Genomic DNA, 144,179 nt, shown 5'->3' with positions numbered 1-144,179 from the left:
GTGGTAAATACAACAATAACAAAAAGTTTAGATGCCACAATTTCCTATAACCTGGGGATAATTCTAATGCACACAATCAAGAAAAGAGGGGGCAGTCAGGTGCACAACATATTAAGTTTATGGGTCAAATGAATATAACACAAAATATATCATGGTAAGAACAGACAGCGACACCTCAAATATCAACACAATAACCACAGAGGCTTTCAATTTCAACACTGAGTAACAGATCAAGTGCTATATGTTGAAAAATATATAAAACGCAACATGCAAAGTGTTAGTCCCATGTTTCATGAGCTGAAATAAAAGATCCCAGAAATGTTCCATAGGCACAAAAAGCTTATTTCTCTCATTTTGTGCACACATTTGCTCACAAACAGTTGTGTGAACATTTCTCCTTTACCAAGATAATCCATCCACCTGGCAGGTGTGGCATATCAAGAAGTTGATTAAACAGCATGATCATTACACAGGTGCACCTTGTGCTGGAGACAATAAAAGGCCTCTAAAATGAGCAGTTGCATCACAACACAATGCCACAGATGTATCAAGTTTTGAAGGAGCGTGGAATTGGCATGCTGATTATTTAATGTTAATTTCTCTACCATAAGCCACCTCCAACGTTGTTTTAGAGAATTCGGCAGCACGTCCAACCGGTCTCACAACTGCAGACCACGAGTATGGCGTTGTGTGGACGAGCGGTTTGCTGATGTCAACATTGTGAACAGAGTGCCCCATGGTGGCGGTGGGGTTATGGTATGGGCCGACAGGCATAAGCTATGGACAATGAACGCATTTTATGAATGCAATTTGAATGCACAGAGATACTATGACGAAATCCTGAGGCCCATTGTCGTGCCATTCAGATCAGCCCTGTGGTTCCGGAGGAGATGTAATTTAGTTGATCTTGTGAATTAATTACGCTTCACCATCTGGCAGTCCGTCGGACAAATCTGGTTTTGGGAAAGCCAGGAGAACGCTACCTGCCTCAATGAATAGTGCCAACTCTAAAGTTTGGTGGTTTGAATAATGGTCTGGGGCTGTTTTTCATGGTTCGGGCTAGGTCCCTTAGTTCCAGTGAAGGGAAATCTTAAAGCTACAGCATAATGACATTCTAGACGATTCTGTGCTTCCAACTTTGTGGAAACTGTTTGGGGAAGGCCCCTTCTTGGTTCAGCATGACAATGCCCCTGTGTACAAAGTGAGGTCCATGCAGGAATCGTTTGTTGAGATCGGTGTGGAAGAACTTGACTGGCCTGCACAGAGCCATGACATCAACCCCATCAAACACTTTTGGGATGAATTGGAACGCCGACCGCGAGCTAGGCCTAATCGCCCAACATCAGAGTCCGACCTCACTAATGCTTGTGACTGAATGGAAGCAAGTCCCCACAGCAATATTCCAACATCTAGTGGAAAGCCATCCCAGAAGACTGGGGGCTGTTATAGCAGCAAAGGGGGGACCCAACTCCATATTAATGCCCATGGTTTTGGAATGAGATGCTCGACGATCAGGTGTCCACATATCTTTGGTAGTGTAATTACTATTTACAGAACCAGTCAAAAGTTTGGACATACCTACTCATTCAAAGGTTTTACTTTATTTTTACCTTGTAGAATAATCGTGAAGACATCAAAACTATGAAATAACATATGGAATCATGTAGTAACCAAAAAAAAGTGTTAATACAGAAGCCCTATTTGGTAAAAAATATTATGGCAAGAACAGCTCAAATAAGCAGAGAAACGACAGTCCATCATTACTTTAACATATGAAACTCAGTCAATCAGGAAAATTTCAAGAACTTTTAAAGTTTCTTCAAGTGCAGTCGCAAAAACTATCAGCTTCAGAAATTGCAGCCCAAATAAATGCTTCACAGAGTTCAAATAACAGACATCTCAACATCAAATGTTCAGAGGAGACTGTGTGATTCAGGCCTTCATGGTCGAATTGCTGAAAAATAACCACTGCTAAAGGACACCAATAATAAGAAGAGACTTTCTTAGGCCAAGAAACACGAGCAATGGACATTATACCGGTGGAAATCTGTCCTTTGGTCTAATGAGTCCAAATTATAGATGTTTGGTTCTAACCACTGTGTCTTTGTGAGTAGGTGAACGGATGATCTCTGCATGTGTGGTTCCCACCATGAAGCATGGAGGAGGTATGTTGGTGCTTTGCTGGTGACACTGTCAGTGATTTATTTAGAATTCAAGGCACAATTAAACTGCATGGCTACCACAGAAATCTGCAGAGATAAGCCATCCCATCTGGTTCGCCGTATGGGACTAGCATTTGTTTTTCAACAGGACAATGACCCAAAACACACCTCCAGGATGTTTAAGGGCTATTTGACAAAGGAGAGTGATGGAGTGCTGCATCAGATGACCTTGCCTCCACAATCACCCAACCTCAACCCAATTGAGATGGTTTGGGATGAGTTGGACCGCAGAGTGTAGGAAAAGCATCTAAATTTATTGTTGCGAGTTAAAATAGTAGAATACACAAGACGCAATTTTGAAATTTGGCTGTGCATCAGAAGTTTTTTCTTGTTATGTTAGCCACTGATAGTTAGTCCCATGTCAGCTAACATTTTTTAGATTGCTAAGTTAGTTTAGCGGCTAGCTATCTAAACTTGTTATCATAGGTGAATTACCGGTCGGGAGGCACCCTTTGACTTTGTTACTCAGTGTCACTCAAATATCATAAAAAAATTGTAAACATTTCTCTCCACCCTATGGCAAAATGTGTAGAACTGCAGGAAGTTAGCTGTAAAACAGCAAATGTTCCTCGCCGCCCCATGGCAAAATGAGTAGAACTGCAGGAAGTTAGCTGTAAAACAGCAAATGTTCCTCGCCGCCCCATGGCAAAATGAGTAGAACTGCAGGAAGTTAGCTGTAAAACAGCAAATGTTCCTCGCCGCCCCATGGCAAAATGAGTAGAACTGCAGGAAGTTAGCTGTAAAACAGCAAATGTTCCTCGCCGCCCCATGGCAAAATGAGTAGAACTGCAGGAAGTTAGCTGTAAAACAGCAAATGTTCCTCGCCGCCCCATGGCAAAATGAGTAGAACTGCAGGAAGTTAGCTGTAAAACAGCAAATGTTCCTCGCCGCCCCATGGCAAAATGAGTAGAACTGCAGGAAGTTAGCTGTAAAACAGCAAATGTTCCTCGCCGCCCCATGGCAAAATGAGTAGAACTGCAGGAAGTTAGCTGTAAAACAGCAAATGTTCCTCGCCGCCCCATGGCAAAATGAGTAGAACTGCAGGAAGTTAGCTGTAAAACAGCAAATGTTCCTCGCCGCCCCATGGCAAAATGAGTAGAACTGCAGGAAGTTAGCTGTAAAACAGCAAATGTTCCTCGCCGCCCCAAGGCAAAATGAGTAGAACTGCAGGAAGTTAGCTGTAAAACAGCAAATGTTCCTCGCCGCCCCATGGCAAAATGAGTAGAACTGCAGGAAGTTAGCTGTAAAACAGCAAATGTTCCTTGCCGCCCCATGGCAAAATGAGTAGAACTGCATGAAATGAACTGTAAAACGTACCATTTTATCCACTATCAAGAGAGGACCACTAAAATGTTTTGCTTGCTATGTGGGTGTGGGTATGGATGTGTGTATGCAGACCTGCGAGCAACTGTGGACCCTCATGATGAGTTCAGATTTCTTTTGACCCCCAACCCCATCAAAGTTGCCCATCCCTGCTCTAGGTCTCTGCGTGACCTTTCAAAGTTTGCCATTTCAAATCGCCTATTATTAGTGCCACCTTGTGGCCAATTGGCAAAGCATTGCATGAGAGGGTGTCAACTACTGGCGGCCTTACCATCTCACAGGAATTTGTCTGTTAATTTTGCTCGTAAGAAGAACCAGTATTTTAATAATGAACCAGAAGAAATACAATAGGGTTTCACCAGCTTTGTTGCTTGAAGCCATAATGAATGCCAACAAATACAATAGGAAATACAATAGGAAATACAATAGGGTTTCACCAGCTTCGCTGTTGAACCCCTAATTATATTGGATAACAATTCAATTTAAATTTACAAGTAAATATGCATCAAAAACCTACCTAAAATGACGACCTCAGCACCATGCTTTTCAGGGCTGGCTTGCCTGTCCACTGTTTCACACATACGTTACTGGATGTGAACAGTCTGAGTATTTGGCGCATGGTGGAGACAGTCTGTCAGAGAGGCTGAGGGTTGAGAAACAGAGTCTGCTGGCAGGGAGACAAACAAGAAGGCTGGCAGGGAGACAAACAAGAGCATCATGTCAAAGGAGCTTTAGCAGACTGTTGATATTTGGTTACTAACATAATTAATCCTGCAATAAATTATTTTGATTGAATCCCATTCTGCCCCCCTTGACAGTGACTTTGCTAATAGCTACACTACACAACAAGAAGTAAGTGGACAACTGCAAGTAAACATCTCATTCAAAAATCATTGGCATTAATAGGGAGTTGGTCCCCACCTTTGCTGCTATAACAGCCGCCACTCTTCTGGAAAGACTTTCCACGAGATGTCAGAACCTTGCTGTGGGGACTTGCTTCCATTCAGCCATGACAGCATTAGTGAGGTCAGGCACTGATGTTGGCCAATTAGGCCTAGCTCGCAGTCAGCATTCCAATTCATTCCAAAGATGTTCGATGGGGTTGAAGTCAGGTCTCCATTTTTGCATGGACCTCGCTTTGTGCATGGGGGCATTGTCATGCTGAAACAGGAAAGGGCCTTCCCCAAACTGTTGCCACAGAGTTCGAAGCACAGAATCGTCTAGAATGTCATTGTATGCTGTAGATTTAAGATACCCCTTTAATGGAACTAAGGGGCCTAGCCCAACCCATGGAAAACAGATCCAGACCATTATTCCTCCTCCACCAAAATGTACAGTTGGCACTATTAATTGGGGCAGGTAGCGTTCATGAAGCTCCCGACAAACAGTTATTATGCTGACGTTGCTTCCAAAGGCAGTTTGGAGCTCGGTAGTGAGGACAGATGATTTCTATGCACTTCAGCCGTCCCGTTCTGTGAGCTTGTGTGGCCCATGGTTAACAACTCCTCGATTAATACCCATTGTAGGTTAGTCGAACAAGAATCCATGTCAGTATATATGAGACAAACAAACCATATTCAGAAGAATCTCACTAGAACAGAAGAACAGGCACTTAAGGAGTTAATGAAAGATTCATCTTTGGTTATTAAACCTGCAGACAAAGGGGGTGCAGAGGTTGTTTAGACTATGAAAAATGTAAAGAAATTCAGAGACAACTCAGTAATGAACGTTTCTATAGAAAACGGAGTGTTGATCCCACACAGGTGTTCCAAAGGGATATTTGCTCTAATATGAAGCAAGCCCTATTAAACAATCTGATCTCAAAACCTGAATATCTTTGCTGCAAATGTGCCATACGTTCATGCCTGTACATTTTACCAAAATTACACAAACCTAAAAAACAACAAGGCAATTATCCAGGCAGACCAGTGGTTGCAGGAATAGGCTCAGTGCTAGAGCCATTGTCAAACTTTGTACTCTTTTATTAAAACTCATGTGTAAGCATTGCCATCATATGTAAAAGACTCTATAGACTTCATAAACAAGATCTCACCAATAGCGGGTTTAAAAGAAGACTATTTTGGTCACATTAGATGTCGAGAGTCTACGTATATACCAGCATTCCCCATGTGGGGTGGCTGGCAGCACTAGCACACTATTTGGGAGACAGAGATACCAATGAATATCCACCAATAAACTTCATTCTAGAACTGGCCGAATATGTTTTAACGTATAACTATTTTAGGTTTGATGATGAATACTACCTCCAAATGAATGGAACATCGATGGGTTCCACATTCGCTCCGAGTTATGCTAACTTTTATGCAGGTCTTTGTGAAGAACGTTTTGTTAATAAAGAAAACGAAAATCCATTTTTGAATAAAGTCCTGAAGCTGTATCGATATATTGACATCATTTTTTGCATATGGGAAGGAACTGAAAAAGAGCTGTCAGATTTTATGGCACTACTCAATGACATTGACCCCAATCTCAAATTCACTATTGAATGTGACACTCAACGTGTTCATTACCTAGATATGTGGATTGAGAAAGCAAATGGAACCCCGTTTACAACTCTGTATAGAAAAGAAACGGACAGAAATACTCTATTACAGGGGGACAGCTTCCATCTTGAGCCATTAAAAAGAGGACTTCCAAGAAGCCCGTTTTTTCAGACTGCGCCGTATATGCCACTCCACAGAGGATTATCTAGAAAAAGCAGCGGAGATGAGCATTATGTTTCTAAGAAGAGGCTACTCGTCACAATGTGTGGATGAAGCTCTTAATTTGGCATTAGGGAAAACACGAGATGAACTGTTCCAAAAAAGACCCGCTAACGAACAATCCATAATGTTCACAACCACATATACTTTGAACTCGCGAAAAGTGGGAGGTGTGGTCAAGAAACACTGGCATATTTTATCATCCGACCCAACTTTGCCGGCTGAATTTAAAAATCCACCACTTATTGTTTATAGGAGAGGTCGCAATTTACGAGATAAATTGGTTCATGCCAACTGCCAGCCACAAAAGAAAATCAGCCAGGCTCTTTTACACCCTCTACCAAATGATAGCTACAGTGGGGCAAAACAGTATTTAGTCAGCCACCAATTGTGCAAGTTCTCCCACTTAAAAAGATGAGAGAGGCCTGTAATTTTCATCATAGGTACACTTCAACTATGACAGACAAAATGAGAAAAAAAATCCAGAAAATCACATTGTAGGATTTTTAATGAATTTATTAGCAAATTATGGTGGAAAATAAGTATTTGGTCAATAACAAAAGTTTATCTCAATACTTTGTTATATACCCTTTGTTGGCAATGACAGAGGTCAAACGTTTTCTGTCTTCACAAGGTTTTCACACACTGTTGCTGGTATTTTGGCCCATTCCTCCATGCAGATCTCCTCTAGAGCAGTGATATTATGGGGCTGTTGCTGGGCAATACGGACTTTCAACTCCCTCCAAAGATTTTCTATGGGTTTGAGATCTGGAGACTGGCTAGGCCACTCCAGGACCTTGAAATGCTTCTTACGAGGCCACTCCTTCGTTGCCCGGGCGGTGTGTTTGGGATCATTGTCATGCTGAAAGACCCAGCCACGTTTCATCTTCAATGCCCTTGCTGATGGTAGGCTTTGTTACTTTGGTCCCAGCTCTCTGCAGGTCATTCACTAGGTCCCCTCGTGTGGCTCTGGGATTTTTGCTCACCATTCTTGTGATCATTTTGACCCCACGGTGTGAGATCTTGCATGGAGCCCCAAATCGAGGGAGATTATCAGTGGTCTTGTATGTCTTCCATTTCCTAATATTTGCTCCCACAGTTGATTTCTTCAAACCAAGCTGCTTACCTATTGCAGATTCAGTCTTCCCAGCCTGGTGCAGGTCTACAATTTTGTTTCTGGTGTCCTTTGACAGCTCTTTGGTCTTGGCCATAGTGGAGTTTGGACCTATAGAATAAATGTACTTTTAATCTGTCTGTCTGCCTGTCTGCATCTTTCAAGACATGGCATATGAGGGTGCAGTGAGATACCCGATGGGCTGGACGATACTCTTCTCATCAATCAGCAGAAAAAAACATACTTAAAAACTGGAAATCAACCAATCCTCCATCCTCCACAATGGAAAGGTCAAATGCTTTATTATCTAAATGTTGAAAGTGCATGGGCGATGGAGAGAAATAAAATGGTGCAGTTTGAGGCCATGTGGCGGAGAGTGATGGGTGCTGGAGATGGGAGATGTGAGCAGGTGGGTCTGGGCAAGGGGAATGTTGTGGATGTTGGTGAGTGTTTGTTTGTGCATGTTTTGTACTGTTGAAAAAAAAAGAATAAAAGTAAAAAGTAAAAAAAACACGAGGTTAAAATGGGATTACTTTTGATTTCACATAGGAAAAGAAGCAGTCCAATTCTGATAGAGTTGATACAAAATCCTAGGGTTTAATATGATTACTTTTGATTCCCAATAGGAAAAAACACACTCCAGTAGAATTCCAATAGGATTCTGATACAGGTGACACAAATCCTATAGGATTGTGAGAATTATATAGGATCCTATTGAAAAACAATTACTTGTCCTATAAATCACTAGTCCTATAGGATGTTTTTACTAGGGTAGTGTAGTTTTGTTTCTTCCCTCTTATTCTCTATACAGTATAGTTTTCACCAAGCGTTCCTATTTCTACTGACTGTTACTGGGATAGAAGACTGGTTTATACTTGGTAGATCATTGTCGTTTCCGGAAAAACTGTATGGGAGAGATGGAATGTGAGAAGAGAACAGTGAAAAGGAGGGTGGAGAAAGTAGAGAGAGGGAGAGGGGGAAGGGTGCTGAGGCGGGGTGTCAGTATCAGGCCAATCTAGCAAATGGCCAATGGCATAACTCCATTGGTGAGCCCCCAGATAGCTCAGTCAATCAGCACTCTCCCTCTACTTCAACGGGAAATTCCCTTTCCTAGGATGCCACAACAGAGAGGCAGACACAGACACATTGAGCTTTGTGTTTGCCACCACTGAGGCATGGTATGGGCTCAATCCTTTTTTTTTAATAGAAACTGAGTTTGAGCACCGTGTGTATGTGTGTGTGTGTGTGTGCGTGTGACTAAGGGTCTCCAATCAGCTGGAGTTCCATCATGTGATCTCTACCTCAAAATCAAGAGAGAGGGAAAGGAGAACATACAAATAGAGAAAGTAAAAAGGGTCTAACAGACCCTCAACTTCAGTTCTTTATACAAACTAGAATTATTTCTGACTGTTCTTTGACACGGGGGAGGAGTTACGGAGGGAGAAAGTGAGAGGTGGAGAGATGGAGGAAGAGGGAGAGAGGGAGGGAGTATGAGGGTAGAGAGGGAAGAAGAAAAGAGGGAGAGGTACAGAGATGGAGGAGCAGAATAGGGGGAGACTGAGGGAGGAAAATTGCCAAACCTGGCGAAAAGGGTGGAAAATGCCAGTGCGCCAGTTTTTACTTGATAAAATAGCAAACTAAAGTGCGTTTGACACGTGCACCTCAGCGGCAGCCGAAAATAAAGCCCTTGGTCTTTCCATATCCATGTGTCATATAAGTAACTGCAATTTATTTGTGCAGGTTGTTAACCTTATGTTTTTATTAATCCTAGGACATTTCTCTTCCCACACACATACAGTATATTCACTTCAATATACCAATACACAATACCATGAATACTTGCACTTCAGTTTTCAGCATCCTGTTTTTTTGTTCTGCTATTTCAACTCTCTTCACCCTTCCGTTTGCAAACTAAGAACAGTAAGCACTGAAAATCTCTCTGTCACACATACAAATGAGAACATAGGCTACATTACAATGGTTACAATGTAAGTTTCTTTATTAGATGAATTCCTCACATAGCTAGAAATCAACCCAGACATGAATTCACACCAACGTTTACAGTATTAGTAATTTGTTAGAGATTAGTAAAAATGTGCATTAATAACTAGAGTATACAGAAATAAAGTTTAAAATCACAATTAAAATCATCTTTAAAAATATATATATGTTAAATGCTTTGTCTAGACTACAATATTAAATTCAATTTCAGGTATCTACATGAGGTACTCTAAACAACACTCCCCTTCTAAAAGAACCATCTACCTCACAGATGTCATTGATAAGAGCCGATAGCTATAGCCTAGCAGTTATACTGTATACTACATGCACAGAGTGGTTCACTGCTTTGGCAATGCTTCAACGCTAACTGTCAGCCAAAAATCACATGTTGCTAGCCCCGCACCAAGCTATGATTATATGTTTAATGTTTTGGATCTCAGTGTGTTGCAGTAAGAGTGTATATATGTGTGTGTATGTATGTGTTCGTACGTGTGTGTATGGATGTGCTTCACCATCATCTTTGACAATCTACAGTGGAATGTAATAGTCACCATCCCATTCATATTTAATAGACCTGAGTTTTCTTTGCAGGTCAGTATTTACCAACTGTTCCACCTGCCTTCGCACCTTGTGATCTACTACTCTACTAGCATCAAATCCCTCTCCATCGAACAGTTTGCTCAAGCTCTCTGCCTCGGCGCAGTTCCCGTAGGGCCACATCTGCGTTTCTTTTGTCTCAAGGCCAAACAGATTATGACATGATTTGCAAGGATCCATATCGTCCCCAGTCTTCACATTGAAAGCCTGGCACCTGAAATTCTTTGGTAGATTGAAGGTGTGGTCGAAGTTCACTCTCTTCGTCTTGGTGATTGGGTCGTATGTCATCACGGCATTGGATACACTGCAATGCCAGGTACTCAGACAGGACACAGCAACCATGATCTGTCCTTCTAACTTCCCATTGCAGGACATGGACACTCCATAGTAACTTCTTTCAACATCATTCCTTCGAGAGACACAGATGGTTGAGGAGGTAAACTGGTATTTACTCTTGGATTCTGACATGACATTGGCGATTTCCTTCAGTCTCTCCAGTATATTGATCTCTCTGTCTGGTCCAAGCAAGGAGACCACCTGGGAGTAGATGACAGCAGACGTCAAAAGACAGGTCAGGTAAAATCCCAAAAAAGAAAAAAATGGTGGCCTGTATAATGCAGAGAAACGTTATTGAACTATTCACAGCATGATTTACACAAATATATACAGATAGGAGCAGATCAATATATTATGTTAGAGCAGGTCACACACATGTTTTTGTGAATACTTTACAAAAGTTTCTCCGCAATATACTGTCCACCTTTTTTCTACAAACGGTAGACATCGTAGGATAGGAATGCCCCTTGTGGGCTGTGACGTGTATTCATGGATACCAAAGGAAGCCAGACTTCTCTCTGTGTTTCAGAATTTTCCGTCAATTTGCAAGACGCTGAATGTACAGTATCGCACAGGAGAAAGCATCCAAGCGAGTAAAACAGCACCCCTCTGTCTCTCTACTGGTTTGCCATCTATCTGATGCTGTCTGGTCCAAACGAGTATGACAGCACCCCTCTGTCTCTCTACTGGTTTGCCATCTATCTGATGCTGTCTGGTCCAAACGAGTATGACAGCACCCCTCTGTCTCTCTACTGGTATGCCATCTATCTGATGCTGTCTGGTCCAAACGAGTATGACAGCACCCCTCTGTCTCTCTACTGGTATGCCATCTATCTGATGCTGTCTGGTCCAAACGAGTATGACATTGTTGCTGCATGTAGCATTGAAGTCATTGAAGGTTTGTCCCTTCTCAGTTGAATTAATACGGTATAATAATAAAAAGCATTCATCAACACAACACTTACCATATCCAGCACAGAGGAGAACGGAGTCCGTTTTGGCAGTTTACTTGTGTAATTCACAAATGGTCCCGGGAAAATCTCCTGCACTTTAGGCCTAAGTTCACCAAGGATATCGTTGGGGGTGCATTGTTGGGGTCTATGAATGAAACCTAAGAAGAAGATGCTGTGGAGAATCTTAGAGACAAACACAGGTTTGCTATGAGATGTACAAATTAAATGATTGTCTCTTTGGATGCATAACCCTAATTTCTGGATGACTCTATCCATCCATCCATCCATTCATTCATATTTTTTTAGGTTGTTTTATGCAGGAAAAGAAGATAAACTATCTAATGACACCTTCAAATGCATACATACCTCATCCACATGCACCTTACAGCCAGGGTTCTCTACGCATAGTTCAATCATTATATTGATGATTCTGAAGGCATTTGTCCTAAAACTTTCTTCAGCCAATAGAAGTTCTTCTGCCCTAAAATATATATATTTTTGTCAGTTATGACAGAACAAGATTTTTATTAAATAAATAAGTGTGCAATTATTTAATATATTGAAATATCAAAAGAAGAGTTCATGTTAATGGTGAATATGTTAAGGCTTACTTCTTCTGCTGTTTGGCGTCCTGTCATGAGAAAGATGACGTCATAACCATTAAATAGATCACTTGGCCTATACAATAAACTGATACTGCTGATATGAAAACTCATTAGAAGGTTCATATTAATTTCAAATTAGCCAAATTATTTACTGAAATAGCTACGTTTTTAAGAGGACTGAGCAAATATAGTAGACTACACCTAATATTTGCATAGACGTGTCTGCGCACGGGGAGAGGCTATTAGGACACTTCTGACCTGCAAAACGACTTAACAAAACATAATACTGACCCTTACCTTATCTAAACCCTGATCCTAACATCATTTGAACCAATTCTGAAATGAAATATGGTTTTGCAGGTCATCCTTATAGCCTTTTACGTGCGCGCGTTCCTGCGCGTCAAAACTCTTGAATGAATTTCGAGGTGTTTTGGCAAAATCGATAGATGTATACAAGATAGTGTGTTCAATTGTTCATTTTTGCCGTGTAGGCCTATTTTAATTTCTTCTCAACAGACGGTGCAAAAAAAGCTACTCACCATTTTTGAGGAAGTTGCAAATATGAAAATGAAAGTCAACAGCCAAACAGTCGTTTGGTCACCATCACGTGATTTACAGTAAGAATTCAAGGATTAGATGTGTGCCGACTATAAATTCCAATTTTTCATTTTTGATTGATGGTTACTCCTTTCGTCCTATAGCCTAATCTAGAATTGATTGTTCAGTTCTTACAACAAATTCTTATAAGTAAGTTAATGTTGTTTGAGATACAGCTTTATTGAATAATTACACTGAGTGTACAAAAAATTAAGGACACCTTAATTAACCATGAGTCAAATTGTCTGGATCTCATTTGGGTGGTGCACCGTTCTTGAGACACAAGATACATTTTGAGCATAAAAAAAAACAGCAGTGTTATAGTTCTTGACACAAACTGGTGCACCTGGCACCTACTAAAAAACGCCGTTCAACAGCATTGAAACATTATATCTCGCCCATTCACACTCTGAATGGCACACATACACAATCCTCTCAAGGCTTGAAAATAATTGTTTCATTTGTCTCCTCTCCTTCATCTACACTGATTGAAGTGGATTTAACAAGTGACATCATTTAAGGGATCATAGCTTTCACCTGGACTACAGGAAAAGGAGGACCGAGCATGCGCCCATTCTCATCGACGGGGCTGTAGTGGAGCAGGTTGAGAGCTTCAAGTTCCTTGGTATCCACATCACCAACAAACTAACATGGTCCAAGCACACCAAGACAGTCGTGAAGAGGGCACGACAAAACCTATTCCCCCTTAGGAGACTGAAAAGATTTGGCATGGGTCCTCAGATCCTCAAAAGGTTCTTCATCTGCACCATCGAGAGCATGACTGGTTGCATCACTGCCTGGTATGGCAACTGCTCGGCCTCCGACCGCAAGGCACTACAGAGGGTAGTGCGTACGGCCCAGTACATCACTGGGGCCAAGCTTCCTGCCATCCAGGACCTCTGCACCAGGCGGTGTCAGAAGAAGACCCTAAAAATGGTCAAAGACTCCAGCCACCCTAGTCATAGACTGTTCTCTCTGCTACCGCACGGCAAGCGGTACCGGAGCACCAAGTCTAGGTCCAAGCTTCTAAACAGCTTCTACCCCTAAGCCATAAGACTACTGAACATCTAATCAAATGGCTACCCAGACCTTTCACTGTAAGGTCTACACCTGGTGTATTTGGCGCATGTGACAAATGCAATTTGATTTGATTTGATTAATCTGGTCAGTCTATGTCATGGAAAGAGCAGGTGTACATTATGTTTTGTACACTCAGTGTCTATGTTAACATATTTTCTGCTGTCTGCTCCCCATAGGCAGGGTCTAAAATAGACTCTCCCTGCTTATGTACAGGTAATAAAGTAGCTAAATACATGAATTAATAAATATATACAGTTGTGTGAAATGCAGCGGATGATTTTAATGCAACAGTGAAGACTTCAAACAGGAGAACAACAATTAATTATTCTAGTTAATTCAGGCTGATTCTCACAGAGCTGCTAGGGTGCACCTCAATAGTCTACAGTAGCTTCATGCTTTCTCTCCTCATCACCTTTCCCAGCTTTGCTGTTGAACCCCTAACTATATTGGATAACATTTTAGTTTAAATCTACTTGTAAATATGCATTAAAAAAACAACAACCCAAAATGACCTCTCAGCACCAATCTTTTCTGTGCTTGCTTGCCATTGGTGCCTGTCCCCTGTTGTGTAACATACGTTTCTGGCTGTGAACAGTCTGAGTAATTGGCACATGCTGGTGGAAGGTGGAGACAGAACGTCAGAGAGGCTGAGAGGGGGGAAACAGAGTCTGATGGTAGGGAGACAAACAAGAAGACGTATTGTAGAGCATCATGTCAAAGGAGCTTTATCAGACTGTTGATATTTGGTTACTAACATAATTATGTTAGTCCTACTATAAATTATTTTGATGGAATCACATTCTGACATGCATTTGATAATGCAAAACATGTACTTGTGTCAATTCTTTAAAATGTGTTATCAATACAATGAGAAAGGGAATAAACCATGTGTGGGTTTTTCTTTTTGCATATAATGTATTTTTATTCTCTTTTTTGTTATTTAATGGATTCAAGTGTGCAATTAAAATACTCTAAAATAAATAGACTCCCAACGTGTCAGATTTCAGTAGTTGTGTGTGTGAGTTAGCAAGGAAAGCTACTTTCACTTCACAACCATGTCTTTGTCCTGCCTAGTTTTTAGTGATGTGATGAACTGTAGCAAATTTTCATTGGCTCAAAATCCTGCTTTGCATAGTAATTTCTTCATGCTTTGCGGACTGTTTCATACTTTCAGTATCTAGGTTTTCATCCAATTGATGACAGATTGTCATGCAAATATTCTGAAATCTGCATAAAAACAATATGCACATTTTCCCACCAGAGTTGTTTCAGACTGATTAAAGGAAAAAGCTTCTTCCAGTCCGTGGTGAGTAATCCCAGTTCTGATGTCCATAAATGATTTTCGGTCATAAGAGACGGACGCAGCAACATTATGTACAAAATAAGTTACAAAATAAGTTACAAAAACAACGCAAAAAATGAACAAAAAAGTACAATTGATTATAGGCATGTAAAACGTCAGCCATCCTCTTCGGCACCATTTTCGGGATAAGCTTTTTACATGCACCTTTGATATACCGCTCACGAGTATCCCTGTATACATGAATGAACTAAATATTCCTCATTTAAATTCATACGGGTTAAATGGAATAGTAACTGAAATATGGACACGAATGTAGGCCTATAACCTCTCACATGAAGCTTAATATAATAATAACCAGTGGTGGGAAAAGTACCCAATTATCATACTTGAGTAAAAATTAAAGATACCTTAATAGAACATGACTCAAGTAAAAATGAAAGTCACCCAGTGAAATACTTGAGTAAAAGTCTAAAACGATTGGGTTTTACATATACTTAAGTATCATGAGTCAATTGAATTGCTAAAATATACTTTTTATTTGTATTAATTTTACCTTTATTTAACCAGGTAGGCCAGTTGAGAACAAGTTCTCATTTACAATTGCGACCTGGCCAAGATAAAGCAAAGCTGTGCGACAATAAACAACACAGAGTTACACATGGGATAAACAAAAGTACAGTCAATAACACAATCGACAAATCTATATACAATATGTGTAAATGGAATAAGGAGGTAAGGCAATACATAGGCCATAGTAGCAAAATAATTACAATTTAGCAAATGAACACTGGAGTGATAGATGTGCAGATGATGATGTGCAAGTAGAAATACTGGTGTGCAAAAGAGCAACAAAAAAAACAAAAAAAAACAATATGGGGATGAGGTAGGTAGATGGATGGGCTACAGTGCCTTGCGAAAGTATTCGGCCCCCTTGAACTTTGCGACCTTTTGCCACATTTCAGGCTTCAAGCATAAAGATATAAAACAACAAGTGGGACACAATCATGAAGTGGAACGACATTTATTGGATATTTCAAACTTTTTTAACAAATCAAAAACTGAAAAATTGGGCGTGCAAAATTATTCAGCCCCTTTACTTTCAGTGCAGCAAACTCTCTCCAGAAGTTCAGTGAGGATCTCTGAATGATCCAATGCTGACCTAAATGACTAATGATGATAAATACAATCCACCTGTGTGTAATCAAGTCTCCGTATAAATGCACCTGCACTGTGATAGTCTCAGAGGTCCGTTAAAAGCGCAGAGAGCATCATGAAGAACAAGGAACACACCAGGCAGGTCCGAGATACTGTTGTGAAGAAGTTTAAAGCCGGATTTGGATACAAAAAGATTTCCCAAGCTTTAAACATCCCAAGGAGCACTGTGCAAGCGATAATATTGAAATGGAAGGAGTATCAGACCACTGCAAATCTACCAAGACCTGGCCGTCCCTCTAAACTTTCAGCTCATACAAGGAGAAGACTGATCAGAGATGCAGCCAAGATCACTCTGGATGAACTGCAGAGATCTACAGCTGAGGTGGGAGACTCTGTCCATAGGACAACAATCAGTCGTATATTGCACAAATCTGGCCTTTATGGAAGAGTGGCAAGAAGAAAGACATTTCTTAAAGATATCCATAAAAAGTGTCGTTTAAAGTTTGCCACAAGCCACCTGGGAGACACACCAAACATGTGGAAGAAGGTGCTCTGGTCAGATGAAACCAAAATTGAACTTTTTGGCAACAATGCAAAACGTTATGTTTAGCGTAAAAGCAACACAGCTCATCACCCTGAACACACCAAACCCACTGTCAAACATGGTGGTGGCAGCATCATGGTTTGGGCCTGCTTTTCTTCAGCAGGGACAGGGAAGATGGTTAAAATTGATGAGAAGATGGATGGAGCCAAATACAGGACCATTCTGGAAGAAAACCTGATGGAGTCTGCAAAAGACCTGAGACTGGGATGGAGATTTGTCTTCCAACAAAACAATGATCCAAAACAGAAAGCAAAATCTACAATGGAATGGTACAAAAATAAACATATCCAGGTGTTAGAATGGCCAAGTCAAAGTCCAGACCTGAATCCAATCGAGAATCTGTGGAAAGAACTGAAAACTGCTGTTCACAAATGCTCTCCATCCAACCTCACTGAGCTCGAGCTGTTTTGCAAGGAGGAATGGGAAAAAATTTCAGTCTCTCGATGTGCAAAACTGATAGAGACATACCCCAAGCGACTTACAGCTGTAATCGCAGCAAAAGGTGGCGCTACAAAGTATTAACTGGGGGGCTGAATAATTTTGCACGCCCAATTTTTCAGTTTAAAAAAAAAAAAAGTTTGAAATATCAAATAAATGTCGTTCCACTTCATGATTGTGTCCCACTTGTTGTTGATTCTTCACAAAAAAATACAGTTTTATATCTTTATGTTTGAACCCTGAAATGTGGCAAAAGGTCGCAAAGTTCAAGGGGCCGAATACTTTCGCAAGGCACTGTATTTACAGATGGGCTGTGTACAGCTGCAGCAATCGGTAAACTGCGCAGATAGCTGATGCTTAAAGTTAGTGAGGGAGATATCAGTCTCGAACTTCAGCGATTTTTGCAATTCGTTCCAGTCATTGGCAGCAGAGAACTGGAAGGAATGGCGGCCAAAGGAGGTGTTGGCGTTGGGGATGACCAGTGAGATATACCTTGTGGAGCGCGTGCTATGGGTGGGTGTTGTTATGGTGACCAGTGAGCTGAGATAAGGTGGAGCTCTACCTAGAAAATACTTTTTGATAACCTGGAGTCATTGGGTCTGGAGATGAATATGTAGCGAGGGCCAGCTGACGAGAGCATACAGGTCACAGTGGTGGGTGGTATATGGGGCTTTGGTGACAAAACGGATGGCACTGTGATAGACTACATCCAATTTGCTGAGTAGAGTGTTGGAGGCTATTTTGTAAATGACATCGCCGAAGTCGAGGATCGGTAGGCTAGTCAGTTTTACGAGGGTATGTTTGGCGGCGTGAGTGAAGGAGGCTTTGTTGCGAAATAGGAAGCTGATTCTAGATTTCATTTTGGATTGGAAATGTTTAATATGAGTCTGGAAGGAGAGTTTACAGTCTAGCCAGACACCTAGGTATTTGTAGTTGTCCACATATTCTAAGTCAGAACCATCTAGAGTAGTGATGCTAGTCGGGCGGGCGGGTACGGGCAGCAATTGGTTGAAGAGCATGCATTTAGTTTTACTAACGTTTAAGAGCAGTTGGAGGCCACGGAAGGAGAGTTGTATGGCATTGAAGCTCGTCTGGAGGTTTGTTGACACAGTGTCCAAAGAAGGGCCAGATGTATACAGAATGGTGTCATCTGCGTAGAGGTGGATCAAGGAATCACCAGCAGCAAGAACAACATCATTGATATATAGAGAGAAAAGAGCCAGCCCGAGAATTTAACCCTGTGGTACCCCCATAGAGACTGCCAGAAGTCTGAACAACAGGCCCTCCAATTTGACTGACACTAAACTCTGTCTGAGAAGTAGTTGGTGAACCAGACAAGTCAGTCATTTGAGAAACCAAGGCTGTTGAGTCTGCCGATAAGAATACGGTGATGGACAGAGTCGAAAGCCTTGGCCAGGTCAATGAAGACGGCTGCACAGTACTGTATTTTATCGATGGGGGTTATGATATTGTTTAGTACCTTAAGCGTGGCTGACGTGCACCCGTGACCAGCTCGAAAACCGGATTGCATAGTGTAGAAGGTACGGTGGGATCTGAAATGGTCAGTGATCTGTTTATTAACTTGGCTTTCGAAGACTTTAGAAAGACAGGGCAGGATGGATATAGGTCTATAACAGTTTGGGTCTAGAGTGTCACCCCCTTTGAAGAGTGAGATGACTGCGTCAGCTTTCCAATCTTTAGAAATCTCGGACAATATGAAAGAGGTTGAACAGACTAGTAATAGGGGTTGCAACAATGGCGGCGGATAATTTTAGAAAGAGAGGGTCCAGATTGTCTAGCCCAGCTGATTTGTACGGGTCCAGGTTTTGTAGCTCTTTCAGAACATCTGCTATCTGGATTTGGGTAAAGGAAAAGCTGGGAGGCTTGGGCAAGTAGCTGTGGGGGGGTGCGGAGCTGTTGGCCAGGGTTGAGGTATCCAGGAGGAAAGCATGGCCAGCCATAGAGAAATGCTTATTGAAATACTTGATTATCGTGGATTTATTGGTGGTGACAGTGTTTCCCAGCCTCAGTGCAGTAGGCAGCTAAAAAGAGGTGCTCTTATTCTCCATGGACTTTACAGTGTCCCAAAACTTTTTGGAGTTAAAGCTACAGAATGCAAATTTCTGTTTGAAAAAGCTAGCCTTTGATTTCCTAACTGACTGTGTGTATTGGTTCCTGACTTCCCTGAAAAGTTGCACATCGCAGGGACTATTCGATGCTAGCGCAGTACGCCACAGGATGTTTTTGTGCTGATCGAGGGCAATGAGGTCTGGAGTGAACCAAGGGTTATATCTGTTCTTAGTTCTACATTTTTTGAAAGGGGCATGCTTATTTAAGATGAGGAAATTACTTTTAAAGAACAACCAGGCATCCTCTACTGAAGGGATGAGGTCAATATCCTTCCAGAATACCCGGGCCAGGTTGATTAGAAAGGCCTGCTCGCAGAAGTGTTTTAGGGAGCGTTTGACAGTGATGAGGGCTGGTCGTTTGACCGCAGACCCATAACAGATGCAGGCAATGAGGCAGTGATCGCTGAGATCCTGATTGAAAAGAGCAGAGGTGTATTTGGAGGGCAAATTGGTCAGGATAATATCTTTAAGGTTGTACCTGGTAGGTTCCTTGATAATTTGTGTGAGATTGAGGGAACCTATCTTAGATTGTAGGACGGCCAGGGTGTGAAGCATATCCCAGTTTAGGTCACCTAACAGAACGAACTCTGAAGATAGATGGGGGGGGGGGGGGGGGGGGCAGCGGCGATCAATTCACATATGGTGTCCAGGGCACAGCTGGGTGCTGAGGGGGGCCTATAACATGCGGCAGCAGTGAGAGACTTATTTCTGAAAAGATTCATTTTAAAAATTTGAAGCTCGAACTGTTTGGGCATTGACCTGGATAGTATGACAAAACTCTGCAGGCTAACTCCTCCCCTTTCGGCAGTTCTATCTTGATGGAAAATGTTGTAGTTGGGGATGGAAATCTCCAAATTTTTGGTGGCCTTCCTAAGCCAGAATTCAGACACAGCAAGGACATCAGGGTTGGCGGAGTGTGCTAAAGCAGTGAGTAAAACAAACTTAGGGAGGAGGCTTCTGATGTTAACATGCATGAAACCAAGGCTTTTACGGTTACAGAAGTCAACAAATGAGAGCGCCTGGGGACACACAGGGCCTGGGTTAGCCTCAACATCACCCAAGCCACAGAGGAGTAGGATGAGGGTACGGTTAAATGCTATCAGAACTGGTCGTCTAGTGCGTATGGGACAGAGAATAAAAGGAGCAGATTTCTGGGCGTGGTAGGATAGATTCTAGGCATAATGTACAGACAGGGGTATGGTAGTGTGCGGGTACAGTGGAGGTAAACCAAGGCATTGAGTGGACATATAAGAGGTTGCGTCTATGGAGGCACTAGTTATGCTAGGTGCGGTCACCGCATGTGTAAGAGGTGGGATAAAATAGGTATCTGAGGCAATTTGAGTGGGACTATGGGCTCCGCAGTAAAATAAAACAATGCTAACTACCCTAAACAACAGTATACTAGGCATATTGACATTAGAGAGAGACATAAAGCGAGGCATAAGGCAATCACAGGTGTTGATTGGGAGAGCTAGCTAAGACAAGAACGAGTAAGACAACAACAGCTAATCAGCTAAGACAACAACAACAGGTAAAATGGCGATGAATGGGCATAGAGGGTCAGTTAACTACACACAGGGCCTGAGTTCGAGGCTGGGGCCGACAGAAACAAAATAAACAAAATGGAGTAACGTGATTAATGAACAGTTAAACATCAAAAGTAAAAGTACAAATAATTCAAATTCCCTATATTAAGCATCATAAGTAAAAGTACAAACAATTTCAAATTCCTTATATTAAGCAGACAGCAGCATTTTCTTGTTTTTAAAATGTACGGATAGCCAGGGGCACACTCACTAAAGCATTTGTGTTTAGTGAGTCTGCTAGATCATAAGCAGCAGGGATGACCAGGGATGTTCTCCCTGATCAAGTGTGTGAATTGGACCCTTGTGCTGTCCGGCTAAGCATTCAAAACTTCTACAGGCTAGGGTCTATTTTTCTCAATTTCCGCCTGACTGACGTGCCCAAAGTAAACTAAACTTAACTAAATCCAGATATGCATATAATTGGTACCATTGGAAAGAAAACTCTGAAGTTTGTAGAAATGTTAAAATAATGTAAGAGACTATAACACAATAGATATGGTAGGAGAAAATTCAAAGAAAAACCAAACCGGACATATTTTTTGTTTTGAGAGCCCATGTTCCTCCATTAGAACGTATAGGGAAAAAATTAAATCCAGCTCCCAGTATGCAATTCCTATGGCTTCCACTGGATGTCAGTAGGCCTTGTTCAAGGTTTCAGGCTTGTTTCTTCCCAAACGAGGAAGAATTGTGAGTTTTAGTACTGGGATACAGACTTAGAAATCAGTCTATGCGCGCACAATGAAGAGGACGCACACCTGCTAATATAATTTTCCTATTGAACATACTTCTTTCTGTATGAAATATTATAGTTTATTTACAATTTAGGGTACCTGAGGATTAAATAGAAACGTATTTTGACTTGTTTTAACAAAGTTTAGCGGTAGCTTTTGGATTCCTTTCTCTGCATGTTGATTGAGTGGATTACTCAAATCGATGGAACCAACTAAACAGACTTTTTGGGATATAAAGAAGGATTTTATCTAACAAAACAACACTACATGTTGTAGCTGGGACCCTTTGGATGACAAATCAGAGGAAGATTTTCAAAAAGTAAGTGAATATTTAATCGCTATTTGTGAATTTATGAAACCTGTGCTGGTGGAACAATATTTTGATGTGGAGCATCGTCCTCAAATAATCGCATGGCATGCTTTCACTGTAAAGCCTATTGTAAATCAGACAGTGCAGTTAGATTAATAAGAATTTAAGTTTTTAACCGATATAAGACACTTGTATGTTCCTAAATGTTTAATATCCATAATTTCTATGATTATTTATTTGAATTGCGCGCCCTCCAGTTTCACTGGAAGTTGTCCCGCTACTTTTGAGTGTCACAGAAAACGTAAAAAGTACATTATTTTCTGTAGGAATGTAGAAGTAAAACAAAAAGTAGTCAAAAATGTAAATAGTAAAGTAAAGTACAGACAACAGAGAAACACTGAACTTCTCTAGGATAGGGGGCAGCATTCGGAATTTTGGATGAAAAGCGTGCCCAAATTAAACTGCCTGCTACTCATGCCCAGATGCTAAGATATGCATATTATTAGTAGATTTGGATAGAAAACACTCCGAAGTATCTAGAACTGTTTGAATCATGTCTGTGACAATAACATAACTTATTTGGCAGGCGAAACCCCGAGGACAAACCATTCAGTTTTTTTTTTTTTTAGGTCACTCTTTTCAATTGGTTTTCATTGGGAATCCAGATTTCTAAGGGACCTTCTTGCAGTTCCTATTTTTTCCACTGTATGTCAACAGTCTTTAGAAATTGGTTGAGGATTTTCCTTTGAGAAACTAAGAAGTAACACTGTCCAGAATGAGGCTGGAGGGAAGTGTACTCTTTGTTAGAGGCGCGTTACACAGAGACTAGCTAGACTTTGTTTTCCTCCTGTATTGAACACAGATCATCCCGTCTTCAATTTTATCAATTATTTACATTAAAAAATACCTAAAGTTGTAATACAAAAGTACTTTGAAATGTTTGAACAAAGCTTACAGATAACTTTTGAGATATTTTTTAGTCACTTTGCGCAGTGTTTTTCTGGATCAAACGCGCCAAATAAATGGACATTTTGGATATATATCGACGGAATTAATAGAACAAAAGGATAATTTGTGATGTTTATGGGACATATTGGAGTGCCAACAGAAGAAACTCGTCAAAGGTAAGGCATGAATTATATCTTTATTTCTGCGTTTTGTGTCGCGCCTGGAGGGTTGAAATATGATGGTCTGGGTTTGTTTGCTTGGGTGCTATCCTCAGATAATAGCATCGTTTGCTTTCGCCGTAAAGCATTTTTGAAATCTGACACGTTGGCTGGATTCACAACAAGTGTAGCTTTAATTTGGTATATTGAATGTGTGATTTCATGAAAGTTAAATTTTTATAGGAATTTATTTGAATTTGGCGCGCTGCATTTTCACTGGATGTTGGCCAGTTGGGATGCTAGAGTCCCATATATCCCAGAGAGGTTTTTAAAGTATTTTAAATTCATTTTTACACCACTTTTATTAACTCATGCAAAATGACGCATTCTTGCAGTAAAACTATACAACAAATGTTAATTTTGTCTGGGAACAGGAATAGAAAAATGTTTTATTTCTTTCAGCATATGTTGAGAATTTTAATGCCTGTGTAACTTGTTATCTTATCAGGAACGTGTTTCATCATTTTCTCAGCTTTTCATTTACTTATAAACCTGTCCATCTGATGACATTTTGACATTCTGCACAGGACCAATCTTACCACAAGTTATTGCGTTTTCTCCTTGGTCCCTAAACCAAAAAGACAACTTTGGCAATCAACAGACAACTTTACCGGTCGTTGTACTATTGCATCATTTCTTTTTACTATGTCTTTGTTGATGAATGCACAAACTGTCAGATAAAGTAAAAGTTATGTTTGTGAGCAATACAAGCTGATACATTCACTTTGTAAACATAGGAGCTTTACCCTGCCTAGTTTTTCTGTGTTGTGGCCGATTGTAACAAATTTTAAATTGGCTCAAATTCCTGCTTCGCAACATAATTTTCATGCATGGCCAGTCCGACCCTGTCACGTCCTGACCTTAGTTCCTTTTTTATGTCTCTATTTTGGTTTGGTCTTGGCGTGAGTTGGGGTGGGCATTCTATGTTGTTCATTTTATGTTTTGTTCTGTGTGGTGTATTTCTATGTGTTTGGCCGGGTATGGTTCCCAATCAGAGGCAGCTGTCAATCGTTGTCTCTGATTGAGAACCATACTTAGGTAGCCTTTTCCCACCTGTGTTTGTGGGTAGTTGTTTTCTGTTTTGTGTGTCTGCACCTTACAGAACTGTTTCGTTCCCGCGCTCTCTTTGTTGTTTTTTGGTTATTGCAGTGTTCAGTTTATTTATTAAAATGAACATGGACACTTACCACGCTGCGTTTTGGTCTGATCCTTCCCATTCCTCATCCGAGGAGGACGACGATCGTTACAGACCCTTAATACTTTAATTTACTCCGCTTAGATGGAGTCTGTTTTTGATCCATAGATATGTGAGCGAGCATCTATAATTGATGGGAATGTTCTTTCAAAGTGTTTTAACAACCGAACCAACCAAGTTAGTGTCTTATTACTTTGCTCCTCTGCGTTCACGCTGCATCAGCAAATAATAACAAATAATGGCGTTTTTTTATCTGTTCGTTTGTCAACTTTGCCCTGCCTCACTCTTATCAAATCAAATCAAATGTATTTGTCACATACACATGGTTAGCAGATGTTAATGCGAGTGTAGCGAAATGCTTGTGCTTCTAGTTCCGACAATGCAGTAATAACAAGCGAGTAATCTAACCTAACAATTCCAAAACTACTACCTTATACACACAAGTGTAGAGGGATAAAGAATATGTACATAAAGATATATGAATGAGTGATGGTACAGAACGGCATAGGCAAGATGCAGTAGATGGTATCGAGTACAGTATATACATATGAGATGTATATACATATGAGATGAATAATGTAGGGTATGTAAACATATTAAGTGGCATTGTTTAAAGTGGCTAGTGATATATTTTACATACATTTCCATCAATGCCCATTATTAAAGTGGCTGGAGTTGAGTCAGTGTGTTGGCAGCAGCCACTCAATGTTAGTGGTGGCTGTTTAACAGTCTGATGGCCTTGAGATAGAAGCTGTTTTTCAGTCTCTCGGTCCCAGCTTTGATGCACCTGTACTGACCTCGCCTTCTGGATGATAGCGGGGTGAACAGGCAGTGGCTCGGGTGGTTGTTGTCCTTGATGATCTTTATGGCCTTCCTGTGACATCGGGTGGTGTAGGTGTCCTGGAGGGCAGGTAGTTTGCCCCCGGTGATGCGTTGTGCAGACCTCACTACCCTCTGGAGAGCCTTACGGTTGTGGGCGGAGCAGTTGCCGTACCAGGCGGTATAATGCCATCATTGTAAAATGTCTATTCTCTTCTGTACATAAATCATTGATAGGCACTGACACATGTACAGGCACCAGCATTCGAAAGCCTGTATCAAACTACTCAGAGTCAGAGTGCTGATTAAGGATCAGCTTGGCCTTTTAGATCATAATGAATCGACATCGACATAGGGGACCTGATCCTAGATCAGCACTGATGCGTAGAGGCCCAGGGCTGTCTACCCCTGGCTTATGCCGCATTCAAAGCAACTAGGAACTCAGAACTGGGAACCTGGAAATCTCCAACATTCGACTTCAGTGCATTCAAAACACCTGGGAACTCCGTGGAAAAGAACGAGCACAGACTGGGATTTAAAAAAAAAAATCTCATCCAAATCGGGAATTCCCGCTCGGGAGCCTTTTATTTGATTTCACCTTTATTTAACTAGTCAGTTAAGAACAAATTCTTATTTGCAATGACGGCCTACCAAAAGGCAAAAGGCCCCCTGCGGGGACAGGGGCTTGGATTAAAAAAATAAAAGATAGGACAAAAATGCACACCACATAGAGAGAGACCTAAGACACCAACACAGCATGTTAGCAACACATGACATGGCAGCAGCACAACATGGTCACTGCTTTCTAGAGCTCTGACTTTCCCACCAGAAGATTACTGACTTCATGATTTGACCTCATATTTTTGAGTTCCCAGTTGTTTTGAATGTGGCATTCCTCAGGCCTTTTGTTGGATTGGTAAAAATGACTATTTTTCATTATTTCTTGACAAGTTTACTGACCGGGACATAGTAAAACATAAAATCATACAGTAAAAAAATAACAACATGCTGAAGTTAATGTGTGTGCTGCCAGGAGCCAATTGTGAACTACTTTAATGGGGAATTTATTAATATTCCACTTTACTAGAATTTCAAAGTTGGTTTTCAGAAATAGTGCACATTATCCCCATCTCATCATTCAGAGAATAACATTCAAAAGTACGCTCAGTGAGTGGCCAGTTTATTAGGTACACCACCAATTATTCATGTGGCCATGGCTTGTTATATAATGCAGGCACACAGGCATTGGGTTAGTGTTCAGTTGAATGTTAAAATGGGCAAAATGTGTGACCTAAGCGACTTTGAGAGTGATGTGATCGTCAGTGCCAGGTGCGCCGGTTCCAGAATTTTAGAAACGGTCGGCCTCCTGGACTTTTCACGCAAGACTGTGTCTAGGGTTGAGAAGGAATGCCTCCAGAGAAGGGTGTGACAAAAAAAAACATCCAGTCAGAGGCAGTCCTGTGGGCAAAAACGGCCTACCAAAAGGACGGTGAGAAGTCGAAGGTGAATGGCAAGAATCATGCAAGATAACAGACGGCCCCGAACAGGCAAATAAAAGTACAGTACAACAGTTGTTCGCAGAATGGCATCTCGTAACACACATCTCGTCGGTCCGTGTCACGGATGGACTTTGCAGCAGACGGCCCCACCGGGTTTCACGCCTATCAGCAAAAAACAAGAAGAAGTGGCTCTCAGTGTCAACGGAACAGGCTGGTGGTGGTGGTGGTATAATGGTGTGGGTAATGTTTTCCTTGCACACATTAGGTCCCATGATACCAATTGAGTAACTTTTCTATGCTCCAAAGAATTCAGGCCCTTCTGGAGGAAAAAGGGTGTCCAATACGGTACTAAATGGGTGTACCTAAAAAGCTGTTTAACTGAACAGCCACACCATCTCCCAATAGGTACTAACCTACAGTATCTGTCAGTATGTCTATCTTCTGTGTCATTTATTACATACTATTGTTGAGTTAGTACATAGAGTTACTGTATATGTGGTAATTGTAGAATATTTCTACTTTCCAGCTGTGCATTCCCTGCGGTTTGTTAGTACTCTGGGACATCAGGAATACCAGACTTGCCAGAGTTCGTGACTATGGTGCTGGTGAATGGAAATCCCTTCTCCTACTATGACAGTAACATCAGCAGAATGACTCATAAACAGGAGTGGATAGCCAAGTCAGAGGGGCCTGACTACTGGGAGAGAAACATTCAGCTGTACATTGGTAATGATCTGCTCACCAAAACCAACCTGGTTGTTTCCCAGCAGCTCTTCAATCAGACTGCAGGTGAGTGATGATAAACCACCCTTATTAACATCGGTATTAAATATCAACTTAACTAAGCATGTGTGTGTGTATTACCCTCCTCTGTAACCAACAGCAGAGCCTCCTCCCTGTGTGAGTCTCTGATAAGAGAGAAAGCAACGAACAGAGAAAGCAGTGCACTGTGATGATATCTCGACAACTCTGAACCTCACTCGGTCTCTCTCGTTGCCTCTCTCTCTCTCTGGTGTGCACATATACCAGGTAATGTATGGTTGTGAGTGGGATGAAGAGACTGGTATCACTGATGTGTTGTTCCAGTATGGTCATGATAGAGAGGATTTCATCTCATTTGACCTAAAGACAATGACATGGGTCACTCCAAAGCCACAGGCTGTCATCACCAAACACAAGTATGACAGTAACATAGCTGTCAATGAGGGGTATAAGCATTACCTCACCCAGAGGTGTATAACATGTCTCAAGAAGTATCTGCAGAATGGGAAGAGTACTCTGCAGAGGATAGGTACAGAAACACTGGGACAATTTCTTCTACATACACAATTCTTATTTAATTCTGTTGAGTTTTTAAATGTGTGCATTGAATTGTACATAAGTCACAATACTGTTAACACTGTGCATTGTTAATAGCAACTTCCTTATTCTGCTCTACATCTTTTCCCTGTCATTCTTTCTCTCCCATCTCTGTCTCTTTACCCCACCCTTCTCTCTCTTCCATCCTTTCTTTCCACACCCATTTCTCTCCCCCAGTGTCTATCCTCCAGAAGACCCCCTCCTCTCCAGTTGTGACATGTCATGCTACAGGTTTCTACCCCAGAGGAGTGATGGTGATGCGGATGAGAGGAGAAAAGGATATCCATGAGGATGTGAAGTATGGAGAGACCCTCCCCAACCACGACGGGATCTTCCAGATGAGGTCTCGTATGACGGTGGACCCTAAGGAGTGGGACAACAACAACACCTAAAGCTGTGTGATCCAACAAGAACCCTGTATTACACCCTGATCTGTTCCACCAGTCTTTGTGCTCATCTCCACCCCAATCCAGGTGTTGCCCATCTTCCCCATTACCCCCAGTGTATTTATACTTGTGTTCTCTGTTTATCTGTTGCCAATTCGTCTCGTCAAGCTTACCAGCGTATTTTCTGAGTTCCTGTTTTCTACTAGACTCTGATTTGACCTCTTGCCTGCCCTGACACTGAGCCCGCCTGCCTGACCATTCAGCCTGCCCTGACCTCGAGCCTGCCTGCTGCCCTGTACCGTTTGGACTCTGACCTGGTTTATGAACTTTTGCCTGTCCTCGACTTGCCTCTAGCCTGCCCCTTGGTTGTTCAATAAATATCAGAGATTCGAACCATCTGCCTCCTATGTCTGCATCTGGGTCTTGCCCTGTGTCATTATACCCTGAGGATGAAGTCACCATCTGGGTCTTGCCCTGTGTCGTTATACCCTGAGGATGAAGTCACCATCTGGGTCTTGCCCTGAGTCGTTATACCCTGAGGATGAAGTCACCATCTGGGTCTTGCCCTGTGTCGTTATACCCTGAGGATGAAGTCACCATCTGGGTCTTGCCATGTGTCGTTATACCCTGAGGATGAAGTCACCATCTGGGTCTTGCCCTGAGTCGTTATACCCTGAGGATGAAGTCACCATCTGGGTCTTGCCCTGAGTCGTTATACCCTGAGGATGAAGTCACCATCTGGGTCCTGCCCTGTGTCGTTATACCCTGAGGATGAAGTCACCATCTGGGTCTTGCCCTGTGTCGTTATACCCTGAGGATGAAGTCACCACCTGGGTCTTGCCCTGTGTTGTTATACCCTGAGGATGAAGTCACCATCAGACTGGAACACTCAGGTGGTCAAGACCAACTGGAGTTAGCAATTATGATCATACAGAGAAATTGTGAATGTTACGGCATACTTGTAGAGAGGCTACAGTCTACAAAAAGGACCTCTGTCATGTTAATTGATCCTTTTTTCCTTTGAATATTGGTAAAACATTTAACTCTATGCATATAGTCATAGGCTATTAATTTATTTTTACCTCATAAACCACAAATTCCCAAACTTAGCATACCAAACGTTCAAAATAAAAACAAATTACCTCAATGATAAAGCATTTACTGTGTGGAAAGGTGTCCTCTTTCCTGGCCAATGAAGTCCAATTTTGGGGACCATTTTTTACTCATCAACGGCACAGTTGAGTTTTAATCCAAAACTAGTTGGAATACCACAGATCATAATTACATCACTTGCAATTAATGTCTGCACGGTTGACTTCAAATTGCATAGCCAATTACCATTTTCTCATGGACATTTACAATAAGAACTGTAATATGATCTTTGTAAGCACTGAGAAGCTGTGGAGGAGTGTCCCTAACTTATGTCATGTCATACTAAGACCAACGCCTAAACAAGTACCCATAATTCATTAACATATTTTTTTCATTCCAGAGGATGACAATGCAGGTTTCATCATTGGGAGTGTGGAAGCTGCTGCTACTTTTGGGTCCTCCTGGCAGCTGTCTGGTTAAACAGGAGGAGGACCAGGGAGTCATGCAACAACTACCAGGAACACAGAGACTAGTGGGGACCAGAAACATAGGGTAGATTCATTACATTCAGGGATGTCATTCCAACTAGTGTTCTCCCCTATCATTTGTATTTTCCTACATGGATTTCTTTAGGTATTATACAGTATATTCCTCCACCAGTTTCCCACATTATGAAGAACTTCTCATTCTAGATAACTATCAAGTTAAGTGGGTGGGTCATTTATTACAATATTATGGTTGTTCTAGTCTAGGTAAACATCCAAGTAATGTACATAATGTTAATATGGAATATGTGCAAAATGTAAATATAGAATATAAGTAATATACAAAATGAGGACATGAATGTGTAAACAGATGTAAATATGTGCATCAGAAGTCAATCCAAAAGGTAACATTTTTCACATTATATGTTTATACTGAAAGTTGCTGTATTTTTCTAGCCTTTTTTATACTCAAAGCAAACTTCATTGTGAAGTTCGTTGATCATAAAAACCTGACCTCGCCTACAGGTGCATCAAAGCAGGGACCGAGAGACTGAAAAACAGCTTCTATCTCAAGGCCATCAAACTGTTAAACAGCCACCACTAACATTGAGTGGCTGCTGCCAACATACTGACTCAACTCCAGCCACTTTAATAATGGAAATGGATAGAAATTGATGTAAAATTTTTTATCACTTGCCACTTTAAACAATGGCACTTAAGATAATGTTTACATACCCTACATTACTCATCTCATATGTATATACTGTACTCTATATCATCTACTGCATCTTGCCATCTTTACGTAATACATGTATCACTAGCCACTTTAAACTATGCCACTTTTATGTTTACATGCCCTACATTACTCATCTCATATGTATATACTGTACTCGATACCATCTACTGCATCTTGCCTATGCCGTTCTGTACCATCACTCATTCATATATCTTTATGTACATATTCTTTATCCCTTTACACTTGTGTGTATAAGGTAGTAGTTGTGGAATTGTTAGGTTAGATTACTCGCTGGTTATTACTGCATTGTCGGAACTAGAAGCACAAGCATTTCACTACACTCGCATTAACATCTGCTAACCTTGTGTATGTGACAAATAAAATTTGAATGGATTTGATTTGTAGTTGTAGCCTATTAAAGAGAAACCAGCTATAATCAGCAAGTCAATTTAAACTAAATAGAGACCACATTTGTATTAATGTTTGTATCTTTGTTATGAAAAGACAAAATGTCTGCTGTGTTTTCCTGACACGCTGATTTTGAAAGGCCCACAGTAAGTTCAGCTGTTCTGACTGCTCTGTTCCAGTCATATGGGCTCAAATGTCAGCCTATTCCCTATATGGTGCTCTACCAGGCCCCATAGTAGTTATGGGTCTATGGGCTCTGATCAAAAGTAGTGCACTAAATAGGAAATATGGTGCCATTTGGGACACAACCATGGTGTCGGTGTAACAGAGACACTGACTCAGCAGGAATTGACATAAGCTTTTTTAGCCACTAGTTCTTCGGACAAGTTGGACAGATTGTTTTACATGTCCGAAAGCTCAAGGACCAGTGGAAGCAAAATTTCCCAATAACCTCAAAGATCCACCACCATATTTTACAGTGGGTATGGGGTTATTCCCTGCATGGGGCAGCAGGTAGCCTAGTGGTTAGATTGTTGGACTAGTAACCGAAAGGTTGCAAGATTCAATCCCTGAGCTGACAAGGTAAAAAACTGTCATTCTGCCCCTGAACAAGGCAGTTAACCTGCTGTTCCTAGGCCGTCATTGACAATAAGAATTTGTTCTTAACTGACTTAAATAAAAGGTCAAATAAAATAAAAATAATAAAATGTTTCACTTGACGCAAAACCCACCACTGGTGTGCGTGGCCAAATAGCTTTTTCTAACAAATTTAAACACCTAGAGTTTGATAAATGGCATTGGAACTGGTGCTATGGTCAGATGACATGAAAATAGAGCTCTTTGGCCACACACACCAGTGGTGGTTTTTGCGTGAAAAATGTGCACATGCAGAAAAGTACCTCATACCTACTGTAAAATATGGTGGATCTTTGATGAATGCACTACTGTAATTCGCTCTGGATAAGAGCGTCTGCTGAATGACTAAAATGTCATGTAAAATTTAAGGGGCTATTTTGCTCCTTCTAAAGCTGTTCTCCAATCTAATAAAACATTTTAGAAAAAGGCTCAGTGCCATTTTCCTGACAAGGGGAGGTATAGTATTGAAAACGGGGATGCCAATCATTTTTACCCCTATCTTTAAGATAAAAAATATTACTTGTTAAACAGAATTTCTCTTAGCAATTGTGTTAGTATAAAATAATATACAGTTGAAATTCGGAAGTTCACATGCACTTAGGTTGGAGTTAGTAAAACTTGTTTTTCAACCACTCCACAAATTTCTTGTTAACAAAATATAGTTTTGGCAAGTCGGTTATGACATCTGCTTTGTGGATGACACAAATAATTTTCCCAACAATTGTTTACAGACAGATTATTTCACTGTATCACAATTCCAGTGGGTCAGAAGTTTACATACACTAAGTTGACTGTGCCTATAAGCAGCTTGAAAAATTCCAGAAAATTATGTAATGGCTTTAGAAGCTTCTGATAGGCTAATTGACATCATTTCAGTCAATTGGAGGTGTACCTGTGGATGTATTTCAAGGCCTACCTCCAAACCCAGTGCCTCTTTGCTTGACATCATGGGAAAATCAAAAGAAATCGTAGACCTCCACAAGTCTGGTTCATCCTTGAGAGCAATTTCTAAACGCCTGAAGGTACCACTTTCATCTGTACAAACAATAGTACACAAGTATAAACACCATGGGACCACGCAGCCGTCATACCGCTCAGGAAGGAGACGCGTTCTGTCTCCTAGAGATTAATGTAATTTGTTGTGAAAAGTGCAAGTCAATCCCAGAACAACAGCAAAGGACCCTGTGAAGATGCTGGAGGAAACAGGAACAAAAGTATCTACAGTATATCACAAAAGTGAGTACACCCCTCACATTTTTTTTATATTTGAGTAAATCTTTTCATGTGACAACAGTGAATAAATGACACTTTGCTACAATGTAAAGTAGTGAGTGTACAGCTTGTATAATAGTGTAAATTTGCTGTCCCCTCAAAATAACTCAACACACAGCCATTAATGTCTAAACCGCTGGCAACAAAAGTGAGTACACCCCTAGGTGAAAATGTCCAAATTGGGCCCAATTAGCCATTTTCCCTCCCCGGTGTCATGTGACTCGTTAGTGTTACAAGGTCTCAGGTGTGAATGGGGAGCAGTTGTGTTTAATTTGGTGTCATCGCTCTCACACTCCCTCATACTGACTGGTCACTGGAAGTTCAACATGGCACCTCATGGCAAAGAACTCTCTGAGGATCTGAAAAAAAGAATTGTTGCTCTACATAAAGATGGCCTGGGCTATAAGAAGATTGCCAAGACCCTAAAACTGAGCTGCAGCACGGTGGCCAAGACCATACAGTGGTTTAACTGGACAGGTTCCACTCAGAACAGGCCTCGCCATGGTCGACCAAAGAAGTTGAGTGCACGTGCTCAGCGTCATATCCAGAGGTTGTCTTTGGGAAATAAATGTATGAGTGCTGCCAGCATTGCTGCAGAGGTTGAAGGGGTGGGGGGTCAGCCTGTCAGTGCTAAGACCATACGCCGTACACTGCATCAAATTGGTCTGCATGGCTGTCGTCCCAGAAAGAAGCCTCTTCTAAAGATGATGCACAAGAAAGCCCGCAAACAGTTTGCTGAAGACAAGCAGACTAAGGACATGGATTACTGGAACCACGTCCTGTGGTCTGATGAGACCAAGATAAACTTATTTGGTTCAGATGGTGTCAAGCGTGTGTGGCGGCAACCAGGTGAGGAGTACAAAGACAACTGTGTCTTGCCTACAGTCCAGCATGGGGGTGGGAGTGTCATGGTCTGGTCCTGCATGAGTGCTGCCGGCACTGGGGAGCTACAGTTCATTGAGGGAACCATGAATGCCAACATGTACTGTGACATACTGAAGCAGAGCATAATCCCCTCCCTTCAGAGACTGGGCCGCAGGGCAGTATTCCAACATGATAATGACCCCAAACACACCTCCAAGACGACCACTGCCTTGCTAAAGAAGCTGAGGGTAAAGGTGATGGACTGGCCAAGCATGTCTCCAGACCTAAACCCTATTGAGCATCTGTGGGGCATCCTCAAATGGAAGGTGGAGGAGTGCAAGGTCTCTAACATCCACCAGCTCCGTGATGTCGTCATGGAGGGGTGGAAGAGGACTCCAGTGGCAACCTGTGAAGCTCTGGTGAACTCCATGCCCAAGAGGGTTAAGGCAGTGCTGGAAAATGATGGTGGCCACACAAAATATTTACGCTTTGGGCCCAAATTGGACATTTTCACTTGGGGTGTACTCACTTTTGTTGCCAGAGGTTTAGACATTAATGGCTGTGTGTTGAGTTATTTTGAGGGGACAGCAAATTTACACTATAATACAAGCATAATACAAAGTGTAATTTCTTCAGTGTTGTCACATGAAAAGATATACTCAAATATTTACAAAAATGTGAGGGGTGTACTCACTTTTGTGATATACTGTATATCCACAGTAAAACAAGTCCTAACCTGAAAGGCCGCTCAGCAAGGACATCACAGGGAAGGAAAATGATATGGATATATTGAAGTAACATCTAAATACATCAGTCAGGAAGTTGAAGCTTGGTCGCAAATTTGTCTTCCAAATGGGGGGGTTCTGTTTTTTGTGTTGGTTTTTTTTTCACAAAAAATATATTTTGTATCTTCGAAGTGGTAGAAATGTTGTGTAAATCAAGTGATACAAACCCCCCTAAAATCAATTTAAATTCCAGGTTGTAAGGCAACAAAATAGGAAAAATGCCAAGGGGGTGAATACTTTTACAAACCACTGTATGAACTGTTTATAGTGACCACGGTCCATTCTTTAATTTATCAAATCTATCCTAGCCAGAGATGTAAAGTTAGAGCCTATGCATAATGCTGTGTGTAGCCTATAGTGTAAATAACATGTACTAAAATACCTACTAAATTATGAAGGTATAGCTAATCAAAGAGTACTCTATAAACGAGGAATGCATTTACTCAAATCGACTAATAAGATGTATTAGTCATGAAAGAATAAACACTCATACAATAACAGTGTACCTGGAATACATGACATGCAAAATACAACAGATGACTATCAACTAAATAAGACTCCTGTGTTTACTTACAGGTGTGTCTTCAAAATAATATCTAGAGAGAAAGTCTGTGTGTCTGGTACAGTGAATTCACTGCCCATTTAACCATATTGAAAATGGGAAACTCACCCACAACTTTATGATATACATTTTGTGTCAATTTTTTTAAGGACACAGCTCAAATATTGCCACCACCTCAGCACAAGCAAGCTGATGTTAGATGGGTAAATTGCTGAACCTGGCATTGGGGCCCATTATACTATAATCTCATATCATGTGGCAACCTGGTCTCAGAGCATTTTGTATTCTTCTGTATGAACTGTATATCTGAAACACTCCATTCAGTAAAATGTTACATTTTGCCTATTTTTATGTAACCATACCAAATATATATATATATATCATACTATTTTGAGTGTCTTAGTAAACTAAATGTTACACCTAGTCTATGATACCAGGCTGTGTGTGGGCATATGAGTAATGCTCACACGCCTCGGTCTTCAAACATGTACATTGAAGTGCAGTAGCAAGTTTGGAACTGTTGTACTTTAACTGTATGTTACATGAGGATCCATAGGGACTTCAGTAACTTTGTTCATTTGCTTGTCTTTTATCATCTGCTCAGGTTGTGTACAACTTACCTCTCTGTTGTATGGCAATGTGCTTTACATATTTCTCTTCTCCTTCTACAAAACATGTTGGAGGCGTGGAGATTTGTTTGGAAGTGTGTGTACTTAAACTGTCTGGACTTTGCTGTTTGCATACCTTCAGTTTCCCAGTCGATGGGTCACTCAGTGAGCAGGAGTCACAAGTAGCGGCTGTGTTTTTCTTTTTCTTTTCTTTTCCATTTGAGGGTGAAATGCTAGAGCAACCGCAAACGTGTGGAATTGAGGTTTACTCAGTCATCATGGAGGAGGACGGGGGAAGCCCTCTCTTCAAGTACCCAGTATCTGACTTCCTGTTGACAGTCGGTGGTCTGGTGTTCTTTCTCCTGGACGTGGGACTGGACGCGTGGGCGGTGGTGTCTTTTTATCAGGAAGAGGACTATGTGTTCATGGGACTGCTGGTGTTCCTACTCCTAGGTTCCTCAGCCCTGGTCCAGGCTTTCAGCTGGCTGTGGTACCACTATGACAAGGACGGGACTGAGACCAGGACTGAGAGCCTTGTGAAGAACCTCTGCTCTCTCAAGATCCTACATCTTTTCCAGATGGGAGTCTACCTCAGGTGGAGTTCAACTGTGTTTACTTGGTGTTGAACTGGAAACAGTACAGGCTGTGTTTATAATCTAAAAAGGTTGTTTTCAGAGTCCTTGTGAGTCTGGCAAGCAAGGCTCCTTTAAGAATTCTCCTTCTCTGTTTCCCTTTCTGCTCCACTGATTGTGTTGCAGTTGAAAGGAATAGTCCCGGCTGACAGGAAAAATACAGCAAATACAATTGCCTAATACCATGTTTTAAATGATACATAAACATTCCAGAGTACATTGTCAGAGTTGTACATTCATGAAGTAGTACATCATTGAAGTAAATGAGTAGCAGTTCTCTGAAAGAGTTTCCCACTCATCTCAAGACAGAAACACCTTTGTAACCACACTTCTTTGTATTATAGAATTAAGATGGTGAATATAGTTTCAAATTACACATACTGCTTGGCTGTCATTCTAGATATGCTGGTGTGGTGAGGATCTCGATATGTGGCTTCTGCTGTGGAAAGCGTTACATGGACGGCGATGCTGTGTATCTGACCCATGACCTAAGCCTGCTGCGCCTCATCGAGGCTTTCTCTGAGAGCACCCCACAGCTTGTCCTCATGATCACTATCATTGTCCAGAGGGGAGAGGTTGAGCCCATCACAAGTACATACATGTATAGACAGAGACTGCGTCCCAAATGACACCCTATTCCCTATATCATACACAACGTTGACCAGAGTCCTATGTGCCCTCGTCAAAAGTAGTGCAAAAAATAGGGAGCCAAATGTGACAGTCCTAGAGGTATGGCACATTGTGGCTGGTATTGCCCTGTAACTAGGCTTCAGAGTTTTCTCCTGACCCTACATAATCTAAGAGTACAGACTCCAAACATTATGATACATTTTTATAATTTCATCCATTGTCAGTTAGTTGATCAGTCTGTTATTTAACATCCTGTGTTGATGTTCTCTCTCCCTCAGTCTTGAAGGCACTTGGTTCAGCATCTGTCATCACCGTCAGTGTGACCATGTACCACCGTTCCCTGCGCTCCTTCCTCCCTGACAAGGCCAAGCAGGGCTGGTTCTCCTCCGTGGTCTACTTCCTGTGGAACCTGCTCCTTATTGGTCCGCGTGTGGCAGCAGTCGCCCTCTTTGCCTCAGCCTTCCCCTGCTTTATCACTGCCCACTTCCTGTCTTCCTGGATGGTTCTCTTTTTCTTCGCCTGGCGACTCAAGACAGACTTCATGGACAGTGCCGGTGGAGAATGGCTCTACAGGGCCACCATAGGACTCATCTGGTATTTCAGCTGGTTCAATGTGATAAAGGGGGACACCAGGTGCCAGAGCACCCTCTACCACACCTGGATAGGAGTGGATATTGGTATGCTTTGTGGTCTTTGGGTGTGGCAGATGAAGAAGAACCCTCCATATTTTGAACTGCCACTAGATCCCTATGTCATCCTTGGCATTATGATCTCATTCTACATTGTTGGGCTCGGTCTTAAGGTGATATACTACAAGTACAGTCACCCAAAGATCACACAGCTGAGAGAAGAAGAGCGTTGCCTCGAGCCGGAGCCAAGGTCTGAGCCAGAGGATCTCACCTCAGATTGCCATGACGAAGTGGACTCTAGGCTTATGAGCCATAGAATGGGTCCTACAGAACCGGTCATCAGAGTCAATAAGAGGATGAGGAACTTAGCTGATAACTTCTACTCCTGAATGGATCATCAGAGACCTCCTGAACATGGAGAAGGTTGTATGGGCTTGTTTGACATTGCAGCCGACATTGCAGTCAGTCTCAATTAGTCATTCAGTCACAATTTACCCACAGTGACTAAATGGTCTGTCACATGTGGAGATGGAATCCACATGACAGATGGCTGTGTGAGCCCTTCCCACACTGGTGAAAATACCAAGGTCCTTTAAAAAAATATATATTTAAACTTTATTTTGACAGGGAGTCATGCTGAGACCAAGGTCTCTTTTACAGATGAATCTGGAGGCGAAAGAAACGCACACCTGTTCAGGCGAGGTGCTGGCTAGCAGTGTTTTTGTTGTTGTTGGAACATCCCTTTAATGGAAAACTTCAGCTCCCCTAATCGTGATATTTCAACTGAACATGTAGTTTGCTCACCTGCACATACTCCAACTTCTTTTAGAAGTAAGAGTTATTTTATACCTCCAGCCAATCGCAATCACTCTATTGAGACGTATTGCAGACTCGTTGAAAAATATGTTGGTAATCTCCTTAAGAACAAAACAGGAGTACATATCCTTCCATAATTTAACAGAGAATGAAACACAAGCTTTGCTTGATTTACAATCCGATACGTCAGTCCTTACCCGCCCTGCTGATAAGGGCGGGTCGGTTGTACTCATGGATAGTACAGTTTATGTAAAGGAGTGTCATTAGACAACTGCTTGACAACACCTCTTACAAGAAACTCAGAAGTGACCCCACTTCCTATTTTCAGAACACTATCTTTACTGTCCTAGATAAGGTTTTAAGTTCTGGTCAGATCACCAAAAAAAAAACACAACTTTTTGGTTAATCAACACCCTAAAAGTGTAACTTTCTATACTTTGCCGAAATTACACAAGAATGTTACAAAACCTGCAGGGCGCCCCACTGTAGCGGGCATTGACACAGTAACGGCCCCTTTATCGACTTTTGTTGACTTTTTATTAGAGCACTCGCAGAACAGCTTCCCTCCTTTGTAAAGGACACCAGCAGTATGATCTCTATTAGTGAATCTCTTGATCCTCTCCCTGATTGTACTTTGTTAGTTACTTTTGATGTTGAGTCGTTATACAGAATATTCCACACGAGGGCGGTATTGAAGCCATGGAACATTGTCTTCTGCAACGTGACCCTAATGAATTACCTTCCAGTGCATGCATTATGACATTGTCTGAAATAGTACTTGCACACAACTACTTCATATTTCTAAATGATTTCTTAATTCAGATGAAGGGTACTGCTATGGGTTTACTAATGCTTCTAACTATGCTAATTTGGGTTACATGGAGAAACAGTCCATTTTCAATCCTCTCAACAACAAAACATCTTGTCTAACATTATTATTTGGAAACGGTACATTGATGTTTTTGTTCTATTGAGGGGTGAAGAGAAACAGCTCCAGGCACCTGAGATTTACTACGCAATCTGACACACGTCAAATTAGTTTGCTTGATCTTCTGATTTTGTTTGAGGATAATGTTCTATACACTGATCTTTACAGGAAACCTACTGATCGTAACAGTTTCTTGAAAAACAGTTTGCCCACGGGTATGACAAAACATGTATTTGTACTGCTCTAATTGTGTTGGTAACCAGTTTATAATAGCAATAAGGCACCTTATTGGGTTTGTGATATATGGCCAATGCACCACGGCTAAGGGCTGTGTCCTGGCACTCCGTGTTGCGTCGTGCAGAAGAACAGCCCTTAGCCGTGGTATCTTGGCTATATACCGCACCTCCTCGGGGTCAAATCATGATGTCAGTGATCTTCAGGTCGGAAAGTTGGAGCTCTAGAAAGAGGCCCGAGTTGGATGACCGTTCAAAAAGTTCAAAGTTGTCTTTCTGAGTTCCCAGTTGTTTGAACGTGGCATCAGATTGTAACTATGGTACCTCAGGGTTGCCAGCACATACCCCACACCCCCTTCCAGGGGTTTTATTTTTTATTTAACTTATAAACTTCTCCTGTGTTTGCCCCTGATAAATCCCCCATCATAGTGGTTTCATCCAAACTTGACAACCCTGATAAACTTTCGCGTATGGTTAGGCTGGGCAGTCGGCTTCTATTTGAAGTGATGATCTGTGAGGTGATAACATTTATTTGCTTTGTGATTTGTCAAAAACTGTAAACGACTTGTCAAGTCATGTGCTCCAGTTTTTGTATACACTATAACAAGTACATTGAAGTTTGGCCACTTTTCAGCATATTACAAATCTAAATTCATATTTTTCAGACAAAGGGCGCAGCCATCTTTGAATTTGTTTATTTGCGTTTTATAGTGAATGGCATTCTGGGATTAGGGAGTATTTACTTGTCAAACAAACATGGCTGCCATCATAAATCATTTAACTGCTGTTAATTTAGCTGACACGCATCGCTTTTCTAAACAATATTGCATTTCTCCCTTGTACTCACCAGAGATGTGGCACATTGTAAATAAGTCTAACTGTTAGGTTACTAACGTATGTTTTGGTCAGCGTAACCTGTTATTTAGACTGGTTTATGGAATGAGTTTGGCTGTGTTCGGATGACGTTCGCGTTTATCTTCTACAATAACAGATGAAATTGAGGAATAAAGTTGTGAAGACTTATTTCCAATTAGTACAAAAGATTATTTGGATGCTTTTCAGACAATGATAGTTTAGACGCGTTTGTTGCATCATACGTTCTGTTGCTACTGTTCCAATCATATTAGTGATGGCTCGCTGCAGGGACCGTGCACTCAACAATGATCACAAATATGTGATTGTATGCATCACAGGGTTTAAATACATGAAATAGGACAGTGATCACATTTGTGATCACAGATTTACCGCCGTCTTGAATCTTTCAAAGTTATCAGCTCTTTAAAATCCTGCTTTAGCAGCTCCGAATTAGGCAGTTTGAAGTTGTTAGACCCAGGCCTCTGGCATAGCATGGAAGAAAGCCACTGAGTAATAGCCTCGAAACATTTCTGATCTCTTGAGCTGCGGACGATTTGAACCGAGCCGGTGGTACATTCCAGAGGAAGGGGACAGAGCCTCTGAAGTCACCGGGGCATACTATTAGACGAATTGAGCTTCCCATAGCACAGTAAACATTCCAGAAATGTGTATTATTGTCATGAAGTTCTTACTACTGCAGTCTCGTGACCACAGCGGATCAGGGTTACATACTGAAACGTTAGCAGGGCCTCCAGCGTGGACATTTTTAGGATTCGATGGTAATAACCTCAGAGGATTTAATAAGTGTCATCTCTCACACAATCATTTTCATACAGCTGCTAGCGAGAGGTTCTGAAGCACTTAATGGTGTACATTTGCATTTTTTTGTTCTTTGTATGCAAACATGACTATAAAATGTGCAAAGACAATGAAAACCAGGCACTTTCAAAGTCATTTTATTTGTATTTACAATTGCCTTGAGTGTTATTATACACAGGACAACCTTATTGGGCCTTCAACAGTGTTCTGGTCCCAGACAAAAAAAAGTGGGGTGGGAAAACACGTCCCTTACATGTTTTATCGTCAAGGCTTTTTTTCTACAGAAGATAGTCACACTAGCTGAGTATTCAAGAAATAACATGATCAAGTTGAGCCAGATATGTCCCTACAAAGCTGTGCCTTCATAGCTCCTTGCATTTGAAATGTAAATCACTACATGACAGCCAACCGAGACTTGTCAAAATGCACTTATAAAATTGTACATAGTTCTTAGTCTTCAACACAAATCCAAGGGAAATGTAAAAAGCAGACAGCTTTTTTTTTAAACAATCAACTTTTTTTAGCAACAGAGTACTTTAAATCAGAAACCATCACTGATAGAAATACATGCACCTAAGATAAAACAAACTAAATCATACCAATCAAAGGGGTGAAAGGCAAACAAAACTAAAGATGATCTAATGAACAGTTCAACAATAAAAAACAATACATGGGATTTTGGTTTGGGTATGCTGACTTCCAAATGTGTGTCAACTTCACAAAATGCCATGTCCATGACACCCTTCCATTCTAAAGGATCTAATTCATCATTTTACAATGCATCCATTTCCTCTCAACTCCATTAGGTAGTAACATGTACTGTTTTAGGAGAACATACACCAAACATACTGCAAGTCTATATACATGCTTCACCGCAGGCGGTGGATCTGGGCACCATTCAAAAGTACCACGTGATACAGATTTGATTGTCTAAGCGGTAAAAGCCAGTCACAGCGACTCAGAAAATGCTACATGACAGCATTGGGATTCAGTTTTCAACAAAGGGAAGGATGCGATGACTTAGTGAACAAAGCTGCGAATCGTCTTTAAAAGGAGAGAATTTCCACTGTAACATGTCATCGGCAGGACAATCAAAACAAGAAAAAACGTATTCAAAAGGAAAAAAAGACATTATTCACATACAGTAAGCTTTTCAGTGCTACTGATAGTTACAAATAAAAGATTTCAGCACCGATTAATGACGGTAAAAACAAAAGATGAGTAGTAAAATAACACTTAAACTAACGTGTAACAACAACCATGTTTGATAAATGCATTTAACACAACTTAAGTATTTCCCTTAGAGATGATATATTCATATACAATATAGATGGCTAAAAAGGCACAATACAAATATGTACAAGACACTCTAGAAAGATGCAAACAAATACACAAAGAACACATTCTTAACGGTCAAGCTGCAGGGGTGTGTAAAATGGCCAAATCTTCTTCAGGCTCAGTATTGTTTAGTCATAATCTCACACAGACCAGGGTTTAATAATATCAACCCTCTAACCACCTCTCTTGACCAGCTAGCTACATGCGGCAACAAAATGTCCCTTGAAATATAGACCAGTTAATAACAGGCATACCATTACCACTGACCAGAAATGTATTGCACGGTCATCCCCCCCCCCCACAATATGTATAATGATGAGGGTAGAGCGACTGACTATACTGCAAACAGACAGCGGCTGTATATTTTTTGGGCACCCCAGCTAGTACACAGATGAATTACCAATTTGGGGACATATCTTTGTATGCTGCCGTTTCTCTATTCAAAATGTGACTATAGGAACATCTGTGGTATTTGGAAACTGTGGGAAACACTTGGGAAATAATTCAACACATAATTTTGGTAAGTTACCCACCACATTGAAATAATGGTATCTGGGGTTGCACCATGCAAATCAGCTAAAGATTGATTTTACAATTGCGACCTACACACATTTCCATTTATCAATGACTCAAGCAGTTGATCTTTGTGATGGAAAATATCTGCCATGTGAGGTAATCAGGACCAAATTGACCAGACAAACCTGTGACTTGGTCTAACATAATTTCCAGTATTGAACAATAACAACAATTGCACTGTATCTTAAACAACATGTGATTGGATTGTGCCATTTGCCATTCCTTTCAGCAAACTGCTTTTAAATGCTATTTGTCAAGTTTAAGTCCCTCTGCAGGAATTCAAGGACACTTAGGGCTGTGCTCTGAGGAACAGTTAGCCCAATGGGGACAGCCTCTAAAAGGTTATGTATACATGTACACACATTGAACTTCAGCACAATGCTGAAGAAATTACACATTGTTTTGAAGGCCCATCCTCAGTCTTTTAAAGTTCATTTACAGAAAGGCCTGGTTTGGCTTATCTTAGGTAATAATATACAGCAACCTGGGGTCCGTAGATATCATGCAGTGAAATACAGGCTAGGTTCTTCATTGAGTCATTGTCTTTGCCACACATCAGTTTATGTAAAAAGACCACAGAAGACTGTTAGGCTGTTGAAGTCTGACACAGTGGAGAGGTCGGGACAGCTGAGAGAAGGGTGGTTTTATAATGAGCACAACATTCTATCTCCATGGAGGACATTGTCAGTACTAGAGTATAACTAGTAGAAAGGTTACATCCAGAAGGCAATTGAAGGTCATTCCTAAGTAGCCATCTCATCATATGCTTAGAAAAACTAAAACAATTCCCAACCCCAATCAATGCTGCCTCAGTAACATTGAATCCTGTTTTCAAGCTTTGGAATGAGTGCAAAATAACCCCAAAATTAGAAAAATAATTCATTTTGTGACATTATCCTTTCATGTATAGCTACCGAGGGCTCTAAAACAATCCAAAGCGTTCGTCCGTGATGCCCGACAGTGCTGCAGACCTTTGCTTTGGTCAATCCACGAATGAGAGACAGTGTGCATCCCAAATGGCACCCTTTTCCATATATAGTCACTACTTAGTCAAAAGTAGTGCACTGCATAGGGAATAGGCTGTCATTTGGGATGAACCCAGAGGAACAACAGCCTGTGGGTTGTGGAGCCAGAGGTTTGTCTTCTTCCCTTTAGTTGTGTCCTCTCTGACTGCTGTGCCCCAGTGCCAGGATAGCTGCCATAGGGAGAGTGCTGCTGGGCAGGAGCCCTGCATCAGAGAGTATATCTGTCCAGTCTGCTTCCCAACCACTGCCATCCCCAAGTCCATCTCAGTTCAGTCCATGGCCATCACATGGGGCAAGAGTAACTCACTAGGGCCAGCAGGTGTGTGTGTGTGTGTATTTCAGAGGGCTGGGGTGGAGCCAAGTACCTAATAATAAGAAAGAAAATAAGTCACTCCACAAGCGAACAGTGGTGTGACTGACTGTTTCCTCTGTGTCAGACCTCTATCCCTTCCACTCTACAAGAAGTCTAGCTCCAGAGCTTGGTGCAGGGATACTAGGTCCCCGTGGGTGGAGATACGCCAGAAAGGCATGTTGTGCTGCAAAAACAGAGCAGAGATACCAACAGTCAAATCAATACAACAAGACTAATTTACTGCAGTGTTGAGTGTAAATGGGGAATACCAGAAGTACTTGACATACTGTATGCAACACAGAATAATTATTGCCGGCTGTTTGTTCAGTCTTAATACCTTGTAATATGCAGCCGATACCCAAATGCACATAGGCCTACCTGTTTTGCTGCAAATTCCTCATCACGGCCATCTCCTACCACCACATAGGTCACCTTCTTCCCAAAGCGAGAGACGATGCGCTCAAAGCAGCTCTCTTTCCCTACAGAAAAGAAAGACCACAGCAAAATCATAAGTAAATAGTCACAAGGACACACACTAGTAGATTGACTTTCAGCTGAGATACTCAAATGCTGGATTTAATCCATTTCATCCACCTTGGATCAAATACAAATCCTTTAAACCCCACGGCTATGGAGAATATGGGTTAAGGTCTGTGTGTTAGTGGTTTAGTTTACCTATCTTGGTGGCACTGTAGATGTTCTCTATGGGGAAGACGTCCCCCAGGCCGTAGAGCAGCACCTTGGCCAGAGCAGGCACCAGCTGGGTGGTCGTCACCAGGACATTCATACACTTACCTCTGTGGACACGGATGCACATACAGTGAGTAAGGCCACAATAAACTCCACTACAACCCCCCCCGCATCAAATTACACTGTAAAATAAGAACAAAGATTGTCTAAAATGTCAAACTCACTGTGCTGACCTGGACTGGATGAGCAGCAAGGATTTGAGTGCCGTACTGAGCCAGGCGTCCGTCACATTTTCCATCTCAGACTGCAGTCGAAGGAGCAGCTCCCTCTTCATGGGACTCAGCAGGCCTGGAGGAGAGCAGAGGCGTTAGATGTGTTATTACCAGGAAAAGCCCAAGAAAACAAATATAGCATCACTAATTTCTTGCATTGATGCCGTATATAAAAACAATGCCATCAGAGCAGGGCATTTAGAGGTTATTACCACAGCAACCAGGAGATGGCGCAGGAACACATTTACAATCTCCCATCGTCAACCCTATTCTTTTTCCATCTATTGGCATCTGGCTTTAGATCTGGCTGTTCTATCAATGTCTGGTTAGATTCTACATTCTAGGATGCTGCACACAAAAAAATGGCTGTGCACAAACAGGAATATTCCTCCCAGGCGAAACTATGACACGGCAAGAGTACACAAAAGCATACCGTTTTTATTTGAACAATGCATCAACTTTAACGTCTCAAAGTAATATTGCGGATATTAATATTCAGATGTCATCAGTGTTTGGACACCGTGCCCTAAGGGTTTCCCAGTAAGTCACAGTCTGGTGATTAGTCCAAATTTGACACAGTTGTCACACATCTCACCTCCCACATTGCATTTGTATCCGTTGTAGAGGTCCTTTAGACGGCGGTAGCGGAAGGCCAGTTTCCTCATCCACTCCACTCCACCCTGGACTCCAGTAGTGGCCCCTGGGGCCCCTCCACCACTGGGGCCGTTGAAGCCGTCCGCCAGGAAGTTATAGGTGCTGAGAGGAGGATGAGAGGATTGTATGTGGCGAGCGAGGAAATTAGGGTCACTGAGTCTCTACCGTTTTCTGATATGAGCATCACAAATCATCACTATTTAGCTAAATAGTATGGCCTTTTGCATTTACTGGTTGTTTCCAGCAGCATCATAACTGAAGATATGTCCATACCTCAGATCCTGTCCATTGTCATCAGAAGCCATGTCTTCAACATGGACCTGGTCACATTCCTCCAGGTCATTGAAAAACAGGTGTGTGTCTGCCAGCTCAAAGATCAGCTCCTCCATCTGAAGACCCAGGTTCAGTACTGTGGCAGGGTCCTACACAACCCCAACAGGACAGAGGTTATATTCATATCAATAGAAATCTTACCACATCAGAGAAATTCATTGTATTATACAGACGTGTAAAATAATAGATTACAGCGCAAAACATGATAGTTGCGATTTCCCCAATGTTTCTTCATTCCCAAAGACACACCTTGCCAAACTTCTGAGCGAAGGAGCCGGTGAGCAGAGAGTGGAAAATGATGATCGTCTCATCCAGATCCCAGAGAAAGATTCTCTGAAAGAGACGGGAGAGGAATGAGTCAGTAACTAAAGAGTGGGATTAATCAGAAATTATTCCATTTATAAAATTACATGAACATGTAAAAACGAAATAACATGTTGTAGAGCAGATACATAAATAAAGACAATTAAATAACCAGTCATCTGAGTAGCTGGTTAATTTGTAAGTCTGTATATGAATGACTGCATTTTTAAACAGTCTGAGTGGTGGGGGTTTTGAAGTTTTTTTTTATTTTTTTAAATGTATGCTTTGGCCACATACAAAGACAGGATGAGTCAACAACATTATTTGGGTACGAGTTAGACAACTTTTAAAAAGAGAGATTTTCACTGGAAAGTTACTTTAAAAATAACCTCATCTGAGTAGCTGGTAAATTTGTATGTGAATGAGTGAGTAAGTGGTTGTGCATCTCTGTTCATGTGGGTCCTATAGTTACCTCAAGGTCGTTGTCAGTGGGCTGGTTGCTGTCTGATTTCTTGGCCTTCCCCTTGGCCTTGCCAGCAGGGTTCCTCCTCCCTGCCTCATCCTGGTCCCGGGCCCCCGTGGGGAGAGCCACGCCTGCCGGGAGGGCCACTCCGGTCGGGAGGTTCTCACGTGGAGATGCATCTGAGGGAGAGGGCAGACAGGTTGTGGATTGATAGCTGACAATTCAGTTGAGCACTGACACAATCTCCCATGTTGAATGTTGAACACCTCAGCCTAAATGGCCTAACAAGCCTGTAATCAAAGCAATGTTGATAACACATTAACTACTGGATCCCAGTGTTATCCATCCAGCTATATTCTAAACATGGAACTGACATTCATCCGGTAAGGCATTGTGACACCGATAATGGGAGTTATCAGAAGTACCTATAGATACCTGCATGGTCATACAGTAGGACTAGGGTTGCAAAGGGAGGGTATATTACTGGAAACTTTCAAGGTTTATCAGTAAACTACCAGAATGTTGGCCTCTTTCAAGGATTTTATGTAATCTATCACAATAAATCTAATGGCCCTTTTGGGTACTTCAGGTTTTTACAGTTGTCTAATGATCTCTGGCCCTCTATGTGGCCTCATCACATGTAAACTATTTTAATTAAACAAGATGATTTTAACAAAATATAATGACAAAGCTGTAAAACATTATCCTAAATATAAACCATTGGTGTTTAATATCCTTTATATTTTTCCCCACCCATTTATTTTAATATGTATTAGTCGTCAATGTTTTGGTGTCAAACTGGTGGCAGTTGTGAAAAACGTCAATCAATGGAAGAGTTGCAGAGTTAGTTGAAAATAATGAAATTGTTGATTAGATGTTTTTTTTTCTTCATTAATTAGGATATTTTCTCTAGATTCATATTGGCCTATCTACTAGAAAAACTAATGGACACTGATAAACAATGAATACTATATAAGAATACATTTGTTAAGTTATTCAAGTATAAATTACCAAAGTTACCATAGATAGCTATTGATTCTGTTAATTGCCAAAATAACGTTAACTTTTGTAAACTACCGGTAGCTTTGTAACCCTAGGTAAGACGGTACTAGCTATTGTTATGAGTTAAGGCTGAAGTACCTGTAGTGCTGGGCAGTCCAGCGGAAGCACTGCCCTCCGTCTTGATGGCTGGATAGCCAGCCACACCCACACTGGATCCATTCCCTTCGCTATTGGGCTGGCCGGCGAGCAAGTAGCTAGGAGGCGGGGCGTAGTACTGAGGGAACTGGGCCTGGCCCAGAGAGTTATAGCTGCTAAACTCCTGCAGCATGAGAGACACATACAGAGAATGGACATGAAACAATCAAGGATGGATTTACAGGCTGTGTCCCACAGGGCTCTGGTCAAAAGTATGGCAGTTGTGAGGCAGCCATACTCCATTAGACATACTCCGTTAATGCATTGTGCCTTGACCCTGCACCGCACTGAAGTCTCTGTGTAGAGATTTTGGTCTTGCCGTAGGTTGTAACTTTACATATGCTCCAGTGACGTTTTGCTACAGAGACTAGGGCAGTTGCAGTGACCATATTAGCGCCACACCGGCAGTCATGACCGCAGTAAAATTCTACATGAAAGTTGAGTCCCGGTTATCTCCTCTTATGCACTCTGGACATGCCTTAGCAGTAGCCTATCCAACTGGCTAACGATCTTCAGGTCCTAATGGCCTGCTACTCAGGGCTCTATTGTCCCTCTAACCACTGACAATGCAAATGCAAATAATAAAATCCCATCAAAAACGCACCTCATTGTGATTGATAAATTCGAAGAAAGAAGTTCAACAATAGGTTGAAACGAAGTAGAACATGGCCATTCTGGATGTTGTTTCAAGGCCTAACTACTAAAAAAAAAATTAAAAAAAATGGGACAGCGCTTTCTAAGGAGACGGTTCATTCAAAAATACCCATACGCATATTACAGCTTACTAATAAGCATAGGCCTATATAAGCCCAAGCACCCCCCACCAAACACGATTGGGCCGTCGTTATACAATACATAACCAATGAATAATACACATGGCAGAAAAACATTTATTTATTTATTTTAAATACTGACATCTTTGGTACATGGTCTAGCCTACATTAAACAAATTCTGATTTAGCCTACACTTACAGTGAATTTGTTTAAGATTTTGAATAGCTTAGTAATAGGGATTTTTAGAGAATATCTCACCACTCTTGAGTTTCCATCTACTTCATTCCTATCTCCAGCGCACAGAGAGGGGCTGTCAACAGTTTAATGAAAAATGTTTTGTGAAAACATGTTACTATCGATGTCCCCGAACAGATTTCACTTGGTTTCTCAAATTAAGCACTGGGTAGCTGCTGGAACAGGGTTGGAGAGCCCATGGCAGAGAGTTTGGGCGGAATGAATATCACCTGTGGTGCAGCGAAATTACCGGAGTAGCCTACCTAACATGAGTGAACAAAACATACCTTCGGGGAAAGTGGCCTCCATTCTCTATTCCAGTGCATACGGATGACATGTCTTTTTTGTCTTGACCCTGTTCCTGCCCATTTGATAAATGGGCCATTCTAAATCTAAATCTATTTTACATATTGGTAAAGACAAGATTAAATTGAGAATAGTCTGATGGGTGAAAATATGATCATTTGATGAGAGAACAGTACGTGCAACCTGAGGCAAGGAACTGAGGCAAACTTTATTTCATGCAGCTCAAATATCTTTGGATTTCTACGGCCTTCTAATGTTTGTTTCATTTATGACTAAAGTTGCCCCCAAAAATGAATACAAATAAACTCTACATCTAGCATATAGGAACGGTTTCAAATTCTCACTTTTACGCTCAGCACTTTTACGCTCTCGCTCCAGAAAAATATCCGTTCTATTTTATTTAGCTAAGTTCAATTATATGATTCATACTATAAAAGGTAGCCTAGTGGTTAGAGCGTTGGACTAGTAACCGAAAGGTTGCTAGATCGAATCCCCGAGCCGACAAGGTAAAAATCTGTCGTTCTGCCCCCTGAACAAGGCAGTTAACCCACTGTTCCTAGGCCATCATTGTAAATAAGAATTTGTTCTCAACTGACTTGCCTAGTTAAATAAAGGCGAAATAAAAAAATTATAATATATAATAGTGGCACTGGACTTATAAGCATATCTGGTCAGCTAACGTAACAAGCCTACAGCCTATGGCACAGTGTATAGTCAGATAACATACAATAAGGCCAACTCATTCTGTTCTTTAGACCACCTAAAATAAATAATGAATGTATTGTGATGGTGTATATTATATGTATTTATTAGACTTTAAATGTAGATGTTCCAAAAAGGCACATATTAGTGGCTTGTATGCTGCTTCTATGAGTGGAGCCTTGAGATGCTAAACATGTTTATGTTAATTAATGGTAAATTACTGTGAGACCAGCAGACTTTTGCATGACAATAACCAGCTGCCAAAATTTCATGACCCCGACAGCCCTAACAGAGACCTTTCAGATTAATCTTTGTTGCTTTTTGAGGCCCTAATTTCCCTGGTCAAAGCTAGCCAGTCCTTACCTGGTGAGTCACTGTAGGTGTAGCCGTGGTAGCTGAGGGGATGTTAGTGTACACACTGGATGTAGTGAAACTGGAGCCTGGCAGAGAAAACAGACACCTCAAAACATTGGAAAAACACAGACAATCCATTTCAATGAATAGATCATTCATGCCAGTGAGCGCAGTAACCGTAGTAGTGAAAAGTGCAAAAACACATCTGCATAAATCATAGCACAGATTTCCTTGTCCAGTAAGCTTGTGCCTGACTTGCACTATGGGACTGTTCAGAACCGTAATGTGCTGGGTTGGATATTTTTCTTCCACATTGCCTTTTCCAGAACAGTTAGAACAACTATTGTGGGTGCGTAACCAGGCCAGGCCAGCCCAGCACAGCTTGGCTCAGTTTGGTCCTGTAGTGTGAATCAAGCATATTATTATGAGGTGCACCCTTATTAGCGTTGACAGAAAGCGGACGTTTCCGGTTTTCAGGAACACAGTATTTTCAACCTAACTTCCATTTGCGCTGAATAACAGAAGTAGGGAATCGTCTCAGGCGTCTGTCTACATCTGCTACGTTAGGTTAGATGATGTGAGTCAGGGTGGTGAGATTGATAGATGGCGATGGCTTGCCTTGGCTGGGGTATGAATAGTGCACCTGGCCTGGCTGGGTTGAGGTATATGCAGAGCTGAAGCTGAGAAACCCAGGCTGGCCAACAGAAGGCACTGCATCAGGCAGCCCTGTCTCTGTCTTAACGCCTGGCCACATAGCACCTGAGGGAGGGATGGACAGAGAGAGAGAGAGAGAGAGCGAGAGAGAGAGGGGGAGAGAGAGGGAGCAAAAGGTAGGAGAGGGAGTTGTAAAAGGAAATTTAAAAAAGATGTAGAGAAGGAAAAGAGTTAAAGAAAGACCTTTCAGTCAAAGGAGTGAAAATTATTGGAAATTTTAGGGCATTTGAATCAGTGCAAAAGCTTGACGTAGCGTAACAAGCGTAATAATGAACGAACAGAAGCGTAGTGTTGGGTTATTGTGCAGGTGATGTTAAGAGAAGACCAGGGAGGTGAATAGTGTTTGTGTGTGAGAGAGCGAGAAAGATCAAGGACTGACCGAATGGTGGGAGGCCATAGGTCTGTCCTGCCTGGGGGAAGGCGGTGTACACAGTGGACTGGGTCAGAGGAGGGAAGGCCACCTGGCTGCTGTACGATGTGACGGCTGGGCTGTGGGACAGACGGGGACTGTGAGAACTACCGGAGGAAAACTCTCTTCCCAATAGCATGCAGTGGAGAGCTGAGCCCGCATTGATCAATTGTCTCAGCGTAGAAGTGCTGATCTAGGATCAGGTCCGCCCTGTCCATGTAATCTGATGCATGATGATTTAAAAAGCCAAACTGTTCCTAGAGCAGAATTCATACCCTGAGACGCATTGAGAATATGGTCCTGGGCCCCCATTTATCAAGTGTCTCAGATACAGTGCCTTGCGAAAGTATTCGGCCCCCTTGAACTTTGCAACCTTTTGCCACATTTCAGGCTTCAAACATAAAGATATAAAACTGTATTTTTTTTGTGAAGAATCAACAAGAAGTGGGACACAATCATGAAGTGGAACGACATTTATTGGATATTTAAAACTTTTTTAACAAATCAAAAACTGAAAAATTGGGCGTGCAAAATTATTCAGCCCCCTTAAGTTAATACTTTGTAGCGCCACCTTTTGCTGCGATTACAGCTGTAAGTCGCTTGGGGTATGTCTCTATCAGTTTTGCACATCGAGAGACTGACATTTTTTCCCATTCCTCCTTGCAAAACAGCTCGAGCTCAGTGAGGTTAGATGGAGAGCATTTGTGAACAGCAGTTTTCAGTTCTTTCCACAGATTCTCGATTGGATTCAGGTCTGGACTTTGACTTGGCCATTCTAACACCTGGATATGTTTATTTTTGAACCATTCCATTGTAGATTTTGCTTTATGTTTTGGATCATTGTCTTGTTGGAAGACAAATCTCCGTCCCAGTCTCAGGTCTTTTGCAGACTCCATCAGGTTTTCTTCCAGAATGGTCCTGTATTTGGCTCCATCCATCTTCCCATCAATTTTAACCATCTTCCCTGTCCCTGCTGAAGAAAAGCAGGCCCAAACCATGATGCTGCCACCACCATGTTTGACAGTGGGGATGGTGTGTTCAGGGTGATGAGCTGTGTTGCTTTTACGCCAAACATAACGTTTTGCATTGTTGCCAAAAAGTTCAATTTTGGTTTCATCTGACCAGAGCACCTTCTTCCACATGTTTGGTGTGTCTCCCAGGTGGCTTGTGGCAAACTTTAAACGACACTTTTTATGGATATCTTTAAGAAATGGCTTTCTTCTTGCCACTCTTCCATAAAGGCCAGATTTGTGCAATATACGACTGATTGTTGTCCTATGGACTGAGTCTCCCACCTCAGCTGTAGATCTCTGCAGTTCATCCAGAGTGATCATGGGCCTCTTGGCTGCATCTCTGATCAGTCTTCTCCTTGTATGAGCTGAAAGTTTAGAGGGACGGCCAGGTCTTGGTAGATTTGCAGTGGTCTGATACTCCTTTCATTTCAATATTATCGCTTGCACAGTGCTCCTTGGGATGTTTAAAGCTTGGGAAATCTTTTTGTATCCAAATCCGGCTTTAAACCTCTTCACAACAGTATCTCGGACCTGCCTGGTGTGTTCCTTGTTCTTCATGATGCTCTCTGCGCTTTTAACGGACCTCTGAGACTATCACAGTGCAGGTGCATTTATACGGAGACTTGATTACACACAGGTGGATTGTATTTATCATCATTAGTCATTTAGGTCAACATTGGATCATTCAGAGATCCTCACTGAACTTCTGGAGAGAGTTTGCTGCACTGAAAGTAAAGGGGCTGAATAATTTTGCACGCCCAATTTTTCAGTTTTTGATTTGTTAAAAAAGTTTGAAATATCCAATAAATGTCGTTCCACTTCATGATTGTGTCCCACTTGTTGTTGATTCTTCACAAAAAAATACAGTTTTATATCTTTATGTTTGAAGCCTGAAATGTGGCAAAAGGTCGCAAAGTTCAAGGGGGCCGAATACTTTCGCAAGGCACTGTAAATAGTGCTGGGATCAGTTTGACATTTTAGATCATAATAGTTCAGATTATTATGGACAGGGTGGACCAGATCCTAGATCAGCACTTCTACTTTGAGACACTTGATAAATATGGGTCCTGACCAGAACTTTTTAATGTCTAGAGTTTCCACAGACAGATTCTTACATTAACATTTATACAGTAGAACTAGAAGTCATCACACACTGATTACTTCTGGCTGCACAAAGCATTTCCCTGCAGGAACAATAAAGTTTGAATTGAACTGTCATGCAAGTCCCAATATACAAGTAACCCAGTGTTTCCCAATCCTGGTCCTGGGAACCCAAAGATGTACACATTTTTGTCCTATCCCTAACACACTTGACTTAACAAATCAACTCCTCATCAAGCCTTAGATTTGTTTTTTTTGAATCCGGTGTGTTAGTGCGAGGAATAAAAAAATAAAATAATGCACCCCTTTGGGTCTCCAGGACCAGAAAACACTGAATAACCTATGACAGCAGACATTACTCACCTGCTTCCATGGTAGATGTGGGAGTTATATTCAGAGGCTGTTGTCATGGTGAGCTCTTTGCAGGTCACCGCTGGAAAAACATGAACAATGGTAGGCAAGTCTCAGCTTAAACACGTTTTACAAAACATGGTCTCACTATGACAAATTAAAAGCTTGTGTAGACCCAAGGATTGTTGTGCTCGAACCGGCGTGTGCAGGGCAGCGGTTTCCACCTTTTGGGTTTTGCCCTAGCACTACACAGCTGATTCAAATAATCAAAGCTTGAGGATTTGAAATCAGCTGTGTAGTGTTAGGGCAAAACCCAAAAGGTGCACCCCTTGGGGTCCCCAGGACAGAGTTTGGGAAACCCTGTGTAGGATGTTGTGCTCATACCAGTGTGTGTGTAGGGGTTCATGGACTCGTCACAAGCCTGAGGCCCTGCTCCTCCTCTGTCTGAACCAGACTGGTCCCTGTTCCCTGAAATCAAAAAGACAACAGTCAACCATCTACACCAATGAGTGAACTACCACTTATGTTCACTAACGCCATCTACAAGTTCCATATATTCCTTATATGCCCACACACATGCCAGCAGCATACCACCCTGCATATCACTGCTGGCTAGCAGGGTTGGTCCTGGGCAGTCCCAGGATGGGAGACCAGATGCTGCTGGAAGTGGTGTTGGAGGGCCAGTAGGAGGCACTCTTTCCTCTGGTCTAAAAAAATATCCCAATGCCCCAGGGCAGTGATTGGGGACACTGCCCTGCGTAGGGTGCCATCTTTCGGATGGGACGTTAAATGGGTGTCCTGACTCTCTGGGGTCATTAAAGATCCCATGGCACTCATCGTAAGAGTAGGGGTGTTAAACACGGTGTCCTGGCTAAATTCCCAATCTGGCCCTCAAACCATCACGGTCACCTAATAATCCCCAGTTTACAATTGGCTCATTCATCATTGGCTCATTCATCATTGCTGCAAATGAGAATGTGTTCTCAGTCAACTTACCTGGTAAAATAACAGATAAATAAACACAATAGATCAGGGCATAAAATGAACACCTACCAAATGTGGGTAGATTTAGGTATTTGCGGGTAAGAATGTCTATTTCACCAGCTACTTTCGCGGGTGGTCAATTTGCAGGGCTCTACAGTGAGTGCAGTGCATTCGCAAATGTGAAAATATTCAAAAGTCAAGTATGAGCACTAGAGGTTGACTGATTAATTAGGGCCGATTTCAAGTTCATAACAAAATCGGTAATCAGCCTTTTTGGACGCCGATTATGGCCGATTACATTGCAATCTACGAGGAGACTGCGTGGCAGGCTGACCACCTGTTAAGCGTGTGCAGCAAGGACCTTGTGGCTGCAAGAAGCCAAGGTAAGTTGCTAGCTAGCATTAAAAATCAATCAATCAATCTTCACAATCACTAGTTAACTACACATGGTTGATGATATTACTAGGTTAACTAGCTTGTTCTGCGTTGCATATAATCAATGCGGTGCCTGTTAATTTATCATCGAAGCACAGCCTATTTCAACTTCGCCCAACGGGTGATGATTTAACAAAAGCGGATTCGCAAAAAAAGCAGTCTGACTGAGCGGTGGTAGGCAGCAGCAGGCTCGTAAGCATGCATTGAAACAGCACTTTAATGCGTTTGCCAGCAGCTCTTAGAAATGATTGAGGCACAGGGCCGTTTATGACTTCAAGCCTATCACCTTCCGAGATTTGGCTGGCAATAGTCAAGTACCTATAAGAACATCCAATAGTCAAAGGTATATGAAATACAAATGGTATAGAGAGAAATAGTCCTATAATAACTACAACCTAAAACTTCTTAACTGTGAATATTGAAGACTCATGTTAAAAGGAACCACCAGCTTTCATAAGTTCTCATGTTTAAGTTTCTTGCTCAGAACTTTAGCTTTTTTACATGGAACATATTGCACTTTTACTTTCTTTTCCAACACTGTTTCTGCATTATTTAAACCAAATTGAACACATTTCATTATTTATTTGAGACTAAATTGATATTCTTTATGTATTATATTAAGTTCAAATAAAAGTGTTCATTGTTCATTTAGTATTGTTGTAATTGTCATTGTTACAAATATATATAGAAAAATTGGCATCAGCTTTTTTATTTGGTCCGGCAATAAAATTGGTATCGGCGTTAAAAAATCATAAGCGGTCGACCTCTAATGAGCACGTGTGAGTTAGAAAAATTGGGCAGTAGCTATTTTCAATGTATGTCTGCTGTTTTGTTTCATAGCTAATCGCACAAAGAAATAGGAATCCTATATCCCACCTCATGCAGCAACACCACTGCCTGCCAGTGAAGTGCAGTGCTGATAGATTCATTTTGAGGCACTGTGCACAGCAATAAAAGTTGGTCTAATTTACTCTAAAGTCCACAAATTGAGACTTTGTCCTCGTGTTTCTTGGCTATTTACACTTTTTCACAAGGTCGGTTGTTTTTCAACGTTAGTTTGAGTCTGCTGCTTCAACCAATAACGAAGAGTCACTCGCACTCAGGACTCTTATAGGGGCAGCTGAACATTTTGTCTCTGATATTTTGGTTAAAAGACTCAGGTCACCAAAAATTAAATTAAATTTAGCAAATCACAGTCATCCATTTTGTGAGTTGCTGGTAGACTTCGTAATCTACCTGCCACAGGGGCTGGTGGATAAAAAAAAAGTACATTTTAGGCCCTGCAATAGATGAGCATTTTTTTTTAGAGCCATTTCTTTCTCAGGCTTTCATTTATTCAACTCACCTCCATCAAGCTGGGCATTAGACAAGGAGAAGGATTCGTCCTGATCTCCTGAGCCCAAGAGAGTAGGGGGGCTCTGGTCATCACCACCCAATCCCCTAAAAAAACAACATCCATTTACCAAATATCACAAGCCTATTTACTACCCACCGACAGCACTACCTGTGCTAATGAGAGAAAAGTCAAACTGAACCATCAAACCATTCAGTAATAGATTTATCAGTCTAGCCACCATATAGAATCTTTGAAAGGCCATTAATAAGAACAAACACCACTGTACAACCCACAACAGGAAACAATCACAAAATGATCTTCTAGTATATGTGAGAATGCTGAAAAAGCTGACAGACCCTCTCAAATGTCTGCTCTTTCAGTCCCCTATTATCAGAACATAGATCTCATTCATCCGAAGTGGCTTTCTAGAGACAAAATGGGCCATGTTAAAAAGCATGTTAGAAATAAACAAACTGACCGTGGCTCTTTATCCAGTCCAACGTTGAGCTCATGCCTTGCCTTCTTGATCTGTGAAAGTAAAACACACATGAATGACATGTTAACCACTTAGAAAGTTGTGAAGTGATGTCAAAGGAAAATCTACTCAAAAACCCAACATTGCCACCAATTCTGTCAACAAGAAGTATATTACAAATCTTTTTCGAGATGTGAGATAATTAACTTGCTATCTGTAGTATTGTATAGATTTGGAATCGTGACATTACGTACTTTCAAGGAAAATAGGCACGTTTCGACATATTCCTTCAATCATTGGATTCCTATCTCCTTTCTATAATATCTCTGGCAACAGCACCATGCAATGCACACTGGACTAAAGAGGCAGACTAATTGGAAAAATGTGCTAGACCCTGTTAAATTACACCTTTCTTGAGGTAGGAATGTAGTAAAAATATGATCAATGGCTCATTCGAGGAGATATCCTCCCGAGTTATGACATTGGCCTGTATTGAAATCTGACATGTATGATAGATGTTTTTTTTGATCCAAAAGTAATATTCCTATTATCTTTCAGTGTAGTGAGACTTTATCACGGTGCTACATCATACCGGCTGGATTTCTGCCTGCTTGAACGCCAATAACTCAGATACCCATGAAAAAACATGAAATGACCCAGGGAATCAATAAAAAAATCCTGCAGAGATGCAAACTAAACAAATGTAACATTCAAAAATCGGTGAGCCATTCCTTTAAGATGAATGTCTTGAGTCTCAACTCACCGGCAGTTCAGGCAGATCCTGCAAGTCATCCATGTCTGCTGAGCCACGTCCTCCTGACATATCTTCACTCTCTTCGTCTGGGGAGGCTGTCCGGACCCTGCTTCACACAAACACGGTATGCCCAGGGTGAGTGGACAGGACCACTGGTTTAAGTAGCCAGCTATGATCCCCTCCCCCCTGACGCATCTCCGGGTGCCCCCCACCCACCCTACTATCGTAGGAGTTGATCAACAGTGAGGCGTGATGTTGCCTACTGGGGAAGAAGTGATGCACGGTCGGCCTAATCTACCGCAGGGGAGCGGCAGGTGAGGCACGTGCACCGTGGCCCCACCACTCCGGTGTTTACAGTTGGATTAAGGGGAGCGTGCCTCCTTACATGACCTAGCCTACATTTGAGGAAATGTATTCTCTGCGGATTATATGAGCGGCATTAGGTGTTCAGGTGCAAGCTGTCGTATCAATAGGTGGTCCACTGGATAAGATCTAACCTCATTTTCAGCCACCGGCCGCCCCCTTTAGCCTCCTCTCGGTGTGCCCTGGCCATAGAGCCCTGATCTAACTGGCATTTGCGGGAAGAGAAGGGAGAAAATAGTATTTTAGAATTTCCCACCTGACCTAATTTATCAGACACTTGTTAAAGAAAACCGTGCACATGAACAGGATGCCAGCCACCTGAATTATATACATAAATCGAGGCACGTGTCCCAAAAACATTTACACAACTCTTCCTAGTAAAACGGACCACTAAATATTTTTTAGGAACCATTTTTGTACACCATGCAGCTTACGTCTGATCATCTTGCAACTTTCTCTGTAAAGCTAACTTTTGTCAAGTTCATATATTCTACAATTGGTTTCTCTTTTCATTGTCAGTAGGCCCATCCATTTTCAGCATTGATATCCATAACATCTAAGTGTTGATATTGATGGCTCATAGCTTCAGAAGCTTCTGCATTCACCACATTGTGTGCGCTTGTTCTGAGATGTATTTTTCAGACTTTTACTGAAGCAATTGTTGACATTGAAAATGTATTTTAGCTAAGATACGCTTAGAAAATTCACACTAGAATATATTTATCATATGTAGCAGTACTGTTCTTTATTTCAGATAAACACTTATCTTTCTATCAACGATCTTTTAAAATAGTCCTGGGAGTGTATTTTTCTAATTAAAGTGACCCAAAACATACAGACTTCATCCAGAGTCCTGAAAAGTGGATTAGTACATGTATCATTTGCTATACGCAAACAGTATCAGAAAAATTATAATACAAAAAAATTGAAATATTTGTGTTAGATTATAAATCAGTTTTATAGCATTCTTAGTATGAATAATTGTCTTTATATATCCTTAGAGATTAATTTCAATTATTGTATATATTCTTAGAGATCAATTTCAATTATAAATTCAAGCTCTTTGTGTATGAGAAGTAATTATTTAGTGGCCTGCAGTAATGTGTACTCCCTATAACTCAAGGCCTCTCCTGACTGATAAGAAGTTATGTGATATGCAGAGAAATCCTGGGTGATGGAAGAGTACTGAAGTGCATATTTGTGGAAAGGAAGGGGCAAGAGCTAAGGGTGTAAGTGGAAACTGCACTGCACGTATGTTTTCACAGTCTTATGTCCAACAATTAAATGGATTTACTTAAAAAAAATTGCTCCGAAAATTTTGGGTTCGAAATAAAACCCTAACCAAATTCAGCCCGCAAGTTGGGGAACCCTGGTGTTTACCTTCAATTGGTTAAGGTTAATTTGGATATCAAAACGAGAAGAAAAACCCTATTTAGGTTGTGGTGCCTTGCATCAGGGATGCAAACTGGTAAGGGCCCAAAAAGGTGACACTTTCCCTCCCCCCACTGAAACATACAAAAAAAATCCCTGCTTTGGAGGAAATGCAGGTTAACTAATTAAAACAAAGAAAATGATCTACATGATCAGCTTGGGGGTAAAAGAGTGGTTGACGTGAACCTAACTCACAGCTAAAAAATGTAAAGAAAGCAATCCAATGTTATTTGTTGCCTCGTCTTTACTGCAAATGACACTGACGTCTTGAGAAGAAAAAAAAACAATACACTAATATTGCAGTTAGCCATGACAGCCTTTATAATAGAATGCTTGTGACCACACACACAAATATTGCACTTGGGGAAAAGGACATCTTAAGTAGAAATAGAATGAAACAGGCATTCTATTTTTGCTCTATTACAGTGGCCACTATATACATCGATTAAGTGCACAAGACTACATGTGTGCAAAAATAAACATTCACTGAGTAAAAAAATAAATAAACAAAAAGATAATCCCCCCTCTCACTCACACGTGTTACTGTCAAGTTCAACAAAAGCAATATCTTTGGGCTACACTGCACATTATTACAATGTACACTTTCTGGCTTTGGACATCTGTTCTACAATGTGCTAGCAAAAGTGAGAAAGGGGGAAAGTGTGTGGTGTTCCTTTCACCTCTAGTGGCATCCAGGTTAAACCAGGCCCAGCTCCAGCTACACTTGATCCCTGAATCCACAAGCAATGCCTCATTTTCAACTAATTCTCTCATTCTGAAAATTAACCACATACTGTAGAGGGAAAACATTAGTGAACATATAGTGGTTAGTTTGATACCTAGTTAACATTTCACACAGATTGACAGGGTCCAGTAAGCAACCAACGCATTACAACTTTGAGGAACGGTGTTTTGCTGAAAATCTCCAAACACACATCACTCGTTCGCTTACAGCCAGTAGTCATCCAAAGCCCCCCCCCACCCCCAAACTTCTCATCGGATCTACACGAATCACGTAGGTCAACTATTTTGGATTCAAAACAGCGAAAGAAGGAAAACCATCTCTGTAGCACTCCACCAATCAGGCCTTTATGGTAGAGTGGCCAGACAGAAGCCACATGACACCACACTTGGTGTGTGCCAAAAGGCACCCAAAGACTCCCAGACCATGAGAAACAAGATTCTCTGGTCTGATGAAACCAAGACTGAACTCTTTGACCTGAATTCCAAGCTTCACGTCTGGAGGAAACCTGGCACCATCCCTACGCTCAAGACCTCAGACTGGGGCGAAGGTTCACCTTCCAACAGGACAACAACCCTTGGCACACAGCCAAGACAGCGCAGGAGTGGCTTCGGGACAAGTGTCAGTGTCCTTGAGTGGCCCAGCCAGAGCCCGGACTTGAACATCTTTGGAGAGACCTGAAAATAGTTGTGTAGCGAAGTCCCCCATCCAACCTGACAGAGTTTGACATAATCTGCAGAGAAGAATGGGGAAAACTCCAAATACAGATGTGCCAAGCTGCAGCATCATACCCAAGAATAATCAAGGCTGTAATCACTGCCAAAGGTAAAGTTCTGAATACTTATGTAAATGTGACATTTCCGTTATATATATATATATATATATATATACACACACACACACACACGCAAACATTTTCCTCCCGAGTGGCGCAGTGATCTAAGTTGTGATATTGCAGTGACGCCTCTATTGCATGCTCTAGCATCACTACAGGCGTCACTACAGACCCGGGTTCAATCCCAGGCTGTATCACAACCGGCCGTGATTGGAAGTCCCATAGGGCGGCTCACAATTGGCCCAAGTGTCGTCCAGGTTAGGGGAAGGTTTGGCCGGGGGGACTTTACTTGGCTCATCGCTCTCTAGCAACACCTTGTGGCGGGCCGGGCGCACCTCAGTCATCAGTTGAACTGTTTGCTCCGACACATTGGTGCGGCTAGCTTCCGGGTTAAGCAGGCAGGTGTTAAGAAGATCGGTTTGGCAGGTCAAGTTTCGGAGGACGCATGACTCGACATTTGCCTCCTGAGCCCGTTCGGGAGTTGCAGCGATGAGAAGATCGAAATTGGGGAGAAGAATGGGGGTAAAAAAATGCAACAAGTGGAAACATTTCTAAAAACTTGCTTTTGCTTTGTCCTTATGGGGTAGTGTGTGTAAATTGAGGGGGGAGGGGCAATTTAATAAGGCTAGGATTGCCCATTTTTGGGAATATTCAGAGGTGGAAACTTTCCGTGGGAATATATGCAAATTAATATTAACACCATTTAAATGTAAATGCTTTAAAAAAATATTTACCATTTCATATGGAGACAGAAACATAAACCTAAGTAGACAATTGCAAATGATTAAATCCTGCAAATGATGAAATCCTTCCAAAAAAATCTATTTAGTTACAAATTGAACCTTTAAATGAGTTGACTCTTCACATGGGATGATTTCACTGAACAACAAAAGGGAATATTGAACAATCCCCAATGATTCATCGCATCTCCCAAAACCGTTTTCAACATACATCTAACTAATAGTCTAGAAACTAAAGCTTGTTGTCTTCCTCTCAGGCGTCCATGTCTTCTCCTTAGACCTCTTCAATGTCAAACTCTTGAACATCAGACTGAGGCCTCATCTTCACTATGACTTTCCAACCTTGTTGAGGATGGCTTGTTGTCAGGCTCAAAAAGCCTCAAATTTCCCAGGATGGCCACCAATTTTTCAACCCTTGTATTGGTCAGCCTGTTGTGTGCTCTGGTGTGTGTGTTCCCAAACAAGGACTAGTTGCGCTTTGAGGCGGCTGATATCGGTGGGATTTGGAGGATGATGGAGGCAACAGGCGAAAGAGTCTCTGATCCACAAAGTCCCTTCCATCAGGTGGCATATTGCATCTCCATCCCAAAGCCCTTGCTTAGAAGTGTACCTCGTAAGACTGCCGAGAACCTTGCCCTCATCCAGGCCAAGGTGGCGAGACACGATAGTGATGACACCATAGGCCTTGATCTCTGAACCAGACTGGATGCACTTGCCAGCATACTTGGGGTTCAACATGTACGCTGCAGCGTGTATGGGCTTCAGGCAGAAGCCTTCATGCTTTTTGATGCATTTCAGAACTGCAGTTTCCTCTGCTTGGAGCAACAGTGAAGTGGACAGGGCAGTACGGATTTCTTTTTTACATCTGCAAGCAGAGTTTGAACATCAGACAGGATGGCATTGTCTCCCTCAATCCGTGCAATGGCTACTGCTATAGGTTTCAGGCTGCTTACCACTCTCCCCCAAAATACATCATCCTGGAGGATCCTCTTGATGGGGCTGTCCATATCAGCAGACTGTGATATGGCCATTTCTTGCAGACTCCTTCCCCTCCAGGAGACTGTCAAACATGATGACAACACCAACCCAACAGGTTTTGCTGGGCAAGTCCAATGTGATACTCTTATTCTTCTCACTAAGCTTGGCGAGGTAGATTGCTGCTATAACTTGATGACCCTTCACATACCTAACCATTTCCTTGTCTCTCTTGTAGTGTTTCTATTATTTTCAGTGCCATGATGTCCTTGAGGAGCAGATTCAATGCATGAGCAGCACAGCCAATGGGTGTGACATGAGGGTAGGTCTCCTCCACTTCAGACCAAGCAGCCTTCATGTTAGCAGCATTGTCTGTCACCAGTGCAAATACCTTCTATGGTCCAAGGTCATTGATGACTGCCTTCAGCTCATCTGCAATGTAGAGACCGGTGTGTCTGTGCCCTTGTAGAATACTGGTTGAGGGGTGGATATGTAGTTAATTGTTCCTTGCCCACGAACATTCGACCACCCATCAGAGATGATTGCAATAAAGTCTGCTTTCTCTATGATTTGCTTGACCTTCACTTGAACATCCAGCAAATTAGTAGATAAAGCATGTCTGGTTGGAGGGTGCATGCTGGTTGAAGAACATTCAGAATTCTCTTCCAATACACATTGCCTGTGAGCATCAGAGGTGAACCAGTTGTATATACAACTTGAGCAAGACATTCATATCAGCATTTCTCTGACTACGTTCCTCCATTGAATAAAAAAACTCCTGATTCCAGGAGGACCATGAGCTGTTGCTATCGATAAGGTGTCTGAATCATTATTTTCACCTCGAATAGAGGTAGAGGGACTTTTGTCAGAGGTTGCTTGTTGTGAGCGGTGAGGGAACTTTATGCACTTGGCCAGATGATTCTGCACTTTTGTTGCATTCTTCACATAGGATTTGGCAAAGTATTTGCACATTTATACAGCTATTCCTTCTACATTAGCTGCAGTGAAATGTCTCCATACATCAGATAGTGCCCGTGGCATTTCCTTGTAAAGATTAGAAAAAGAGAAAAAAAAAGTTACAATTCCATGTAAAGATAAATAGATTAAACAGCTTTTGTAAGATACATGTTTTAAAATGAAACATGGAAACAGGTGACTTAACACTCAGTGAGCAGGCTCAAGCAAGCTAAAACCCACATGGTAGCAAAAACTAACTAGAAGAAATTGTAAACAAGTTAGAAATGATTTAAAACACACTTTGCTGTAGGCTACTATTTCCTAGTTAACAAAAAAAAGAAATGTACGTCATACAAAATATATTCACCCCACCCAGTATTGTAATCAAAACTTACCAGAAAGCATGTAGTCCTTGGCTCAGACAGTGTAGTAGTGTGGGCTCAATAGTATCTCATTACTGTGAAAAATCTTGAGCATCAGCTGTACACGTGATGGAAGAATGCACTGTGCATGCATAGGGTTGCAATTCCATTGAATTGGGGATAGTTTAACCAAAATATGCCACAAGACCTAGAATTGCCTTGTGCATCCCACAAAAAAATTCACTGTTATAAGCTAACTTTTTTGATGAATTCAAGCAAAATTCCCAGGCTTAACTTCCCATGGAGAAATTCTGGAAATTTACCGTAAAGTTTCAGACACTTTGCAACCCAAAAATAAGGCTGTAACATAACAAAATGTAGAAAAAGTCAAGGGGTCTGAATACTTTCTGAATGCACTGTACACTCCCCCCAAGGGGTACTATAGACACACATTAAAAGTTACATTTTATATTTTGTGCATTCTGAGACAGTAAAGTTGTGATATTGCATGCAAATGTAACATCCATAATGCTAGAACTGCTCAGTAGTACTAAGACCAAAAGGCAAAGCTGAAGAATTCAAATGAGGGCACCTTTGACTAAATAAAAAGTCAAAAATATCCCTGTCATTCGCAGTGCAGTGTAAACTTCTAAAATTTTAAATACGAATTTAATCTGATGGTTTAAAAAGATTTGCAAACAGCCCTGGCATTTTCTATTGAATATAGGCATATTATGAATCTGGCCTTTATAATCTAATACAGTGTTAAGATCTGGCTTGTGAGACTATTGTGAACCCAATGCAATCTCTGTTGTCCTGACAACCATACAAAAGCTCGAGCTACTCACGGCACCTGCTGTCGACATAGGTAACCTGCTGTACTGTACACAGTGATCAGCTGATGTTACCCTATGGTGTTTCCAGTTCTCAGAACCGTCACTAAACTTCTAGCCAGTTGAATCACAACACACACAGGCACTATAGTATGCTTTATGCAAAACAATGAAGCAAGCCTACCAGCTCCACAGACACTGAGGTATGAATCTTTATTTATTATTATTTTTAAATAGGCTATACTGTAGTCTACTTCAGTGATCATTAACTAGATTCAGCTGTGGGTGGATTTCTTTGTCGAGCGGATAGTCACGGGGCAAGAACATAATTACAAATACAAATGTTGGGCTAAAAGAAAATAATTTCAAGCTTTGCTTACATTTGTATACGATACTTGGGCTCAGATTTCTCAAGTTAAAATAAAAAATGTTCCTGGTGTTTTTAGTCTTATGTCCAACAATGAAAATGTAACTTTATTAAAATTGGGATGTCTCTGTGCTGCCTATGAGTGTTGTCTTGATAAGCAAACATTGTGTGTATGATGATCTTACTGTTATTATTGCCTCCTCTAAGACATTGTAACATTTACAGGAGCACTGTGCTGATTTTACTTAATCTTTGTCCAGGAAAACCGGCCCTACAGTGCTTTCAGAAAGTATTCACACCCCTTGACGTTTTCCACGTTTTGTCACACTGGCCTACACACAATAAACCATAATGTCAAAGTGGAATTATGATTAGGAATTTTTACAAATTAATTAGAAATAAAAAGCTGAAATGTCTATAAGTATTTTCTCCCTTTGTTATGGCAACCATAAATAAGTTCACTATCACTGTGTGTAATAGTGTTTAACTCATCTCTGTATGGTCCCTCAGTGGAGCTGTGAATTGCAAACTGATGCAACCACAAAGACCAGGGAGTTGAACATTGAATAACCCTTTGAGCATGGTGAAGTTAATAATTACACGTTGAATGGTGTATCAATCAACCCAGTCACTACAAAAATACAGGTGTCTTTCCTCTCAGTTGCCAGAGAGGAAGGAAACCACAAGGATTTCACCATGAGACCAATGGTGACTTTAAAACAGAGTTTAATTGCTGTGATAGGAAAGAACTGAGGATGGATCAACAATATTGTAGTTACTCCACAATACTAACTTAAATTACAAAGTGAAATGGAAGACTGTACAGAAAAAACTATAAATAAATTCTGCATTCTGTTTGCAATAAGGAACCAAAGTAAACATGAAAAAAATATGGCAAAGAAATTACATTTATGTCCTGATTACAAAGTGTTATGTTTGGGGTAAATTCAATACACCACGAGAACGTTGAATGTTCCTGAGTGGCCTAGTTACAATTTTTTATTAAATAGTTGTCATGACGTTGCCCTCTTCGGGTACAGCAAGCCCCATCCCCCTCTCCCTGCCTCCCCCTTGCCTCCTTCAACTAGGCTGCTGTGGTCAGAGGGAGGTTGTAAATTCCCGAGGAGAAGAACCTGCCTCATGGCCACACAGTATAAGAGAGTGAATTTTCATAGAGAACAAAGGAATTTCTTCCACCTCACAGAACTTGAGGTCCGAACAAATTTCACGTTCTGGAAAAGGTATAAAAGATCGGTGAAGAATCCAGCTACGAACTGGTCCGTTTGTTACAACTTGTGGAAGCTCATGGGAGACGGTGTGGCCACATTACCATAACGCTGTTTATATAATAGCCTCAGATATGAGGTTTACATCTAATTGTTGTATAAGATGAGTGAGTATGATACTGTTTACACAATTTTACAATGTGATGTTGGACTGTTTAATGAAGGAAACTCCAATTCCCTTTTGAGAACTAAATCAGAGGACCGCCCCTGAGCCCAGTTAGGGTCAGGCATCCTGGGACAGCCCCTTTTCTGCAATTCCGAATAAAACCCAACTTTGAGAAATTATCACCAGACCACGTTTCTCTCAATCACGGGAGTACAAAGGTTGCAGACCATTGCTGAATCTTTTAACCATACCGCGTGGTTAAACTCAGAGTATCGATACCAACAGAATAAGAACAAGTCTTTGATATTAATTACTAGTCTGCAGCTAGGAATTCGGTATCATTGAACGCGAAGAACGACAACCACCGAAACATCCATTCTATAACAAATGAATTCATGTCAATCTGAACTAGAGAGCGAGAGGACGAAACTCTCCAACAGAACAAACTTTTCAACAGCGATCAAGACGACACACTGAGCGTAAATATGTATTGATTGCAATTGTTCCCGAGTGAGCAAAGGATTAGCATTTCAAATGTTATAATTGTCACTCTATAGGTGACTTCTCAGCTGACTCCCCCTTTTGTCCACCAAGCCACGATGCCGGTTTAGCCCACTAGGGCACGTTCCCCTATCATTTCTAGAAAACATATTTACCTTGTTTGTTTGTTTATGCATTTCTGTGAATTACTTAGTAATAAATACACGGTTTAAGACAATTGATGTATGGATGACTCATAGTGAAGACTGGGTTCGTGCAGATAACCAACAATTTACGACGTTTGGAATGAGACTAACGTGAGATAAAGTAAATAATTCATTCATCAGAAGACTATGGATCATATATGAAAATATCTGAAAAGTTATTTTAGGAAATGATAACTTTGTAATCTGAATATTTTCCTTGGTGTCCCGACTTCCTAGTTAATTACGGTTACATGATTAATCAGTTTGATCGCATAATACTAATTACAGAAAATCTTTGATAAAAACTAAGTCTTCAATTTAATGATAGTAAAGACACGACATAGTCTTGAAATCTATGTCAAGACTTTAAAAAAATAATCGCCCGTCTAGCGATGATCAACAACCAACTTGAAAGTTTGAAGAATTTGTTAAAGAATAATGTGCAAATACTGTACAATCCAAGAATGCAAAGCTCAGAAGTTTACCTAGAAAGACTTACAGCTGTAATCACTGCCAAAAAGTGATTCTAACATGTATTGACTCAGGGGTGTGAATATTTATGTAAATTAGATATTTCTGTGTTTCATTTTCAATACATTTACAAACATTTCTAAAGACACATTATTGTATGTAAATGGGTGAGAGAGAGAAAATATTCCACCCATGTTGAATTCAGGCTGTAACAACACATTTTTGAATATGTCAAGGCGTATGAATACTTTCTGAAAGCACTGTATAAATTTTTTCTGAATAACGTAGCTCATTGAGCTTGATTTGATTCATATTAAACATAACATATAGGGCCCGTTTCCCAGAAACAGATTAGGCCTGAACCTAAAACTAGTCATGGACAAAAAAAAGCAAGCTCAGCATGCTTTTAGTTCAGGACCAGGCTAAATCTGTGTCAATGAAACCAGCCCATTGAAAACTGATGTACCTTTGGATTCTGTTCTTGCTTCTTTCTGACTCGTGGACTATTGGTAACAAATAACCTACTGTCTAGCTGGATTTCGATAACATCCTGCTATGGTTTCAATTAAATTATTTTAATTAAAAGCTACTCGATTATAAACTTTGACCTTCCTAGTAGTAGCAGGTAAACGCAGGTAAAGACCAATGACAAGCTGGCAGCATGCCATTATCTGTGGTGGCGGTAGTCATCTGATTTTACACACTAACGTTAGTAGTAGCGTTCCTGGGAATTAACGTTAGCTTACAAAAAAAACATTAGTCCGCCGGAAAATGTAATTTCAACGTACTCTGTCGAGGGAATTTGAGAAAAAACATCTAAATAAAACAAACGTGAGTCTGTTGTAGACCCATGCAGTTTCTGTTAACTGTTACCTCATGGACATGTCAAAATAAAAGTCCCACACAAGTTCTTGCTTTTACGTGTGCAGGCAGGTATGGCGCACGTGTAGGATTTTGACATGAGGTTTAGTATATTAGAATCCCCAAGCTACTCTCCCCCAGATATTAAGATACAGCTAGGTAAGTAGAGAGGAAGTGGGTCTACAATAGACCCACGTTTGGAATGTCCGTTTAATTTGTTTTTATCAATCCCTCCCTGCATAAGGACCAACACTACGGACAACGGGCAGAATACATTTAAATGTAATTAACTTCAGGCTTCCTGCGGACAATTCCGTTTTTTTACAAGATAATTAGGACATCTGGTGGTAGCTGCTTTTAGTGTGTAAATACTAGCCTTGTTAACGGCAGCTATGGTGGTGGGTGTCTGAGGCTGACTTTAGACTGTCATTTCAATACATTTTGAATGATAAGCGTGCAGATGATAGTAAAATAGCTAGCCAATTTTGCCTCCAAGGCAAATCCAAGTTCAATTCTATACAAGTGAGTGGGGGGGGGGTACTAATAAGTAATTAGCATGCCCAAAACAGGTGTGCTAACGTTAACTGCTCCACGCTCAACACTGGTTCCTAATTTCTGTTAATCTTTATCCAGAAACTGTATACACGATTAAGTGTTGCTAGCGATGGCACGCTTACTAGAACATTCTACATTTGTAGAGTCAAGGACAGCTTGTGAAGGTGAAGTCCAGTTATTGCTAGCAAATACGATGTCTAGCTAAGTTAGCCAAATTACTACGTTACTTATCCAACGGACTTTTCATTTTAGCAAACTAGGAGGAATTGAAAATCTATAGATATGGTTTTATATATTGCAATTAGCTGAGTACCGGGAACATAGCTAACTAGAAAGATTTAGCTAGCGCATAGCAAACGGCATTGTTTTTAGCTAGCTAGCCAACGCTCTCGGGATGCTATGCTAGCTAACGGGGTATTACCGCAACGTGTTGGAACTTCCCTTCCAAAGTTAGAAATCGTTATCGCCCGTGGGTCTACATTGGAGTTAGTCAAACTTAACCTTACCATTGGTGTAATGTATTTTTGCTTTAGTCGAATATCTTCGTACTGAATCCACACCGCTTTGTCTGTTCGACCACTATTTAGCAGGAAGTTTTGATTATTCATGTTACGCCGTGTGCAAGGTCCTTGCAATCCGGGATCTTTGGGACGTCACTACCCACCATTGAAGCTGAAATGTTAAGTGGTTAAGGGATACTTTAGATATGTTTGCATCAAATTGACTGACTTGTCGCAGATAAAAGGCTGTGCATGATGATGTATGGCACATAAACATACCTTTTGCGGTTAAATTCCCATGTGATGAATAAAAGACAAGTTAAATGGTTCTCACTTTTTTTGTTGTTGCGTTATATAGCAAGTGTGCCCACTGGTATTGGCATGTGCGCTCTAGCCAACTGCGCACATATAACCTACAAAATACGATTATTATGGATAAAAGAGCGAGATTATATTGTTATTTGTCAAACGGCAGCCAAGCATCAATGATCATGTCATCAGAATAAGACCCTTGATATTTATTGGAAAGGAGCATCAAACTCATCAATCAATCACTCATCAATCATGCAAATGTATTTGTAAAGCCCTTTTTACATCAGTTGATGTCACAAAGTGCTGTACAGAAACCCAGCCGGAAACCCCAAACAGCAAGCAATGCAGGTGTAGAAGCACCTCCATCATCATTTTGCACTTTGACCACACTGTGAAAGTCATCATAATTTATTTCATTTGTAGCCTAATAAACTGCATGCTTTCCCCACGAGTCATAGTGGGAAGACCACACATCATTGCATGACTCTACATTTATTTTGATATGATGGTTATTATATCAATATATACAGTGGGGAGAACAAGTATTTGATAACCTGCAAAATCGGCAGTGTTTCCTACTTACAAAGCATGTAGAGGTCTGTAATGTTTATCATAGGTACACTTCAACTGTGAGAGACAGAATCTAAAACAAAAATCCAGAAAATCACATTATATGATTTTTAAGTAATTCATTTGCATTTTATTGCATGACATAAGTATTTGATCACCTACTAACCAGTAAGAATTCCGGCTCTCACAGACCTGTTAATTTTTCTTTAAGAATCCCTCCTGTTCTCCACTCATTACCTGTATTAACTGCACCTGTTTGAACTCGTTACCTGGATAAAAGACACCTGTCCACACACTCAATCAAACAGACTCCAACCTCTCCACAATGGCCAAGACCAGAGAGCTGTGTAAGGACATCAGAGGTAAAATTGTAGACCTGCACAAGGCTGGGATGGGCTACAGGACAATAGGCAAGCAGCTTGGTGAGAAGGCAACAACTGTTTGCGCAATTGTTAGAAAATGGAACAAGTTCAAGATGACGGTCAATCACCCTTGGACTGGGGATCCATGCAAGATCTCACCTCGTGGGGCATCAATGATCATGAGGAAGGTGAGGGATCAGCCCAGAACTACATGGCAGGACCTGGTCAATGACCTGAAGAGAGCTGGGACCACAGTCTCAAAGAGAACCATTAGTAACCCACTGCGCTGTCATGGATTAAAATCCTGCAGCGCACGCAAGGTCCCCCTGCTCAAGCCAGCGCATGTCCAGGCCCGTCTGACGTTTGCCAATGACCATCTAGATGATACAGAGGAGGAATGGGAGAAGGTCATGTGGTCTGATGAGACAAAAATAGAGCTTTTTGGTCTCAACTCCACTCGCCGTGTTTGGAGGAAGAAGGATGAGTACAACCCCCAAGAACACCATCCCAACCGTGAAGCATGGAGGTGGAAACATCATTCTTTGGGGATGCTTTTCTGCAAAGGGGACAGGACGACTGCACCGTATTGAGGGGAGGATGGATGGGGCCATGTATCGCAAGATCTTGGCCAACAACCTCCTTCCCTCAGTAAGAGCATTGAAGATGGGTCGTGGCTGGGTCTTCCAGCATGACAACGACCCGAAACACACAGCCAGGGCAACTAAGGAGTGGCTCCGTAAGAAGCATCTCAAGGTCCTAGAGTGGCCTAGCCAGTGTCCAGACCTGAACCCAATAGAAAATCTTTGGAGGGAGCTGAAAGTCCGTATTGCCCAGCGACAGCCCCGAAACCTGAAGGATCTGGAGACGGTCTGTATGGAGGAGTGGGCCAAAATCCCTGCTGCAGTGTGTGCAAACCTGGTCAAGAACTACAGGAAACGTATGATCTCTGTAATTGCAAACAAAGGTTTCTGTACCAAATATTAAGTTATGCTTTTCTGATGTATCAAATACTTATGTCATGCAATAAAATGCAAATTAATTACTTAAATCATACAATGTGATTTTCTGGATTTTTAGATTCTGTCTCTCACAGTTGAAGTGTACGTATGATAAAAAATTAGACCTCTACATGCTTTGTGAGTAGGAAACACTACTGATTTTGCAGGTTATCAAATACTTGTTCTCCCCACTGTGTGTGTGTATATATATGCACATTTCTCTGAAATTTCAGCTTCTTTCATACTGGACACCGATACATAAAAGGTATCCATGACTTAATCTGACTCTGCGGAAATAGATAAAGGGCCTCATTGCCAAAATCCCGAAGTACCCCTATAGGGTTAGGAAATGTTTGGTTAGTGTAGGGATGTCCTAAGCAACCCGGATTGCACTAACTACGCGTGTCACATCAGATCGTATCAAATTTTCAGACCAATAGTATGGGAAAAAATAGTTGTCCTTCCCCTTGTCCTCAGAACAGCCTCAATTTGTCAGGGCATGGACTCTACAAGGTGCCAAGTGTTCCACAGGAATGCTGGCCCATGTTGGCTCCAGCGATTTCCACAGTTGAGTAAAGTTGGCACCTACTACAATACCCCGTTAAAAGGCACGTAAATAGTTTGTCTTACCCATTCAACCTCTGAATGGCGCACATACACAATCCATGTCACAAGGCTTAAAAATCCTAACCTGTCCACATTTACACTGATTTGAAGTGGATTTAACAAGTGACATAAGGGATCATAGATTTCACCTGGTCAGTCTGTCATGGAAAGAGCAGGTTTTCTTAATGTTTTGTACACTCAGTGCATAAAATTTAACGTAGCCTATATTTCCAGGAGACCAGCACCAATAATCAAAATGTACCAAGTGTGTGGTGCTTTTTTAAATTGATAAGAAAATGTATGAAAACGTGTTCCTTGGAATAGAATGTAGTCAGCTAAAACTGACTACTTACTATTTTAGCATACTACTTACCATATATTTTCTTAACTCCTATTTAGTATCAAACTGGCCTCCAGAAAAATCACTTGGTTCACACTTCCATTTGAATTTGGTCAATACATTTTATTTACCATTTTGAACAGATAGATAACAATTCAATATTTTAATTTATCAATACTAGGAATTTGTCCTCTGGTCTTTAAACATACAGTACATTGTGTCATGACATAAATAAATATATATGGAGAAATAAAATACAAAAACAAATAACATATGTAAAGCTTCCAAATATGGAAGAAAATCACCTAGAACTGTATTGCGTTGTTTGTAATTTTCTACAAGAAGGAAGCGAGCGGTACCACAGAATGGTCTGTAGATATTCACGGCAGAGTCAATACTTCTTTGCAGACCAACATTTTCAGACTTGGTAGGATCAAGGAAGTTAAAGTGACATATCAAATTAAGTGTCAGTCCTTTATCAATTTACACTATATAAAAATAAACATGTGATTTTCATCATTTGTTCTGTCAGCCATTACAAGGTTATATCTGTTAAGGCCAAATAAAATAAAATCAGTTCATGCCCTTTTTTAAAAAATGTTGACTACTGACATCTGGTAAACACTGTGATCTTCCATAATCTGTCATTTTAGAGGATGATTTTTTTAAGGCATGATGACTAATGGAAAAAATATATCTCTGATCAATTAAAGGTGATTCTTGCCAAGCCTGCGATGTTATTGCACTATTTAGGGCCATCAGTAAATGAACGGCGCTAGCGCTGTTTACAAAGAGTCATTTCAGTCTAAGCTCATGTCATTGCAGCAGCACAGCTTTTCAGGTCGTGGTCTCCAGACCATGAGGATAACGGAAGAAATATATACAAATGGATCAGGCCTACCTATCCTACTGTAACATGGCTGGAACAGACAGGCACACTTTACAAAACGAAATGCATGTACAGTTCCTTTCTATATCAATCTAGCAGGAGTTCTGTACACAATGCAAATGGAGATACATAACAATATAATGGATTCTCTAGAGTGTTTTGCCAGCAAAACAGCAATCACTTTCACTCGCAAGAATAACAATGATTGATATAATGTGTTATTACTGCAGAAGACCTATTATTGCTGGTAAAACTGTATACTCCATTTTCTGTATTTATGATAAAAAATATATTAATGAGTCTACAAACATTTATGTCAACACAATATGTCAACACAGTCTCAGGGGGGTAAAAGTGCAGGTATTAGAAGAACAAAGGCAAGAACATTTTGTTCACATAGGGAGTATAAATAGTTAAACATTTGGAGCTTCTTAATATATTACTATGGTTTTTGTTAAAGATTCAAGTGGAAAATGTGTTTTTAAAAGGAGTACTTTGTAATTTCTCAAACTGAAATACTGTAGTAAAATGAACAGTACCATTAAAATAGTAAACCAATGCATTATTTGGTAAGATTACAATTAAATTACTATGCCATGACATGCAGATTTCTTGTAAAATAACATATTCCGTGTCTGCTTTCTATGCATCGGCATTCATTTGCTCTATTATTATCATCAGTATTTGGACGAAAATGATCCACCAGTAGAATTTGGTTCAGATGGTACCATAGTACCCTATTTGGTCCAAAACAAAATTGTTGAAATTTCATTATCCATTCTGGTGTTTTCCTACTTGTTTGAGATATGATTTTGTGGGTGAAAAGATATGCAGTTGACCAAGAGACAGAGTGGATGCTTAAGCAACGCAAACATTTTCTTTACCCTTGTTTCCTCAAGTGCAATCGACCATTCACATAACAAACAGATAACAAATGCATTGTGACTCGAACAGACATGTACATCTTCAATATATGCAGAAAGATTAGGAAGGCATGGACCTCTCTACAGCTAGCGCCAGGGTCATAAGTCCAAACAGACTGGAAAGTCTGCGGGTTTGATGCAGCCGGCTCTTCTTGCCTAGCTCTGTGGGTACAGTACTGTTCTCGCTGCCTTGAAACTTCAGGCACTTCATCCTTATCTCCGACAGTGGTGGTAGTCCACATCGATTTGAGAGAAATGTCCTTTCTCCCTGTAGTACAAAACATAATCTCTGTTTCCCACCTTGGCACACTTTGGATCAGTTTTGGGGTGGGTGGGTAGGTAGGGCCATTGGTGTTGAAGATAAGAGTCCCATGCAATCTACACCCCTCATGCAACAATCCAACAAGATCTGGATTTTCTGGACCCCCTTTTCATGCCTCTTAGGCATGTCACTCAGGATTTCCATTAGCAGGCCATGCAAACCTCCTAAACTGCTCTAACAGTGCGTGGTCATTGTCCCAGGCAGCGTTTGTCTGTTTCTATTCCCCCTTTCGACTGTGGAGGGGATGAGGATCGAGGTGGATAGAGGAGTCCTTCACATGAAGCTGTCAGCGGGTCCATAGGAGAAGCCTGGGAAGGCTCCAGCTGCCTCCTTGATGCTGCTAGTCACCAGCAGGCCGTCCGTGTTGCACAGAGATGAGGTCACAGGGAGGTGGGTGAACTCTGGGTCAAAGTGCCTGAGGTCCGTAGGCCCGCTCTGTGAAAGCCAACCAAACAGAGCACTATATTAGAGACGTGCTCTAAAACACCAACATCAAATTCACATTTCACACCCATACAGCCTCTAAATATATACATTGCTGTCATTGGGATGCAGTTTGTGACCATTTTTGAGTAAAACAAAATGGAAATTCTACTTGAAGTGAACAAGAAAGGGTACATTTGTACTTCTCTCATGTTAACCTGGAAGACTACATGTATACATTGTTGGTAGATGTACTTACCACTGAGGGAATGTAGGGTGGTGTGATGTTCCTTGCCATCAGGTCATCCCAGTTGATGGGTGAAAAGAAGGTGTGGAACTTCAGTTCCATCTAGAGGCAGATAAAAACACTACATCAATCCACTGGTACAGAACAATACTGAGACCGTAGTAGTATTTTTTTCTTGTGTGTTATTCATATAATGTATTTGTTTGTTGTACATTGATTGCTCTGTCTGTGTCTATGTCTGTGTGTGTGTGGGTACTTACAAAATCATCTTTCACTCCCAGCCTCTTAGTGCGGTCCTTTTGCAGGAGCCCCTCCAACAGTTCTCTGCCTGCGTTGGACACGTTGGGCTTCAGTACAAGAGGCTTGTTCAGGATATTGTTGTACATCTCAGCTGTGTTGCGGCTGTAGAAGGGGGGCTATGGAAAGAGACAGCAAAAATCAGTACATGCTACGTGGCCAAAATCCATACACACACCACGCACCATGATTGTCAGTGTACTTGTGTGATTCATACTGACATTCCTTATATATAACTGACATGGTGACATACGGTGTCCCACCGGAGTCTATAGAGCTCTGGTCAAATGAAGTGCACTATATAGGGAACAGGGTGCCATTTGGGATGTATTGATAGTGGATATCATAACTAAGGTAAACGCATTGTGAAAACTGAACCATGAAAGAGATGCTGAAAAGAGCAGTGATCAGTAATGCCTCACCAGTCCATAGAGCATCTCGTAAAGCACGGATCCCAGGCACCACCAATCCACGGTTCGGTCGTATGCCTGCTTCTGCAGCACCTCGGGGGCCAGATACTCCGGGGTTCCACAGAAGGTGGTGGTGGTCCCAGTGGGTGCAAGGCCCTCTTTGCAAAGGCCAAAGTCTGTCAGGACGATGTGGCCCGCAGAGTCTAGCAGGATATTCTCAGGCTTCAGATCTCTGTGAAGTTGAAGAGAGAGGGTTAGGAAAGTGGAACTCTCCCTATACTTAATGCATTTTTATGCAAAAGGTGGATAAACAGTGTTTACGTCCGTTTACCTTCCTCTAAATCACTGGCCCTTATTGACTGGACCAGACTACACATTTCTATAAGTGGTATTTTTTCTGTCATGTGCTATGAAATATAGTCACCACCAGAGGGTGGTGTATGATAGGATCTTAGCTCATACCTGTAAACAATATGCAGGGAATGGAGGTATCCCAGAGCACTGGCGATCTCTGCAGCGTAGAACCTGGCTCTGGGTTCTAGGAACACCCTCTCTCTCTGTAGATGATAGAACAGCTCTCCTCCATTCACGTAGTCAAGCACAAAGTACAGCTTGTCAGTAGTCTGGAAGGAATAGTGCAGCCCCACCAGGAAAGGATGTTTGATATTCTTCATCAGGACACTTCGTTCCGCCATTATATGCTTTTGCTAGATGAGGGAGTAAGAGAAAGATGAGCATACCACTCACAATGACATCAGTGCAATACTTAAATTAGAGCAACTGAGCGAGCGACTGAGTGGTTGTATGTGTTTGTGGCTATTGCACCTTGCTTGGAGTATTGACTGTGTGTTTTTATGGTGAATATCAGTAGAGTAAGACTCACTTCTTTCTTCTTCAAGATGATTTTCTTCTGTAGAACCTTGACGGCGTAATACTCGTTGCTCTCCCTGTGTCGAGCCAGCAGCACCTTCCCAAAGCTCCCTTTGCCGATGATTTTCAGGTAGTCAAAATCACATGGTTTGATCGCCAGCTCTTCAGCTAGTGAGCTTCTGGGGGAGGTCAGTAGCATCTAAGAATAGAGGAGGAGAGAAGGAGCTAAGAATGACCATCTTGGCTCTGGATAAAATTATCTATTTACAGTTCACACTGGTAATTCAAATGGCACCCTATTCCCTATATAGTGCACTAACTACCATAGGGCTCTTTTAAAAACTTGTGCACTATATAGAGAATTGGGTTCCTTTTGGCTCAGTCTGTCCCAGTGGCCAAGGCATGTGTTATGCTGATGCTCACCGGATTTAAGAGCTCAGCATTGTCCAGCTTCTCATTCTGGTTCTCATCGATCTTGAGGAAGTCAACTTCAGAGCTGAGGAATGAACAGAGAATGTTAGAATGGAATCCTCCTTCACTTATGATTCTCAAAATAACTTATGGTTATTTTGACTGATACACTCATTGCCACTTTGTGATTTTATAGGGATGAGTGACCTCTCTAAGTTGACATTGTTTTTTCTAGAGTGTTTAAATTATAACAGTAGTCTAATACTTAGATTGCCATCACAGGCCAGTATTACGATTCAAACTATTTTTCAAAGTCGGACATCGCAGTAAAATGGTGAGTTTTACAGTGATTTAATTGAGTAATTATATAGAGAAGGTTCCATTTGTCATAACTGACCCCAATGAGATACAAACCGGCCAAGACTGTAAATAAGGGTCTCTCCTCTAACTCCTGAGAGACAATAAGGGTCTCTTTTCTCTAACTCCCGAGAGACTATTCAGTTGTTGTTGAGCCCCTCCCTATACACCATGTAGCCTGCAGCACCATCTGAAAAGTAGTTCTAAGCCAGGGGATCAGACATGACTAGCACAAACAGCCCAGAATCTGACTGCTATAACACCTGATGATGGTATTTCATTTTTTGTATATTTTATTGAACCTTTATTTAACTAGGCAAATCAGTTAAGAACAAATTGTTATTTACAATGGCGGCCTACTCCGGCCAAATCTGGCCAATTATGTGCCACCCTATCACAGCCAGATGTGATACAGCCTGGATTTGAACCAGGTACTATAGGCACTGCACTGAGATGCAGTGCCTTAGACCGCTGTGCCACTTGGGAGCCCATGGTGTTTTGGAATTTTCCACTGAGCTAGACCCCCCACCTCGCCCCTTTTTAGGCTGTTGAGTACAAACCATATTGTGTGGTGCACCCTTAATTCAATTACCCGGTTATCCCAGTCAAGGGGACACAGGGGATTTGCAGAAAAGGTGCTTAAGCACTGGAGAGGCCATGGCGGGAACACACTTGACATGACATAGCTATTCTTGTGCTGGCTTTGCCTGCTTGGCCCCAGATTACTGCTTTGACTCAAAATGTGAATAGTGATGTGCAGTTGATTGGATTGGAAATGTACAGTAGAAATGTACTTACACTGACCTAGGTAGACCTATACAATTATAAATAAACACATAGACCTAATCTAATGCCATGGGAAGCAGATGAAATGTCGCACAGAGGCCTATTGTGTGCACACCTATCATATATATTGACTATTTGATAAATATCTATACTTTCAGAAAATATAATTTGTCATAATATTATCATATTTCATTGGCAGCTGGTAGCTCATATATAATATCTAAACATCTCATTTGGCCATACAAGTGCTCCATATAATACTTACTGTTGACACATATGTGGGTTTGACACCAGCCTCGATATGAAGTCGTTAAGTCCAATTTTCCTCTCCTTGATGAAAGCTGCAAATCAAAAATAAGCATGTATGTCAGCTGGGCGCCCAGAGAACACAACGTCACAGATTTAACACAGCCCTTCATCAGACCTAAACTACACCATTGCAGAACTAGGGCCATGGATAGGCCTCTACTATCTACCTGGGATAGATAACAGCTTACATTTCATCACAGTGCGATGAACAGTCTAGAAATTATAGCCGTATGCCTATACTAAATCTGTTCAAAGCTTTCATTCTAAAATGTTTCAGAGGTTCAAAAGTGATTTGGAATGGATCCCGTTATAACGCATTATGTGCCAAATTTAGTCGTTATGCAACAAAATATTCCTTCCTTCGGCGAACCGCCGCGTCGCATAGTGAAAAATAACACTCAAAGCCTATATCACAAACATGGACATGAGTAAAGGAGCATACAGTCCATCTACAAATCATAATCCATAGAATATTGATTCATACTATTAAACACCACAATGTAGAAGCTAAATTCTAAATAAAATAATTGAACTTAGATTAACAGAAATAATATGCCTACCAGTGAGGACTGACACAATTCCTCTCATTTTGCAATAAGACAATTCACATGGAGCCTTGGTAACAGCCATGGTGAATAAAAATATGTATCCACTTGTAAAACAGCGCCAAAAGAAAGCCCCTTTATGGAGAAGACACGCTGGTTGCTCTAGTACCAATTGCTCCACTTCATGCGCACTGGCTACAGAGAATCTTGCCTGCGAACACGATCAGTCTAAAATGTCTATCCAGGGCGCTGGGCGGCAAAGAGTTATATACTGAGCACGTGGTATAAGGAGGAGCGGCATACTGACGACACTTGGTTACCAAGCAACTGTCAGAGGTAGTGATGTCACGGGATTCCGCAACTCCATATCTTGCCTGCAGGAGGCGGGGAATGACAGGAGGCACGCAGCAGCGCATAGGTGGAGCGCACTAGATTGAACATCGCTCCCCCAACCCCCTTTTCTACCAATGGAAAGATACGGATGGCTGTAATCTCTCTAGAACCGATAGGATTAAAGACACTCTGGATAATTTATAATGAAAAATTGAATAACAGGTGCATTGATCCTACACAGACTTCTGTCACCAGCCTCAAAAATACACTGAACAAAAATATAAACACACTGAACAAAAATATAAACACACCGAACAAAAATATAAACACACCATGTTTCATGAGCTGAAATAAATGATCCTATAAATGTTCCACACACAAAAAAAAGCTTATTTCTCAAAAAATGTTTACATCCCTGTTAGCGAGCATTACTCCTTTGCCAAGATAATCCATCCACCTGACAGGTGTGGCATTTCAAGAAGCTGAATAAACAGCATGATCATTACACAGGTGCACCTTGTGCTGGGGACAATAAAAGGCCACTCTAAAATGTGCAGTTTTGTCACACAACACAATGTACAATTGGCCAGTGGTGGAAAAAGTACTCAATTGTCATATTTGAGTAAAAGTAAAGATACCTTATTAATAGAAAATTACTCTAGTATAAGTGAAAGTCGCCCAGTAAAATATTACTTGAGTAAAAGTCTCTAAAAGTATTTGGTTTTAAATATAAGTAAATGGAATTGCTAAAATGTACCATTTCAAATTCATTATATTAAGCAAACCAGACGGCACAATTGATGATTTTTTATTTTTATTGAAGGATAGCCAGGGGCACACTCCAACACATAACTTACAAACAAAGCATTTATGTTTAGTGAGTCCACCAGATCAGAGGCAGTAGGGATGACCAGGGAGGTTATCTTGATAAGTGTGTGAATTGGACCATTTTCCTGTCAAAATGTAACAAGTATTTTAGGCTATCAGGGATAATGTATTGTGTAAAAAGTACATTATTTTATTTAGGAATGTAGTAAAGTAAAAGTTGGCAAAAATATAAATAGTAAAGTACAGATACCCCAAAAAATGACTTAAGTAGTACTTTAAAGTATTTTTACTTAAGTACTTTACACCACTGAAACTGGTAGGCTGACTGCAGAAATGTCCACCAGAGCTATTGCCAGAGAATTGAATGTTCATTTCTCTACCATAAGCCGCATCCAACATCATTTTAGACTATTTGGCAGTACGTCCAACTGGCCTCACAACCGCAGACCATGTGTATGGCGTCATGTGGGCGAGCGGTTTGCTGATGTCAACGTTGTGAAACGAGTGCCCCATTGTGGCGGTGGTGTTATGGTATGGGCTGGTATAAGCTATGGACAACAAACACAACTGCATTTTATTGATGGCAATTTGAATGCACAAAAATACCGTGACAAGATCCCGAGACCCATTTTTGGAGAAAAGCATTTCAAGATTAAAGTTTTTTAAGTTCTGTAGCCAATTCCCTGTTTGCATCATCAGCAAATATCCAATATGTTCTTATGAAAGGATGGAAGCAAGTCAATGCAAGGAACATTCAAATGCAGGTGAAAATATGCCAACAAAAAAGTGATTTTCTTTCATATTCTGCAAGACATTATATTCTACAATACACCATCAAATCCTAACCCTGATGTTTACAAAATGGCCTCTTTCCCTGACATAAGGCCCAGTTATGGAGCTATGCATACAGTGACAGTGCAGATCAAAACATTAAAACAAACCGCAGGATCAAAACAGAGAACTGTCAGGGGTAACTCCTAGGCTATGTCCCAAATGACACCCTATTCCCCACAGAGCACACTACTTTTGAGCAGGGCCCATAGAGCTCTCGTCAAATGTAGTGAACTATGTAAGGAATAGGGTGCCATTTGGGATGTTTTGCTTGCTCAATGGCATGTGATAGTCATGCATACTTTGAAGGATGTCCCATCTCGGGACTGAATTTGACCGATAGTTCCTACTATATAAGAGGAAGCATGTTGCCAAGCTAAGTACATGAAGAGGCAAAATGGTGTGAAGACAACAGCTAATCGTGTCATGTCAGGTTATGGTAGTATACTTTCCCAGCAAAGATCTATTTACACACTGTCGGGATCAGATGGCACGACATTGACACCTGGGTTGTGTCCCAAATGGGGCCCTATTACCTACATTATATTGTGCACAACTGGTCAAAAGTACTGCACTACAGGAAATAGGGTGCCATTCATGTAATTGTAAAAAATACATACAAAAGGGTGCTCCAGCTGGTGAAGACGCCACATGTAATTTAAGATGATCATCAAGGATAACACCAAGGTCAAAAGCTTGACAGACTATTGTTGTTTGTTTCATAAAATGAGATAATTAGTACAGTTCCATTTCCTAATAAACAACGACAAACAGGTATATCTCCCTTGTCTCAAATACCCCTAAAATATAAATCAATTCCTAATATATAAAACAATCAATCCCTAATAAATATCTAAGACAATCACAATAGGCACCAAAAGGCAGACCATATGCTATCCCGGGCATTTTCTTCTCACCCTTGTACTAGAGTCTAATGACACACTTCTGAGACATGCCACTATTTAGCCATTTTTTCAGTGAGAACTTTAAACTGCCTATGGAGGTTATACTTTTCAAATGTTGTTTCATTTTGGACATAACCCTTGTTAGGAGCTTAGGTAGAGGCTATTTCCTGACCTCATCAAGCCCTTATTCACACACATAACCTCCTCTCTGTCATGCTGGTGTGATATCAACACTTTAAAGGGAACATTTGTAACCAAAAATGATTGAAAACAGCTAGGGATATTCAAGTTCCCACGCACAGTTGAATCTATTTCAGTTTTGCTTGACTTGAATACACATTAACACATGTTCTTTTGTGCACAAATACCGTCTCTGCAGGACTGGTTGTGTGTTTGTACTGCAGTAAATACACCTCGCTTTCTTCATGTGCACGTGTGTTATTTTTCTTTTTTTTGGTAATATATACTGAATAAAAAAGTAAATACAACATGCAACAATTTCATGGATTTGACTGAGTTTTGGTTCATATGAGGAAATCAGTCAACTGAAATTAATTCATTAGGTCCTGATCTAGGCAGGTTAGCTGAGTGGTTAGAGCGTTGGTCCTGTAACTGAAAGGTTGCTGGATTGAATCTCTGAGCTGACAAGGAAAAAATATGTTGTTCTGCCTGTGAACAAGGCACTTGTTCCTCAAGGCACTTGTTCCCCAGTAGGTTGTCATTGTAAATAAGAATTTGTTCTTAACCCGACTTGCCTAGTTAAATAAAGGTTAAATATAAGATTAGATTTCACATGACTGGGAATACATATATGAATCTGAACCTTAAAAAAAAGATGGCCTCAGAATGGGCCTCAGGATCTTGTCACAGTACTTTTGCGCATTCAAATTGCCATGCAATTGTGTTTGTTGTCCATAGTTTCTACCAGCCCATACCATAACACCACCGTCACAATGGGGCACTCGTTTCATAACGTTGACATCAGCAAACCGCTTGCTCACACAAACGCCATACACATGATCTGCGGTTGTGAGGCCGGTTGGACATACATTGGAGGTGGCTTATGGTAGAGAAATGAACATTCAATTCTCTGGAAATAGCGTTGGTGGACATTCCTGTATGGAATATGTCAATTGCAGTATGCCAGTATGCCAATTGAGATATCTGTGGCATTGTGTTGTGACAACTGCACATTTTAGTGGCCTTTTATTGTCCCCAGCACAATGTGCACCTGTGTAATGATCATGCTGTTCAATCAGCTTCTTGATATGCCACACCTGTCAGGTGGATGGATTATCTTGGCAAAGGAGAAATGCTCACTAACAGGGATGTAAACAAATTTGTGCACAAAATTTGAGAGAAATACGATTTTTGTGCGTATAGAAAGTGGGACCAACACTTTACATGTTGCATTTTATATTTCTGTTCAATATATACAGTACCAGTCAAAGGTTTGGGCACACCTATTCATTTAAGGGGTTTTCTTTATTTTTACAATTTTCTACATTGTAGAATAATGGTGAAGACATCAAAACTATGAAATAACACATGGAATCATCTAGTAACCAAAAAAGTGTTAAACAAATCAAAATATATTTTATATTCTTCAAAGTAGCCACCCTTTGACAGCTTTGCACACTCTGAACCAGCTTTTACATGTTACAATGTAACCTTTTATTTAACTAGGTAATTCAGTTAGGACAAATTCTTATTTCCAATGACGGCCTACACCAGCCAAACCCAGACGACACCGGGCCAATTGAAACTGGCTCTCATGAGGAACGCCACAGGAAAGGAAGACCCAGAGTTACCTCTGCTGCAGAGGATACATTTATTTGAGTTACCAGCATCAGAATTTGGAACACGAACACTGGACATTAGACCTGTGGAAATCTGTCCTTTGGTCTGATGAGTTCAAATTTGAGATTTTTGGTTACAACTGCTGTATCATTGTGAGATGCAGAGTAGGTGTATGGATGATCTCCGCATGTGTGGTTCCCACTGTGAAGCATGGAGGAGGAGGTGTGATAGTGACACTGTCAGTGATTTGATTTAGAATTCAAGGCACACTTAACCAGCATGGCTATCACAGCTTTCTGCAGCGACATGCCATCCCATCTGGTTTGCGCTTAGTGGGACTATCATTTGTTTTTCAACAGGACAATGACCCAACACACCTCCAGGCTGTGTAAGGGCTATTTGACCAAGAAAGAGAGTGATGGAGTGCTGCATCAGATGACCTTGCCTCCACAATCACCCGACCTCAACCCAATTGAGATGGTTTGGGATGAGTTGGACCGCAGAGTGAAGGAAAAGCAGCCAACAAGTGCTCAGCATGAGTGGGAACTCTTGAAGACTGTTGTAAAAGCATTCCAGAAGCTGGTTGAGAGAATGCCAAGAGTGTGCAAAACTGTCATCAAGGCAAAGGGTGGCTACTTTGAAGAATCTCTCAATTATAAAATATACTGTATTTAGATTTTTGTAACACTTTTTTAATATTCTACAATGTAGAAAATAGTAAAAAATAAAGAACCTGGAATGAGTAGGTGTGTCCAAACTTTTGACTTGTAATGTATGTATGTACAACATATATATTTATTATTTTAAATCTATTTTCCTTTATTATTTTCCCTAACCCTATCACCCCTTCCCTAATTAGAGTAAACTAATGGACAACAACACCTAGACTTCTACTTCCAGTTTATATTGACATTTTACACACACAGTATATTTTGGATTTCTAATTGCCATATATTTTTCCACTGTGCTGTGTCCCAAAAGTTCTGATGTCCCATGTATTTTCCGAAATAAAAGAATGCTTAGACCCTGCCCATCTGTCATCTACTATAATGCCAGCACGAGGTTTCCTAGTGTGTACGCACATCATTACAATCACCAAAAGAGAGGATCAGGATTACAATGTGTAGATGGGGGAACTCCCTTCTATCCAGGTTTGGCTGCAATCCGATTCTCCTTCTGACAAATTAGTCATTCAAAGCCTGCGACTTGTGTTTAGTCTGCTTTTGGAGATGCTTTATGGCAATGGAAACATGTGGTGAATCAGAGGTGCTGAATCTACAGTTTAAAAGCTTTGCATGTTTAACAGTCAAAGATGACCTTTCTCTATTTCATTAAACAACACTATTTCACACAACAACACCACATAATGGCTTTAACGGTTATATTTAGCATCCTCCCAATCCTAAAAAAAAGCCCTTCATTTGCAACCATCTCTTTGTCTGATTCATGCCAAGCAGACAGGTAGTATAGGCAACTGGTTAATACTACCCATGATGAGTCACTACTCACCAAGGACCCCTGTCCTCGCCAGCAGCGGCTGATAAATGCCTCTGTTAGTACTATCTGTTATTAAACCCCAGTCTCCAGCCTGACTGTCTTCTTTTACGTTACTACTTCATGTTGTCTTGGCTACTTGTTTCTGGCTATCTCTCTATGTTCTGCTCTTACGGATGTTTGAGTTTAGTATTTACATCCAAGACAGTGTGTTGCTGGTTCAGGTCCCCACGGATGCATCCCAAATGGCACCCTATTCCCTTTGTAGTGCACTACTTTTGACCAGGGCCCACAGTTTTATTTTTTCTTTATTTAACTAGGCAAGTCAGTTAAGAACACATTCTTATTTTCAATGACGGCCTAGGAACAGTGGGTTAACTGCCTGTTCAGGAGCAGAACGACAGATTTGTACCTTGTCAGCTCGGGGATTTGAACTTGCAACCTTTCGGTTACTAGTCCAACGCTCTAACCGCTACCCTGCCGCCCCAGTGCACAAAGGGAGTAGGGTTCCATTTGCATCTGTTTTGGATGGATCTGGTGGGAAGGCAGGGCCTGCTGTGCAGCTAGACCCCCACCTGGCTGGTTAACCTGCTGCTGTTGCTGGGTTGAAGGAACCACCAGGGGAGGGGGGCGCCCCCGCACCACCACATCCAGGCCTCCCCCGCACCACTCACTCTAGGTGGGTCGTGGCTCCAGGGAGGAGTGGGTAGTGGGTGGGGGAGCCAGCCTCTCCCTCTCACTCTGACTGTCTAAGAGAGGGAGGTAGTGTCCAGGTCTGCGTCCCAAATTGCACTCTATTCTTTACATAGTGCACTACTTTTGACCAGGGCCAATAGTGCACTACCCTATGTAGGGAATAGGGTTCCATTTGGGATGCAGCCCAGGGCTTTGACTTCCTGCCCCCACAGTTATGCTGCCAGCAGCTCCATTGATTCCCCCCCCCCCCCACCTGGTGTGAGTCGCCCGGTTGAGTAATGAACCTCCAGTGTAATTCCCTACAATTTCTCACCTGCTAGATCCCATCTCTCTCCACGTCCATCATTTTTGCCTTTTCTACTGCTTCTCGATTGCCCTTTTTCTCAATTTCCTCGAGAGAATCATCCCACCCCTCCCTCTTCCCTTCTATTGCTCTTTCTCTGTACCTATCTACGTCTGTGCTGTCCATTCTGTCTATGCTCAAGGAAACTTTGGCATTATTCAACGTCGACCCACAGAGACTAGAGTACTGGAGGTGTTGGGGTCCTTGAACAATGAACACTGCAATGCAGCTTCAGGTCCGAGTGAGTAGGAGGCTTAACTCATCATCCTAGCACAATCTATACGGTAGCATTACGTACAACTCCATTTCCTTCTACAATTCCCCAGAAACAGAGATGACTGATATTCAAATCACAGTCAGCTGGGATACGGATATGTGCCTTTGAGTCCCAATGACTCAACATCAACTCAATGGTTAACAGCCACGGAAGCTCACTTTAGGTGAGAGTTTATGTAACGATTCTGGCGCCATCACCAAGTACTCTATTAGCAATGTCCTTCTAGAATCTACATTAAGCCAACTGTTACTTAACTTTAACTTAAACTTAACCTACTATACCAGGCCTACCACAACCGCACCTTCTAATATTCCTGCTGAGGGTATAATTACTAGTACATTTCACTAGCTACTGCTACTACTATTCATTCTAAATTAATAATTAATTTGACCAATACCAATAGCCATTGTATTATGGGCAAAGCCAAATTCCCCCTGAGTCTGTTCTCTTAGGCTGTTCCAAATGGCACCCTATTTCATACATAGTGCACTACTTTTGACCAGAGCCCTATGGACCCTGGTCAAAAGAAGTGCACTAAAAAGGGAAATAGATACAATTCTGCTGGTGCAGCCAGAGCCAGGTGACTACTCTACAACAGGCCTGTCACGCTCTACTGACTTCCACAGCATTACCTAGCTCAACACGGTTCAGTGGATGGTACAGGGGAGCGTCTAGGGATTATACCACAGAACAACCACTCACATTCATTCAAAATGACAACACAACTCATGTTTACAAGCATCAATAAATTAATCAATGGGGAGTGTTGTGACTCAAGTTCTCTCTTCAAGATGCTGCTCCCCCCTTCCTTTGTTGGGTTGTTCCACCAATTTCGGTGACTTATGAAAAGTGTAACTTGGTCAAAAAACCTTGTGATTTCACCTAATTAAATTTTTTGGTCATAATAAGCACATGTTCAACTTAATAAAAAACATGTTTTCCCATCGAAAGATGTAAAATAAAAACAATACTATATGCCAAAGAAAGTAACAGGGTTGACTGTAACAGTACCAGCCATAAATCCCCTTATGACAGGGGGAATGGAAGCTTGTTTTGTGCAACAGGGAGGTGCAATTGAATGCAAGCTTCACAAAAAATAATCAAATTCCTAAAGCATTTCTAACCTGTATGTCTATGGGTAACAGCGTTGGCATATTATACACAACCTGAAAAGTATTCCAAAAAACACCAGAAAATGTCAAAAAAGAGTAGAACCAGCTAACCTGCTTTACAAAATGATTTGCCTATTCATTGTTTCTTTTGAATTAAAAATATATAAATAATAGTTTTATCATATTAAAACGAGAGTTCAGTTCACTTAATAGTGTTGATCGTACAATGAGGGACAGACTAATCACATGAAAAAAATACTAATCTTCAGAAATTACTTTGTAAAGAAAAACTAAATAATTTGGGCTTTACAATGATGTTAAATTAATTGAAATATTCCTAGAAGTGACACAGGGTTGACGCAGGGATATGTCAAAATGCTGAATTTTCGCACTTTAGCAAGCCTTTATAAAAATCTGATTTATTGAATAATCCATGTAGTCTATATTAAAAGGCACTTCATATAATATAACAATATTTTAAAATGCAATATTGGTGGACAATTTCTACTTAAAATATCAAAGAGATGCAAAGGGCCCTCTTTTTGTGGATCGACCCTGTTTCTCTCTCACTAATCCATACATGGGATGGATCATGATTAAAGATGTGTAAATGTGAATGAAGCAATGAATGAGTGGGTAGCTGGCTGGAATGCACTTACATTCAAAGAACAGAGTGTGCTTAAACAAAGTGTTTTGTCTGTCTGATATTTCCTGTCACTTTCTTTTCCCTCGTACATAATCTCAGCGTGTTTAGTGATTACTGGCTGCTCCCTACCATCCAGGTGAGTGATGATTATAAGAGTAAAGTGGATTATGTCACCTGTGATGGGACAGATAGAGGTGTGATTGATAGATAGATGGAGCAGGAGGTGATATGAAATCCTGCCTCTCTCCCTGACTAAATTATTTAGAGAGAGACCATAAGAAGTAAGTCACGTAAAAAAAGGGAAGGAAAGAGAATCTGAAAGAGATGATGGAACAGACTGAAAGAACAAAGTTGAATGAAGACAATAAAGCATGAAAAGTTATATTTGAACTCCACTTGTTCTAGACCTACAACAATGGCCTCAAACATGTCACCCATGGGATAGGCGTTGCCAGATAAAGCTTATTATCACACAAGAAATGAAAGAAGTTCCTACCTATGAAGGATTTCTTGCCAGTCTTCATGTCCTCTTCTATTTAGGTGCAGTGTGTTTTGTGTATTTGTGTCTGTTTCTCTGTGTGTGTGTCTGAAGCAGTAATATTCCAGTGTATGTCTCTGTGTGCGTATGAATGATGTAATCTTGTCTCTAGCTCCTCTCCCTCAGTAATATCCCCCTCTCTATCTCTCTGCAGCACCGTTTGAAAGAATTTGACTCTGCAATTCACAAGACCAGCAAATCCTTTCCTTCATCGCACTTCCCTATCTTTCTCTCTCTTTCTCTCTCGCTCTCTCTCTCTCTCTCTCTCTGTGTGTGTGTCTCCCTCTCTCCCAGGCAGTACTGGCTGAACTGATGAAACCAAAGAGGCGAAACCAGAGAAGTGTGACGCACCTGTCCCCCTCTCAACCCCCCTTCACCTGTTCCTTTATCTACCAGAGAGCCACAAACAAAACAATAGCAGGTGTCAGGATACTGTTCCCGTGAGTATGGGAGTCCTGCCCGAGGGAACCTAGTCTGCATCCTAAATGCACCCTATTCCCATCACAGTGCACTACTTATTTTGTTTACCAGGGCCCAGGTCAAAAGTAGTGCACTATATAGGAAATAGGGGGCCATTTGGGACTCAGGCCTGGTCTCTATGACACTAGAGCGCACCTGAGTCACCTGAGCAGTACAACACCAGGATTTTAAATCCACCTTTAATTGGGGGATATTACTCTAATGATGGTGATGATCTCCATCCCCCTATAGTATAGTATAGTATAGTATAGTCTTTCTATTTAATGTCTCTGAAGTAATTCAGGAAGTAAAGTGATCTATTTAGGAACACTGTTACAGTTCTGATATATTTTACTGCCTGAGGTCATACGTGAATAGATACAGTAGGACAATGAATGTTGGTCAGGAAACGAGGTCTGCTTCCCAAATGGCAGCCTATTCCCTTCATATGACACTACTTTTGGACCATGCACTGGTCAAAAGTAGTGCACTATGTAGGGAATAGATTGCCTTTTGGGACACAGCCTTAGGTCTGTGGGCACACCTGGCTGCCATTCACTGTAGTTCTATGGTGAGTTCTATGCAACTGGGTCATTGACGCGGTAAGGCCCTTTTCAATGAGGAAAACCTAATTGGTAAATAATTATTTATTTCTTTGTTAGTGCTAATCTAAGACACTGAATATGTGAAATCATTGTAAACGTGTTGTGAAATGTGATATACAAGTGTATGCAGGCGGTAGGTAGCCCAGCGTTTAAGAACGTGATAAAAAAATGAAATGTAAATGTTTGCATTATTTAATGTATTGAATATAGTACATAGTATTTGACCATGGTGGTTCGTTGAGTGGGCTCTTGTAACAGAATGTACCTAAAACAGAATGTAAGCCTAAAAATCATGTTCAAAGGAGATTCACCATTGAAAGTTCTTCTTAGTCTAAGATTAGGCTTAATCTGTGTCTGGGAAACTGGCCATTAGAGAATCATTTAAAAAAGTTGAGTTCACACATGGATGTTGCTGACTTTTAATCTTTCTGTTCACCAAGTCCTCTGTTAAAGTGGTAATCCTTAATGGTTAAACTGCCAGGTCAGTTTGCGACATTACAGCAACAAAGAAGTTACTGCAAACAGCGAACACCGTCTCAGACATCATTGCACGACCGATAGAAGAACAGTATAAGTACTGCCATTTTCTTCTCCCTTGAATGTGCAGCGCTCCCCAACTCTGCTTTGTCAACAAAACACTAACAATGGCCGTGGGGCAGACGGTGGCACTGTTTCCCCTACTTTAAACCAGTATCTGTCTGTCCCTTTTGGATTTTTCTTCACAATTGATTTGCCTTCCACTTTGCAAATGAGAATGGCAAAGCTGCCCTACCGCTGATAACCAAATACATTTCTCATCCACTTTGTGAAAGAAAATCGAAATGCATATTACTACTATAACCCTGGAAAGAGAAAGCATTTATATCCCAGGGATAGCAATTGTTTTATTTTATGTCCTTGCTGTAATAGAGGTCCATTTTACATCCCAAATGGTACCCTATGCACAACTTTTGACCCTCTGGTCAAAATGTGTGCAATATAAAGGGTAGCATTTGGGGACACAAACACATTCTCAGCCTATATGGAAATAAGATGTGCCGTACCGTGTCATTCAGAAAACAATCATGGCTGCCTTTTGGTGATTAAACAGGTTGTGTAGTAGAATGGCCTCCATGGCTGTTCAATCCACATTATCTGATGCTTCTGTTCAAGGCCACTTGCATTTATATGCCTTGACGCATTCTACAACCCATTCATTCATTCATTTCTGCTGTATTGATATCGAGGCTCGAGGCTATGGTTATGTCCCGAGTGGCGCAGGGGTCTAGGCACTGCATCTCAGTGTGTGAGGCATCACTACAGACCCAGGTTCATTCCCGGACTGTGTCACAACTGGCCGTGATCGGGAGTCCCATAGTGCGGCACACAATTGGTCCAGTGTCGTTCGGGTTAGGAGAGGATTTGGCCGGAGGGGGCTTTACTGGCTCATGGCGCTATAGTGACGCTATAGTGGCGCTATAGTGACTCCTTGTGGTGGGCCGGGCGCCTGCAGGCTGACCTCGGTCGTCAGTTGAACTGTGTTTCCTCTGACACATTGATGTGGCTGGCGGGCGGGTGTTAAGAAGCGCGGTTTGGCAGGTCATGTTTCGAAGGACACATGACCTGACCTTTGCCTCCCAAGCCCGTTGGGGAGTTGCAGCGATGAGACGAGATTGAAATTTGGGGGTAAAACTTTTTGTTATGTCCAAAATGGCACCCTATTCCCTATTTAATGCAGTACTTTAGACCAAGGGCCCTAGTGCACTAAATATGGAATAGGGTGCAATTTGGGACGAACTTTGTAATATTTCAGTTGACCCAATACAGCTTCCCTGCCCTGGTGTTGAAACCATGGATTTGAACAAACAGTATCACTCACAGGCCATGCAGATAAAGCATGCAGATACTTGGAGGTTAGTAGGACTTGTTACATTGGTGTATCTTTTACAGTACCTCAGTCTTGTTCATTCCATGGAATTGCATTGAAATAAAAATGTATTTTTTATTGAACGGTTTCAATGTTTGACGAGTTAGTCATCTTATATCTTGAGGGAACTAATATGTTTCATGTAGCAAACACACCTTGCGGGTTCTTTTCATTACTCTGTACAATCCAAAGCAAACATTTCACAGGGAAAGCAAACATACTAGATATTGGCTGGCTGATTCCATGGAACTTGATAACTGGGCCTGTTTTCACAAATCATCTCAGAGTAGGAGTACCGATCTAGAATCAGAGGTCCCCCTGTCCATATAATATTACTTATTATGATTTAAAAGGCTAAACGGATCTTTTATCAGCACTCCTACTCAGATACTCTTGATGAATATGGGCCCTGGTGTGTTATGAGAAAAGATCAATAGGGAAACAAAACAAACAGAAATTTGGCAAAGGTTGGAAAGTGTGTCAAGCAGCATCTTTTGAAAGATTTTGAATAAACAGATTAGAGTGTTATGTACAACAAGGGAAAAGTGTGTCACAAGTCATCTTTGAATGGATTTGAACACATTGTGATGTTATTTAGGGCAGAGAGGAGTAGGGTTTGAGAGGAGGGGCAAACGAGAGGAGTAGGGTTTGAGAGGAGGGGCAAACGAGAGGAGTAGGGTTTGATTCACTCATAACAATACTTTTACAATCCCCATCCAGCCATTGGAAAATCATTAAGAATGGAAGATGGCTATTCTTTCAAGTGTTGACACTTCCTCCACAGATTGAATCAAATGTGATTTTTTGGCAAGAGATGGCCTCAGCTGGTCATAACTGGCCTCATCTGTCATTATGTTTGCCTGATTCTTCGATATCCCAGTCACCATCCAGCATTGGGTATCCCAGTCACCATCCAGCATTGGGTATCCCAGTCACCATCCAGCACTGAGTATCCCAGTCACCATCCAGCATTGGGTATCCCAGTCACCATCCAGCATTGGGTATCCCAGTCACCATCCAGCATTGGGTATCTCAGTCACCATCCAGCATTGAGTATTCCAGTCACCATCCAGCATTGGGTATCCCAGTCACCATCCAGCATTGAGTATCCCAGTCACCATCCAGCATTGAGTATCCCAGTCACCATCCAGCATTGGGAATCCCAGTCACCATCCAGCATTGGGAATCCCAGTCACCATCCAGCATTGGGAATCCCAGTCACCATCCAGCATTGGGAATCCCAGTCACCATCCAGCATTGGGAATCCCAGTCACCATCCAGCATTGGGAATCCCAGTCACCATCCAGCATTGGGAATCCCAGTCACCATCCAGCATTGGGAATCCCAGTCACCATCCAGCATTGGGAATCCCAGTCACCATCCAGCATTGGGAATCCCAGTCACCATCCAGCATTGGGAATCCCAGTCACCATCCAGCATTGGGAAATCATGAACACGACTAGCCAAGATGTGTTAAAATGTTGACACTTGTCCTGCACGTTTGGTCAAGAATCAGACATGATGTCTGGCCTGAGATCAATCAAACTGCTTCAGCTGCGTGGTCCCAGCTGGTCTCATCTGTCATGTTATTATGTTTACATTTGAGTTATGTAGCAGATGCTGTTATTCAGCGCAACTTACAGTTAGTGCATCTATCTTAATAAGGTAGCTAGGTGAAAAACCACACATAAGTTATGGTAATTGTATTAGTTCTCAATAAAGCAGCTATAAGCAAAGTCCAACATTGGATATTTCTAGTAAGAAAAGACAAGTGTTAGTGCAGAGATGGCAACAGTGTGAGTATTTCTTATCTCAAGTACACAATATCTCAAGTGGAGTAGTGCACGTGACTGATAAGATGGACGGATCACAGCATGATTTTGAAAGTGATCATATTTGTAAACGGCCAGAACGTCCACCCATAAAACAAAATTAGTCATAAACCCTAAGAAATCATGGCACCTGATCAAAGGGATTAGGGATCTTGTAATTGTTTTATTTTTGGAAGTATAGGCTCCGTCCCAAATGGCACCTAACACGCTAGATAGTGCACTACTTTTGACCAGATCCCTATGGGACTATGTGCACTACTGTACATAGGGAATAGTGTGTGACTGAGATGTAGACAGTCACTCATGACAGCCTTTAAGTTAAAATGTTAAACATTAATCAAATATTTCCAATTTGGTTCTGGGTTTAGAGATTAGCTCAAGTACAATTTATGAGGTAAAAACAAAAACATTGCATTCAAGTTTATGTTAAAGTTTTGTCACATGCACAAGTATAGTGCAATGTTTAACTTGTGAGCTCTACCCAATAGTGCAGTAATCAATATTTAAAATAATTTAACTCATAAAAAAGTTTATAGTAAAGAACACAATAAGTAAGAGAGGAAGCTATAGACAGGGTCAGTGTCAACACCAATTTTACAATGTGCAGAGATACTGGAGTAATTTGAGGTAGCTATGTAACATGTAGGTAGGGATTAGGAGAAAATGACTGGTATCAGGGTAAATAATAATAATAATAGTAAACAGTATGGTAGCAGGGTGTGTGTGTACAAGAGTGTCAATGTAGGCGTGATCGGCGGATATACAGTACATGTAAACAGAGCTGAAAAGTGACTAGTAGCAGGAAAATAGTGTATAAGCACTTATGGTAATATACTAATGGCAATATATACAGTTGAAGTCAGAAGTTTACATACACTTAGGTTGGAGTCATTAAAACTCATTTTTCAAACTCTCCACAAATTTCTTGTTAACAAACTATAGATTTGGCAAGTCGGTTAGGACATCTACTTTGTGCATGACACAAGTAATTATTTCAACAATTGTTTACAGACATTCTTTCACTTATAATTCACTGTATCACAATTCCAGTGGGTCAGAAGTTTACATACAGTAAGTTGATTGTGCCTTTAAACAGCTTGGAAAATTCCAGAATATTATGTCATGGCTTTAGAAGCTTCTGATAGGCTAATTGACATAATTTGAGTCAATTGGAGGTGTACTTGTGGATGTATTTCAAGGCCTACCTTCAAAGTCAGTGCCTCTTTGCTTGACATCATGGGAAAATCAAAAGAAATCAGCCAAGTCCTCAGAAAAACAATGTAGACCTCTACAAGTCTGGTTCATCCTTGGGAGCAATTTCCAAATGCCTGAAGGTACCACGTTCATCTGTGCAAACAATAGTACGCAAGTATAAACACCATGGGAACACGCAGCCGTCATACCGCTCAGGAAGGAGACGTGTTCTGTCCCCTAGAGATGAACGTACTTTGCTGCAAAAAGTGCAAATCAATCCCAGAATAACAGCAAAGGACCTTGTGAAGATGCTGGAGGAAACAGGTACAAAATTATCTATATCCACAGTAAAACAAGTCCTATATCGACATAACCTGAAAGGCCTCTCAGCAAGGAAGAAGCCACTGCTCCAAAACTGCCATAAAAAAAGCTACGGTTTGCAACTGCACATGGGGACGAAGATCGTACTTTTTTGAAGAAATGTCCTCTGGTCTGATGAAAGAAAAATAGAACTGTTTGGCCATAATGACCATCATTATGTTTGGAGGAAAAACGGGGAGTCTTGCAAGCCCGAAGAACACCATCCCAACCATGAAGCACGGGGGTGGCAACATCATGTTATGGGGGTGCTTTGCTGCAGGAGGGACTGGTGCACTTCACATAATAGATTGTTGGAAATTTATGTGGATATATTGAAGCAACATCTCAAGACATCAGTCAGGAAATTAAAGCTTGGTCGCAAATGGGTCTTCCAAATGGACAATGACCCCAAGCATACTTCCAAAGTTGTGGCAAAATGGCTTAAGATCAACAAAGTCAAGGTATTAGAGTGGCCATCACAAAGCCCTAACCTATAGAAAATTTGTGGGCAGAACTGAAAAAGCGTGTGTGAGCAAGGAGGCCTACAAACCTGACTCAGTTACAACAGCTCTGTCAGGAGGAATGGGCCACAATTCACCCAACTTATTGTGGGAAGCTGTGGAAGGCTACCAGAAATGTTTGACCCAAGTTAAACAATTTAAAGGCAATGCTATCAAATACTAATTGAGTGTATGTAAACTTCCGACTTCAACTGTACATGTGAACAGGAGTAATAGTGATAAAAAAGATAGATACTAATGGTAATGGAAATCAATAGTCAATGAACAGCAGTGTAGTGGTAGTAATAAATCCTGTGTAGGTGTGAGGGGGAGCAGTTGTTGTTAGCCATTTAATAGTCTATTGGCCAGGGGATAGAACCTGTTAGGAGTCTGTTGGTCTGAGCTGGTCTGCATCGGTATCCTCTGCCTGATGGAAGCAAGGAGAACAGTCCATGTCTCGGGTGGCTGCAGTCTTTGGGAATTTTCAGGATGCTCTCCATGGAGCAGCTGTAAAAGGGGTCATGCCAAATAGTTTCAGCCTCCTGAGGGAGAAGAGGCACTGCCGTGCCTTCTTCACGATTGTGCTGATGTAAGAGGACCATGTTACGTCCCAAGTGATGTGGACACAGAGGTACTTGAAGCTCTTGGCCCTCTCAACTGCGACCCCCGTGGATGGTGGTGTGCACCCACTCCTGTTTCCTGAAGTTCACGATCAGCTCCTTGGTCTTTCTGATGTTGAGGGAGAGGTTGTTTTCCTGGCACCACACTTCCAGGTCTCTGACCTCTTTCCTGTAGGCTGTCTTATCGCCGTTGGTGATCAAGCTGACCACCGTCATGTCGTCAGCAAACTTGATGATGGGGTTGGAATCATGCGTGGCCACACAGTCGTGGGTGAACAGGCATTACAGAGAGGGCTAAGCACACACCCCTGGGGAGGTCCAGTGTTAAGGGGCCTGTGTGACAGAGGTGTTGTTGTCTACTCTAACCACCTGGGGGTGGCCCGGCAGGAAGCCCAGGATCCAGCAGCAGAGGAGGGTGTTCAGTCCCATTGTCCCTAGCTTCAGACTAAAATGTGGGTGGGGATGAAAAAGAGAAACATGAAAATGCAAAGTCATTCCCCTCTTGTCTTGACTGTAGATAATGAGGAAGGGGAACTCGGTTCGGCCAGATCATGGGAGGAGGGAGGGTGAGGAGACGTGATGGATTGTTTACGGATGCTGTACAATAGTACACCCTCTAAATAACCCTAACTTTGGACTGATTAACTGGTCATCTTAGGTAGTATCGTGGGATCTGTTTAAATCATGTGGGCTGACTCACTCCCTGACTGCTGCTGACCTTGGACCAAAACGCCTGCAAGGCTATTTCCAATCTTCCCCTGTTGAGCAAGTCTCGTGCACTCCTACACTTCACCTTTAGGATCACAGGTTCTTAAGACCTCAGACCTATTTATAACCTCCTGTGATAATCTGAGCTTTCCAATGTCCACAATGCAAAGACACCAACCAACCCAACCAACACCTCTCTCCCTCTCAATACAGCTGAACTGCTTAGTGACCCAATGTCTTTGTGGGACCGTGTGGTCACATGCACCGCAGCCTATGGCCTGTCTAAGAAAACACAGGACAGGTGTGTCAGCTTGCTGGATTATTGTCAGGTCAACACAGCCAAGGTTGAGAGCTTCTCAATATAGCTGAACTACTCAGTGACCCAATGTATTAAATGGTTACATGCACTGCTGCCTAGAGCCTTTCTAAGAAAACAGTACAGGTGTCAGCCCGTTTCTATTTAGGTTTGTCAGGGATTTAGAAGGCCAAGTCTCCAGACTAAACATATGGATCAAATCAGCGGAGGACATATAAGAAATATTGTGCGTAACACTTTGTCACTATGTAGAATTATAATACAATGAAATGCATCAATATCACACATCTTGATATAAAATCTGATTTCAGGGAGTCAACACATTCTCAGGCACTGATCAGGCCACCTAAAGGACATAACAGAGCTGGATAGAAAATATGGGTTTAAAATAGACCCCCTACAGCATCTTAGAAGTCCAATAACTTTTAAGATAGAATGTTAAACACTGGATTTGATTAATCTATCACTGTCAGGACTGATGGCCATAACGATGATATTATTTGCATTATTTGCAAATAATCTCTGCATTATCTCTGACTTTTCCTTGATGGCTGGTCCCGGGAAAGGGTGTGTATGTGTGCATGTTCAGTGTGTGTGTGTGTGTGTGTGTGTGTGTGTGTGTGTGTGTGTGTGTGTGTGTGTGTGTGTGTGTGTGTGTGTGTGTGTGTGTGTGTGTGTGTGTGTGTGTGTGTGTGTGTGTGTGTGTGTGTGTGTGTGTGTGTGTGTGTGTGTGTGTGTGTGTGTGTGTGTGTGTGTGTGTGTGTGTGTGTGTGTGTGTGCGCGCGTGTGTGTGTGTGTGTTTGGTAATTGTGTTTTTCTGTGTGTATCGATGTAGACGAGTGGGCAGCATGGCATGAGTTTTAATGTGGAGCATAATGATTTTGACGAATGCAAGGTTACAGTCCTCCTGCTCTCTTCTCTCTTACCCAATCCCGCTATTATGGTTGCAGTAGCATGATAAAAGGGATGGGCTGTGCCGCAAATTCCACCCTATTCCCTATATACAGTAGCGCACTACTTTTGACCAGAAGTAGTACAATATAGAGGTGTGGGATCTTAATTTGACCAGTTTTGTCGCAGGAGTAAAATTATCCTGCAGCTGGATAATTTGATTCTTTAACAAAAAGTGATAATTTCTAACAGGAAATTAGTTTTGATAGGCTACAGTAAGCTATAGTGTAGGTGTGAGATCTAGTGAGAGAAAGAGAACTGAGGGGATTGAGTGAATTTATATAAATCACCAGACTGATTTAGATTTCCTGGAGCGTAGGAAAATTGTCTGTGACAACAGACTGATCAAATTATGAAACTGCATCTGTATAGGGGATATAGTGCCATGGGACACAGCCAATGGAGTGGTCTATAGAGACCAGGCTGGATAGAATGAATATGTGTGATGTAATAAGAGAACCAACTGCTATCAGCTTTACAAGTGTTTTTATGCATTGCTTATTGAATTCATATGCATTTCATATCCCACATTACTCACCCATTTTAGGGATACCAGCTTCTCTTGCATAAATGAGGTGGCAGTCAGATATAAGTCTGTCTTATCCTTACTTCACAATACAGTCTGCTGCTCATCCTCGAGATTGGTGTGTGTGTGTGTGGTGCATGCATGTACATGGATGTGTGTGTGTGTGTACTCGCTCACTGAGCACAGGGAATGTTCAGGGATGATAAAAACTCTATTGGGGGGCCACCATAAACCATCATTAATGTTTGAGAGAGAACTCACTGGACTTAGCTGCATCTGGAAACTAATTGGTTTCAGGCAATGTTCTTTAGGCCTGAATTTCATGTTGTCAGAGCAACATAGTGGCAGTTTGCTTATTTGAAATGCATCCAAAGTTACAGTAAGATGTTTATGTCCCCACATGGGCTTATTCCAGAACAGAATAAAACCCCTGCCTGCAAGCAGACGACTAAGTGGTCTTAATAATTAGTGTTTTAAATAAAACTTTGTCTCCTTATTGTATGGGCACATACCTTTTCTGTAGTTAGGCCGACGGCTATCTTGTTACGTTATTGTCACGTTCTGACCTTAGTTCTTTTGTTATGTCTTTGTTTTAGTATGGTCAGGGCGTGAGTTGTGTGGGTTGTCTATGTTCCTTTTTCTATGTTTTGGGATTTCTGTGTTTGGCCTGGTATGGTTCTCAATCAGAGGCAGCTGTCATTCGTTGTCCCTGATTGAGAACCATACTTAGGTAGCTTGGTTTCACTTTTGAGTTGTGGGTGATTATTTTCTGTGTCAGTGTTTTGTTCCACACGGAACTGTTTCGGTTTTTCACGTTGTCGTTTTGTTCAGTGTTCATTATCTTATTAAAAACCAAGATGAACACTTACCACGCTGCATATTGGTCCGATCCTTGCTACTCCTCCTCAGAAGAGGAAGAGGAAAACCGTTAAAGTTATCTAACAGTGTATACAGTAATCTGCATTCCAAATGGAACCCTTTTACCTTAATGGGCTCTGGTCTAAAGTACTGCACTATATATAACATAGGGGGCCATTTGTGAGAGTTGTTCGCTGCAATCTTTGTTTGAATGATGTTCAACAAACGTTCAACAAAGAAAAGGGAACTATGCCAAGTACCAGGGGTTAAGAGAAGTGGGAGTGAGAGTGGGACCACCCAAAGGGTTTTGGTTGATTCATGTTCAGATTACAAGAGCAGTAGGGAATGAAGAACTAATACGTCATCAGAACCCTCTAACTAAAGAGAGAGGGCACTATTCAATTAGATCCGCTTTAGCTGACATCCGCATAGTGGTTGTTTTGGCGGTGTTGGAGGTGGAACTGTGTTAGAGCTGTCAAATCCACAAGTGGCTCCTGGCTTTATACCTAAAGTGGACATTACCATTGGCTGCACGGAGTCGCATGAACAGAAATCCCATGCAGCCTTGTTTACAAGTTGGAATATGTGATGTAATCTACACCTCCATTATGATGATAGAAACCCTCATTATTTAGTTTAATGATTTTAAATTTGAGAGTAATTATTTCTATAAAGCCTACACTTTCTTGTTCTGCACTTCTAACCCGAGTGGGGCGGGTGTGGCTTCGTGTCAATGATCGCAAAAGCAGCTGTCACAAATTTCACCGATTTGATGGTTCCAACGCAGTTCCACCTCCAACACCACCAAAACATCCGCTATGTGGCTTCTATCGCTGCGGCTTCTATCGCTGTTTAACGCTTGATCTGATTCAATCTAGATCCTATTGTACATCCCAAATGGCACCCTATTTGCTACATAATGCACTACTTTTGAACAGAGCCCTATGGACCCTAGTGCACTATATAGGGAATAGGGTGCCATTTAGGAGGCTTCCCTATAGTACAGGACAGCAAGGGATTAGATTACATCCTTTTAGCAGAAATACCCATCATCATCATTATCTGTTTGAGTGAGAGTTGATCAAGTAGATTACATTACTGCTATAATCCTCTTATTGATGTCTGATGGAGGGATACAGAGAAATGACCAAACGATGTGACTGCATTGGGCTGAAAAACAGCATCCATCTTTAGGGATCAAATTTGATACTTTGGAGAGAATAAAAGGTGTTGGTCGCAGGTGCAGGGCCAGGGCCAGGGCCAGAGCCAGGTCTAGCATGTCTGTTACAGATTATAGATTGTTATAGATTGTTTCATATCTCCCTAAAGAGAGATGTGTGTGTGCATGTGCATATGTGTGTTAGATGTACTGTGAATGTGTGTCTGAGAGAGAGAGACGGAAGGAGACCAACAGAGGGAGAGAGAGGAAGTTATAAAGAGGGAGGACAGAGTTATGTAACTCAATAGGATGTCTAATGACTTTATAATGAGAGAGAGAGAGAAAGAGAGAGAGGGAGAACATTCACTTCCTTGCAGGTCTAAATAAGTTCATGCTGCAGACACGGGATGCGTCCCAAATGGAACCCTATTCCCTTTAAGTGCACTACTTTTTCCAGGGCCTATAAGGCTCTGATCGAAAGTAGTGCACAACATAGGGAATAGGGTGCCATTTGAGACACAGACAGTCTTTCAGGGACATCTTCTTGATCTTTTCATCCACTCCCCTCTCACATCTTCATCAAAACCCAGGCCTCTTAAAGAGATCTTCATCCAACAGACTAACAGAAAACCCAGGCCTCTTAAAAAGATCTTCATCCAACAGACTAACAGAAAACCCAGGCCTCTTAAAAAGATCTTCATCCAACTGACTAACAGAAAACCCAGGCCTCTTAAAGAGATCTTCATCCAACTGACTAACAGAAAACCCAGGCCTCTTAAAGAGATCTTCATCAAACTGACTAACAGAAAACCAAGGTCTCTTTTAAATAGCTCTAGCCTTCATTCTCCTCCCCTGCTAGATTTACAGTGCCTTGCGAAAGTATTCGGCCCCCTTGAACTTTGCGACCTTTTGCCACATTTCAGGCTTCAAACATAAAGATATAAAACTGTATTTTTTTGTGAAGAATCAACAACAAGTGGGACACAATCATGAAGTGGAATGACATTTATTGGATATTTCAAACTTTTTTAACAAATCAAAAACTGAAAAATTAGGCGTGCAAAATTATTCAGCCCCTTTACTTTCAGTGCAGCAAACTCTCTCCAGAAGTTCAGTGAGGATCTCTGAATGATCCAATGTTGACCTAAATGACTAATGATGATAAATACAATCCACCTGTGTGTAATCAAGTCTCTGTATAAATGCACCTGCACTGTGATAGTCTCAGAGGTCCGTTAAAAGCGCAGAGAGCATCATGAAGAACAAGGAACACACCAGGCAGGTCCGAGATACTGTGAAGAAGTTTAAAGCCGGATTTGGATACAAAAAGATTTCCCAAGCTTTAAACATCCCAAGGAGCACTGTGCAAGTGATAATATTGAAATGGAAGGAGTATCAGACCACTGCAAATCTACCAAGACCTGGCCGTCCCTCTAAACTTTCAGCTCAAACAAGGAGAAGACTGATCAGAGATGCAGCCAAGAGGCCCATGATCACTCTGGATGAACTGCAGAGATCTACAGCTGAGGTGGGAGACTCTGTCCATAGGACAACAATCAGTCGTATATTGCACAAATCTGGCCTTTATGGAAGAGTGGCAAGAAGAAAGCCATTTCTTAAAGATATCCATAAAAAGTGTTGTTTAAAATTTGCCACAAGCCACCTGGGAGACACACCAAACATGTGGAAGAAGGTGCTCTGGTCAGATTAAACCAAAATTGAACTTTTTGGCAACAATGCAAAACGTTATATTTGGCGTAAAAGCAACACAGCTGAACACACCATCCCCACTGTCAAACATGGTGGTGGCAGCATCATGGTTTGGGCCTGCTTTTCTTCAGCAGGGACAGGGAAGATGGTTAAAATTGATGGGAAGATGGATGGAGCCAAATACAGGACCATTCTGGAAGAAAACCTGATGGAGTCTGCAAAAGACCTGAGACTGGGACGGAGATTTGTCTTCCAACAAGACAATGATCCAAAACATAAAGCAAAATCTACAATGGAATGGTTCAAAAATAAACATATCCAGGTGTTAGAATGGCCAAGTCAAAGTCCAGACCTGAATCCAATCGAGAATCTGTGGAAAGAACTGAAAACTGCTGTTCACAAATGCTCTCCATCCAACCTCACTGAGCTCGAGCTGTTTTGCAAGGAGGAATGGGAAAAAATTTCAGTCTCTCGATGTGCAAAACTGATAGAGACATACCCCAAGCGACTTACAGCTGTAATCACAGCAAAAGGTGCCGCTACAAAGTATTAACTTAAGGGGGCTGAATAATTTTGCACGCCCAATTTTTCAGTTTTTGATTTGTTAAAAAAGTTTGAAATATCCAATAAATGTCGTTCCACTTCATGATTGTGTCCCACTTGTTGTTGATTCTTCACAAAAAAATACAGTTTTATATCTTTATGTTTGAAGCCTGAAATGTGGCAAAAGGTCGCAAAGTTCAAGGGGGCCGAATACTTTCACAAGGCACTGTATTTATCCATTATTTTACCAGGTAAGTTGACTGAGATCACATTCTCATTTGCAGCAACAACCTGGGGAATAGTTACCGGGAGAGGAGGGGGAGATCTAGATCTCTAGATCTAATTCCTCATTATAGCTCCACCCTCCAAAATGCATTGTCTTGTCAAAGATGTCTAGTCTCTTTTGAAAAAAGGCTGGTGCAGTGCACTGCAGTGGCCTTGATTCTTGGCTTTGGGTATTATGTCTTCAATATTATGTAATTATGTCTGATGGCCAAGAGAGGTCTATGGCTTCATCCCATATGGCACACTATTTCCAATACAGTGTATTTAGTCCATGGTCAAAAGTAGTGCACTACATGGGGAATAGGGTGCCATTTGGGACACAACCTACTGTATATTACAGCCCAAGGTGACAAAAAGCTTCCTCTCTTTTACCCTGACCCTGGCTCATAGCCGATCCATTAATCATTAAAGATGCACTCTTAAACGTTTGTATAATTCCAGCCAGTAGTTTTGAAAGTGGTGCTCACGAGCCAAAGTGGTCCGCATTTTTTTGTGTACTACGTCATCCAAATGTGTACCATGTCATTCATTTTGTGTAATATTTTACAAATGTTTGCCATTTGTATGATACAGTACTTTTGATTATCTGAAGTGGTCTGGTGTGGGTGCAATTGTTGTTTTGTAAACCAATCCGTCATGCGATTCATTCAAAACTGGACCGGCACAGACCTAAAAACAAAAGTACTATAATTTGATAGTTTCTGAGTCCTCTTTTACTGCTGTCTGCTATGTTGGTCTCAATACGTTAGTCTCTGAAGTATATGGCCATTGTCCAATCTCATCACCACATTGTCCTCAATCTCTGACACTTCATTCTGCATCACTGCACATTTACAGTACATACAGTAGTGAGGTACCATGAATAAATACAAACTGTTGTTGCCATTTACAACAAATGTTGTAATTTGTGTGATATGCTAGGAATCCAATTTGTGCAATATGTTACAAATTTGTTGTGCTTAAGATCCCGGTCTGCATCTTTAAGGGAGGTTGGATTGTCTTTTCTATTTCTCAAATTGCTCTGTGTTGTGTTTGTATTGGATCCTATAGCTGGCTCTGTGACACTAGGCAAATAAACGTGCAAAGAACACTTCCAATGGGGATGGAGGGGAGGAAGGAGTACATGGGAGGGGATGGGAGGGGGTGAAACCTGTGTGTGTGGACTGGCTCTTCCCTCTCCCGTTCCCCAGGGTGGTTATGCAATATCCCAAGAGGAGAAGCTCCAAAGAAAGAACACAACGGGGGAGAGGGGTCTGAAGGTCTGGCCTGCAGGTGCCATAACAGCGAGGGGTGGCCCTGTTTTTGGAGTTGCTGTTGACTCCACGGTTGTGTCCCAAATAGCACCCTATTCCCTATATACTGTACTACTGTTGACCAGAGGGCTCTGCACTTTATAGGGAATATGGTGACATTTGGGATACACACCCACCCCCAATGTACATCAAAAAACATGCTGCTGGGAAAAGCAGGGAGCCGAAGGCACAAACCGACTGAAACCAAGTCAATCCGGTCCTATCCAAAGAGAAAGTCTGGCCTGGATCTTCTTATGATGCGTTTAAGCAGTGACATCCCTTCCCCCTGTGGGAAAGAGGATCAAAGAGAGAAAAGACAGTGTTTGTGCTTGACATTACACAGACAATGTTGTCGGTTTAAACAGGTTTCAAGTGCTATATTAACAACTGAATGAGTGGGTTTGAGTGCCTGAAATGCAAGTGGGTTTGAGTCACGATGAATAAAATGTAATCCTTGCTACATTTGTGGAAATTACAGAGAATCTCTGTGATGTCTCTTAATTTGCATTATCTACTGGGGAAAACACCACAGCTGTAATAATAATAATAATTTGGTAGGTGCTTATATTTGTGCTGTTTCACACAAGCACAAGTGTGTTTTATATGCATGTGTGAAATGGGAACGTGTTTTTTGCATATCCCAACTCCCCTTGAGATACCCTTGGAGAGTGGGGACACAGCCTTGGAGAGTGGGGCCACAGCCAGGTTCAGCCATTATCAACAGTGACCCTGGAGCTTAATTTAGGGTTAAGGGCCTTGCTCAAAAGCACATTGATATATTTGTTTACCTTGCTGGCACAGGGATTCGAGCTACCAACCTTTCAGTTACTGGCCCAACCCTCAAACCACTAGGATACCTGAAGGAGAATGACGACTTACAATGAGTCAGAGCAATCTGACAAGATCAGCTAGACATGAGCACCTCTTCATTATTCACAAGGGAACAACTGTACAGTGATATGCGAACCAGCTTGGATCTAACTCTATGAGTATCACAGTATCTCGCTCTCTATCTTTCTCTCTCTCTCTCTTTCTGTCTCTCTCTTTCCATCACACTTTTTCTCCCTCTATATTGACCTTTCACAAACACAAACACACTTTGTTTACTTGTTATCTTCCTCTACCGTCTCCTGAGTTAGGGTTAAACCTCACACTCTCACATGGTGTAAAGGTTAGGTTCTACTGTCTCCTGAGTTAGGGTTAAACCTCACACTCTCACATGGTGTAAAGGTTGGGTTCTACTGTCTCCTGAATTAGGGTTAAACCTCACACTCTCACATGGTGTAAAGGTTTAGTTTGGGGAATTTGTCATCATAGGGAAAGCGGCATTGTGAATTCTATTGCCTGTGGCCGTGTGGAGTTGTACAGTGGACCACATATCCTCTATGCCATACCTATCTGTTATGCTACGCATGAATAAAGGTTGGGTTCGGGGAATTGGTCATCGTATAGAAAGCAGAATGTTGATTGCCACAGGCTGAGTGTGGAAGGAGTTATACTGTACATATTTTCTACTTCGTACACTTGCTGTCCTAAACCGGGCAGGAGAATGGGTGTTTTGTTTCATCATTTGAATACCATGACAGGATACAAGAGTCACCGGTTTAAGAAAACAGACCAAGGGCCTCTCCTCTCAGGACTCAGGACACACATAGATAGCCATTCCCTGAGGGACTGAAAGACATGGAAATGCACGTCAAGATGCACAAAGGAATGTTTATTCCCTTCTCCTTTCTCAAGAGGGTCCATTCCCAGCTGTTGATGTATCCCTTCTCTCTCAGGAGAGATTAAACAAATCATTAGACATTTTGGAAAAATGCCAATGCTGATAAGTTCTCATGCAGCTATCAGCCCTGGTGAGAGGGAGAGGGTGACTTCAAAAAGATGTGTCTGTAGTAGCGTTACCACTGGGCACAGACGTCAATTCAATGTCTATTCCACTTTGGTTCAACTTCATTTTATTGAAATGACGTGGAAACAACGTTGATTCTACCAGTGTGTGCCATGTTGACATAAGCACAAGCAGGCGTACATATTTAGGATCATAATTTGATCACCCTGTGGACATTTAAAACTTGTAGTGTATGAGGTTTAAAAAGGCTTCTGAACTTTATAATTTCCACTGATATTTCAGACTTCATTTTCTCTTACGAAAACTTTATTATCCCCAACAAAAAAGTACATTAATTATAATCCACATAATAATTCACATTTCCTGTTGCTGCAGGATTATTTTCCTGGCTCAAATTAAGATCCCACATTTGTAGCATGCAAAACAGGTACATACTAGGATGATTCACCTCCACTAACCTGGAAAGAGACAGAAACATTTGAATACATGGAAAGTTGTTCCAGGAGAGAAGCACAGCAGATAATATTAGCCTACATGAGGTTTAATATCATTATGACATAATGGATGGATGGATAGAGGGAGAGAGGGAGGAATAGAGTGGGAGGGAACAAGGTAGAGGTCATGTAGGGGAGGGAAAGAGGGAATATAGTAGGGATAAGGAGATGGTAGGTAGATGTCCCAAAACGGGTCCATGATAGATTTGGAGTCAACATGGGTCAGCATTTCGACACCTTGTAGAGTCCATGCGCCAACTCAATATTAGGAAGGTGTTCTTAATGTTTGGTATACTCAGTGTAGGTCCAGGTAGATCTCCACTGAGTGTACAAAACATTAGGAATACATTCCTAATATTGAGTGGCACACATACTCAGACATTTTAAGACCTTTAGACTATCCTGGCGACTTTTTGTAATTGTTCAGTAAATATATGTTTCTTTTTTCTGTTGTTGTTGTGTTTTACATTTTGAAATGTAATCTTGACTGCAGCCAAATGAGTTGACTCTTGAGGACATGAACATTTTCTGAATCTGAATGTTGTTTAAACACTTCTAATCCTCCCCAGCCACTGATGTCTTTTTGCCTGATCGCAACTCTTGCTCTTACATATAAACCTTGGGGCTGACGCAGAAAAGCATAAAGAGTCATGAAAGAAGGGGGAAAAAGCCATTTAGCCAACATCAAGTATGGATGCATGCACAAAACCTCAGACATCTGCGTGCACTGGCTGTGACAGTAATATGACCAATGAAAAGCCTTTGCTTCTCCTTCGCTCTTAGATCCTCATTCCCTGCAGTCTTGGCCTTTTTTTCCTTTGTAATTCATGTATTCTCTTTCGTTGTCTTTCACTCATCTTTTAGTCTCTCACTATTCTCTGTCTTTGACCCTTGCAGGATGGGCCCTGGGGTGACCCTGTCCTATTCAGAGCTGGTTGCGTAAGGTGCTGAGCTAGCTCTTTCTGCCAAATTTCCACTGGTTTGCTGTACTCTATATCTAGGTTAATGCTGTGGCTTGGTAGGGGGTTTAAAACAGCATAGTGGGCACAGCTGAGTCCTGGGGTGTGTCCCAAAATGGAGACCCTATGCAATTCACTTCTTCTGACCAGTACCCATAGGGCTCTGGTCAAAAGTAGTGCACTATATAGGGAAAAGGGTGCCATTTGGGACGTTGACTTGGTGTAGGTGGGAGGGGAGGACAAAGCCCTGACTGCAATCGAAAAGGAAAGAAAGCTAACATATGTACAGTGCCTTAAGAAAGTATTGACACTCCTTGACTTTTTTCACATTTTGTCTTATAATGTGGGATTATTATTTATTTTTTGTCAACAATCTACACAAAATATTCTGTAATGTAAAAGTGTCCGGAAATTTGAGTGTTTGTAAAAAATGTTTTATGAAAAATAAAACACTAATATATCTTGATTAGATACAGTTGAAGTCGGAAGTTTACATACACCTTTAAACTTAGTTTTCACAATTCCTGACATTTAATCCTAGTAAAAATTCCCTGTTTTAGGTCAGTTAGGATCACCACTTTATTTTAAGAATGTGAAATGTCAGAATAATAGTATAGAGAATGATTTATTTCAGCTTTTATTTCTTTCATCACATTCCCAGTGGGTCAGAAGTTTACATACACTCAATTAGTATTTGGTACCATTGCCTTTAATTTAAATTGTTTAACTTGGGTCAAACGTTTCGGGTAGCCTTTCACAAGCTTGGCACAATAAGTTTGGTGAATTTTGGCCCATTCCTCCTGACAGAGCTGGTGTAACTGAGTCAGTTTGTAGGCCTCCTTGCTCGCACACACTTTTTCAGTTCTGCACACAATTTTTCTATAGGGTTGAGGTCAGGGCTTTGTGATGACGACTACAATACCTTGACTTTGTTGTCCTTAAGCCATTTTGCCACAACTTTGGAAGTATGCTTGGGGCATTGTCCATTTGGAAGACCCATTTGCAACCAAGCTTTAACTTTCTGACTGATGTCTTGAGATGTTTCTTCAATATATCCACATAATTTTCCAGCCTCATGATGCCATCTATTTTGTGAAGTGCACCAGTCCCTCCTGCAGCAAAGCACCCCCACAACATGATGCTGCCACCCCCATGCTTCACGGTTGGGATGGTGTTCTTCGGCTTACAAGCCTCCCCTTTTTCCTCCAAAGATAACGATGGTCATTATGGCCAAACAGTTCTATTATTCTTTCATCAGGCCAGAGGACATTTCTCCAAAAAGTATGATATTTGTCCCCATATGGTGGTTTTGGAGCAGTGGCTTCTTCCTTGCTGAGCGGCCTTTCAGGTTATGTCGATATAGGACTCGTTTTACGTTTTACTGTATAGATACTTTTGTGCATGTTTCCTCCAGCATCTTCACAAGGTCCTTTGCTGTTGTTCTGGGATTGATTTGCACTTTTCGCACCAAAGTACGTTCATCTCTAGGAGATAGAACGCGTCTCCTTCCTGAGTGGTATGATGGCAGCGTGGTCCCATGGTGTTTATACTTGCATACTATTGTTTGCACAGATGAACGTGGTACCTTCAGGTGTTTGGAAATTGCTCCCAAGGAAGACCAGACTTGTGGAGGTGTATAGTTTTTTTCTGAGGTCTTGGCTGATTTCTTTTGAATTCCCCATGATGTCAAGCAAAGAGGCACTGAGTTTGAAGGTAGGACTTGAAATACATCCACAGGTACACCTCCAATTGACACAAATGATGTCAATTAGCCTATCAGAAACTTCTAAAGCCATGACATCACTTTCTGGACTTTTCCAAGCTGTTTAAAGGCACAGTCAACTTAGTGTATGTGAACTTCTGACCAAATGGAATTATGATACAGTGAATTATAAGTGAAATAATCTGTAAACAATTGTTGGAAAAATGACTTGCATCATGCACAAAGTAGATGTCCTAACCGACTTGCCAAAACTATAGTTTGTTAACAAGAAATTTGTGGAGTGGCTGAAAAACAAGTTTTAATTACTCCAACCTAACTATATGTAAACTTCCGACTTAAACTTTTAGTATTCAACCACCTGAGTCAATACTTGTTAGAATCACCTTTTGGCAGCGATTACAGCTGTCTTTCTGCATAAGTCTCTAAGTGCTTTCCACACCTGGATTGTGCAACATTTGCTCATTATTCTTTTCAAAATTCTTCAAGCTCTGTCAAATTGGTTGTTGATCTCTGAATGCTTGACAACAATTTTCATGTATTGCCATATATTTTCAAGGAGATTTAAGTCAAAACTGTAACTCGGCCACTCAGGAATTCACTGTCTTCTTGCTAAGCAACTCCAGGGTATATTTGACCTTGTGTTGTAAGTTATTGTCCTACTGAAATATTAATGAATCTCTCAGTGTCTTGTGGAAAGCAGACTGAACCAGCTTTTCCTCTAGGATTTTGCCTGTGCTTAGCGCCATTCCATTTCTTTTCCCCCCTGAAAAACTCATCAGTCCTTAATGATTACAAGCATACCCATAACATGATGCAGCCACCGCTATGCTTGAAAATATGAAGAGTGATACTCAGTAATGTGTTATTGGATTTTCCCCAAACATAACTGTTTGTATTCACAACAAAAAGTTGATTGCTTTGCCACATTTTTTGCAGTATTACTTTAGTGCCTTGATGCAAACAGGATGCATGTTTTGGAATATTTTTATTCCTTCTTTTCACTCAGTCAATTAAGTTAGTATTGTGGAGTAACTACGATGTTGTTGATTCATCTTCAGTTTTCGCCTATCTTTTCCATTAAACTCTGTAACTGTTTTAAAGTCACCATTGGCCTCATGGTGAAATCCCTGAGTGGTTTCCTTCCTCTCTGGCAACTCAGTTAGGAAGGAAACCTGTATCTTTGAAGTGACTGGGTGTATTGATACACCATCTAAAGTGTAATTAATAACTTCACCATGCTCAAAGGGATATTCAATATCTGCTTCTTACATTTTTACCTATCTACCAATAGGTGCACTTCTTTGCGAGGCATTGGAAAACCCCCTGGTCTTTGTGGTTGAATCTGTGTTTGAAATTGACTACTCGACTGAGGGACCTTACAGATAATTGTATATGTGGGGTACAGAGATGAGGTAGTCATTCAAAAATCATGTTAAACACTATTATTACAAACAGAGTGCGTCCATGCAACTTCTTAGGTGACTTGTTAAGCTTATTTAGGCTTGCCATAACAAAGAAGTTGAATACTTATTGACTGAAGACATTTCAGATTTTCATTTTTAATTAATTTGTAAAAACTATTTGAAGGCACTGTATGCTAACTGGAAGAAAGAATACTGGTGAAACAAGTAAAAATACATTGCTATCACATTTATAAAGACTTCCCAGGTCAAGTTTCCCCAAAACAGCTCATCAAAAAGTATGACCAAAGACCAAAATATAATAGTATTCAAGAAAGAGAATTCACCATCCATTGCATTTCTCCATTGGATGTTACAACATCTTCCCACAGTGAGAGACAGACAACAACATCTCTTTTGTCCCAAAGGGGGTTGAATCGTCCTCATGGAAGAGCCACAAGGAAATTGAAAGCATCAGAGCAAGAGACACACATAAATGAGACGCAATGAATGAATGTCATGAAGGGCTTGAATCCATGGTGTTAACAAAGAGGAGCTTGTGCCTGTGGCTAGGAAACTGCAACCACACAGTAAGTGGGAAGAACTCCATTAAATTGCGACACACAAATGGTGACACACAGACACGCAAGCACACAGCCATCAATTCAGTCCATATCATCAATCCAAAACACACACTCACACCAAACCCAATCCCCAACCCAGTAGACATGAGAATTGTTTTGTGCTCTGGCCCTCTTTGGGTGACTTTACAGCCTGGGTCACATGACCAGACATTTTATAGTAATCATGGTCTGTGTCCCAAACAGCACCTGTTTCCCTATATAGGCTAGTGCATTACTTTTGACCAGAGCCCAGTCAAAAGTAGTGCCCTATATAGTGAACATAGTGCCATTTGGGACACACACAGGATGTTTTATAGTAATCAAAGTAATCAATCAGATTGGGAGCTAAGTCAACACTGTGTGCCCCATTACCACTGCTCTTACCGGTATTGGAGAATATCCCAAAATAGCAATGGCAGAGGATTGTTGATGCATAGGTGACAATGCTCTGTTGGCACGGTTACAGAGTAGAGCCAGCCAGGGGCGCATGATGTACCAACCAACCCTCTCAGTGGGGAGTGTCAAGGTCGACCACATAACACAGACCTAGTAAAAGAACAACAGAAACTAGTAGCACTGGCTCGGCAATGGAAAATATAACCAGACCCATCAATGGGTAATGGCGTAGTTCTCAGAGCTCATTATATATTACATTGATTGTCAGTTCTGTATTTAGTTAGTTGTGTACTGTGATATCTGTAGTAATACAAGTAGTAGTAGTAGTAGTAGCAGCATTAGTAACAGTAGCAGTGGTGTTTTTCAGTAGCGGTGAGTGGGTAAGAAAAAAAAGCCATATTACAACCTGCCATATCACTACAACCTGTGTTGGTGAACACTACACAAAGACAGGAACAATGATAATTGCGTTGTTTGCAGAGGGGCAGCTCTATAACCTCTTAGTTCACATGCCTTGTCACCGTCATATATAGGCCCAAGGTCAAGACAATAAGAAGACACTGGCAGAATAAATTCAACCTCACCTTTGTTTCATCACAAAACCTCTGTCTGGTGAAGTCCACAAAGCATATAGCATGTAACAAACAGTTACATGACCTACAGCATGGTCAAGCAAGGTAATGTTTCTGACATTTTCAGACCATTAAACAACTATTGATTTAGAACCATCAAGTCACAAAGAAAACAGGAGCTGCCTCCACTATTCCAACAACATTTCAACATCTCAACTTCATCGAATCACCTCTGCTTAGTCTAATACAGTGACAACTAAAATAAACCAAAAACGATTTAGTCCAATCAACATAAGCTAAATATGATGTGGCTGTGCATGGTTCTGATTTCTCTCTGTGTGTGTGTGTGTGTGTGTGTGTGTGTGTGTGTGTGTGTGTGTGTGTGTGTGTGTGTGTGTGTGTGTGTGTGTGTGTGTGTGTGTGTGTGTGTGTGTGTGCGTGTGTGTGTGTGTGTGTGTGTGTGCGCTCGTTCGTGCAAGTTGAAAAATCATGTTGACTCACCCTTACTTGTAGAGAAATGCCAATGCCATCCTCCTCTCTTTCATGTTGACGAAACGGTCTATGACTCATTCATACAATACACACTTTTAGTTTTTATTGTCCTAGGCTACCTGGCTAAAATGCTTGCTCGCTAGCCTAACTTCCTCTCATGGGCAACAATTAGCTAGTTAACATTAGTATAATACATATAGCTACATATTGAACTTTCATTCTCTCAGGCCAGGGGCACAATTTATGAATTAATGGTTGGATCAGAATCAGCGTTATAATTATTGGCCAGTACGGATAATTAAGTATAACCACAAGTCCAAATCCCTATCTCCATCCATGACTAATTTAGGAAAGGGACAATTTTAGCAAGCTAGCTAGCCACTCGAGGACAATGACACAACAAGGTGAAACAATTCAAGTGTTTTCTGTCAATAACGTATGCTCTCAATGTGATGTGATAGGTGTGACGCCAAATTCAAACTGGCTTCCCTTTCCTTTTTTTTTTGGTGTGCCAGGACCATTCACAGTTGCAAGTGATGTAATTCTCTGTAGAATCCTTTAAAGAGTTTGTGTCTAAAAGACACTTATGGCAGCATTTATCTGATGTGTGAAAATTCTTTAGTAGATTACACAACATAACAAAATAACAATTGAATTGTGTTGTTAGAAGTGTTGCAATTGTTACGGTTTTCTTCCGTCGAAAGAGAGGAGGACCAAAATGCAGCGTGTTTATCTTTATACATCTTTAATGAAGACGATAAATGAACAATATACAAAAAACAAGAACCGTGAAAAACCGAAACAGCCCTATCTGGTGCAACAAACACAGAGACAGGAACAATCACCCACGAAATACCTAAAGAATATGGCTGCCTAAATATGGTTCCCAATCAGAGACAACGATAAACACCTGCCTCTGATTGAGAACCACTCTAGGCAACCATAGACTTACTTAGACTACTTCACTAACCACAATCCTATAACCTACAAAAAAAAACCTAGACAAAACACACCACATAAATACCCATATCACACCCTGGCCTGACCAAAATAATAAAGAAAACACAAAATACTAAGGCCAGGGTGTGACAGCAATTGATGCCACTCTTTTTCACACACAGCTCCTTGAGAAAGTATTCATACCCCTTGATTTATTCCACATTTTGTTGTGTTACAGCCTAAATTCAAAATGGATTAAATAGATTTTTCTCTCACCCATCTACACACAATACCTCATAACGACAAATTGAAAACATGTTTTTAGAAATGTGTCAGGTATGAGGGTAAGACCCAGATGCAGATAATGTCAAATGAACAATGGTTTAATAATCCAACAGGGGGCAGGAAATAGACAGGTCAAGGCAGGCAGGGGTCAGTAACCAGAGGTGGGGCAATGGTACCGGACAGCAGGCAGGCTCAGGGTCAGGGTAGGCAGAGGTCAAGAATCCAGAGGTGGGGCAACAGTACCGGATGGCAGGCAGGCTCAGGCTCAGGGTAGGCAGAGGTCAAGAATCCAGAGGTGGGGCAAAGGTACAGGTCGCAGTCAGGCACAGGGTCAGGCAGAGTGGTCAGGCAGGTGGGCTCAGAGTCAGGACAGGCAAGGGTCAAAACCAGGGGGGCGAGAAAAAGAGAGACTGGGAAAAGCAGGAGCTGAGACAAAACGCTGGTTGTCTGGACAAACAAGACAAACTGGCAACAGACCAACAGAGAACACAGGTATAAATATTTATTGAAAATTAAATACAGAAATATCTCCTTTACATAAGTATTCACACCCTGGAGTCAATACATGTTAGAATAACCTCGCAGTGATTACATCTGTGAGTCTTTCTGGGTAAGTCTCTAAGAGCTTTGCACCACTGGATTGTACAATATTTCACATTATTATTTGACAAATTCTTCATGCTCTGACAGGTTGGTTGTCGACAGTGATGTAAAGTACTTATGTAAAAATACTTTAAAGTACTACTTAAGTAGTTTTTCTGTGTATTTGTACTTTACTATTTTTATTTTTTACAACTATTACTTTTACTCACTACATTCCTAAGAAAAATGATGTACTTTTTGCACCATGCATTTTCTCTGACACCCAAAAGTACTCATTACATTTTGAATGCTTAGCAGGACAGAAAATGTGCCAATTCGCACGCTTATCAAGAGAACCTCCCTGGTCATCCCTACTGCCTCTGATCTGGCGGACTGCCACTTTGTTTTTAAATGTGTTGGACATCCCAAATACTGCCTCTTTTACTTTTGATAATTAAGTATATTTTAGCAACTACATTTACTTTTGATACTTAAGTATATTTAAAACCAAATACTTTTAGACTTTTACTGGGTGACTTTAACTTGAATAATTTTCTAAATCACAAACAACAATTCTAGACAACGTTTTTCAAGATTTAAGTCAAAACTGTAACTAAGCCACTCAGAAACATTCTATATCTTCATGGTAAGCAATTCTTGTGTATATTTGGCCTTATGTTTCACGTTATTGTCCTGCTGAAAGGAGAATTTGTCTCCCAATGTCTGTTGGAAAGCAGACTGAACCAGGCTTTCCTCTAGGATTTTGCCTGTGCTTGTCTCTATTCCGTTAATTTGTATTTTTAAAAACTCTCTAGTCCTTGCTGATGTCAAGCATACCTATAACATGATGCAGCCAGCACCATGTTTGAAAATATGAAGAGTGGTACTCAGTGATGTGTTGTGTTGGATTTGCCACAAACATAATGCTTTGTAATCAGGACATAAAGTTATACATTTCTTTGCCACATTTTTTTCATTTTTACTTTAATATTTGTATTCTGTATAGCAAGGGTGTCAAACTCATTCCTAGTGTCTGCAGGTTTTTGGTTTTCCTTTCATTGAAGCCCTAGACAACCAGGTGAGGGGAGTTCCTTACTAATTAGTGACCTTAATTCAATAATCAAGTACAAGGGAGGAACCAAAACCAGCAGACACTCGGCCCTCCGTGGAATGAGTTTGACACGTGATGCACAGGCTTCCTTATTTTCACTCTGTCATTTAGGTTAGTATTGTGGAGCAACTACAACGCTGTTGATATATTCTCCGTTTTCTCCAATCACAGCCATTAAACTCTGTAACTGTTTTAAAGTCACCATTGGCCTCATGTTGAAATCCCTGAGTGGTTTCCTTCCTCTCCGAAGGACGCCTGTATCTTTGTAGTGACTGGGTTTATTGATACACTATCCAAAGTTGAATTAATAACTTCACCACGATCAAATGGATATTCCTTGTCTCCTTTTTTATTTTTTACCTTTACCTATCTTCCAATAGGTCCCCTTCTATGCGAGGCATTGGAAAACATCATTCTAAATCTCAATTTAATAAATATTAAAATCAGGCTGTGCTTACATCAAAAAGTGGAAAAGGTCAAGGGGTGTGAATACTTTCTGAATGCACTGTATGGCAGCATTCATCTGATGTGTGTAAATGCTGGCTAATAGTTAAGCGTTTGTTCACAGTTGGTGTGATGTAAGTGTTCAAAGGACCATTAGCTAGAGGAAGCGTTCTTCTGATGTGACGGAGAACAGTCTCAAGTAGAGCATCAAAATAAAGACCATGAAGGAACAGTGACACCCGACCTGGAACACGTCGTCATTCAGAGGCTATGTCCCAAATGGCACCCTAGTCCCAATAAAGTTCCCTGGTCAAAAGTAGTGCACTATAAATGGAATAGGGTGCCAGTTGGGATGCATCCAGAGAGGTCAGGACAGCCAGTCTGAGAATGTCATACATGACTGCTGCTCTGCTGCACCGGAGCACAACATCCTGTGGTTACTGTCACTTGGGCAGTCTCCCAAAGTCGGTCAAGTATGTCCATGCTCCCGGCTGCCAGGGTTGTCAGCCCAAGTACAACTTAACACCAAATGTCCACTTTAAAAAAAGAAGATGTGCCCTTCTCAAACCCAAACACAAACAGGAATGTGCATACACACACCCGACACCGGCACGCACACAGTCACACACGCAGGCATGCACACACACACACCACGACTATGTTGTCTAATTCCCAGATCGGAGTCACTTCCACAGGGAGTTGTGATGCTTGCAGCAGGGTTGAGGTGAGAACTGGAGACAGGAACGTCAACATGTCTTACTACTGGAACAGGGACATCGCAAGCTCTCTCCAAATACTGGAAAATACACTTACTACTACTACTAAACTGGTTCAGTGCCCACCACTAGTTTACTCTATAGTCCTATAGTTTTGTACATAACTCAAATCTCATAAGCATAATGACCTATATTCCGCGAGTTCTTGTCCTGCAAGAATGTGGATTCATGACCTCACTCAAAATTTATATTGTTAACAAATAAGAACATTACTCAAACTTACTGTAGCTCTTGCTAGGTGAATTTTTCCTAAATTACTGTTTTGATTGAATCAGGCCCTTCCTTTTATATAAACTAAAACTCTTTTGACCTATGGTTGTCCCATCAACAGACATATTAAGCTGTGTGATTGAGATGTGCCATCTCTCCCTGCTAGGTCAGGTACCACAACAGAGAGAGGAAGAGTGTTTTTTGTTTTGATTAAAGAACGATTACATCACTAGGAGGATGAGTTTAATAACGTCTGTCTGCCATAATGGCTGTTTGACTCCTGCTGGCTAGTATGGGGAGAGAGAGAGGGGGGGGGGGGGGGGGCAACCCTGGCATGGGTCAGAGATGGTGAAGCCTGACTTGGGCGTAGGGATTGAGAGCAGAACAGACAATGTGTTATGAAACAGGGAACATCTGTTCCTCTGGCAACCGGGGCTCTGCCCTGTTCTGGCCCTATCCCAGGCCCAGGCTGATGCCATCTCACACCGTCATTCATCTAACCCATCCCACCTTGCCTACCATGCCAGCCAGATGCCACCTCAGAAAACCACAGCACTACTCCCCTGATCCCTGACCTGCTGAAACCTGCTGTGTAGGTAGCTGCTTTCTCCTTACCAAAGAAATAATACAAGTCATGTTATTTTCTAAGTGTCCATTTTGGTTGGTCACAGTTGAAACATATTAAGTATAATAAGTATAATAAGTATAATAATAAGACATAATAACATATCCATTCTATAACTTGATTAAATTAAATTAGTAATAAATAATTTCCTATTGCATAATTTTATTCTCAAAAAGGGTTGAAAGAGATCCTTGCATGTTGGGATGGGAGGCAGTTTGTTTACAGTAATTAAGTCAAAGAGCACTCAAATTTTATCCTGTCTGCTCCTGCTCCACCTCTCCAGCGTACGACGTTGCCAGAGTACTAACCAACGGTCCTGGGATTCATCATTATTTACACCTGGCAAGGGGCGTTTCACCTCCATCCCCTTGCTAAAACACCCAGATCAACTCAGACACAACCTTTTGTAGTGTGGGAGGTTGAGGTAGACGCATCGGAGGTGGGTGTGAGGGAAGTTTTGTCACAAAGACATGGGGACCCTCTAAAATTGTATCCTTGTGCTTTCTTCTCCAAGAAACTGCCCCCCGCAGAGAGGAATTACGATGTCGGCGATCGGGAGCTCTTGGCGGTGAAGTTAGCATTAGAGGAGTGGAAACACTAGCTTGAGTGTTCCAAGGAACCATTCGCCTTCCTCACCGACCATCGGAACCTTGAGAACATACAAACTGGGAGGAGACTGCATACGCGCCAAGCCAAGTGGGCCCTCTTCTTCACCAGGTTCGACTTCACGCTGACCTATCTCCCAGTTTCCAAGAACATCAAGGTTGATGCCCTGTCCCGTATCTACGATTTGGGAGAGTCTCCTGTCCAGAGGGCAACCATAATCCCATCTACATTCCCAAAGGGATAAGGGATTGGCTGCTGACCTGGGTACACACAGCTGTTGTCGCTGGACATCCAGGTATTTTTTGCTCCATCCATTCCATCACTGAGAAATACTGGTGGCCCACCTTGGTGCAGGATGTTATGTGGTATGTCAACTCCTGTTCCGTGTGTGCTCAAACCAAGTCCCCCCGGAATGCTCCAGCAGGGAAGCTCCTGCAGCTTCCCGTGCCTCAGCGACCTTGGTTTCATATATCCATTGACTTTGTTACTGATCTTTCCCCTTCTGATGGCTTCACCACCATTCTGGTATTAGTGGATAGATTATCCAAGTCATGTCGATTAATCCCTCTTCCTGGTCTTCCCACTGCTCCCCAGGTCGCTGAGGAACTCTTCCAGCAGGTCTTCCAGTATTGTGGTCTTCTGGAGGACATCGTCTCGGACCGTGGCCTCCAATTCACATCCCGAGTATGAAGGGTCTTCTTGGAGAAGCTCGAGGTCACGGTTAGCCTCACATCCGGGTATCGGCCTCAGTCTAACGGGCAGGTGGAGAGGATGAATCAGGAGCTTGGGAGGTTCCTGAGGAGTCACTGTCAGGACTGGTGGGGGAGTGGGCATTTTTCCTTCCTTGGGCAGAGTATGGCCAGAACTCTTTACATCACTCTTCCACTGGTTTGATCCCCTTCACAGTGTGTGTTGGGTTTCCAGCCAGCCCTGGCCCCATGAACCCCGGGCCAGACCGTGGCTCCTGTGGTAGATGAGTGGTTCCGGCATGCGGAGGAGGTGTGGAACAATGCGCACGTGAGACTCCAGTGCACCGTCCACCTTCAGAGGGAGCAGGCAGACGGTCATCGCAGTGAGACCCCTGTGTTCCATCCTGGGGATCGCGTCTTGCTCTCTACCAGGAACCTCCCACTCCGCCTGCCCTGCAATAAACTGAGCCCCCAGTTTGTGGGGCCGTTCAAGGTTCTCCGGAGAACCAATGAGGTGACATACAGGTTACAAATACCCAGTACCGTATCTCACCCTCTTCATGTCTCCTCAAAGGCCGGTGGTTCCTGGTCCCCTAGCTGATGCTGTCCCCCACGACACACCTCCACCCCCCTGGACATCGAGAGGAGCCCAGCGTATGCTGTCAGATCCCTACTGGACTCCCGACGTTGTGGGGGTCGGCTCCAGTATCTGGTGGACTGGGATGGGTATGGCCCAGAGGCGATGTGTTGGGTTTTGGTGGAGGAAATTCTGGACCCCAACATCATCAGTGATTTCCACCTTTGCCACCCGAACCGACCTGCTCCTCAGGGTCGCCCCCCTGGTTGTGTGGGGGGGGGGGGGGGGGGGGTACTGTCATGGCTGCTTCTGCTCCTCTCCTCCGGCATACAACGTCACCAGAGTACTAAGCACCGGTCCTGGGATTCCTCATTACTTACACCTGGCACTCATCATTACGATTCACACCTGGACTTACCTTCATAATTTCCTCCCCTTTATATATCACTTTCCCAGGTTCACTCAGCTGTTGATATTGTTCTTGTGCGTCGGTGTACTGCCTTATGTTAGTGACGTGCTCTTGGTTTTGTTGTGTTAAAACGTTTCACCTGCTTCAGACTCATCGCCCCATCATTACAAATGTATCCATATAAACCCACGCTTCAGGCCATGTGTACAACTGTGTGTGAGGTCTAGTAATCTCAACCTAATGTTTTTTGCCATGTTCCTTTACGCGTTGGCATGGTAAGGATGGAAGGTGCCGGAGTTACTAGAAATGAAATGCACTTAAAATGAAGGGGCACACGTGTACAAAGTGAGTGTTTGGGTGTCGTAACCCTGGCCGCGGGCATATGTTTTTGGGTGGGGGTGCTGCCGATGGAGGTTATCCAGAATTGCTTTAGCACCCCTACTTCCGGCGGCCATGGTTGTAATATAATGCAGACTATGTTCCTGATTTGGGTCAACAGTCAATTATTAAATGAAAAAAATATCCTTGTGAAACAAAAAAATCATATGATAAAAATCGACGTCTGTGTTTACTCTGCAACATTCAAGCTTGGGACTGACACTTGTGGTGTTATAACATAATGTAGACTATGTTCATGATTTGGGCCAACAGTAAATTATTAAATAAAGCAAATTAGGACTATTTCCTAGTAAGATAAAGGTCCTATATTTGACCATTTACTTTAGAGTCTCTAAACCATTGACATCAACTCCAGTACAGTAGGCTAAGCCCTTCACTCTAGTTTCATATTCTCCAGTCCACTGACTGGGTCTAATGAGATAGCAGGGACTCAATTCAGGGCTTGGCATACCAGCTGAATGAGAATCACTTAACAACACGCTGAGTGAGTCTCTTCCTGTATTACTACCCTTCTCTCTCCTTTTTCTTTCTTTCTTTCTCTCTCCCTCCATCCCTTTCTCTCTCTCACTCCATCTTTCTTTTGCGCTCTCTCTTTCTCTCTCTTGCCTCTCTCTCTCCTCACCATTTATCGCCATCTCTCCTCAACCCCCTCTCTCTCGCTCTCTGGAATGCCAATGTTTTGTGCTGAGCACTGCTCCTTTCCCAACCAACTCCCAGTTTCCCTATCATCCAGCCCAGGGATTCCACAGATAAGGGGGTTATTCTTCAGAACAATGCCCAGTTTGTCCAGCGTTAGGTTGTGTCCTAAATGCCACCCTATTCCCAAATAGTGCAGTACTTTTGACCCAGGTCCCACAGGGCTCTGGTCAAAAGTAGAGCACTATGTAGAGAATAGGGTGTCATTTGGGACGCAGTCTTAGTCTTCAGCGGACCGGACCACGCTGTTTGTTTGGCCACGTACCCAAGGAGGAATTTTCCACTTCGTGTTCTCCCTGGGGAGAACAGCCAGCGGGCCTCAGGCTTGTTGTTTTACAGGTGAACCTGGGTCAATTCAGTGCATGGGACTTTGTTTTGATCCAAGTATTGATACAACGGGATGGGATATTAATATTGCATCTTGTTATTATTATATGAAGTAAGACATAACACTTGCAAGTATTGATACAATTAGATCCAGGGATGATTTAGAGATTAAATAAAAGAGATTGCATGGCGCCTGGAATATTATTTGTGTATTGCATCTTAATAACGTACAATGATAAAATAAAACATTTCCATCAACTAACTAGTATGAATTGAAGGGAGGAGATGGAGAGATGATGCATTGAGTTGGTCTAAATATAGTATCTTATGAGCGTCAACTTGTTATTGACATTGACACAGTATGCGTGACAATGCTATTCTATATACTGACTTGTCCTATTGTCTTTTTACATAACACTGCTGTCAGACACATGATGGACCGGTTCTCACACACACACACACACACACACACACACACACACACACACACACACACACACACACACACACACACACACACACACACACACACACACACACACACATAGGATAAAAATACCATGGTAGCAAACTTCTTCAGAATCGGTGGGTCCCCCATGGGATGGTTGAGCTAACGTAGGCTAATGGGATTAGCATGAGGTTGTAAGTAACAAGAACATTTCCCAGGACATAGACATATCTGATATTGGCAGAAAGCTTAAATTCGTGTTAATCTAACTGCACTGTCCAATTTACAGTAGCTACTACAGTGAAATAATACCATGCTATTGTTTGAGGAGAGTGCACAGTTATGAACTTGAAAAGTTATTAATAAACCAATTAGGCACATTTGGGCAGTCTTGATACAACATTTTGAACAGAATGCAATGGTTCATTGGATCAGTCTAAAACTTTGCACATACACTGCTGCCATCTAGTGGCCAAAATATAAATTGCGCCTGGGCTGGAAAAATACATTATGGCCTTTCTCTTGCATTTCAAAGATGATGGTACAAAAAACCAAAATCTTTGTATTTTCTTTTACCATATCTAATGTGTTATATTCTCCTACATTCATTTCACATTTCCACAAATGTCAAAGTGTTTCCTTTCAAATGGTATCAAGAATATGCATATACTTTCTCATTACCAGAGCTACAGCCAGTTAGATTTGGGTATGTCATTTTTGGCGAAATTGACAAAAAGGGGAGAATACTTAATTAACATACCATGCTTATGATGACAACTCATTCCACTCCACTCCAAATAACAGTGATTATAGTTCAGCCTGTGTTTGTATAAATAGCATAGTGCTGTTAGTTTGACGCATCTCCTGCCTCACCCATCTGTCTGATGTTCGGAGTGAGACGTGTTATTGTAGCGGAGAAAGGGAAAGTGTCGAGGGGATCTTTTGTGCTGTCTGACGTTTCACCAGTAACTGAAAAAAAGACCCTGGAACAGAAATCTAGCCTACATTTTAGATAAGAGGATAGAACCTGATTTGATCAGCAACGTTTTGTCATAGATGGGTGCAGTTTTGTTCCTTAATTGGATGATTGTTTTGCGTTACTGATTGAGTTGCTGCTATCAGTCTCATACAGTAGGTGTTCTGTAATATTATCTTGACAACACAACAATCCAATACATGTACACTAATCAGAACAAAGTGGACTACAGCTTACTGTCAACCATGAGGATATTATGATATTCCTCATCATCTGTCACTGCAACACTACTTTACTATACTAGCTTAGCCTGGTCCCAGATCTGTTTCTGCTTTTGCCTACTCCATTGTCATTGTCATGCCAAACATGGCATGACAATTCCATGAGGTTTGAGAAGAGAGCAGAAACAGATCTGGGACCAAGCTAAAACTAACCCCTGAAAGCCGACTGTCTGTAGAGTACCCTTGGATGTAGGGCAGTTACATCAGACCATCAACACCTCCTCTGCTTTCACACGCTAGGCCCAAAGGCCCAATTCTCCCAAGGTGTCAGGTTGATGCCAGGGAGTCCTGCCAGGCCTGGGTGGAGACTAGGCAGTGGAACTACTTTTGGCAGCTATATGAGGCATAGAGAAAGTAAATATTTTAGTAACAGCAACGACCACAACAGACAGATGCTCCTTTATCCAAAGCGTCTGTATCTCTATCTACCAATTACATTACTCAGTGTAGAAACAGAACCCTGTTGGGGTCTGGGACATTACCCAGTATAGAAACAGAACACTGTAGCAGCTCTTTGATCTCTGACCAACGTGCAGAGCCAGAGGGAACATACACTTCAAATCAAATCAAATGTTATTTGTCATATGCGCCAAATACAACGAGTGTAGACCTTAACGTTAAATGCTTACTTTCAAGCCCTTATTCAAGCCCTTGGTCAGTCCAGATGAGAAAAGAGTGTTTTGCCCCCTCAAGCCAATTTCTCCACACCTTCAGAGCTTTTACCACAGCCAGAAACTCCTGGTCTCCCACATCATAGTTTCGCTCCACCGGACTGCGTTTCCTCGAAATGAAAGTGCAGGGGCGAAGCTTCGGGGGAGTGCCCGAACGCTGTGATAGCACGGCTCCAACACCAGCTTTGGATGCGTCCACCTCCACTATGAATGCCAAAGAGGGGTCCAGATGCGCCAATACGGGAGCATCGGTAAACAACGCCTTCAGACGACCAAAAGCTCTGTCCGCCTCCGCCGACCACCGCAAACGCACCGGACCCCTTCAGCAGTGTCTCAGTGGGCTAAGGCACTGTATTACAGTGCTAGAGGTGGCACTACAGACCCGGGTTCGATCCTGGGCTGTATCACTGCCGGCCGTCATTGGGAGTCCCATAGGGCGGCACACAATTGGCCCAGCGTTGTCTAGGTTAGGGGAGGGTTTGGTCTGGGTAGGCCATCATTGTAAATAAGAATTTGTTCTTTAACTGACTTAGTTAAATAAAGGTTAAGTTAAAAAATGAGTGGGTTAAGTTGTGGTTTGTTAGAACGTTTGGGAGAAGGTAAAACCTTTGAGATGAGACATCTAATTTTCACATTGTTGACATTATCTGTCTGCAAGTCTGAAAATACATATATAATATCACATTATTATAGCCAATCCTAGCTCAAACAGATTCTAAGTGTGCCAATATGATGATGGTGCATGTGGTAGTACAGTAAGTGTAACTATTAAAATAATTAAGGAACTAGCTTTAAGCTTCACATGGTGTTATGGAATCTCATTACAAGGTGGTGATCATAAAAGCACTGGTATCCAGTGAGCTGAACCATGGGAACGAGAGGTTGATCAGATCAGTAGTGCACACCAGGCACACTGCTGCCTAATCTCTGACCGCAGCCCAAATGGCACCCTATCCCATACATAGTGTACTACTTTTGACCAGAGCCATATGGGGCCCTGGTCAAAAGTAGTTCAATATGTAGGGAATGAGGTGCCATTTGGGGCTCAGACTCAGGAATGCAGACCTGTCATGTGCGGAGCTCTGTCATGTAAAGTTATGTCCTTTTTCCACACAGTAGCATTCCTTAATTTCTCCTTCATCCTCCCTCTCTCTGGCGCACACACACTCCCCCAAACACACCCACAACATGCATGCGCTCAAAAGGGTACAGATACACACAACCCCCACTTCCCCACAAGCACAAGCAGACACACCCCTTATCATGTGACTGACTCAACGAGCACATTCCACATTCCTTTATGTTCTTACAGTTTAACTGTTTTGAACCACATGAGTGGAATTATGCTCATATCCCGTGAGAGAGACTGAGTATGTTATGTAACAAGACATGGCCCTTGTAGACACAGAGCCACTTCCTTAACCTTTGTTTCCATTCCGTTAGGAACATACAGTACGCACAGTCCTCCTAAATTACAATTCACTGCATCACTCATGGAAGCAAATGGTTATTGGATGCCATGTACTTTCTATCCCATTCCCTTATTTTATCACTTGACCATGTACACATATATACTGAACAAAAATATAAACACAACTTGTAAAGTGTTGGTCCCATTTTCATGAGCTGAAATCACAAAAGCTTATTTCTCTCCAATTTTGTGCACCAATTTGTTTACATCCCTGTTAATGAGCATTTCTCCTTTGCCAAGATAATATACAGTATCCACCTGACAGGTGTGACATATTAGGTGTGATTAAACAGATTCTTGAATACACAGGTGCACCTTGTGCTGGGGGCAATAAAAGTCCACTCGGAGGGGGCTGATTGGCTGGGCCTGGCTCCCAAGTGGGTGGGCCCATGCCCTCCCAGGTCCACCCATGGCGCAACACGCAACAATTTCAAAGGAAATCAGTCAATTGAAATAAATTCATTAGGCCCTAATCTTAGGCCTATGTAATTTGTCTGCTCATGGATTTCAGTATGTGGGTGTAATAAAACAGTAACATCACCATTGTTATGAACAGGCCCACAAGGGGAAACAACCCATGATTTAATGCAAAAACACAGTGGATATGTGTTACAGGGTGTACCACTACTAGTAAATTCCTGTGTAGCCTAACATCATGATATTTACCACTGGCCCTATGGAGCTCAGTGTTGACCTGAACCATGTGTGGTCTGCAACCCATCATTGTTGGTTAGTATGCAAGTATTTGTCCCAAATGACACCCTATTCCCCTAGTAGTGCAGTACTTTTAACCAGGGCTCTGGTCAAAAGTAGTTCGCTATATATGGAATAGGGAATCCTGCTAATCACAAGGGGTCGCAGGTAGGGGCCTTTCTTTTCCTCCTAAGGGACAGGGCAGTACTTCTCTCTCAACACCTGGGACTGAGTGGACTTTGGTTGGTTGGGATTAGGCCCTCTGAGAAAAACGAGATTACCCAGCATTTATACACCATTACATCATTAAAAAAGAAAAACTCTCAATCTCCTACACAGACAGGATAAGATTGCAAATGGAGGGCGGATACGGGAAGGGAATTGGACAGGATGGAGGTCGACTTGGGGAGAGAAGAAGAGAGGAAGATAGTGGACATAGATTAAGCTCAGTTAATGAATGGATGGATGAATGAAGTGGATGGATGGAGTGATTGGATGGATGGATAAATGGAGAGATCATGGAGGATTTGAGGCGTGAGGTGGAAGGTTTATTTCCTGTGTGAGAGTGTGTCATATAAGGGCACAGCCCAGTGCTCCAGACAGGAAGGAGGCAGGCAGAGAGGGGAGAGGGACACCGCCCCCTCCCATGCTGCAACAACAGCTGGAAGCAGGAGGTTGGAGCTGCAGGAACAGTTATGACAGTATGGTGGCATCCCAAATGCCACACTATTCCCTATTTAGTGCACTACGTTTGACCAAGGCACATAGCTATGGTCAAAAGTATTGCACTATGTAGGGAAATGGGTGCCATTTGGGATGTAACAATGACAGTTATCTTTCGCAGAACACAACACAAACAACAGGCCAAATGTTCTGTTTTTATGGATTATAAACTCCGTTCTGAATCCAAACTCTGTTCTGAGTACAGAAGAGCTTAAAATGGTTACAGTACGGCAGAGCAGAAAGGCTCAGGGAAATAAAAAGCGTGAATAACAGGGTCATTCCACAAAATGAGTGCCTTTTGCGTCCCTTTTGACAATTGAAGTAGAAATTGTGCACCAATACTGCATTTTAAAAGCATGTTATATTAAATGAAGTTCCCTTTAATACAGATCAGATAGAGAATTCAATAAATCAGATTTTTAATATGAATAAAGACTTAGTGCTAAAATTCCGCATTTTGACGTCCCTCTGTGTACCCTATGTGACTTCTAGGAACATTTGAACCCACCATCATTGTAAAGCCCTAATCATTTGGTTGCTTAAAACAAAGTCATTTCTGTAGATTGTTTTTATTTCCTGTGATTAGTGATTCATTTACACCTGGCCCTCATTTTAAGGTCAACATTTTCTGGTGATTTGTGGTGGAATACTGAGCAGGTCAACATAACACATCAACCCTGTCACCCATAGATAGTCAGACTAGAAATGTTAGAAATAATAACAATTAAAAAAGCTTGCATTCAAATGCCCCTGTCACAAGGAGAGTAGTGGCTGATTTAAAATCTCTTCGATGTTAAGTCCCTTGTTTAGGAGACCTGCGTGGTTCTGGTACCGGTTAGGGTTAGGGTGAGGGTGGACACCGTAGATCGCAATGGCTTGCATTGAGTGAAAGCTCTGATTCCATTTTGCCTGTGTGAAGCAGGATGTGAAATCTGACTCCACTTGAAGATGGGATGTCCTACCATTTCATTTGCTTTTCCGACTGTCCATCCACTCCTGACTGAACCATACGTCACAGTCACTAACAACGCATATGCCTTACATCGTAACGCAGCAGGAGAGTAGTTTTGTCTCTTTAGCACATTCAGAGATCGATTTATAGCCAGTAATCTAAACTAATTCATAGATTTTAAAAAACAACACTTTCTGTTTGTCATAGATGGAAAGAAAAATATTAATATATGATGAAAGGCGAATTCCTAACAAGTTCAGGAAGCCTAGCTAGAGCTCTGTGAGACATTCAAAGTGATGGGGGCAGACTTTATGATCAAGAGAGACCTTTAGAAAACATGCACATTTTCTCTAACAGTAAATATACAGGCATGTATTTAACAGTTATAAGGTGAAATCTTATAGTTAGTCATTTTATAAATTGATTATACTATATTTAATGAAAATCTAAGTAATTTTAAGCCTTGTTCATACAGTTTTGTTGAATAGGAAATACATGATAATATCGTCAACACTGTTACAGTCAACCCTGTTATGGTTAACCCTGTTACGGTCAACCCTGTCACTTTATTTGGCACTTATTATAGTATTTGTTATTTATTTAACCTCTTGAGATGGGAAAACAAGTTTTTAATGAAGTTGATCATGCTCTTTATGCCAGAATGTAAAAATGAGGTAAAATAATTTTTTACTAAGTTACACTTCTACAAGGTGCAACGACCCAACAACAAGAGGTCTCTTTAGGCCATATGGAATATGCCATGCAAAGACACCTGCCTTGGTCTATGATCCTTGGAAATGGTTTTAATTGAAAATGGGTGCTGACATTTTCCTCCTCAATGATTGACAGATGGACCTGATTGATGGCCTCTGTTTTTTAGATTACCTCGGGGCCAATGTGTGTGTTGATAATGGAAGAGAATCTTTGGGAAGTCAGGACTTGTATATTTGTATATATGTATATACACGAATTGAGGTCAGGTGCATCCAACTTGCAGACTTGTTTACGTGTTGCTGTGCATTTTGTTGCCAACCTTACTTTGCTACCTGACAACTTTACGGTTTTTACTTTTTAATTACGTTTATATTTTTGGTTTTCCATCAACTTTTTTTTCATTAAACTTTTTCACTCCCAAACGATTTATCTGTACATGGTTCGTCAGGACCTCCAACAGCCGAAGCTAAGTAGTAACATTAACATGATGCCTTCTAATTGCAGTCGCTGTACTCATAATATACAGGAGAACGATCGCCTTACGGCGAGGATAGCTGTGCTACAAGCCCAGCTTCAGACGCAATCGTTAGGCAAGGGTAATTACAGTGTAGGAAAGGATGAAACCGTGTCTGTGCCACCAGTAAGTACAGATAGTAACGTTAGTATAAATCTTCTTGCACGGTCCCCGCAGCCGGACAACTTTCTCACGGTTTCTGGAAGGAAATGCTGTAGGAATGCTCAACCGGTGTCGCTCATTCAGCCGGCAGAAACTTTCAACCGGGTTTCCCCATTAAGCAACGAGTTGGAGTCAGAGGCCGAGCCTTCTCTGGTCTCTACTCCTCCCGTTACGGGGTCTGAGACGCCGAAGCTTCCCACCATTAGCTCTGACAAATTGAAAACTCTAGTCATTGGCGACTCCATTACCCGCAGTATTAGACTTAAAACGAATCATCCAGCAATCATACACTGTTTACCAGGGGGCAGGGCTACCGACGTTAAGGCTAATTTGAAGATGGTGCTGGCTAAAGCTAAAACTGGCGAGTATAGAAAGTATAGAGATATTGTTATCCACGTCGGCACCAACGATGTTAGGATGAAACAGTCAGATCACCAAGCGCAACATAACTTCAGCGTGTAAATCAGCTAGAAAGATGTGTCGGCATCGAGTAATTGTCTCTGGCCCCCTCCCAGTTAGGGGGAGTGATGAGCTCTACAGCAGAGTCTCACAACTCAATCGCTGGTTTAAAACTGTTTTCTGCTCCTCCCAAAAAATAGAATTTGTAGATAATTGGCCCTCTTTCTGGGACTCACCCACAAACAGGACCAAGCCTGATCTGCTGAGGAGTGACGGACTCCATCCTAGCTGGAGGGGTGCTCTCATCTTATCTACCAACAAAGACAGGGCTCTAAATCCTCTAGCTCCACAATGAAATAGGGTGCAGGCCAGGGAGCAGGCTGTTAGCCAGCCTGCCAGCATAGTGGAGAATGCCACTAGCACAGTCAGTGTAGTCAGCTCAGCTATCCCCATTGAGACCGTGTCTGTGCCTCGACCTAGGTTGGGCAAAACTAAACATGGCGGTGTTCGCCTTAGCAATCTCACTAGGATAAAGACCTCCTCCATTCCTGTCATTATTGAAAGAGATCATGATACCTCACATCTCAAAATAGGGCTGCTTAATGTTAGATCCCTTACTTCAAAAGCAATTATAGTCAATGAACTAATCACTGATCATAATCTTGATGTGATTGGCCTGACTGAAACATGGCTTAAGCCTGATGAATTTACTGTGTTAAATGAGGCCTCACCTCCTGGCTACACTAGTGACCATATGCCCTGTGCATCCCGCAAAGGCGGAGGTGTTGCTAACATTTACGATAGCAAATTTCAATGTACAAAAAAAATAAAAATAGGTTTTCGTCTTTTGAGCTTCTAGTCATGAAATCTATGCAGCCTACTCAATCACTTTTTATAGCTACTGTTTACAGGCCTCCTGGGCCATATACAGCGCTCCTCATTGAGTTCCCTGAATTCCTATTGGACCTTGTAGTCATAGCAGATAATATTCTAATCTTTGGTGACTTTAAAATTCACATGGAAAAGTCCACAGACCCACTCCAAAAGGCTTTCGGAGCCATCATCGACTCAGTGGGTTTTGTCCAACATGTCTCTGGACTTACTCACTGTCACAGTCATACTCTGGACCTAGTTTTGTCCCATGGAATAAATGTTGTGGATCTGAATGTTTTTCCTCATAATCCTGGACTATCGGACCACCATTTTATTACGTTTGCAATTGCAACAAATTATCTGCGCAGACCCCAACCAAGGAACATCAAAAGTAGTGCTATAAATTCATAGACAACACAAAGATTCCTTGATGTCCTTCCAGACTCCCTCTGTCTACCCAAGGACATCAGAGGACAAAAATCAGTTAACCACCAAACTGAGGAACTCAATTTAACCTTGCGCAATACCCTAGATGCAGTTGCACCCCTAAAAACTAAAAACATTTCTCATAAGAAACTAGCTCCCTGGTATACAGAAAATACCCAAGCTCTGAAGCAAGCTTCCAGAAAATTGGAACGGAAATGGCGCCACACCAAACTGGAAGTCTTCCGACTAGCTTGGAAAGACAGTACCGTGCAGTATCGAAGAGCCCTTACTGCTGCTCGATCATCCTATTTTTCCAATTTAATTGAGGAAAATAAGAACAATCCGAAATTCCTTTTTGATACTGTCACAAAGCTAACTAAAAAGCAGCATTCCCCAAGAGAGGATGGCTTTCACTTCAGCAGTAATCAATTCTTTGAGGAAAAGATCATGATTATTAGAAAGCAAATTACGGACTCCTCTTTAAATCTGCGTATTCCTTCAAAGCTCAGTTGTCCTGAGTCTGCACAACTCTGCCAGGACCTAGGATCAAGAGAGCCACTCAAGTGTTTTAGTACTATATCTCTTGACACAATGATGAAAATAATCATGGCCTCTAAACCTTCAAGTTGCACAGGGCTTTCTCCTATAGAGCTCCATTTTTATGGAACGGTCTGCCTACCCATGTCAGAGACGCAAACTCGGTCTCAACCTTTAAGTCTCTACTGAAGACTCATCTCTTCAGTGGGTCATATGATTGAGTGTAGTCTGGCCCAGGAGTGGGAGGGTGAACGGAAAGGCTCTGGAGCAACGAACCGCCCTTGCTGTCTCTGCCTGGCCGGTTCCCCTCTTTCCACTGGGATTCTCTGCCTCTAACCCTATTACAGGGGCTGAGTCACTGGCTTTACTGGGGCTCTCTCATGCCGTCCCTGGAGGGGGTGCGTCACCTGAGTGGGTTGAGTCACTGATGTGGTCATCCTGTCTGGGTTGGCGCCCCCCCCCCCCTTGGGTTGTGCCGTGGCGGAGGTCTTTGTGGGCTATACTCAGCCTTGTCTCAGGATGGTAAGTTGGTGGTTGAAGATACCCCTCTAGTGGTGTGGGGGCTGTGCTTTGGCAAAGTGGGTGGGGTTATATCCTTCCTGTTTGACCCTGTCCGGGGGTGTCCTCGGAGTGGGCCACAGTGTCTCCTGACCCCTCCTGTCTCAGCCTCCGGTATTTATGCTGCAGTAGTTTATGTGTCGGGGGGCTAGGGTCAGTTTGTTATATCTGGAGTACTTCTCCTGTCCTATTCGGTGTCCTGTGTGAATCTAAGTGTGCGTTCTCTAATTCTCTCCTTCTCTCTTTCTCTCTCTCGGAGGACCTGAGCCCTAGGACCATGCCCCAGGACTACCTGACATGATGACTCCTTGCTGTCCCCAGTCCACCTGGCTGTGCTGCTGCTCCAGTTTCAACTGTTCTGCCTTATTATTATTTGACCATGCTGGTCATTTATGAACATTTGAACATCTTGGCCATGTTCTGTTATAATCTCCACCCGGCACAGCCAGAAGAGGACTGGCCACCCCACATAGCCTGGTTCCTCTCTAGGTTTCTTCCTAGGTTTTGGCCTTTCTAGGGAGTTTTTCCTAGCCACCGTGCTTCTACACCTGCATTGCTTGCTGTTTGGGGTTTTAGGCTGGGTTTCTGTACAGCACTTTGAGATATCAGCTGATGTACGAAGGGCTATATAAATAAATTTGATTTGAAATTTGATTTGCATACTGGACCCTATTCCAACTAAACTACTGAAAGAGCTGCTTCCTGTGCTTGGCCCTCCTATGTTGAACATAATAAATGGCTCTCTATCCACCGGATGTGTACCAAACTCACTAAAAGTGTCAGTAATAAAGCCTCTCTTGAAAAAGCCAAACCCTGACACAGAAAATATAAAAAACTATCGGCCTACATCGAATCTTCCATTCCTCTCAAAAATTTTAGAAAAGGCTGTAGCGCAGCAACTCACTGCCTTCCTGAAGACAAACAATGTATACGAAATGCTTCAGTCTGGTTTTAGACCCCATCATAGCACTGAGACTGCACTTGTGAAGGTGGTAAATTACCTTTTAATGGCATCAGACCGAGGCTCTGCATCTGTCCTTGTGCTCCTAGACCTTAGTGCTGCTTTTGATACCATCGACCACCACATTCTTCAGAGATTGGAAATCCAAATTGGTCTACACGGACAAGTTCTGGCCTGGTTTAGATCTTATCTGTCGGAAAGATATCAGTTTGTCTCTGTGAATGGTTTGTCCTCTGACAAATCAACTGTAAATTTCGGTGTTCCTTAATGTTCTGTTTTAGGACCACTATTGTTTTCACTATATATTTGACCTCTTGGGGATGTCATTCGAAAACATAATGTTAACTTTCACTGCTATGCGGATGACACACAGCTGTACATTTCAATGAAACATGGTGAAGCCCCAAAATTGCCCTCGCTAGAAGCCTATGTTTCAGACATAAGGAAGTGGATGGCTGCAAACTTTCTACTTTTAAACTCGGACAAAACAGAGATGCTTGTTCTAGGTCCCAAGAAACAAAGAGATCTTCTTTTGAATCTGACAATTAATCTTAATGGTTGTACAGTCGTCTCAAATAAAACTGTGAAGGACCTCGGTGTTACTCTGGACCCTGATCCCTCTTTTGACGAACATATCAAGACTGTTTCAAGGACAGCTTTTTTCCATCTACGTAACATTGCAAAAATCAGAAACTTTCTGTCCAAAAATGATGCAGAAAAATGTATCCATGCTTTTGTTACTTCTCGGTTAGACCACTGCAATGCTCTACTTTCCGGCTACCTGGATAAAGCACTAAATAAACTTCAGTTAGTGCTAAATACGGCTGCTAGAATCCTGACTAGAACCAACATTTTTTATCATATTACTCCAGTGCTAGCCTCCCTACACTGGCTTCCTGTCAAGGCAAGGGCTGATTTCAAGGTTTTACTGCTAACCTACAAAGCATTACATGGGCTTGCTCCTACCTATCTCTCTGATTTGGTCCTGCCGTACATACCTACACGTACGCTACGATCACAAGACGCAGGCCTCCTAATTGTCCCTAGAATTTCTAAGCAAACAGCTGGAGGCAGGGCTTTCTCCTACAAAGCTCCATTTTTATGGAATGGTCTGCCTACCCATGTGAGAGACGCAAACTCGGTCTCAACCTTTAAGTCTTTACTGAAGACTCATCTCTTCAGTGGGTCATATGATTGAGTGTAGTCTGGCCCAGGAGTGTGAAGGGGAATAGAAAGGCTCTGGAGCAATGAACCGCCCTTGCTGTCTCTGCCTGGCCGGTTCCCCTCTTTCCACTGGGATTCTCTGCCTCTAACCCTATTACAGGGGCTGAGTCACTGGCTTACTGGTGCTCTTTCATGCCGTCCCTAGGAGGGGTGCGTCACTTGAGTGGGTTGAGTCACTGATGTGATCTTCCTGTCTGGGTTGGCGCCCCCCCTTGGGTTGTGCCGTGGCGGAGACCTTTGTGGGCTATACTCTGCCTTGTCTCAGGATGGTAAGTTGGTGGTTGAAGATATCCCTCTAGTGGTGTGGGGGCTGTGCTTTGGCAAAGTGGGTGGGGTTATATCCTTCCTGTTTAGCCCTGTCCGGGGGTATCATCGGATGGGGCCATAGTCTCTCCTGACCCCTCCTGTCTCAGCCTCCAATATTTATGCTGCAGTAGTTTATGTGTCGGGGGGCTAGGGTCAGTTTGTTATATCTGGAGTCCTTCTCCTGTCCTATCCGGTGTTCTGTGTGAATTTAAGTATGCTCTCTCTAATTCTCTCTTTCTCTCTTTCTTTCTCTGTCTTGGAGGACCTGAGCCCTAGGACCATGCCTCAGGACTACCTGGCATGATGACTCCTTGCTGTCCCCAGTCCACCTGGCCGTGCTGCTGCTCCAGTTTCAACTGTTCTGCCTGTGATTATTATTATTTGACCATGCTGGTCATTTATGAACATTTGAACATCTTGGCCATGTTCTGTTATAATCTCCACCCGGCACAGCCAGAAGAGGACTGGCCACCCCACATAGCCTGGGTCCTCTCTAGGTTTCTTCCTAGGTTTTGTCCTTTCTAGGGAGTTTCTCCTAGCCACCGTGCTTCTACACCTGCATTGCTTGCTGTTTGGGGTTTTAGGCTGGGTTTCTGTACAGCACTTTATATTTAATTTATCTGTTATTTTAGCAGGTAAGTTGACTGAGAACACATTCTCATTTGCAGCAACGACCTGGGGAATAGTTACAGGGGAGAGGAGGGGGATGAATGAGCCAATTGTAAACTGGGGATTATTAGGTGACCATGATGGTTTGAAGGCCAGATTGGGAATTTAGCCAGGACTCCAGGGTTAACACCCCTACGATAAGTGCCATGGGATCTTTAATGACCTCAGAGAGTCAGGACACCCGTTTAACGTCCCATCCGAAAGACAGCACCCTACACAGGGCAGTGTCCCCAATCACTGCCCTGGGGCATTGGGATCATTTTATTTAATTTTTTTAGACCAGAGGAAAGAGTGCCTCCTACTGGCCCTCCAACACCACTTCCAGCAGCATCTGGTCTCCCATCCAGGAACTGACCAGGACCAACCCTGCTTAGCTTCAGAAGCAAGCCAGCAGTGGTATGCAGGGTGGTATGCTGCCAGCATATTTTAGGCTTCTACTTCCAGTTTATACATACTGTATACATTTTACGGACACATTGTATTTTACAATAGTTATCTTTTGTTTGTTTTTAATCCCATCCTTCAGCTACCCTCAACCCCCCCCCATCTATCTCTGAAGACCCTCCAGTTTTCTATTTACAAAATATTTTTAACTGTGTTGTTTCACAAAAGTTCTGAACCTATATACATTTTACGGACACAGTATATTTTACATTAGTTATCGTGTTGTTGTCAGTCTCACCCTTCAGCTCCACTCAACCCCTCCCATCTACAGTGAATTCGGAAAGTATTCAGACCCCTTGACTATTTCCACATTTTGTTACATTACAGCCTTATTCAAGCTTTTATTAAAAAATGGTTTTAGACCCCAACCCTACACTCAATAACCCATAATGAAAAAGCAAAAACAGGTAAAAAAACCTAACTGAAATATCACATTGACATAAGTATTGAGACTTTCCGAATGCCATGGACCTCTTAACACCATCCAGTTTTGATTTCTATTTGACATATAGTTTTCCAACTTGCTGTGATAAAGGTTTTCATCAAGTATCTCTCTTTACATTGCTGCGATCATCTTTCCCTCAATCCTGACTAGTTTCCCAGTCCCTGCCGCTGAAAAACATCCCCACAGCATGATGCTGCCACCACCACGCTTCACAGTAGGGATGTGAAAAGGGATGTAGGGATGTGAAAATGAGTGACAATCGGGTTCTAGGTCACCTCCCTGACCAAGGACTTTCTCCCCCGATTGCTGAGTTTTCCTGTAGTCCACAATCATCTCCTTAGTCTTGGTTACATTGACGGATAGGATGTTATTCTGGCACCACCCAGCCAGGTCTCTAACCTCCTCCCTATAGGCTGTCTCGTTGTTGTCGGTGATCAGGCCTACCGTGTTGTGTCATCTGCAAACTTAATGATGGTGTTGGAGTCATACCTGGCCATGCAGTCGTGGGTGAACATGGAGTACAGGAGGGGACTGAGCACGCAACCCTGTGGATCTCCAGTGTTGAGGATCAGCGTGGCAGATGTGTTGCTATCTAGCCTCACCACCTGGGGGCGGCCCGTCAGGAAGTCCAGGATCCAGTTGCAGAGGGAGGTGTTAAGTCCCAGGATCCTTAGCTTATTGATGAGCTTTAAGGGTACTATGATTTTGAACGCTGAGCTGTAGTCAATGAATAGCATTCTCACAGAAGTGTTCCTTTTGTCCAGGTGGGAAAGGGCAGTGTGGAGTGCAATAGAGATGGCATCATCTGTGGATCTGTTTGGGCAGTATGCAAATTGAGAGGGTCTAGGGTTTCTGGGATAATGGTGTTGATGTGAGCCATTGCCAACCTTACATAGCACTTCATGGCTATGGACTAGAGTGCTACGGGCCTGTAGTCATTTAGGCAGGTTGCCTTTGTGTTCTTGGGCACAGGGACTATGGTGGTCTGCTTGAAACATGTTGGTATTACAGACTCTATCAGGGATATGTTGATAATGTCAGTGAAGACACCTGCCAGTTGGTCAGCACATGCCCGGAGCACACGTCCTGGTATTCCATCTGGCCCCGCAGCCTTGTGTATGTTGACCTGTTTAAAGGTCTTACTCACGTCGACTACGAAGAGCGTAATCACACAGTCGTCCGGAACAGCTGGTGCTCTCATGCATGCCTCAGTGTTGCTTGCCTCGAAGCGAGCATAGAAGTGATTTAGCTCGTCTGGTAGGCTAGTGTCACTAGGCAGCTCGCGGCTGTGCTTCCCTTTGTAGTATGTAATAGTTTGCAAGCCCTGCCACATAAAATGAGCATCGGAACCGGTGTAGTATGATTCAATCTTAGCCCTGTATTGACGCTTTGCCTGTTTGATGGTTCGTCGCAGGGCATAGCAGGATTTCTTGTAAGCTTCCAGGTTAAAGTCCCGCTCCTTGAAAGCGGCAGCTCTACCCTTTAGCTCAGTGTGAATGTTGCCTGTAATCCATGGCTTCTGGTTGGAGTATGTACGTACAGTCACTGTGGGGACGACGTCCTCGATGCACTTATTGATAAAGCCAGTGACTGATGTGGTGTACTCCTCAATGCCATCGGAAGAGTCCCGGAACATGTTCCATCTTTAAATTGTCTAACTAATCTTTGCAGGTTAGCATTTTTTGCCATGAATCTTGTTATGGAGGCAGCACTGCAGTGGTCACTAGCTGCCACAGTCACAAAGTAATTTCTGTTTCCATAAATGTTTACAATATACACCCAATTTTTACCTTGCAGCTGGCCCATTTAGCAAAAATCGATCAATTCTGCCTCCATGGCAAAATTCATGACAGTAAACATCAACCTGCCTGACCGGCACCCTGTGTCTGATATTGCAAAAGGACAAGTAATCTAGACAGATACTTCTGTAACTCTGAATAAGCGTGGGAGTTGATGATGGCCGAGACCTTGCCTTGCCACTGAGCCACTGAATGGAAATTCACCACAGGAGGTTCCCATGGTTACCGCACTCCCGCCCGCTTGCTCAACTGGCCTCAGCTGAAGCTGATTGGTTGAGCCAGGGCACTTAGCAACCAGATCCCCACTTAGCCTGAATCCAGCCTGTACTTTGGCGTTCAACAGCAGGTCAAAGGTCATATGTATCCTGATTCGTGACCGGCCTCCAACCAACCAGTAACCTACCAGGCGATTGGCTAACAGGTTAAAAGGAGTATTAGGCCCAACTCATCGACAAAGACAATAGTCTTAATAGGAGTTGATATCTAACTCAGCAATAGGTGTCCCTTCCCACGTCATTCAAAATCATAAGAAGTCTATGACTTGGGTGGCTGGAGTCTTTGACAATTTTGAAGGTCTTCCTGACACCGCCTGATATATAGGTCCTGGATGGCAGGGATCTCGACCCCAGTAATGTACTGGGCCATGTGCACTTCCTTCTGAACCGCCTTACGGTCAGATGCCAATATTGAGGTCAGTTTGAGCAACATAACAACTACACAAGTCTCAAAGACTCAAACCAGAGAAACAAAGTCTGATTGAGCATGGTAAACTCAGAATAACCAAAAGAAGAGACTGACCGATGTTGTTCTCTGCACTGTTGCTACCGTGCTTATAATCATAGTGTACAGAAAAAACAAATCAACATTCTTTAAGCCCCACAAGGCCTGCAGTGTCAGCTGAAACATGTTGTACTGTATTTAGAGCTAAAATGCCTTTAACTGCCTAGGTAACTGACTAAAACATTAAAACTAAAGTGCGGGGAGACAAAACATCAAAGGTAATCTGATAACATTAGTGGAAGGTACACTCAGGCACAAGGAATGTGTTGGAGTTGGAGGTTATATTTTTTTTAAACATTACCCAAAACCCCTTACCTCAGCACTCAAAATAAATGCAATGACAGGATATTTCATATCCATTTATTACAGTCCAGGGAAGGAACAAAATAAAATAGCATTTTCCTATTAGTCACCCCTCGTTTAATTTCCTGGTTGGCCCCCTAGATAGATCAAAACATGTCCAATGTTCATTCACTTGTGAGGGTCTGACCATTCTGTGAGCCTCTTTTATCTCTGGCCATTCCTTTCCCAGGAGGTTGAATGACTTCCTCATGTGGCCAGGAGTGCGTCACAAATGGCACCTTATTCCTCTGGGCCCTGGTTAAAAGTAGTGCACTACATAGGCGATAGGGTGCCATGTGGGTCACACACCTGGAGTGGGGTTTCAGTCTGATCACCCACAGGGAGCCCAAGAAGCACAGGTATCCCACATTCCCCTGACTGTGCCATGGGATGTAGAGAGAGAGGGAGAGAGGCAGTTTCCCTGAGAGTGGTTGTCAGGGCACCGAGGAGGTGAGAAGGGGAAATATGCAGACTGGAAAAACTTATGGAAGGAAGGATTAATGGAGTCACACAGAGAGGGGGAATGAGAGAGAGAGAACATTTGAGAGAAAGAGAGGGAAATTGAGAAAGAAAGAGGAGGGGAGAGAGGGGGGTAGACTGAGAGAGACGGATAGATTGAGAGTGAGAGCCACACAGACAGAGAGAAAGAGAGAGAGAGGGAGAGTGAGAGAGACAGAGACATAGAGAGGAAGCCAACAGGTAGCCCAAGAAACAGACTCCCCATTCAACCTCCTCCAGTGCTCTCCAGATCAGTATGTTCTACACAGGAGGACTGTGCCTCACCCTGCCTGTCTGATTGTGTTTAGTACAGTACCTCTGTACTCTACCACTGACCTCACCTCAGCCTGTCTCTTCACATCTATGTCATCATTAGTGCAGTCTGATAGAGCACTAATTGCTGCACCAATCAAATCAAGCTGCCCCAGGGGCACATGAGTCTGCTGTGACCAAGACCGGACCTAGACACAAAAGTAGTGCACTACATAGAGAATAGGGTGCCATTTGGGACACAGCCAGTGAGGGAGCAACTCCCTTCTCTCTGAGGGGCTAACTCCGTCTGGGGCCACAGAGGCTAGCTCTGGCCCCCTCTACACTCCAGCTCACCCTGATACCCTGTTCAGAATACAATCCATGGGCCACTGGAGAATCAATTTAAGCTGCCAGAAAAAACAGACTGACTGGCTTACAGAGGGTCCAAGTGGGGCCATCAAAGTGTCGGGTTGGCAAGCAATCATGCATGCCCATATGTAAACAACTGGGTTCATCAAAACAGTTATGCACTTGTTATGCACAGTTACGCATAACCCACTGTCCATTAGCTAGCAGTACTAAAGCATGATGCAGCTTCTAAACAAACAACTGAATAACAGCAGAATAACTTTCATATGCCAGAGTGCTTACAGCCTCAAACAAAAACAACAGGCGGTTTAGCGAGGGCTGTTTTGGCAGCGGTGTTGTTCGTGATTGTATCCTAGGGTGAGTCCCAAATGGCACCCTATTCCCTACACAGTGCACTACTTTTGACCAGGTTTTGACCAGTGCCCTGGTTAAAAGTAGTGCACTATGTAGTGAATAGGGTGCCATTTAGGACACAGTCCCGTGTTGATCCAGCAGGCCTATACGTGAAACTGTTAGATAGAGCTGATTAATGAGGCTCTGTATGAATGAAATGTCCCATCCATCAAACACAGCTGTACTGGGTTACTGCACAGCACAGTGGGCTAGACAGGCAGACAGGTAGTTCTGATCTAATGCACCATGTGCTGGACCAAAAACACTTTCATCTTGTTTACACTGTTCTACTTGCTGTGTAACGTAAAAACTATTTATTCATCATACTCACAGATCTTAGCTTGGCTGTAGTGCAATGCAAATGGCACAGTAGGTCATGGATGATATGCTCTTCGAAGAAAATGTTTGTTATCTGGGGTAAGATATGCATCTTGAGGTTTCTAGATTGTAATTTATTTCATGCAACTTTTCCCTTTGGGTTTCTATAATATTCCATGGGCCATGACGACAGTATAGTGTACAAACAGTAGGCTATCACTTTCTGAAAAAGTGAAGTGTACAAAACAAACACTGAGTACTAAATGTTGGTGAATTGCACACACCCAGACATGTGACTGCTTCACTGTTAACACTTTTCAAAAAGGGAAGTTGTCTATGTTCATTGCGTAAGAGACAGTGGACATTACGTACAAGGAGGGAAGTATTACAGACAATAAAACTCCCTTATCACAACAACACCGAGTTTGTTACTGAGTTTAATGATAACACAGTGACTCAAAGAAATGAGATGTTGCTGTATTACTGTCGCTACAGAACATAACATTGTGTCCTCATGGGACATTTTCAAATGACTGAGGATTCCGGAATATGAGTCATGCCAACCAACCATGATGTGGTGATTTTATGTTATTGGCTACAGAAAATGTAATTGTGTGTTTATGGAACATTTTGAAATTACTGTGGATTCCGGAATTCCAGTCATGCCAACCAACAATGATGTGCCGGAGGAGAGAGGACAGAACATCCTGGTTACGCTGAAATCAAACCAGAAACTTTCCCACTGAGCCATGCTGACTTTGGATTGTGTCTGAATAATCTCTTCTCCTCCAGAAGTATGCACTTGTTCACTTTCCATCACTGACTTTACAGGAAATTACTAGTATAAGACATATGGCGGAAACACCCTCTAGTCCATCCCTTCACTAATCCAATGCTTTTAGATTTGTGGGAAGTAGTGAATGAGTTGACACTTCAGGAAGAAGGAGATATTATTGGGAAGCACCTAAGGCGGTCATTGGTTCACCTGTAGCAGACACACAACTCTTACTGTGCACTGTACATATGCTTATTCTGATATCCTGAAGTCATAGGTCATTTATGGTGTATTGTTGGTGATTCATACAGGTTGCCCATTCATTCACCTCACCTGTAGAGGACACAAGCCACTCTTACTGTGGTAGATATGTTTATTCTGAGATCTTGATTTACCTCATAGGTCGTACTGGTCATTAATCACACATGTGTTTTCTCTGTTAGTTTCATCTTGATGCCAATTCATTCACCTGTCCTCACCTGTGCTTAGGTACTGTAGTTGTGAGGTGTATAACCTTGGCTACAGTCACTACCATCTGCACAGTAATGGTACATTCAGTGGTGTGATAAGACTCTTAGAAAAGGATCTGGCCTCCAGAAATAACCTGGACTTAGTCTCTCCCTTGTTCCCCTGACCGTTCCATAAGAGAGAGAGAGAGAGAGAGAGAGAGAGAGAGAGGGAGAGAGCATTCCATTCAGATGCAGGAGCATCAGGGCTGGTAGCTAAAAGCCTGACTCATGCTATGCTGTGGGGATAATCGTGTTCTAGAAATCTGCTCAGGAGATCATAACTAAATACATAGGCTACTCTACTCCTATTCGGAATGATGCACCTAAACAAGAACTACATTATGTTCTATTGAATAGATCCTTCTGTACAACAGTGAAATCCTTCATAGGAGCACATGACCCACAGGCTTTTTGATGACATCCCTTAATGCGTCATTGAACCTCTTATGTACTGCACTCATGCACTACTGA

The 144,179-nt window shown here is 41.9% G+C and overlaps 5 protein-coding genes across 16 annotated transcripts; 2 read left to right on the top strand and 3 right to left on the bottom strand.

Moving 5' to 3' along the window:
* Positions 1-9,360: 9,360 nt before the first annotated feature.
* Positions 9,361-12,454, bottom strand: LOC139391846 (uncharacterized). Its single transcript, XM_071139439.1, has 5 exons — positions 12,414-12,454; positions 11,881-11,900; positions 11,636-11,750; positions 11,282-11,452; positions 9,361-10,517 (listed from the first exon to the last, which is right to left on the bottom strand). The coding sequence occupies exons 1-5, from the start codon at positions 12,414-12,416 to the stop codon at positions 9,912-9,914; spliced, it is 915 nt and encodes a 304-aa protein (XP_070995540.1). The 5' UTR covers positions 12,417-12,454; the 3' UTR covers positions 9,361-9,911.
* A 14,628-nt stretch (positions 12,455-27,082) lies between these two features.
* Positions 27,083-28,237, top strand: LOC139391913 (major histocompatibility complex class I-related gene protein-like). The gene is made up of 3 exons (XM_071139525.1): positions 27,083-27,275; positions 27,403-27,777; positions 28,011-28,237. The coding sequence occupies exons 1-3, from the start codon at positions 27,083-27,085 to the stop codon at positions 28,235-28,237; spliced, it is 795 nt and encodes a 264-aa protein (XP_070995626.1).
* A 7,578-nt stretch (positions 28,238-35,815) lies between these two features.
* LOC139392463 (XK-related protein 8-like) lies at positions 35,816-42,348 on the top strand. Of its 2 annotated transcripts, XR_011629680.1 has the most exons (4): positions 35,830-36,274; positions 36,712-36,902; positions 37,220-39,620; positions 39,684-40,570. XR_011629680.1 is itself a non-coding variant. In XM_071140470.1 (3 exons), the coding sequence occupies exons 1-3, from the start codon at positions 35,910-35,912 to the stop codon at positions 37,957-37,959; spliced, it is 1,296 nt and encodes a 431-aa protein (XP_070996571.1). In that variant the 5' UTR covers positions 35,816-35,909; the 3' UTR covers positions 37,960-42,348. The 2 variants fall into 2 exon arrangements, 1 of the variants encoding a protein (XP_070996571.1); XM_071140470.1 differs by having other exon boundaries at positions 35,816-36,274; positions 37,220-42,348.
* Positions 41,343-70,574, bottom strand: LOC139392461 (eyes absent homolog 3-like). 10 transcript variants are annotated; one of them, XM_071140463.1, is made up of 18 exons: positions 70,443-70,574; positions 58,376-58,472; positions 57,612-57,665; positions 57,147-57,241; positions 54,767-54,850; positions 54,395-54,464; positions 51,888-51,997; positions 51,413-51,553; positions 50,804-50,880; positions 48,368-48,548; positions 47,237-47,406; positions 46,711-46,794; positions 46,402-46,550; positions 46,070-46,230; positions 45,427-45,550; positions 45,188-45,309; positions 44,891-44,991; positions 41,343-44,696 (listed from the first exon to the last, which is right to left on the bottom strand). In XM_071140463.1, exons 2-18 carry the CDS (start codon positions 58,402-58,404, stop codon positions 44,616-44,618), a joined length of 1,833 nt encoding a protein of 610 aa, XP_070996564.1. In that variant the 5' UTR covers positions 58,405-58,472; positions 70,443-70,574; the 3' UTR covers positions 41,343-44,615. The 10 variants fall into 10 exon arrangements, with proteins under 10 accessions (XP_070996564.1, XP_070996566.1, XP_070996561.1 ...); XM_071140465.1 differs by having other exon boundaries at positions 45,436-45,550; XM_071140460.1 differs by having other exon boundaries at positions 57,616-57,665.
* Positions 70,575-73,726: 3,152 nt separating this feature from the next.
* Positions 73,727-90,419, bottom strand: LOC139391722 (serine/threonine-protein kinase Sgk1-like). 2 transcript variants are annotated; one of them, XM_071139217.1, is made up of 9 exons: positions 90,175-90,419; positions 79,825-79,900; positions 78,429-78,501; positions 78,019-78,204; positions 77,598-77,842; positions 77,148-77,367; positions 76,689-76,844; positions 76,441-76,530; positions 73,727-76,193 (listed from the first exon to the last, which is right to left on the bottom strand). In XM_071139217.1, exons 1-9 carry the CDS (start codon positions 90,200-90,202, stop codon positions 76,032-76,034), a joined length of 1,236 nt encoding a protein of 411 aa, XP_070995318.1. In that variant the 5' UTR covers positions 90,203-90,419; the 3' UTR covers positions 73,727-76,031. The 2 variants fall into 2 exon arrangements, with proteins under 2 accessions (XP_070995318.1, XP_070995317.1); XM_071139216.1 differs by lacking the exon at positions 90,175-90,419 and adding an exon at positions 80,429-80,690.
* Between the last annotated feature and the right edge of the window lie 53,760 nt (positions 90,420-144,179).

This window comes from Oncorhynchus clarkii, chromosome 32 (genome assembly GCF_045791955.1).
Source record: "Oncorhynchus clarkii lewisi isolate Uvic-CL-2024 chromosome 32, UVic_Ocla_1.0, whole genome shotgun sequence".
In the NCBI taxonomy this organism is placed as follows: domain Eukaryota; kingdom Metazoa; phylum Chordata; class Actinopteri; order Salmoniformes; family Salmonidae; genus Oncorhynchus; species Oncorhynchus clarkii.
This window is presented reverse-complemented; position numbering and strand designations above follow the sequence as displayed.

What these genes read in the sequence shown, in the direction of transcription:
- LOC139391846 (XM_071139439.1), bottom strand. An exon ending in GACGCCAAACAGCAGAAGAA is followed by an intron (nt 11,751 to 11,880) that starts GTAAGCCTTAAC and finishes TATATATTTTAG; the next exon opens with GGCAGAAGAACTTCTATTGG. An exon ending in TCTCCTCTGTGCTGGATATG is followed by an intron (nt 10,518 to 11,281) that starts GTAAGTGTTGTG and finishes ATCTACTCCCAG; the next exon opens with GTGGTCTCCTTGCTTGGACC.
- LOC139391913 (XM_071139525.1), top strand. Translation starts at nt 27,083, where the DNA reads ATGGTGCTGGTGAATGGAAATCCCTTCTCCTACTATGACAGTAACATC. An exon ending in GCTCTTCAATCAGACTGCAG is followed by an intron (nt 27,276 to 27,402) that starts GTGAGTGATGAT and finishes GTCTCTGATAAG; the next exon opens with AGAGAAAGCAACGAACAGAG. An exon ending in GAGTACTCTGCAGAGGATAG is followed by an intron (nt 27,778 to 28,010) that starts GTACAGAAACAC and finishes TCCACACCCATT; the next exon opens with TCTCTCCCCCAGTGTCTATC.
- LOC139392463 (XM_071140470.1), top strand. Translation starts at nt 35,910, where the DNA reads ATGCTAGAGCAACCGCAAACGTGTGGAATTGAGGTTTACTCAGTCATC. An exon ending in CAGATGGGAGTCTACCTCAG is followed by an intron (nt 36,275 to 36,711) that starts GTGGAGTTCAAC and finishes CTGTCATTCTAG; the next exon opens with ATATGCTGGTGTGGTGAGGA. An exon ending in AGAGGTTGAGCCCATCACAA is followed by an intron (nt 36,903 to 37,219) that starts GTACATACATGT and finishes TCTCTCCCTCAG; the next exon opens with TCTTGAAGGCACTTGGTTCA.
- LOC139392461 (XM_071140460.1), bottom strand. Translation starts at nt 58,435, where the DNA reads ATGTCAGGAGGACGTGGCTCAGCAGACATGGATGACTTGCAGGATCTG. An exon ending in GGACTGGATAAAGAGCCACG is followed by an intron (nt 57,242 to 57,615) that starts GTCAGTTTGTTT and finishes TTGTTTTTTTAG; the next exon opens with GGGATTGGGTGGTGATGACC. An exon ending in GAACCCCTACACACACACTG is followed by an intron (nt 54,465 to 54,766) that starts GTATGAGCACAA and finishes ATGTTTTTCCAG; the next exon opens with CGGTGACCTGCAAAGAGCTC.
- LOC139391722 (XM_071139216.1), bottom strand. Translation starts at nt 80,498, where the DNA reads ATGGCTGTTACCAAGGCTCCATGTGAATTGTCTTATTGCAAAATGAGA. An exon ending in AACCCACATATGTGTCAACA is followed by an intron (nt 78,502 to 79,824) that starts GTAAGTATTATA and finishes TTCATTCCTCAG; the next exon opens with CTCTGAAGTTGACTTCCTCA. An exon ending in TGGGAGTGAAAGATGATTTT is followed by an intron (nt 76,531 to 76,688) that starts GTAAGTACCCAC and finishes ATCTGCCTCTAG; the next exon opens with ATGGAACTGAAGTTCCACAC.